This window comes from Bombina bombina, chromosome 7, assembly GCF_027579735.1.
Source record: "Bombina bombina isolate aBomBom1 chromosome 7, aBomBom1.pri, whole genome shotgun sequence".
NCBI classification, from domain to species: domain Eukaryota; kingdom Metazoa; phylum Chordata; class Amphibia; order Anura; family Bombinatoridae; genus Bombina; species Bombina bombina.
Window position 1 is genome coordinate 80,748,975 of NC_069505.1, and position 144,179 is coordinate 80,893,153.

Genomic DNA, 144,179 nt, shown 5'->3' on the forward strand with positions numbered 1-144,179 from the left:
CTATTTATGATGTACTTGCACTATATTTAATTATCTTTTAAGTTCTAATTCCAAAAACAAAACATGTAAACAAGAAGAATTAGTTAACAGTAATAGTCCCATTGGGGGGGGGGGGGGGGGGGGGGGGCTGAGACAGAGAGGTACCAAAATGTTCATTTCCCATTGGCCTTTGAGTAAGCAGTAATAAAGACGATAAGGAGGGCATTGTGTCAATGATTATCTCCCTAAAAGATCAGCCCTGTTGTATTGAGTTGTGGTTTCAGTTAGCAGAAACAGCTATTTCATATACAAAAATATACCCACAGGAAACATTTTCCATATATTTTAAACTGTGCAGCTGGTATAACAAATAGTTGGATTTTTTTTTATAATAAAGTAAAAAAGTGAAGTGGAGTTAAACTATAGTGCAGCAATGAACTACCAGGAGCAAGCTGAGCCAATGAAAAGAGGTATATATATATATATATATATATATATATATATATATATATGTGTGTAGTCACCAAGCACCAGCTAGCTCCCAGTAGTTCAGTGTTGCTCCTACGCCTATGCTTTTCAAAACAGGATACCGAGAGAACAAAGTACATTTGATAAAAGTAGTTAAGTGAACAATTTCTTCAGATTGCATGCTCTTTCATCTCTCTCTATTATATAGATAGATTATTATAGATAGATTTTCACATTCTAAAAAGAAAGTCTTGTTTAGATTAAAATAAAGTAACATGGAATAAAAAGTGAAGGTACTTGTTGAACCTTCTAAAATATTTTGAGTATTTAAAAACTACTTAAAGGGAAACTAAACCCCAATTTTTTCTTTAATGATTCAGATAGAGCAAGCAATTTTAAGCAACTTTCTGATTTACTCCTATTAGCAATTTTTCTTTGTTCTCTTGGTATCTTTATTTAAAAAAGCAGGAATGTAAAGTTTAGGAGCCGGCTTATTTTAGGTTCAGCACCCTGGATAGCGCTTGCTACATTTAGCCACCAATAAGCAAGCGTAACCCAGGTTCTGAACCAAAAATGGTCCGGCTCCTAAGCTTTACATCACTGCTTTTTTTAAAAAATAAATAAAGATAGAAAGAGAACTAAGAAAAAATGATAATCAGAGTAAATTAGAAAGTTGCTTAAAATTGCTGCTCTATATGAATTATTAAAGAAAACAAATATGGGTTTAGTGTCCCTTTAAAGGGGCATTAAACAATAAATATATTTTATAATTATAGCATTGAGGTTACTCCTTGCCTCCCTCTAGACATAGGAGCTACCATGTTGAAATCTAGTTCTCACTACATTCCAGTGTTGATGGGTTTGCACATGTGCAGTACCTCTCCTTCAGATATCTGCAGTGTATCTTAGGTTTCAAAATGGCAGCCTCCCATGATTAGAGGGAGATGCAGGAAAAGTACTTATTGTTTAGTGTCCCTTTAACAACCTATGAATTAAGAATTGTTACTGATTTTTTTTTACTTATTTAAAATGTTCATATAAATTGATGTAACTATTTAATTTTATGAAGAAATTTTGATCAAATGTGCAGTAAATTGCCCTAAACAGGCATAGAAATAAGAAATGTGCTAGCCCATAGTGCTGTAACGTGTAGATCTATCAGAATTAAACAAATACACCATATGGCAGTTTTCATTGTTAATAATGGAGGCCTATTGTGTCTCAAAAATATTTAATACTTAAAGGGACAGTCAAGTCCAAAAAAACTTTCATTTTGCTTTGTTCTCTTGGTATTCTTAGTTGAAAGCTAAACCTAAGAGGTTCATATGCTAATTTCTTAGACCTTGAAGACTGCCTCTAATCTGAATGCATTTTGACCACTAGAGGGCATTAGTTCATGTGTTTCATATAGATAACATTGAGCTCATACATGTGAAGTTACCCTGCAGATAGCACTGATTGGCTAAAATGCACGTCTATCAAAAGAACTGAGATAAGGGGACAGTTTGCAGAGGGTTAGATACAAGGTAATCACAGAGGTAAAAAGTGTATTTCTATAACTGTGTTGGTTATGCAAAACTGGGAAATGGGTAATAAATTGATTATCTTTCTTTTTAAACAACAAAAATTCTGGTGTTGACTGTCCCTTTAAATAATAATAACTATCCAAGCTATAAGGATTGGAACATACTTGTTGGAGAACTGGTTGCTGTTGGAGCTGAAAAGACAAAAAGAAAAAAACCAATTAACGCAACAAACAGCTGACGCAAATAGTGCAAGACGGCTCTTTATGTTATGATTTTGGCATAATGGTGACTACATTGCTTTTATTTAAAGGGACTTGTAACTCAAAAATGTTATTGTATGATTGAGATAGAGCATACAATTTGAAACAACTTTCCAATTTACTTCTATTATTTAATTTGCTTTATTCCATTAGTATCCTTTGTTGAAGAGCAGCAATTCACTACTGAGAGTTAGCAGAACACATCTGGTGAACCAAGAGGCGTATCTGGTAATCAACCAATCAGCAGCTAGCTCCTAGTAGTGTATTGCAGCTCTATTGCTTTCTTAGGGTTATGATTGATGGCTCCTATATTTTAACACTAATTATTGGGGCTGAATTATAAAGTATGTGGCTAGTTATGGGGACAAAGAGCATTAAAGGGATGAGTGTGTTAGTCACATGAAAATCAAGTGCACTAGTTAATATGTAGGGTCTGTTTGACATTGCCCATTTATTAAGAACTGACACTTACTTGGTGTAGGAACTGTGGAAGCTGAAAAAAGGATAAAAACAAAATTTAGAGAAGATTATAAGGAACTTTGTTCACTTTATTCTCTTGGTATAATTTGCTTAAGATGCAACAATGCACAGCTGGGAGGTAGCTGAACTGTGTACTGCTCCCAGTAGTGCACTGTTGATCCTGAGCTTATCTAGGTATGCTTTTCAATAAAGGATACCAAGAGATGAAGAACATTAGGTTACAGGAGAAAATTGTCATGTTGTTCAAAATGTCATGCACAAAACCACCCAAAAAAAACCCTGGAGGCTGGGGTATTTAATTAACAAAAATAATTATAATAATTAGTACAAAAAGATAAGCTACCCACTGGCACTATCCTACAGCCTTTATTTGTAGCTTTGTTATAACAGTTTTGCCAGTTTTTAAGGAATAGAATAAATTACAGGTCCCGGGGGAAGGGGGTGGCACAAGGTGCACCTGTTTTTTATTTTTCACCCTGTTGTGTTGGTTGGTCTGATGATGAGAGTAAAAGTTGCTTCTCCCTATCACTGTCTCTTTACAAACATCCAAACCACAACTGCCTACTTGCACTCCAAACGGTCTAGTTACACCCTAGACCATCCAGCCCCACCCATCGAACACCTGTGCCTCCACCCACCCGAAATCTGCCCATGGTGCACATGTGACCAAGACTCCACCCACCCTCAAACTGCCCATGGTACTCATGTGACTCCAGCTCCACTCACCCTCAATCTGCCCATAATACACGTGACTCAGCCTCCACTCACATTAAATTTGCCCATGATACACGTGACCCATGCTCTACCCACCCTATATCTGCCCATGGTGCACATATGACTCCATCTCCACCCAACCATGGTGCACATGTGACTCCAACTCCACCCACCAATGGTGCACATGTGACTCCAGCTCCAACCAACCATGGTGCACATGTGACTCCAACTCCACCCACCAATGGTGCACATATGACTCCATCTCCACCCAACCATGGTGCACATGTGACTCCAACTCCACCCACCAATGGTGCACATGTGACTCCAGCTCCACCCACCCATGGTGCACATGTGACTCCAGCTCCACCCACCCATGGTGCACATGTGACTCCAGCTCCACCCACCCTATATATGCCCATGGTGCACATATTACTCCAGCTCCACCCACCCATGTGCACATGAGACTCCAGCTCCACCCACCAATGGTGCACATATAACTCTGGCTCCATCCACCTTATATCTGTCCATGGTGCACATGTGACTCCAGCTCCACCCACCCATGGTGCACATGTTACTCCAGCTCTACCCACCAATGGTGCACATGTGACTCCGGCTCCACCCAGCCTATATCTGCCCATGGTGCAGGTGAGTAATATAAAAATGTGAAAGGAGCAGCATATTGAATGTGTGTAGAGTGGTATGAAACCTGGTGTGCAGGGAAATAGAACAAACCTGTGCTTGGTGAAGTAGTAGTACTTGGAGGAACTGCCAAGGAAAGAAAAAAACATTAATTGGTCTCTATCTCTATATTGTGTTATAATTTTTTTTTATTATTTTAAAATAACATTTTTATTGAGAATTTGGTTTAGATATACATCAATACGTTATCAAGGGATGACATAGTATATAGGATACAAACATACAATTATTAATGCAGATTTACAGTCTTGGTTGAGTAATATGATAGAACCCAATATCTCAATGGTTTTTTTTTATCCAGTGAGAAGTGAAAGCTGTAAAAGCTATAAGTCGCTGAATCAGGTAATAGGTAATGAAAGGGAGGAAGGATGAGGGAATATACAGAGTAAGCGTCTGGTGAGTGTCCGGTGAGTAGTTACATCCATAACTGGTGTCAGGAGGGCAAGAGGAGAGGGTAGGGGACAAATAATGTGATAAGATGAAAGGGGGAGAGAAAGAAAACAAAAAAAAGGGGGGGGTTTGGAAATTGGAAAATAGACAGGCATTAGATAGAGGTTGTAACGGACGAGTGCATTCTAGTCCGAGAAGGTTTCCATCCAAGGGTACCAGACCTCATAATAAAAAGCAGTTTTATCCAAGAGTCTATGGGAATATAGTTCCATCTGTTTGATATAGTTCACAACAGAAAGAACCTGTGATGTAGGAGGAGGGTCTTCATTTTTCCATGATCGGGCAATAGCCAGTTTTGTGGCCATGAGGAGATAGATTGTAAGAGCTTCCTTTGTCAGCTGTGAAACTTCTTTTTCCCAAGCTTTATGTTGGGATATTTTATGGAGAGTGGTAATTGGTCTCTATCTCTATATTGTGTTATAATTTTTTTTTATTATTTTAAAATAACATTTTTATTGAGAATTTGGTTTAGATATACATCAATACGTTATCAAGGGATGACATAGTATATAGGATACAAACATACAATTATTAATGCAGATTTACAGTCTTGGTTGAGTAATATGATAGAACCCAATATCTCAATGTTTTTTTTTTATCCAGTGAGAAGTGAAAGCTGTAAAAGCTATAAGTCGCTGAATCAGGTAATAGGTAATGAAAGGGAGGAAGGATGAGGGAATATACAGAGTAAGCGTCTGGTGAGTGTCCGGTGAGTAGTTACATCCATAACTGGTGTCAGGAGGGCAAGAGGAGAGGGTAGGGGACAAATAATGTGATAAGATGAAAGGGGGAGAGAAAGAAAACAAAAAAAAGGGGGGGGGGTTGGAAATTGGAAAATAGACAGGCATTAGATAGAGGTTGTAACGGACGAGTGCATTCTAGTCCGAGAAGGTTTCCATCCAAGGGTACCAGACCTCATAATAAAAAGCAGTTTTATCCAAGAGTCTATGGGAATATAGTTCCATCTGTTTGATATAGTTCACAACAGAAAGAACCTGTGATGTAGGAGGAGGGTCTTCATTTTTCCATGATCGGGCAATAGCCAGTTTTGTGGCCATGAGGAGATAGATTGTAAGAGCTTCCTTTGTCAGCTGTGAAACTTCTTTTTCCCAAGCTTTATGTTGGGATATTTTATGGAGAGTGGTACGTCCAAGGATGAGATTATAATGGAAGGACAGAGCGTGTTTAAGGCTATGTCCCTGAAGCCACTTTGTCTCCCATTTGGAGAGAGATCTCAAGTCTTGCTTGGGGAGACCCCAGGATTTTAGCCAAGAGCTAAGTCGGAAAGCTTCAAAATGTAAAGAAGTAGGTATGTCATATTTCAAACAGAATTGCGAGTGTACAATACATTTACCCTGGTCGTAGAAGTCTGTAACTAGGATGGGTTGTAAGTTTTGCTAGGACTTCACATGAGAGTCCGGGAGACAATAAAGGGCTCCGGTCAAAGTGAGAGCAGGGGAGGGGTGGGGTGCTAGATCTGGGTTATGTCTGATGTGGTCCCAAAATTTTAGGGCATCTAGTATAATTGGTGGTAAGTTATCTAGTCTTCCCCTATAGTGGGTGGGGATCCGTGGTAAGTCAGGTAGTGTGAGCCCTGAAGGTAGAGCAGACAGTTCTGTATCAACCCAATGTGGGCAATCATCTGTAATTGACCAGCCGAGTATGTGTGACAATCTGGCCGCAGTGTAATGCAGAATAACATTGGGTAGGGCTAAGCCCCCATGCAAAGTTGGTCTCTTCAATGTGGTTCTAGAAGTCCGAGGTCTGTGGTCTTTCCATACATAGTTTGTTATGAGGCTCTGTAATCTATTTAATAGGGGTCTGGGGATGTTGTACGGTATGCACCTAAATAAATAAGTGATTTTGGGTATGAACAATATTTTAATAGCAGCTATTCTTCCCGTCCAGGAAACTTCTTTGAATTCCCAAGTGAGAAGAAGATTCCGAAACTCTGGGAGTCTCTCTGTGTAGTTTTTAGTTATTGTAAGCTCCGGGTCGGGGCTTAAGTATGTGTCTAATACTTTGATTGTGTGATGATTCCATTGAGAACTGTACTTTTTTTTTGAAGAAGAAGCTCTTGAGGGGGAATGTTTAAGTGTAGGGCTTCCGTTTTATTAATGTTCAATTTGTAGTAAAATAAGCGGCCAAATTCATTAATAAGCTTGAATGCAGCTGGGAGAGAGGTAGTTGGTGAGGTAAGGAATAGAGTTATGCCATCTGCATACAAGGAGATGGAGTGAGAAGATGTTGTTAATTGTGCTCCTGTGATATGTGGATGTAGTCTAATCGCTTGTGCTAAGGGTTTGATTGTTAGTGCAAAAAGAAGGGGCGAGAGTGGGCAACCCTGCCTAGTACCATTGGTGATTTGAAAAGTATTGGATCTGAAGCCAACTCCTTTTATCTTAGCCGTGGGTGTTGAATAGATAGCCCGGACCACGCATATAAAGGTGTCCGGAAGGTTAAAGGCCTCCATCGTGAGCCAGGGATATTCCCATCCCACCCTGTCAAAGGCTTTTTGAGCATCCATAGACAGGGCGAGAAATGGGACCTTCCTCCTTTCCATAATTGAGAGAATATTAAGGATTCTCCTAGTCGCATCCGGTCCTTCTCTCTGTGGTACGAACCCTACCTGATCTGGATGGATCAGCGGGTTAATAACTATCGAAAGTCGATTGGCCAGTATTTTAGTATATAATTTGGTGTCTAAATTAAGAAGTGATATGGGCCGGTAGCTACTACATTGATCAGGGGGCTTCCCAGGTTTCAGAATAGTAGTAATGGTTGCTTCTAGATATTCACTGTTAATAGTCCCTTTATGCATAAACTTAGCAAATAATCTACATAGTATCGAGGCCTTGTGTTATAATTTTGCATGGTGGAATATGTACTTCTTTTATTTATAACCATCTAGGTGTTCAGCACTAGTTTGCACATGAGCAGAATTGCTGCAAAATCGCCCACAATCTTTAATAATTTTTATCAGATTAAGTACTTTTAATTTATTTTAATTTACAAATTAATTCCATTTAGGCTGTGTGTACAATTCATCTGCCACTGTTTACATTTTTCATGCAAATAGACATGTGCATTTGTTTTGTTATGCATATTCATAACGAAAATACGGATATGCGTTTTGATTTCACAAAACCAATTTCTGAACGAATGCACTAACTAATTTTAAAGGTTATGAATATATACTAACACAAAAGTATACATTCGTTTCCTTTAGTTTAAAAAGTTAAATACCTAAAGCGCACTGGGGAGCTCGCTAATCTCAACCCTTTCTTACAGACCCTTTCTTACAGAGTCCAGGACCACGCTAATGGGAGGCTTAGCACTGCAGATCTCAGAGCCTGCGCTAAAGGAGAAGGTCGTCTAGCACAGGCTCTGGGATCTAACCATTGGTAAACTTCCTATTAGCGTGGTCCTGGGCTCCTTGTAGGAGGGTCAGATTAGCGTGGCTCCACCAGCACGCTATAGGTAAGTATAAAACTACAGGTAATACTTCTTCACCTGCAGTAAAGGAACATTTTTAACAAAAACAAATGTAAATGTTACCGAATATTCAGTATTTCTTTTGTTTTAAACAAAATGAATACTGAATAGTGCATCAGACAAATATTCTGAAAAACGAATTTCTTAGAATATTCTTTTTGAATGATTCGCATTCAAATACAAATTTTTCACTGCTGCACCAAATGAGTACATCATTACTCAGTTTGTAACTTTATTAATGCACAAGCTCTGAAACTATAGCTTACATGTTTTTGGTATCATTGTATTAGGGATAAGTCGCAACTTACCACATGGCACACAAGTCTTCTTGTTTGTGTCATAGTAGTGGTCATGATTGCAGTGAACATAACAACCTGTTTTGGAAAAGGTAAACATCATTATCTTAAAATTTACAATAATTATCCTTTTACCTGCTGGAGTATATTACATTGTTTACAAATAACTAATGTGCCTTTATTTTGGCGGTTGAAATAGCTGCTTTTGCCTTTTGCCCCCCCCCCCCCCCACACACACTATACTGAAAATTTCAATGCTTAGTTATAGGCTATAGAAAAGCTATGTAAACATAACAGATACACTCCCTGTGGGAGGTAGGAGAGAAATGCCATACAATGTTTATTTTAAGTTCTCTTTAAGTATTAGGCAACAGAGAAAGAAAATGAAGCATGTGTGTGTATAGAAAGTGATAAAATAAGGAGATCTGATTTCCCTGCCAGATCTGCCCATTTTAATGGGTTCTGGAGTCAAATAACAAACCCAGCTATTTCATATACATTACAAAAATACCCAAACTAAAGTAAATATAACTGGATTTTTTTTATTTATTTTTTGCGGTTAGTCTATTGTTTTGCTTGGCATATTGCTTTACCTTCAGAGTTGTGGTATGGATACATATGCAGGGCATACGGGCACTGGCAAGGCTGGTAGTGCCATGTGCAGTTCACATCACCAGTAAGTTCATCGCCATTATCAGTGGTTATATGGGCATTGTCATAATCACAATATGTTGCTAGAAAACAGAAGAGAGGCAGCTATTAATAAAATATAACGCAATGTAAATATATTTCTTGTATTATTAACTTTTTCCAACCAAATAATCATTTATCATTTATATATATATATCTACAATTGGTATGTGTGATTATATGGGGTATATAGCTACAACTGGTATGTCTGATTATATGGGGTATATATCTACAACTGGTATGTGTGATTATATAGTATATATATATATATATATCTACAACTGGTATGTGATTATATAGTGTAGATATATATCTACAACTGGTATGTGTGATTTTATGGTATATATATATATATATATATATATATATATATATATATATATCTACAACTGCTATGTGTGATTATATGGGGTATATATATCTACAACTGGTATGTGTGATTATATGGTGTGTGTATATATATATATATATATATATATATATATATATATATATATATATATATATATATATATATATATATATATATATATATATATATATATATATATATATATATATATATATATATATATATTAGGGATGCACCGAAATGAAAATTCTGGACCAAAACCGATAACGAAAATTAAGGATGCCCCTGACCGAAAACCGAAACTAAACCGAAAATGACTTTTTTCTTTTTTAACTACAGTGTGTGTGTGCGTAGCTGAGAGAGCTTGTAGGCGGGAAAGCTCCAACAAATGGGCGTGATTTGCAGTGAAACTGGTGGAGCTCTACAAGGGAGAGTGTGGTTATAGCCAGACAACAATACAAGGTGGACATGTTGTGTTTTGTTTTTGGGTCTAGTTATCTGTGTGATGGACGTGGCTACACCTGATCGTCTCTCATCGTATCTCCGCCTAGTTCCAGGTTCGGGTCTCACACTGACCCGTCAGATTATGCATATATAGTGTGCACCCATATTTTCCTCAGGCGAATAGAATGTCTACGCACATGAGGCTGATGTATGAGCACTGTATATAAGACTTATACATATTCACTGTGTGTGCTTAGGGTTGTGTCTGATAATATCAATCATTTATAAACATGTTACTTATCCTCCTTTGAATACTGTATTTAGAACTTTGGTTTCCTTCTAAAAAAATAAAAAAGGCACTGCTGGTTTCAAATATCATCATGTCATGGAACTTATGTGTGTGCTCTGTGTACCATGCCAGTGCTGTGCTGCTCACCTTATGCTAAGGATAGACATGTAACTCAATAGAACAGGATGTCATGGAACTTATGTGTGTGCTCTGTGTACCATGCCAGTGCTGTGCTGCTCACCTTATGCTAAGGATAGACATGTAACTCAATAGAACAGGATGTCATGGAACTTATGTGTGTGCTCTGTGTACCATGCCAGTGCTGTGCTGCTCACCTTATGCTAAGGATAGACATGTAACTCAATAGAACAGGATGTCATGGTACTTATGTGTGTGCTCTGTGTACCATGCCAGTGCTGTGCTGCTCACCTTATGCTAAGGATAGACATGTAACTCAATAGAACAGGATGTCATGGAACTTATGTGTGTGCTCTGTGTACCATGCCAGTGCTGTGCTGCTCACCTTATGCTAAGGATAGACATGTAACTCAATAGAACAGGATGTCATGGTACTTATGTGTGTGCTCTGTGTACCATGCCAGTGCTGTGCTGCTCACCTTATGCTAAGGATAGGCATGTAACTCAATAGAACAGGATGTCATGGTACTTATGTGTGTGCTCTGTGTACCATGCCAGTGCTGTGCTGCTCACCTTATGCTAAGGATAGGCATGTAACTCAATAGAACAGGATGTCATGGAACTTATGTGTGTGCTCTGTGTACCATGCCAGTGCTGTGCTGCTCACCTTATGCTAAGGATAGGCATGTAACTCAATAGAACAGGATGTCATGGTACTTATGTGTGTGCTCTGTGTACCATGCCAGTGCTGTGCTGCTCACCTTATGCTAAGGATAGACATGTAACTCAATAGAACAGGATGTCATGGTACTTATGTGTGTGCTCTGTGTACCATGCCAGTGCTGTGCTGCTCACCTTATGCTAAGGATAGACATGTAACTCAATAGAACAGGATGTCATGGAACTTATGTGTGTGCTCTGTGTACCATGCCAGTGCTGTGCTGCTCACCTTATGCTAAGGATAGACATGTAACTCAATAGAACAGGGGAGGGCTGTACATTTTTAGCCATTTTGATCCTCTTTGGGCCGAAATTGGAATTGCACATTTTCAGCGGCCCAAATTTTGGTGCATTGCTAGAATGTTTTTATTTAGTTCTGCGTAACAGAATCAGATTTAACAGTTTTGTTTTTTTTACCAATTATCCAAATAAAGTATAGTCCTAGAAAACTATTATTATATGCAAAACAGTAAGTCAAGTAATGAACTCAAACAGCAGCTCTAGGCTGGCATCAAATTTGAAATATGCTACACAATAATTTTACCGAAAATGAAAAGCAAAAAAAAACAAAAACCGAAATAACCAAAAATGCAATTTTCGGCCGAAACGTTTCTGCGGCCGAAATTTCGGTGCATCCCTAATATATATATATATCTACAACTGCTATGTGTGATTTTATGGTATATATATATATCTACAACTGGTATGTGTGATTATATGTGATATATCTACAACTGCTATGTGTGATTATATGGTGTGTGTGTGTGTATATATATATATATATATATACACAACTGGTATGTAGATTATATGGTGTGTATATATATATATATATATATATATATATATATCCACAATTATGTGTGATTATATGGGGTATATATCTATAACTGATATGTGTGATTATATGGTGTGTGTATATATATATATATATATATATATATATACAACTGGTATGTGTGATTATGGTGTGTATATATATATATATCTACAACTGGTATGTGTGATTATATGGTGTATATCTACTAGTGGTATGTGTGATTATATGGTGCATATATCTACAACTGGTATGTGTGATTATAAGGTGTATATATCTACAACTGGTATGTGTGATTATACGGTGTATATATCTACAACTGGTATATGTGATTACATGGTGTATATCTACAACTAGTATGTGTGATTATATAGTGTATATCTACAACTGGTATGTGTGATTATATGGTGTAGATATATATCTACAATTGGTGTGTGCGATTATATGGTGTATATATATCTACAACTGGTATGAGTGATTATATAGTGTATATATCTACAACTGGTATGTGTGATTATATGGTGTATATATATATCTACAACTGGTATGTGTGATTTTATGGTGTGTATATATATATATATATATATATATATATATATATATATCTACAACTGGTATGTGTGATTATATGGGGTATATATCTTTAACTGGTATGTGTGATTATATGGTGTGTGTGTGTGTGTGTGTATATATATATATATATATATATATATATAAGTGGAAATGTCCAAATTGGGCCCAATTAGCCATTTCCCTCCCCGCTGTCATGTGACTTGTTACAAGGTCTCAGGTGTGAATGGGGAGCAGGTGTGTTATATTTGGTGTTATCACTCTCACACTCTCTCATACTGGTCACTTTAAGTTCAACATGGCACCTCATGGCAAAGAACTCTATGAGGTTTTGAAAAAAAGAATTGTTGCTCTACATAAAGATGGCCTAGGCTATAAGAAGATTTCCAAAACCCTGAAACTGAGCTGCAGCACGGTGGGCAAGACCATACAGTGGTTTCACAGGACAGGTTCCACTCAGAACAGGCCTCGCCCATGGTCGACCAAAGGGGTTGAGTGCACGTGCTCAGCGTCATATCCAGAGGTTGTCTTTGGGAAATAGACATATGAGTGCTACCAGCAGTGCTGCAGAGGTTGAAGGGGTGGGGGATCAGCCTGTCAGTGCTGAGACCATAGCCGCACACTGCATCAAATTGGTTTGCATGGCTGTCGTCCCAGAAGGCCTCTTCTAAAAAAAAATACACAAGAAAGCCTGCAAACAGTTTGCCGAAGACAAGCAGACTAAGGACATGGATTACTGGAACAATGTCCTTTGGTCTGATGAGACCAAGATAAACGTATTTGGTTCAGATGGTGTCAAGCGTGTGTGGCGGCAACCAGGTGAGGAGTACAAAGACAAGTGTGTCTTGCCTACAGTCAAGCATGGTGTGGGAGTGTCATGGTCTGGGCCTGCATGAGTTCTGCCGGCACTGGGGTGCTACAGTTCATTGAGGGAGGTGGGGGAGCACAAGGTCTCTAGCATCCACCAGCTCCATGATGTTGTCATGGAGGAGTGTAGGAGGACTCCAGTGGCAACCTGTGAAGCTCTGGTTAACTCCATGCCCAAGAGGATTAAGGCAGTGCTGGAAAATAATGGAGGCCACACAAAATATTGACACTTTGGGCCCAATTTGGACATTTCCACTTAGGGGTATACTCACTTTTGTTGCCAACGGTTTAGACATTAATGGCTGTGTGTTGAGTTATTTTGAGGGGACAACACATTAACACTGTTATACAGGCTGTACACTCACTACTTTACATTGTAGCAAACTGTCATTTCTTCAGTGTTGTCACATGAAAAGATATAATAAAATATTTACAAAAATGTGAGGGTTGTACTCACTTTTGTGAGATACTGTATTTACAACTGGTATGTGTGATTATAAGATGTATATATCTACAACTGGTATGTGTGATTATATGGTGTATATATCTACAACTAGTATATGTGATTACATGGTGTATATCTACAACTAGTATATGTGATTATATGGTGTATATATATTTAAAACTGGTATGTGTGATTATATAGTGTAGATATATATCTACAATTGGTATGTGCGATTATATGTTGTATATATATCTACAACTGGTATGTGTGATTATATGGGGTATACATATCTACAACTGGTATGTGTGATTATATGGGGTATACATATCTACAACTGGTATGTGTGATTATATGGTGTATATATATCTACAACTGATTATATGGGGTATATATCTACAACTGGTATGTGTGATTATATGGTGTGTATATATCTACAACTGGTATGTGTGATTATATGGGGTATATATCTACAACTGGTATGTGTGATTATATGGTGTGTATATATCTACAACTGGTATGTGTGATTATATGGGGTATATATCTACAACTGGTATGTGTGATTATAAGGTGTATATATCTACAACTGGTATGTGTGATTATACGGTGTATATATCTACAACTGGTATATGTGATTACATGGTGTATATCTACAACTAGTATGTGTGATTATATAGTGTATATCTACAACTGGTATGTGTGATTATATGGTGTAGATATATATCTACAATTGGTGTGTGCGATTATATGGTGTATATATATCTACAACTGGTATGAGTGATTATATAGTGTATATATCTACAACTGGTATGTGTGATTATATGGTGTATATATATATCTACAACTGGTATGTGTGATTTTATGGTGTGTATATATATATATATATATATATCTACAACTGGTATGTGTGATTATATGGGGTATATATCTTTAACTGGTATGTGTGATTATATGGTGTGTGTGTGTGTGTGTGTATATATATATATATATATATATATATATAAGTGGAAATGTCCAAATTGGGCCCAATTAGCCATTTTCCCTCCCCGCTGTCATGTGACTTGTTACAAGGTCTCAGGTGTGAATGGGGAGCAGGTGTGTTATATTTGGTGTTATCACTCTCACACTCTCTCATACTGGTCACTTTAAGTTCAACATGGCACCTCATGGCAAAGAACTCTATGAGGTTTTGAAAAAAAGAATTGTTGCTCTACATAAAGATGGCCTAGGCTATAAGAAGATTTCCAAAACCCTGAAACTGAGCTGCAGCACGGTGGGCAAGACCATACAGTGGTTTCACAGGACAGGTTCCACTCAGAACAGGCCTCGCCATGGTCGACCAAAGGGGTTGAGTGCACGTGCTCAGCGTCATATCCAGAGGTTGTCTTTGGGAAATAGACATATGAGTGCTACCAGCAGTGCTGCAGAGGTTGAAGGGGTGGGGGATCAGCCTGTCAGTGCTGAGACCATAGCCGCACACTGCATCAAATTGGTTTGCATGGCTGTCGTCCCAGAAGGCCTCTTCTAAAAAAAAAATACACAAGAAAGCCTGCAAACAGTTTGCCGAAGACAAGCAGACTAAGGACATGGATTACTGGAACAATGTCCTTTGGTCTGATGAGACCAAGATAAACGTATTTGGTTCAGATGGTGTCAAGCGTGTGTGGCGGCAACCAGGTGAGGAGTACAAAGACCAAGTGTGTCTTGCCTACAGTCAAGCATGGTGTGGGAGTGTCATGGTCTGGGCCTGCATGAGTTCTGCCGGCACTGGGGTGCTACAGTTCATTGAGGGAGGTGGGGAGCGCAAGGTCTCTAGCATCCACCAGCTCCATGATGTGTCATGGAGGAGTGTAGGAGGACTCCAGTGGCAACCTGTGAAGCCTCTGGTTAACTACCATGCCCAAGAGGATTAAGGCAGTGCTGGAAAATAATGGTGGCCACACAAAATATTGACACTTTGGGCCCAATTTGGACATTTCCACCTTAGGGGTATACTCACTTTTGTTGCCAACGGTTTAGACATTAATGGCTGTTGTGTTGAGTTATTTTGAAGGGGACAACAAATTAACACTGTTATACAGGCTGTACACTCACTACTTTACATTGTAGCAAACTGTCATTTCTTCAGTGTTGTCACATGAAAAGATATAATAAAATATTTACAAAAATGTGAGGGTTGTACTCACTTTTGTGAGATACTGTATTTACAAACTGGTATGTGTGATTATAAGATGTATATATCTACAATGGTATGTGTGATTATATGGTGTAATATATCTTACAAACTAGTATATGTGATTACATGGTGTATATCTAAAATAGTATATGTGATTATATGGTGTATATATATTTAAAAACTGGTAAGTGTGATTATATAGTGTAGATATATATCTACAACTTGGTTATGTGCGATTATATGTTGTATATATATCTACAAATGGTATGTGTGATTATATGGGGTATACATATCTACAACTGGTATGTGTGATTATATGGGGTATACATATCTACAACTGGTATGTAGTGATTATATGGTGTATATATATCTACAACTGATTATATGGGGTATATATCTACAAACTGGTATGTGTGATTATCTGGTGTGTATATATCTACCACTGGTATGTGTGATTATATGGGGTATATATCTACAACTGGTATGTGTGATTATATGGTGTGTATATTATACTATATATATATATATATATATATATTATATATATAATATATATATATATATATATATATATATTATATATCTACAAACTGGTATGTGTGATTATATGGTGTATATTTGACCCTTGTATGTGTGATTATATGGTGTATATTTACCAGTGGTATGATGTGATTATTGGTGCATATAGCTGCAACTGGTATGTGTGATTATGAGGCTGTATATATCTACAACTGGTATGTAGTGATTATTGGTGTATATATCTACAACTGGTATAAGTGATACATGTTATATATCTGACCTTGGTATGTGTGATTATGAGGTGTATATATCTACAACTGGTATAAGTGATTACATTTTATATATCTGACCCTGGTATGTGTGATTATAAGGTGTATATCTACCAGTGGGTATGTGTGATTATATGGCGCATATAGCTGCAACTGGTATGTGTGATTATGAGGTGTATATATCTACAACTGGTATGTGTGATTATGAGGTGTATATATCTACAACTGGTATAAGTGATTACATGTTATATATCTGACCCTGGTATGTGTGGTTATATGGTGTATATCTACCAGTGGTACGTGTGATTATAAGCCATTGCGCTTACCCAAAATGCAGTGTCTGGTAGAGGTGTAAAACTAATGCAGAATAGGAGGCTGTTACTTGGCATTGTAATTATTTGGTCATGGGTTGTAGAGCCATATTTGTTTGGACCTAGCAATGTCCTTTGCTTAATTATACACAGACATATTACCTTAGATGTGAGAACTTACGGCAAAATGTTGGGGTTCTCCAGTCAACACAGACTCCAGCAGTTAAACAGGCTGAGGCATAGGCCTGAACAATGTTACACAAGCACTCACAGTCCCCTCCTGTGTCACAACCACATGCGTCATGCATACAATCTTGGTAGTACTTCATATAGTCAACCTGAAACAGCACAACATTTTGAAAAAATTAAAAGGACAGACTAAAACGGCTTAAATCCCTTATTCTTTCTGGATAGTAACAATATATGTCTATGTTATAGTATTTTCTTTCTGCTGCCCTTTGACCCTCAGTGATCTCTATTAACTGTATATAACTGGGATGCCTATATGATGGTCCAGTTGTAAACTAATATCCTTATATTAAGTTTTGAGTATTTTTAATACAACTGCCACGTTAAAAAGGGTCATATCCATTCCATCATACATCTAAAAAGTAACATCTTCATTTTAAAAATATTTGAATACCTTTTACTTCTTAAATGTGCATTTGTTCACAACATCTACAAGGATCAACTCTATTGGTGCACAGAAACACACCTCCACAATTATAGAAACAAAACATTGTAGGAAAAAACAAAATGATAATTAAAGGGACAGTCTAGTCAAAGTTAAACTTTCATGATTCAGAAAGGGCATGCAATTTTAAACAACTTTTCAATTTACATTTTTAGCATCCAATTCACTTTGTTCTCTTAGTATTCTTTGTTGAAAGCTAAATGTAGGTAGGCTTCTTATACTCATTTCTAAAGCCCTTGAAAGCTGCCTCTTATCTCAGTGCATTTTGACAGTTTTTCACAGTTAGCGCTAGTTCATGTGTGCCATATAGATAACATTGTGCTCGCGCCCCGTGGAGTTACTTATCAGAGAGCACTGATTAACTAAAATGCAAGTCTGTCTAAAGAACTGAAATAGGGGGGCAGTCTGCAGAGGCTCTAGATACAAGGTAATGACAGAGGTCAAAAGCGTATTAATACTAACAGTGTTGGTTATGCAAAACTGGGGGAATGGTAAATAAAGGGATTACCCTATCTTTTTAAATAATAACAATTCTGGAGTAGGCTATCCCTTTAAGACCTCAAATCTCAGATCTTCCACATTTCATTAGAACATTTTACAGTTTTACCATCCTGCAAACTAACTGATGTTATGGATATAATATTCTAACAAATGAGCATATTTAAATCTAGATTTCTCTCATTTTACTCACTGAGTCACCTTTCTTTTATTTGCAGGTTTTTATTTATCTATTTTTTGTCTATTGGTTTCTCTTTTTCGGTCTTCCTACTTTTAAAAATATCACTATGTCTATCCGTCCTGTATATTGTTACTATTACAAACTACTATATTAAATACTACAACTGTTACTATAGGTTTCCCCTTCTACAACTTAGCACTGAATATTTTTTCCCTTATTATTGATAAATCTTCCCCTCTAGTATATTCCCAATCAGGTCTACTTTACCTTAGCATGGCAGGGAGAAATGTTTTGCCGGTGATAATAGAGCACTGTTTCACCGCCCAAGCCTTGCGATAGGGGTTCTGGTCACAAGGACTCACAGCAAAGCTGACATCATCACAGGTCGGTCTCTCTTTCCATGAGTTGATGAACTCTAGCTGAATAGAGGCCACAAATTCTACTTCTAGTCTCATAGTCATCCTTTCAAATTCCCATTGTAGTTTCCACACAGACCACAAACAGCATCCTAGAAAGAGTAAATAATAGAACATTCTCCATTAACTGGATAACCGTAGGGATCGGCTGATTGGCAGGTGGGCAAGATGTCGTAATTGAGATATTCTCTTTAAAAATAATGTTCAGCATCAGATATGAAGAGGCCTATGGTGAAAACACTAACTAAGTTATAACTCAAAAGTTGAAATGCAAAGAGGGACACTAAACATATTTCATGCACCTCCCCCCTAATCATGAGTGATGCCATTTTGGAACCTAGGTTTACACTGCAGGTATCTGAAGGAGAGTTACTGCAACATGTGCAAACAGGGGCAATACCTCGGTATGTAGTGAAAGACAGATTTCAAGATGGCGGCAACCCATGAATAGAGAGAAGTGGGCAAAAAACTCACTACTAATTAAATATATTTAGTGTTTTCTATCCCTTTAAAAGAAAGGAAAGCTAAAACTCTCAGCAAACATGGAAGCACTCAGCACTGATAAAACCTCTCAGTTTGAAGTAGATAAAATTAAAATTGCACTAGTTTTAAGTATATGCTTCAAGTTACCTAATTTATAAGATTTTGAGAGTTTAAAACCCCATATCTTGTTTGAAATAATTGAATATTTTATGGATTATAAGGACCATCGCGAGCCATATTTTAAAAATTATGTTTTTTTAAATATAAAAACTTTTTAAGTAGCTAATTGAAATATTTATAGGTCTACAAATAAAAGTAGAAATGGCAGCAGCATGCGTAAAATAAAATATATCTTTACTAAATCACGATTAAGAGCAGTTACCAGTGGTGGTTCCTGAAACCTTTATATGGGGGTGAACACTTATGGGTTTAGTAGTGGGAACTCCATTGGTTGGTACAGCGTGGGGGACGGCTTTGTTAGAGGTGTTTAATGGACAAGGTCGGGGCAGGAGAAAGTGGAGTCTTGTGTTCTGAGGGAAGAGCCATGTGGTCTGGGGGTGTGGTTAGGAAGATGTGGGGTGTGGCCTGACTAAAAGGAAAGGGTGCGTGGAGTAGTACTTGGGGGATGCAAAGTGTAAAATTGGGGTGCTTTTGCTCCCCCCAGAACAACCACCTGGCAATTACCTAAAAAGATGTCCTGATGACTTTGTCTCCAGTATGTAATAGAGGTCTATTTTATTTATTTTTTAGGTGTGCTGTTATTTTTTTAACTTTTGCTGTAGTTAAGAAACCAGTAGAGTGATCAAAGCAGCATGCACAATTTTATACATGTGTGCTGGGCGTCTTACTCCTACTATAAATAAAATACATTTATTTGTATCAAGAAATGTAAATAATTTATGTCAAATTTAAAGATGAACCCATTTATGTTATCACAATATATTTCATTATAAATCAGACTTTAGTGTGCGTCTTAACAGTATACACCACATTTTGTATTATATTCTTTTTTTAAAAAAAATTTAACAAATATTAGGTCCTGACTTTTTTCAACCCACTTCTGACGTGTCACTACTACCATGGGCACTCACAATTGCCAGCCTATTTGTTAAGAGGTAATGGTTTCCTGGTGTCTCATTAGTTTATGCTGAGTAACTAAGAATGCAGAATACTGACAGCCTCATTTAGCCAGCAGTGGACTGGTTAAGATTCCAGATAGGGGAACCTGTCCACCGCATGCAGGGCTTGCAAGGAAGTATCTGCTGCCTGTTTTAACATACGAGTGAAATAATAGGATGAGTCCAGGATGATTAAACTCCTCCACTTTTGAGTTTAAGAATAAGTCTTAAGACCCCTGCCTTTTAGTTTGCAGTTGCAGGATTACATGAGACAGCCTGTACCACAAGGGCTTTCAAACTGCACTCACAGCTTGATAAATGGAACCCAGAATGTAAGAAGATAGAGTGTTCTGAAACATTTTAGTACTTTCCAAGCCACTAAGAGTCCCATCTGAGTAAAGGCATCTCTAAGTAGTTACCTACCTTGTAAAGTGAGAAATACTACCCTGATGTCTTCTAGCTGCAAATATATCTTTAGTGATTCACAATAACCTTATGGTCAAGTCATACTTTTATGATGAAATACCTAACTCACCACTTTTGATATCATCTTACCGTACTAAGCTTGGAGATCCTGATGAAGACATTAATGTCCTTGTTCCAGAGAATGGAGATGATGAACTTGTTTGGAATGGTAATATCAAACACTATGAACAGTCTGTTCTTTTGTACTGTGATATTCTCAGTGTTGTTAGGGTTAATGGTATACTTTCCATCAAACATCTTCAGTTCTGTGGTCTATCAAATAAACATCAAGAATTAGCTACATAATATCTTAAGTAAGACCTAGGTAGGACTGAGCATTGAACTACTGAATCATGAGCATCTAATTCAAATTGGTAAATTGGTAAAGAATCATCAAGTTATAGTATATATATGCCTCAATTATAAAGTTGTAACAAAGCAGCAAAAAAATAAAAAACAATACTTAAAGGGACACTAAACCCCATTTTTTTTATTTTATGATTCGGATTGAGAATACAATTTTAAGCAACTTTCTATTTTACTCCAATTATCATTTTTTCTTCATTCTCTTGGTATCTTTATTTGAAAAATCAGGAATGAAAGCATAGGAGCCGGCCTATTTTTGGTTCAGCACCCTGGATAGTGCTTGCTGATTGGTGGCTACATTTAGCCAGTACCCAGGTGCTAAACCAAAAATGGGCCTGCTCCAAAGCTTTCATTCCTGCTTTTCAAATAAAGATACCAAGAAAACGAAGAAAAATTGATAATAGGAAAAAATTAGAAAGTTGCTTAAAATTGCACGCTCTATCTGAATCATGAAAGAAAAAAATTGGGTTCCAGTATCCCTTTAATTCAGCTTGATTTAAGATGTATTTTAAATTGGTAGCCTATACTGTTATATTTTAATCCTTACCCCAATGTAGACATTGATGGACCGAGAGCAGGTGACTCCAGTAGTGCCACAGATGACGTTTTCTGTTACCACCTTAAATGCTGACAATGAGTTGTTAACTCCACAACCGTCCTGTTGAGAAAAAAAGCACATATATAAAGTACAGTATTGTACAATCCACTTCTGTAGTGCAAAGTCTTTTAGCACAACTTGGAAAAACTAAAGAAAAAAACTAAATGAGCTGTTTGCAGTGAGTAAGACATTACCGTCACTAGGGTATATTCACAGTTTCCATCGAATACAAAGTATTGCCCATCAAAGGTTTTCATGTGTCCCTCTCCATATAGCACGCAGGTAGATGCGCAATGCAAGTTCTGTTCACAGTACCAGTGGCCTCCTCTACAGTCGCTGCAGGGAAAAGGGAAAATGACAGTGTTTTTTGCGTATAAAGAAGGGAAAGGTTCATGTGTAAAGCTGTAGGTATTTGCATAGTTCTGCAATACAAAATTCAGTCTTCAGGCATTGAATTACACTCAGGTAGTAAGTCGCTATAAAATGCCAAAGAATAACATTAAACCTATATTAACAATAGTGCTATTTATATAGCCTGCATAGAAAGGGCTTAAGTGCTTTAGCTCTATATTTTGGACTTAAATGGGTTATTTAAATTAAATATTTTTTTCATTTATTCCTTAAATATTTATTTAAAGGGACAGTTTAGTCAAAAATAAACTTTTGTGATTCAGATAGGGTCTGTAATTTTAAACAACCTTCCAATTTACTTTTATAATCAGTTTTGCTTTGTTCTCTGGGTATTCTGAGTTGAATGCTAAACCTAGGAGGCTCATATTCTAATTTCTTAGCCCTTGAAGGCCGCCTCTTCTCTGAATGCATTTTGACATTTTTTCACAACTAGGGAGTGTTAGTTCATGTGTACCATATAGAAAACATTGTGCTCACGCCTGTGGAGTTACCTAGGAGTCAGCACTGATTAGCTAACATGCAAGTTTGTCAAAAGAACTGAAATAAGGGGCAGTCTGCAGAGGCTGAAATACAAGGTAATCACAGAGGTAAAAAAGTGTATTATTATAACTGTGTTGGTTATGCAAAACTGGGGAATGAGTAATATAGGAATTATCTATCTTTTTAAATTATAAACATTCTGGTGTAGACTGTCCCTTTAATTTGTAAGTTTATCAATGGTGAAACTTTAATCCCACCCGTAAAGGTGTTAAACGTATAGTTAAAGTACTGCTCAGGAGCTGCAATCACGCATCAGGGTCATAGAAATGCAACTTCTAATTGGCCCACCCGCAGTTCTATGTTTCTCCCAAGCAGTACTTTAGCTATGTGTTTAATCCATTTGCGGTAGTTAAGCACACAGATTTGCAATATCACTAGGTATAACATTTTATGCTTTTAACAAATAAAAAAGGTGTTATATGCTATACTCCTTGTCCCTTACATTTTTGCTCAGGGCCTGTTTAATATGACTCTAAGCATGGTCCTGCAGTCAAAAGTTACTGCCACAAACTGAAATCAAGATTTTATACATAAATCCTCTCATAAATATAGTGGGGAAAACTTTCTCAAACTCTCTATAAACGTTTCCCTTGAAATATATTCTACTCTCCCTGTTTTTTTTATTTATATGAGATTACTTGATTTATCTCCTAATACTATGTGTGGAGAGATAGATAGAAATTTTAGATAGATAGATATACACACAAAGATGACGATTTAACAAGTGTCTGTCCGACATGGTCCGCTCAGCAGATCATGTCCGACAGACATTGCTGAATGCCGACAGCATACGCTGTTGGCTTTTAACAGAGTACAAAACAGTTCTAGTGGAATGCTTGTGCAATGCTGCCCCCTGCAGATTCGCGGCCAATCGGACACTAGCAGGGGGTATCAATCAACCAGATAGTATACGATCGGGCGGATTGATGTCCGCAGCCTCAGAGGCAGCGGACAAGTTAAGGAGCAGTGGTCTTCAGACCGTTGCTTTTAAAGGGACACTGAAGTCAAATTTTTTCTTCCGTGATTCAGATAGAGCATGCAATTTTAAGCAACTTTCTTATTTACTCCTATTATCATTTTTTTTCCGTTCCCCTGCTATCTTTATTTGAAAAAGAAAGCATCTAAGCTAAGGAGCCAGGGTTCAGGACCCTGGAAAGCACTTGTTTATTGGTGAGTGAACTTATCTACCAATCAGCAAGAACAACCCAAAAATGGGTCGGCATCTAAACTTACATTCTTGCTTTTCAAATAAAGATACCAAGAGAATGAAGAAAATTTGATAATAGGAGTAAATTAGAAAGTTGCTTAAAATTGCCTGCTCTATCTAAATCATGAAAGAAAAAAATTGGGTTCAGTGTCCTATTAACCCCTGTTTCCGGCGAGTCTGAAGGCTCCTGCGGAAACTGGGGTATTCAGGGCCATTCGACCCTTGATAAATCGGCCCCAAAGTGTTTGTGTGGATAGATAGATAGATCAGATAGATAGAGGCATGAATTTTATTTTTTTATTTCAGGATTCAGATAAAGTGAACAATTTTAAAATACTTTCCAATTTACTTCTGTCATCAAATATACTTTGTTGAAATGCAGGTTGGTGGGCATAGGAGTATGCACATCTGGTGCACTGTATAACAGCAGTGTTGCCAGAATGCTTACAACAACGTTATACATTGTTCAAACATTGCTGTAATCTAATGTGCAAAAGCATTCTTGCTAAACAGCTGCCATATAGTTCTTCAGACAAGTTCCACTGCCTACCTAGATATTCTCTTAAACAAAGAATAACAAGAGAACAAAGCAAATTAAATAAAAGTTCATTGGATTTATTTATTTTTTGTATGTAAATCATGAATAAAAAAAATTAGGTTTCATGTTTCTTCAAGCACCACATTGCAGAGGATCGCAACACAAAACAAATATTTTAAAAGTATGTAAACTTGTAATTTTGTTATCTGCACTGTTTTGCAATCCTTGGGCACACCCTTTGAAAAGCCTTCATTATGTTTATCTTATTTAGTCTGCTGTGGACAACTAGGGACTGATATTATTAAAGGGACACTGAACCCAATTGTTTTCTTTTGTGATTCAGATAGAGAATGCAATTTTAAGCATCTTTCTAATTTACTCCAATTTCAAGTTTTCTTCGTTCTCTTGCTATCTTTATTTGAAAAAGAAGGCATCTAAGCTAAGGAGCCAGACAATTTTTGGTTCAGTACCATGGACAGCACTTGTTTATTGGTGGGTAAATTTATCCACCAATCAGCAAGAACAACCCAGGTTGTTCACCAAAAATGGGCCGGCATCTAAACTTACACTCTTGCTTTTCAAATAAAGATATCAAGAGAATGAAGAAAACTTGATAATAGGAGTAAATTAGAAAGTTGTTTAAAATTGCATGCTCTATCTGAATTATGAAAGAAAAAATTTGGGTTCAGTGTCCCTTAAAGCCAGACTGAGTATTGCAAAACAGATTCCAGTTTCTGTAGCGCAGAAGAAAAACAGAGAAACAGTGGACAAAATACGAAATGAAAGTACTGTCATGAGATGCAGGACACAGCATAGAAGGTTCAACGCTACTTTATTGCAGAGCATAGAAGTATACAGCTTGTACAACACATCTAACTTGGTAACTGCGACATAGATAATAAGGGCTATAAGCCACGCCCCCATCCGGTGACGTCACCTCCCACTCTTATCACAAGTACATTACAATGGATTATTTATGTCAACTGAGTTTTATATCTATGTAACATATTGTACAATTGTGTTAATTTTTGTTCTAAATATTCTTAATCCTGGTTTCAAATTTATGTGCAAAAATCCATCTTACCAGCTCTGGCAGTCAGTCTGCATAGACTCCCCATTTCTATAGATATTTCCACCAAATTCACAGGAACAATCTGCTTCTGCTACGCAGTTACCATCAAAGTCCTCATAAGTTCCGTCCGGGCATACACAGCCAGCCTCACATTTGGTTGGTATCTAAACATACAGAATTGTGATTGTCTCAATTTGACATGTGGAAATACAGTCTTAGTGTAATGCATTGTGATGACAGCAGGGGGCTCTCTAGTTCATATTAATCATCTCTATAATGAGAGAAAAAAAAATCAACTATCTGTGGCATCTAAAAGAGTAAAGAATTTCCACAGTCATTTTTTTTGTACCAAATTAACTAACACCTGTTCTGTTAATGCTTATGGGGTCTTATATTTCTGCAGCAGTACAGCTCCTGAGAAATTGTCTCTCTCAGCCAATGAGCATGTATACTGCAGTATCAGTTGTGTAGCAGTAGTATTTTGCTTCTTTCCATTATTTAAATAAACATCTTAAATCAGCTGATATGCTGGCTGAGCATCATGGGAAATGTAGTTCCAAAACCTCTGGAGGGCCAAGTTTGAGAGTAAATGCTTTCAATGCAAAAAGTAATATAAAGGGACACTGAACCCAAATTTTTTTTCTTTCAGGATTCAGATAGAGAATGCAATTTTAAGCAACTTTCTAATTTACTCCTATTATGATTTTTTTCCCATTCTCTTGCTTTCTTTATTTGAAAAAGAAGGAATCTAAGCTTAGTTTCTTGGTTCAGTACTCTGGAGAGCACTTTTTTATTGGTGGATGAATTTATCCACCAATCAGCAAGGACAACCCAGGTTGTTCACCAAAAATGGGCCGGCATCTAAACTTACATTCTTGCATTTCAAATAAAGATACCAAGAGAATAAAGACAATTTGATAATAGGATTAAATTAGAAAGTTGCTTAACATTTCATGCTCTATCTGAATCACGAAAGAAACAATTTGGTTTTAGAGTCCCTTTAAATAAATTGCTCTCCTTTCATATGCAAGAAAACATGCATTTTATATCAGTGCGTATGTGTGTACTATATATATACGTATATACATACATATATATATATACATATATACATACATATATATACAGTATATATATTTATATATATATATATATATATATATATATATATATATATATTAGAGATGTGCATTTGTTTTGTCATGATTGCATGTTATGTTCATTTTTATTTAACAAAACAAATATCCGAATGAATGCACTAAATAAAATTAAAAAAAGAAAAAAAATACTAACGAAAACCTTCAGTATTCATTAATTTCCTTTAAAAAAATTTAAGGGGTTGATACTTACCTTAATGCTCTCCGGAGAGTGCGCTAACCCGATCCTCTTTTTGCCAGAACCACAGCCGTGCTAACAGTCGGCTCACAGGACCTGCACCAAGCCTCCTGTTAGCGTGGCTCTCAATAGTGGATCAGGTTAGCACGCTCTCCATAGTGCGTTAAGTATTGTAGATACGGGAAAACTTTTCACCTGTAGCTTTGAACATTTACATAACTACAAAAAAAATGTAAAAGTTTTAACTAAAATTCAGTATTCGTTTCATTTTAAACTAAAGTGAAACATTGACCAGCCAGCCATAACCCCCAACATACCTTGATGTTGTCCAATCATTTAGGTTCCGCCCATATCACACTTTAACCCAATCTACAGCTAACCCTATCTCCACCCATCCATCTTAATACAATTCACTATCCCTTTGAGACTCATGAATCAGCCCCCAGCCTCCTGTTCCCTATTGTGAGGTAGGTATTTTTTGGTTGGAACCAGAATAGCCTTTTCTTGCAGTACAAAAGTGACACTTACACAGCTGATACCAGTTGCAAGGATCTGGCACGAAGGGGCACAAGCAGCTCCATATTTATCCGACATGGACCCACAAGTCTTCATCACCTTGGGTTCTGGACAAGTCTCTATAGATGAAATAAATAAGTTAGCTTAATGAATAAATAAGTGCAAAATCATTGACAACTTATATAGCAAATTACATACCAGCAAAATCTAGCGTTCTTCCGATGCAGTTTAGCTTCCCAGCTCCGCAGTAACTGTAAGGCAACCATAAAGTTACATTAGCTAAACTCCATGATACATTAGAATGCCTCAGATACTCGTTTAGTTGAAGAATAGTAAAATAGCCCCATATGAGCATCATTTCTATATTTTCCACTGATAAATGGATAATTGTTCCCTCTTCTTGTTTTGGAAGTATTTGATATATGTTTGAGCAATATTTTTAACCCTGCACTAAAGAGATATTTGCATAGTTAGCTCGACTATGTCCCTTCTAATTAAAGGAATAGCAAAGGGAATTTTAAAGGGACAGTCAAGTACAAAATAAGCTTTCATGATTCAGATAGGGCATGTCATTTTAAACAACTTTCCAATTTACTTTTATCACCAATTTTGTTCTCTTGGTATTCTTAGTTTAAAGCTAAACCTAGATATGCTCATATGCTAATTTCTTAGACAATGAAGGCCGCCTCTTTTTCTGAATGCATTTTGACAGTTTTTCACCAAGAGAGGGCATTAGTTAATGTGTGCCATATAGATAACATTGTGCTCACGCCTGTGAAGTTACCTAGGAGTCAGCACTGATTGGCTAAAATGCAAGTTTGTCAAAAGAACTGAAATAAGGGGGCAGTCTGCAGAAGCTTAGATACAAGGTAATCACAGAGGTAAAAAGTATATTAATATAACTGTGTTGGTTATGCAAAACTGGGTAATGAGCAATAAAGGGATTATCTATCTTTTTAAACAATAACAATTCTGGTGTAGACTGTCCCTTTAAGGAGGCATTATACACTAGATAAATTTAAAAGGTATAGTAAAGATTATTCCCTGCCTCCCTCTAGTCATGGGTGCAGCCATGTTGAAATCTATCTCACTATATTCCAATGCTGACTTGTTTGTACATGTGGATGCAACTCTCCTTCAGATACCTCCAGTGTAACTTAGGTTCCAAAATGGCAGCACCCATAATTAGAGGGAGGGGCATGAACTGTATTTAGTGTGTAGTCTCCCTTTAAACTCTCTTGATTCAGACAGAGCATGCAATTAAAAAAACAACTTTTACTCCCATTATCAGATTGATGTTTTTAGTTTAGTATCCTTTGTTGAAGAGCATATCTAGATGTGCCCAGGAGTGTATATTGAGAACTATATGGCATCAGTTTAAAAAATAAATAAATAAATATTATAACACATTTAAACACTAGATGGTAGCATTGTTTACAACTATCTATAATTGCAAATAAATGATATAACATATTCAGTGTTTCTCAACTCCAGTCTAAGGACACCTAACAGTCTAGATTTTAATAACTGAACATGAGCACTGGTAAAAAAAAATCAGCTGTTCAGTTACCATGGTTACCAATCCACTCTCACCAATCAAATGTAAATGTGATACCAGAAGTCAATTGGAAAGTTTTTTTATAATTGCCTGCTCTATCTGAATCATGAAAATTAGATTTTCACTTAAAGGGACATAAAACCCCTTTAAACACATTTCCAATTGACTTCTATTATCTAATTTGTTTATGTTCTCCTGGTATCATTGTTGAAAAGGATACCTAGGTAGGCGCATTACTGTTTATTTTAACAAAAGATACCAAGAAAATGTAGCAATTTAGATAAAAGAAGTAAATTGGAAAGTTTTTTTAAAATTGTATTCTCTATGGATCATAAAAGAAAAAAATGTGGGTTTCATGTCCCTTTAATTGTCCCTTTAATTGTCACTTTAATTGTCCCTTTAATTGTCCCTTTAATTCTATAATGTTTCCAAATTAGTTTTATTTAAAATTGAAATTTTTTAATTTTATTACAGTTTTTTATAACAAGCCACTGAGTTTTAAAAATGATCAGTTGTTTTCCTTTTGACGTATCTCAATTCTACAGAGCTATTACATTTGCCAGTATCAGCCAGTGGGCAATCAGTCCCTAGGGACCAGTTGTACATATGCATGCATTTCCTGTTAGTTTTAAAACCAATTTAAACAGTTTTAATCTAACCTTTTTCATTCAAAAATATTCTAGCATGTTCCTCTGCATATAGATTTGTTTAAGTTTAACGTGCCTTTAACCTAGCTGTCAAGTGGATAACAATTTTTATTTTTATAATTTTTTTTAAAGCTATCTCTGTTTAAGCCCTTCAGGGTGGTACAATAGTGTTCGATGTAAACACTATTAGTAAAAATTAAATCACGCAATCGTCTATGCAATTGTGTGATTTCAAGGCCGGGATCGGATCATGAGAGACGGCCTTCCCTGCTAGGTACGCCCCCCAAGGCAGGTCCTTGCCTTCATCAAAGAGGGAAGCTGCAAGACCCCATATATAGTAGGACGTTCCATGCATTCTTAACGGCGTAAAAACCCAGCACTGTTAGGACGGCACTGAACCTCCTAACGGTGTGAAGGGGTTAACTTAGTTGTTAGTAGTGGGGTGTATACCTACCTGAAACATGAATACCCACTTCAAACTATGCTCAACCTTTTTTTTTTTTAAATGAATCCTCCTATATGCTTCTTTAAAAGTTTCCTTTGAAAATTTAGGGTAGCTGGCACCTTTGAGGTTTGGTGATGGTACAGTACAAACAGGTGTATAGTAATTTAATGTGGCCCTAGATCCTTTACTGATTCACCAATAGATGTTTTCATACATCAAGCCCATATGATTACCATGTAAGGCCATTGTAGATGGTCTGTTGGTTAGGCATGATGACCGTAGTCTCATCCAAGTAGCACGGGCAGCGGGATTTGGGAACACAATTCTCCTTGTTATCCAGGTAATACCCATGTGGGCAATTACAGCCTTCAATAGGGATATCATTAGGGTAACACTCCAGCTGTAGGTTAGAGAGCGACAGACATGTCCGACCACAGGAATTGGTGTCGTAACTGTACGTCTGGTTACCAGAACACGCAATTGCTAAAAGGAGAAGAATACAGCATTTAATTCAAGTTAAAAAAATATAAAAATCAGGATATGTTGGTTAAAGTGACGGTAAAGAGATGGCAAACTTTAGCTAATCAAATGCCATATAAATAATCTTTGCCATTTAAAAAGTATATGTGTACCTCTTTTTTTTAATCTAGCCATGAAAAGGGTTAAATCCATGCCTATAGTAATGCTTTATTAGAATGTTATGCTGGCCCACTGAGATGAACACTTTTTTTTTAAAACAATTCCAATGAACCTCCAATCAGTGTGTGTGCCATATGACACTGTTGAAGTACCACCCTTTGAAAGCCCTTAGGAAGCCTTAATAGATGGTGAGACTGCTCCCTATGTCACGGCCCAGCCAAAAGAGGAAATGTAAATTTTATATGCATAGCATTGAGGATATTTTCCGCCACCCTCTAGTTATGGGTACCGTTATGTTGAAATCAAGCTTTCAATTCTTCAGATACCTGCAGAGTAGCCTAGGTTCCAAAATAAAGGCACCCATAATTTAAGGGAGGTGCATAAAATATATTTAGTGTTTAATGTCTCTTTAAACGTGGCAATATCAAGATGGGCAAAGACTTTCTATTCATCTATCTGAGCTGTCATACAATGAAACCTGCGTTGGCTATTTTTAAATGGAGCTGAGTTTACTTGATTTTTCATCTAACTTTAGTAAACTGTTTTCTGATTGGCTGTAGAGCTTTTGCTCTGTTTTAGCACACTGCTGAAACCCCAACTAGACGAATTACTGTAATAATAGTAAAATGTAATAATAAAAATACAAAACAATATTAAAATAAAGTACAACAATAATATTAGATTTAAAATTTAATAATATTCAATTAACAATTGAATAATAACATGGAACTAAAAATCTAATTTAATTTAAAATATTTAATTTCAAACTATTATTATGTATTATTCAATACAGCCACGTCATAATAAACCTTTCATGATTCAGATAGGGCATGCAAATTTAAACAACTTTCTAATTTACTCATCATCAAATTTGCTTTGTTCTTTTTGTATTCCTTGTTGAAAGCTAAAACTAGATATGTTCAAACTGATTTCTAAGCAATTGAAGGCTGCCTCTTAAAGGGACAGTCAAGTCCAAAAAAAACTTTCATGATTCAGATAGGTCATGCAATTTTAAACAACTTTCCAATTGACTTTTATCATTAAATTTGCTTTGTTCCCTTGGTGGTATTTTTGAAAAGCTAAACCTAGCTAGGCTCAAACTGATTTATAAACCGTTGAAAACCGCCCCTTAGCTCAGAGCATTTTGAAAGTTTTTTTACAGTTAGACAGTGTTAGTTCATGTGTGTCATATAGATAATATTGTGCTCACACATGTGGAGTTATTTAGGAGTCTGCACTGATTGACTAAACTGCATGTCTGTCAAAAGCACTGAGATAAGAGGGCAGTCTGCAGAGGCTTAGATACAAGGTAATCACAGAGGTAAAAAGTGTATTAATATAAATGTGTTGGTTATGCAAAACTGGGGAATGGGTAATAAAGGGATTATATATCTTTTTAAACAATAACAATTCAGGTGTATACTGTCCCTTTAACTCAGTTAATTTTGACAGTTTTTCAGTTAAACAGTGCTAGCTCATGTGTGCCATATAGATAACATTGTGCTCTCTACTGTTTAGTTACTTATGAAAGGGTACTGATTGGCTAAAATGCAAGTCTGTCAAAAGATCTGAGATAAGGGGGGCAGTCTGCAGAGGCTTAGATACAAGGTAATCACAGAGGTAAAAAGTGTATTAATATAACTGTGTTTGTTATGCAAAACTAAAATTAGCTACTTTTAAAAATGTTCAATATTTTTATTAGAGGGATAGGAAAGTCAAAATTAAACTTGCATGATTCAGATAGAGCATGTCATTTTAAGACACTTTTTAAATTAACTTCTGTTTTCAAATGTGCTTTGTTCTCTTAGTATCCCTTGTTGAAAAAGAATACGTACATATCCTACACTAGTGGGAGCTGCTGCTAATTGGTGCCTGCACACATTTGTCTTTTGTGATTGGCTGAATAGGTGTGTTCACCTTGCTGCCAGTAGTGCAATGCTGTTCCTTCAGCAAAGGATAACAAGAGAACAAAGTACATTTGATAATGGAAGTAAATTGGAAAGTTGTTCCAAACTGTATGTTCTATCCAAATCATGGAAGACAATTTTGGGGTTTCCTGTCCCTTTAAGTATCATTGCATACATTTAATTATGCAATTAATTTGTGCTTTGGATAGCAGACAATTATATAATATTAGAAAATATTACCCTGACCCCACCCGGCTATCTCATAATGCCACCCGGCTATCTCATAATGCCACCCAGCTACTTCATAATGTCACCCGGCTATCTCATAATGCCACCCGGCTACTTCATAATGCCACCTGGCTACCTCATAATGCCACCCTGCTACTTCATAATGTCACCCGGCTATCTCATAATGCCACCCAGCTACTTCATAATGTCACCCGGCTATCTCATAATGCCACCCAGCTTCTTCATAATGTCACCCGGCTATCTCATAATGCCACCCAGCTACTTCATAATGTCACCCGGCTATCTCATAATGCCACCCAGCTACTTCATAATGTCACCCGGCTATCTCATAATGCCACCCGGCTACTTCATAATGTCACCCGGCTATCTCATAATGCCACCCAGCTACTTCATAATGTCACCTGGCTACTTCATAATGCCATCCAGCTACTTCATAATGTCACCCGGCTATCTCATAATGCCACCCGGCTACTTCATAATGTCACCCGACTATCTCACAATGCCACCCAGCTACTTCATAATGCCACCCGGCTACTTCATAATGCCATCCAGCTACTTCATAATGTCACCCGGCTATCTCATAATGCCACCCGGCTACTTCATAATGTCACCTGGCTATCTCATAATGCCACCCGGCTATCTCATAATGCCACCCAGCTACTTCATAATGTCACCCGGCTATCTCATAATGCCACCCAGCTACTTCATAATGTCACCCGGCTGGCAACACTGTGACCCATTTGTATCACTATTTAGCCACGTTTTAGACTACAGGGGATGTGATTATCAGAATAGAGGAGTCTCTGCCTTGGAAGAGGTAACTAAGAAACACTTACTGCAGTTGGTTTCACTTCTCCAGTTCCGCAAGACGAGCCCTTTGGCAGCGCAGGCCCTGGCGTACGAACCTAACGCTGAGCAGATAAAACTGTAGGTCTCCTGGTAATTGCAGGTTTCATACACACATCTCTGAAAATCAACATGAATAATAACACCATTTAGAGTAAACACAAGTATTGTTCTATGGCATTTTGGAACTATGAGTTTAAATGGTTAAACATAGGGTTACTTTGGTATAATTTACATTAGTTTCATATATTAAAGGGACATGAAACCCAATTTTTTTTTCTTTCATAATTCAGATGAGGAATACAATTTAAACAATTTTTCAGTGTACTTCTATATTAAAATTGTATATGTTTTTTTTGTTTCCTTTGTTGAAGGAGCAAAAATGCACTACTGGGAGCTAGCTGAACATATTGGGTGAGCCAGCGACAAGAGGTGTATATATATATATATATGCAGCCAGTAATCAGCAGCTAGCTCACAGTAGTGCATTTTTGCTCCTGAACACTCTGTACCTAATATGATCTGTGCCCCTTGCATGATAAACCTTCTGTTTTCTCTTTATTCCCTTAGATGAACAAGCCTGTATGACTATAATACAACATTTGGGGTCAGATTACAAGTGGAGCGGTACTTATTGCTTCTGCTCGCGTGCTAACTCCACTAGAAATAAGCTTTTTGCGCTCATTGGGTAGAGCTGCCGCTGATATTAAGTTGAAAGTAAAAAGGTTTTGCTTGTGTGCTAACTTGATGCATGCAAAAAGCTGAAGTTAGAATATTGTGACCGAGTTAATGTATTCCCCCATAGAAGTCAAGGCACCAAGAAAAAGCAGAAAAAAGCACCCAACTTGTGCGCAAACTCAATCGCATATTCTCAAGTGTGCTAACCCAGTGTGAAAATATGATTATTTCACATTGCAATGTTCTTCACATAGCAGAATATTTTCTATTTGTTCATAAGTACGATATACACATATAAATACATAAATACATATGTATAAATATATATATAAACATACATATACATCTTTATTTTTATTAGTCTTATTATGAGTGTAACTGTACTTTTAAATGTAATTTTGATTTGTTTTATGTCACTATTTTCCCCCCTTTGCAACAGTTAAGCAGAGCTCTGAGGTTGCACGTTAAATTAAATTGCACTCAAGTGATCCCGTTTACTTTCAACTTGTAATACAAGCGATACATCCAAACCCAATATCGCTTGTGCATAACAGTTATAGCGCAACTCGTATTCTGACCCTTTGTGTCTGACTTGCTGTTCCTATCATCAGCCTTTATTAATACAATGGCAGGATTGGACAGGGGACGATAGGCATTATTACAAACAAAGAAGCTGATTAGCCAAACAATATAGCTCTGCCCATACCCTGCCCCCTTATTGGCACCAAATGGCACAAAGAAATCAATTTAGCCAACCAATCATTTGTTCTTCGTCCGTTTTGTCCAATAATGTATTTGGCTGTTTGTGTGTCGGACAAATGCACATCTCTAATACTTATAACCTTTTCTGGCTTTGAAGTAATAGTATCAGATCACAGCAGGTTAACCTTTGTTCTTTTATATACCATTCCACACTTAAAATAGTTTTGTGTGTACCATAGTGCATTGGCTGATAGACACAATTAACATTTGTACCTGTCAGCCAATAAGCAACGGATACAGCTATAGCCTTTAAGTTTAAATAGCTTTACATAACATTTTTTTTTCAAAAAGTTATTTAAAAAGATTTGAAACCCAAAATTGTTCTTTCATGATTTAGATAGAGCATACAATTTTAAACAACTTTCTAATGTACTTCTATTATCAAATTATCATCATTCTCTTGGTATCTTTTGTTGAAAAGCAGGTACGTATGTTTAGGAGCCGGCCCCTTTCTGGAGCACTATATGGCAGCAGTTTGGCAAGAATGTTATCTATTTGAAAGAACACTAGATGGCAGCACTATTTCCTTCCATGTTGTGCTTTATACACTTACCTAGTTATCTCTTCAACACTGAATATCATGGGAACAAAGCATATTTTATTATAGAAGTAAATTGGAAAGAGATTTTTTTTTTAATGGTATGCTCTGTGTCACAAAATAACATTTTGGGGTTTTATATCCCTTTTATATAATTTGAGTAAAATGTCCCTTTAAGTGCACTTAGTTATTGGTCCTATTTTTTAAAAACGTTTTTATATTTGAAGATCTTTTGATATTCTATAGATATTTAGGAATGTGTGATTGTTCAATAGCCTGAGGAAACAGCCCTACAGAGGCTGAGAAACGCGTTGCTTTTAATAAAGTATTTTTTTTATCTATACACTTGCTGCTGTTTTTATCTGGGGATTTATTTTTTTCCCTGAACCTCCTGGGAGTTATTTTGTCACCTGCTGAACCTTTGGAATCAGTCAGCTGGGCGACTGAGAAGCTCCAGCTTGCTCTTATTGCACCTGGAGGTGCTTAGAAATATGTAAGTGTGCTTATTTCTTGAATACACACACCCTTGTACCATACTGTGCTGGGCTATGTCGTTTTTTGTTTCCCTATATATAGGAACATCTTGGATTCTATAAGTGAGGATTCCTCTCTGAACTTCTGGCTGCTATAATCCAGTTTGCTAGGCAACTGTGAGGTTCCAGTCTGCTTATTTTCACCCTAGGGTGCTGTCTGTGAGTATTCCCTTTTCACTTATTTGAACCCACTCTGTGTATATGGTATTAGGCCATTGGGCGCCTCTGTGTTCTTTTCTCCTATGTTTGAATGTGTAACCCCAGTAATATTTAGCATCCCAGAATAAACAACCAGCTTATATTACCTTGTAAAAAGGATCAGCATCTACCAATGTGTGGCACTTCTCAAATAGCGTCCCTTGCTTCACCAAGGCAGAACAGTGACTTTCTGCATAGATTTCTAGAAAAAGATAACAACCTGTTTTAGGCAGTAGAAGCCCTGTCATTTGCAAATATAAATCATTGGTAGATATTCTAAAAATACCAATACTTTAAAAAGATAATTGTTTAGCTTAGGAAACATAATTGGTGTCTTTCTCCACACAAAACCTCAGGAAACGATGCTTGTGTTGGAGCAGTGTATTGTGGGTAATGATATGTAGATGAGCTTCACAATGACTCACCGTTTTGTTTCTAAGATACATTTTAATCTTGAACTTCCTAATGTCCATACAATACTGCTATAAGGGGCATAAAAGTGCAAGAATGAAATACATATTTATTTAACTCAATCAGCAATGCTCTACTGGGAGATAGCTGGTGATTGGTAGATATATACATATGCCTCTTGTCATTGGCTCAGCATATGTGTGTCCAGCTAGATTCTAGTAGTGCATTCCTTTTTTTGAGCTGTCTTTAACTATGTTTTTAACCCCTCTGCAAGTGTTAAAAACACTGCTATTTGCAAGGGATAGTACAATAATTAAAAATGCTCATTCCCACATTTTTATTTTACAGTTTTAGGTCCCTTTAAGGCAGTTTTATAAACTGATTTTAGAAACAAAATGTCAGGCACTATGAACCTCATTTCTATATATCCTCACCCAGAATGCCCTGCACCAGTGCACACATTGTACATTTTCTGTGAAAAGTCACCTAATTTTGTGCTATTTTGAAATGAACTATGTTGTATCAATTTGCTTATGAGAAAACAAAAACTAATTTTGTATTTTCATGCCTCTGTATAATGTTATTGCAGCAGACTAAAACATAGAAACAACATAAATATTATAATATTGTAGCAAATATAAAATGAAAATGTATTGAATTAGAGTATACAGATTGCAGATTGACAGACTGCACTCTAAATAAAACCTTGAAATAATCATATATCTATTGTTCATCCAAATAGGAGTCATAGAATAATTGCATAAAAATTAGCAAATCTAGGCAAGTATCACCACTTGCTTTTCCCCAGAAGTACTCTATAAGATATGCAAATTAGATATACAATATCTCATGCATTTTGCTTCTAATACTGTGTTCAAAAACCACAGAATTTCCACTTTATGGTGCAGCAAAAAAACTAACAATTTCTTTTTTTTTCTTTTCCTGCACCTACCACATAAAGAGCAATTGCTGTGGTTGAACACAGAATCGGAAGCAAAAAGTATGAAATATTATATTTCTAATTTGCATATCTTACCCAGAGTTCCTGGTGCATTGGCAACAATGTATACAGAGTAATTCTGGGGAATAGCAAGTGGGGATACTTGCCTAGATTTGCTAATGTTTTATACGATAATTCTATGACTCTTACTTTTATGAAATGGAGGATTTTTACTTCATGCTTTTATCTCCACCATAACTCAAATGAGCATCATTCATCCAGAGCCACAATCGTGATAGTGCATTCAATCTAAGTCCAATGATAGTTTCATTTGCCATATTAGAGCTGAGGTTCGCTTTAAAAACAGTAGCGCTGCATTTCATTGCAAACTACGCGTTTTGACCTTTCAAAAAAATTATGACATTAGCCGAGTATGAGATACTCATACTCAATCTTCATATATTATTTCCCCTGAGTAGCTGAATTGTCTTCAGAATTTCATAGTTATCTATTGATCAAATGCTCACCCCTTGGCTTATACAGAAACCAAAAAGGTTTTATATAACAGTTTTGCTTACCATTAGAGAGGCTCATGGAACAAGGGTTAATATCCATATTATGTGCATGTTTGCAATTTGAAGCAGCCTTCCAAGAATCGGCAAATGATGTGACTGTTCCTTCTACAATGCCAGAGCTAGACAAAAAGTCATCCATTGTCTCGCCATTAAAATTTCCACAAAGACCTGAATTGTATTGAACAAAATTAAGTTACAACAATGTATATATAACATTTAATTGTCACTGTAATGCCACTAATTTGTTCAAAAGGAAAGTCTAGTCCAAATAAAACTTTCATGATTCAGATAGAGCATGCAATTTTAAGCAACTTTCTAATTTACTCCTATTATCAATTTTTCTTCATTCTCTTGGTATCTTTTATTTGAAAAAGCAAGAAAGTAAGTTTAGGGGCCTGACCATTTTTGGTTCAGAACCTGGGTAGCACTTGATGATCAGTGGCTACATTTAGACACCAATCAGCAAGCCCTACCCAGGTGCTGAACCAAAAATGGGCCAGCTCCTACGCTTTACATTCCTGCTTTTCAAATAAAGATACCAAGAGAATGAAGAAAATTGATAATAGGAGTAAATAAGAAAGTTGCATAAAATTGCATGCTCTATCTAAATCATAAAAGTTTAATGTTGACTAGACATTCCCTTTAATGCTGAAAATTACTCTTGTGATGATCCTTTTCGTGTAAGCAAAACAAGATTACAGGAATTAAACTATTTAAATGTTTTGGTGTTATATGAACAAATTGAATTCAAACTGGAAATAACAGTCAGATTACATTGTATTTTATTAAAAAATATTTCACTACCACAGTAAATATTTGTTGACTGATCATTAGGTTTACAAAATATGTAGCTGACTAGGATTATTGTCATTCTTGCTGGTGAAAAGATGAAACTTTTCATTCCGTTTTATACTAGAAACATTTTTCTTTCTACTGCAAACCCAACCAAGTATGGGTAATTCTGAGGTTTCACTGGGAGATTAGATAGATATATAATTTAGCATAATAACGCAGACAATCATACAAACGCCTGAGTATTGTGCGCCTATGTTCAGAGAGGTTATGACTGAGGTTGTGTTTCTAAATTTTGGAATAATTTAGACTTTTTTTTCTCAAAAACGGAACACTAATGTCAAAATTAAACTTTTGTGATTCAGAAAGAGCACACCATTTTAAACAACTGTTCAATTTACTTTGGCTATTAGCCAATCACAAAATGCATAAAAAGACTGCATATTTAGAATATTGATGTGAATTGGAAAGTTGTTTGAAATTGTGTGTGTTATCTGAATCATGAAAGGCTAATTTTGACTTTAATAGTCCTTTAAACCATTGTTTCTTAACCGCAGGCCTTACGTACCCCCAACAGACCAATTTTATTAAAGCTGAACTTGTGCACAGGTGAAATAATCAGCTGATGGGTGAGCAGGTTAGTAACCATGGTGTTACTAATCAGCTGATTACTTTACCTGTGCACTGGTTCAGCTATAATGCAAACCTGGTCTGTTGGTGGTACTTGAGGGCCGCGGTTGACAAACACTGCTTTAAACTACATTCAGGCCTGTATTGGCCACCAGGCAAATTTGGCAAATGCCAATGTGCCATGCAATATTATTGAAACTTTGGCCACCTGCTTTTTATCCGGTGGTGGTGGGCCGGCTGAACTACCATGCGCTGTCAGTTGTGCAAGGCAGACCCCTTGTTTTCTGCTTGACTGTCAGAGAAAGCAGTTCTCCCTTTTCTCACACTAAGGGAAAAAAGCAGCCCAAAAAACCTTCACCAGGAAGAGACTAGAGGTCCTTGGATCTTGTCATGTGGTTTGCAGAAGGGCTGTAGGGGGTGTGATTTGCTAAATGGCTGAAGGAGAAGGCTGCAGGATCAAAGGTGCTTATGTGGCTGACTGAAAGGCCACAAGATCAGGGGTCTGATATGGCTTCTTTTTGACAGTATGGCTGCAAGACCAGGGGTCTGATCAGAGGCTTAATGTGTCAGACAAAGGGGCTGCAGGGTCAAGGGGTTTGCTAATGTATATGGCAAACAGAGGGCTACAGAGCCAGGTGGTTGTGGCACATGGCTTGTAAGTTGCAAGACCAGTGGTCTCTTCGAAAGTTGGTATGTGATTGACAAAGGGGCTGCAGTGCCAGGTGTCTAATTGGAGGACTGATGTGAGTATAAGGCTTACAGAGGTGCTGATTGGCCCGGGAACAGACCTTACATGAGCATGTGGCTTGCAGACAAGCTACAGTGTCAGGTGTCTGATTGGAGGACTGATGTGAGTATAAGATTTAGAGAGGTGCTGATAGGCCAGAGAACAGGTCTTACATGAGCATGTGGCTGGCAGAAGGGCTGCAGTGCCAGGTGTCTGATTGGAGGACTGATGTGAGTATACAGCTTAAAGAGGTGCTGATTGGCCCAGGAGCAGGTCTCATATGAGCGTGTGGCTGGCAGACAAGCTACAGTGCCAGGTGTCTGATTGGATGACTAATGTGAGTATACGGCTTACAGAGGTGCTGATTGGCCCGGAAACAGGTCTTATATGAGCATGTAGCTGGCAGATAGTTTGGAGGACTGATGTGAGTATAAGACTTATAGAGGTGCTGATTGCCAGGGAACAGGTCTTATATGGGCATGTGGCTGGCAGAGGGGCTGCAGTGCCAGGTGTCTGATTGGAGGACTGATGTGAGTATAAGGCTTACAGAAGTGCTGATTGGCCAGCAGGGAACAGGTCTTATATGAGCATGTGGCTGGCAGAGGGGCTGCAGTGCCAGGTGTCTGATTGGAGGACTGATGCGAGTATAAGGCTTACAGAGGTGCTGATTGGCCTGGGAACAGGTCTTATATGAGCATGTGGCTGGCAGAGGGGCTGCAGTGCCAGGTGTCTGATTGGAGGACTGATGTGAGTATAAGGCTTACAGAGGTGCTGATTGGTCAGCAGGGGACAGGTCTTACATGAGTATGGCTGGCAGAAGGGCTGCAGTGCCAGGTGTCTGATTGGAGGACTGGTGTGAGTATAAGGCTTACAGAGGTGCTGATTGGCCCGGGAACAGGTCTTATATGAGCATGTGGCTGGCAGAAGGGCTGCAGTGCCAGGTGTCTGATTGGAGGACTGATGTGAGTATAAGGCTTACAGAGGTGCTGATTGGTCAGCAGGGAACAGGTCTTACATGAGTATGGCTGGCAGAAGGGCTGCAGTGCCAGGTGTCTGATTGGAGGACTGGTGTGAGTATAAGGCTTACAGAGGTGCTGATTGGCCCCGGAACAGGTCTTATATGAGCATGTGGCTGGCAGAAGGGCTGCAGTGCCAGGTGTCTGATGTGGGATAATTGGCCTGCAAGGAAGATGCTCGGCCGCTACCTGTCTAGGCCTACATGGTCCTCTTTTTTTCTTAGCAACGGATCATAGCCTGTACCTGCGTCACCATTGCAGACTCATTTACCTCTGGTGCTGCCTAAATATTCCCTCTCCAGTTTAATATAGATGCTCAGCACCGGGACTCTCTGCACCACAATCTCCAATCCAAACGATGTGTATAGAACGATGTGCGTAGAAGACTCTCTGATCACAACAAGCTCATCTGGAATAACAAAAATATACTGTTTATTATCTTATCATATTTACAGGACAGTGCTAGTGCAAATGTTTTACCAACGATGACACACAATGTGGAGGCCGTTGTGTGATTGGATAGGAATAGTACTCAGACACATTTCTATAACCCATGCATAAGAGCTGCAATTGATAAGGTTGCATTTTTTTTTTATTTTCTGTAAAATGTAGAGTAAAGTCTATTTAAATGTAATACTATGCAGCAGTAACAATTATGCTTTTCTTACTAATGTTCATTGGATGAGTATTTGTGCTTTTCAGCCAATCAACATTCTTAGAACGCCAATGAGCATTAGTAAGAACTATTAGTTTCAGTTAAAATTTAAACAGCTTTTTCCCCAGTCTAGTCAAAATTAAGTTTTCATGATGCATATAGGGCATGCAATTTTAAACAACGTTCCAATTTACTTTTGTCATCAAATTTGCTTTGTTCTCTTGGTATTCTTTATTAAAGGGTAAACTCATATGCTAATTGTTTAGCCCTTGAAGGCCGCCTCTTATCTCAGTGCATTTTGACAGTTTTCAGAGTTAGACAGTGCTAGTTCATGTTTGCCATATAGATAACATTGTGCTTACTCCTATGGAGTTACATATGAGAGGGCACTGATTGTCAAAATAACTGAAATAAGGGGTCTGCAGTCTGCAGAGGCTTACAAGGTAAAAAGTATATTAATATAACAGTGTTGGTCATGCACAACTGGGGAATGGGTAATAAAGGGATTATCTATATTTTTAAACAATAACAATTCTGGAGTAGACTGTCCCTTAAATTCACATTTTACAGCAAATAAAGCTGCTTTTCATGTGGATGATTGACATGTTCATAGCTTCATTTGGTCAAAAGAGTTCCATTCCATTATACAGCAGATCTATTTCACATTTTAAGATTTCTGTTATCTATAAGAATCTTGTTATAAACCTATTATTATCTAACAAAACATTTGTAACACTTTTTACAACTCTAAATGATTGTATTTTTTTGTTTCCTATTTATATTTATCATCACTCACCAGTAACATAAGGAAGCATCTTTAGCTGACTGTCCACTGTGATTTGTTCATGTTTGGATAATATTATCGCTCCCTAGAATAAATACACAACTATTATTTATGAACAGTTAGCAGTTTAGAACCAACTTTGTTTAGTTGTGAATGGTAAAACGATTAAAAAGGTAAAAAATAAAAAGTGCATGAATACATTTTAATTTTTAAATGGAAGCATTTTTGCAATATATTTATCTAGTGAAAGTTATTATACACACATATCAGTGACAGATCTCCATGGCCATTGTATGTGGTGTTTTAGTAATATTATTAGTCCTGTTTTATTAAATTTTATGTATGTTTCATTATTAAATTATATGTACAATTTAGTGTACATTTTATTATAGAACTTAATTTATTGGGCTCCTTTGCATACGTATCTATCCAGATACACTTTGTCCTATGCTGCAAGCCTAACTCTTAGACCCATATTTATCAAGCTCCGTACGGAGCTTGAAGGGCCGTGTTTCTGGCGAGTCTTCAGACTCGCCAGAAACACAACTTCTGAAGCAGCGGAATCGCCGGAAATCAACCAGATCGAGTACGATTGGGTTGATTGACAGCTCCCTGCTGGTGGCCCATTGGCCGCGAGTCTGCAGGGGGCGGCGTTGCACCAGCAGCTCTTGTGAGCTGCTGGTGCAATGTTAAATGCGGAGAGCGTATTGCTCCCCGCATTTAGTGAGGTCTTGCGCACCTGATCGGCACTGTCGGATCAGGTCCGCAAGTCCTATGATAAATAGAGGCCATAGGCTCTACTTGTTTGGATTTATTTGTTCAGTTTTATTCTGAGTAGACACTCAATTTACAAGGCCTACTTCCTTATTCATTGTAATTTATTAACGCTATATTGTGGTTAGGATATCACATTTTTTATATATTGTATATAGCATTATTGAACTTTTATCAACTGCAATCTGCTTATTTTGAGCTAATCTTTAGATTATAGGTTATTATATTTCTTTTATATATTATCCTGTATACAGTATTTTGTATTTTTGTTGTATGACCATATATATAGCTATATCCTTTTTCTCTAGCTTTTAGCGCCAGTACCCCAGCTTTGTTTTTTAATTTCTAATTTTGGGCCCTGTTTGAGGGAGCCCTCCCGTACTTGGCATTAGGGTGTTCTATAGCGCCAGCTTTCCCCTGTTGACTAATGAATAGAGGGACCTAGATGGCCCAGGTTCCATCAGCACACAGTGCATCCAGTTAAGCGCACCCAAGAACCTTCCCTGCCAGACTCCTTTTCAGCTTAGCGCAGTCAAATGACAGTTTCATCCACCCCTAAAACGGCTCTGTGTGGGCCCTCCAGCCCTGGCGCAGGGCACCGGCTACACCGGCAGTAGTTCCGCCTCTGCTATGTGTCACTAGAGGATCAGGACTCAAACAACGCACCCTAACAGAGAGCTGGTGGTGGTACTGTATGTCTTACATGTTGCCCTGGAAATTATGCTGCAACATCTGCATCCCTTTTTGCTTGATAATCAAAAGTGAAACTTTAGCAGCTATATCCATTATTATTATACTGACAAGAAGCAGCACACATAACATGCTAGTAAATGTAGTTACTACACTGTCGCTTGCACATAACTATGTGTCTACCCCTGAAAGGGAGTTAAATACATAGGTAAAGTGAGCTCCAGACTGGGAATGCACTTTTATGCTAGAGCTGAACAAGACCGGTGATTAGTGGCTACGCACATATGCCTTCCCTGGTTGGCACAGCTACCATTTTTATCTCAGGATCAGCAGTATATTGCTGGTGCTATTTACTTATTTGCAAATCAGACTTCTTTATACACCCCCCATGTTTTTAATGCTGAAATGTTGGGGGTGGGGGGGGGGGACAAGATTGAGCCAGAGGCTTTTTTATTTTTTCAAAATGATTATTGTAAAGAAAGGAATTTGTTTATATGTATTTAAAGATTTCTACACAATGGCAATATAAACACAAATACTAATTAAATGGGTGTTTATAAAATCTTATTTGGACATTCCAGCCAAAATTGGAATCCACGTGGATACATTTCAGTTTTGGATAGAAACATTTTTGTAATATAAATATATTAGCAAAAATGCTTCTAGTAAATGTTATAGCTGTTTCAAAAGTGTATTTAAGTATGCACCAGCATTTTAAACACAGCACTTGCTCAGAGAGCCTGGTGATACAAGCCCCACTGGTGCTCTGAGCAGCTGCATTATTTAAAATGCTGGTGCACTGAGAATATCTAGTTATGCCTCACATGCCCGTGCATAGAAAAATTTTAACACTAAAACAGTGGTAACTGTTACTAGAAGCATGCTGGTTATTATACAAATATAGCTGACGTGATTTCAAGTATGGTTTCCACAAATCAGCTACTTCTCAAATCCAACATCTAATTTCTAGGCATATATCTTGCCCGTGTCATCTTGCTTATAGGGGTTTTAACTTATTTAATATCACTGGCATCCAAAGGTTTAATTTGTAAGGCAAACCCATTGCTGTATAACAATGTGTATTGAATTGATCAATAAACAGGACTTTATAGGATGTAATGCCAACTATTCCAACTATTCCATAAAACATGGTATGCAGTGGATCTTTTATAACTACAAATACTTACATTTGAAGAGGTGTAGATCACATTGGTCAGGCAGGTTTCTGAGTAACTCATTCCACATTTCTCAAACGTTCCCATGATGGTTCCCTTATCAGGTAGGTATTGACTCTGCAGGGAAATTTTTAACAATTGTATTTCATCTACCATAAAATAATGTATTCAGATGCTTGACAAATGTGTTCAAATTCTAAGAGCAAGAACCTTTTGGCAATTCATATGATATATATATATATATATATAATAAATGTTGGAATTGTATTGCCTAGAACGGATCCAGCCCCACCAACCTAAGTTTAAAGGGATGTTAAAAATAAGTGCTAGATATACTGATGTATTCAAAACAAAGATTATTCTTAGAATAAATCTAGATGTATTTTTTACAATTACATTAATTGTTTAAATATTGACAATATAAGTGTAAACATTCCTATAAAGTACTTTAGCTTCTATAAAGTAATGGGTGCACCATATTTTAACTATTTTATTTATTTATCTCTGTTTATGCAAACAAGGCTTTATGGAAACCCTTTTAGATAATCTTATGTTCCACACATCCTTGTTTGGACTGTCTCTTTTATTGACTTTTTTTTATCTGTTATTAATTGACATCAGCAGGAAAGATTTATAATGGAGAACTTAGGTTCAAATATGGTGGCATCCATTTCTTTAAAGCACTGGTTTTCAAACCTGTCCTTGAACCTCCCAAACAGGCCAGATTTTCAGGATTACCTTGGGTGAGAGCAGGTAAAATAACCACGTTTACTGATCAGCTGATTATTTCACCTGTGCTCCAGTTCAGATATCCTCAAAATCTGACCTGTTAGGGAGGTCTGAGGACAGGTTTGAAAACCAGTGCTTTATTGAGAATTTAGAAAACCAACCATTTTTAGAGTTATATTACATGAAAAGGGTACAAAATAAATCACAAAAGCATACTGCAAAGTTTTTTTTTTAACTACACATAACTAAATATTTTATATTCCAATCTCATACTGTTTAATATCTCCTTAAGGTGTGGCTGGAAGTGGGGGACACTTATGGGTGTCTTTGGGATTCTAAACCAGGGTACAAGAGTATAATTTTAAACAGTAAGTGGCTTCCTGGCACCTGTGTTTGTCAAGCTCTGAAATAGAATATTTATATTTTATTAGAAAACGTTTTGAAGATATTAAAACAATCTGAATGATACTGACTTTATTAATACTCATATGGATATTGTGCGTCCAGTCAATTTTATATTGGATATTTAAAGGGCCGCTAATGTCAAAATTAGTTTCATGATTCAGATAAAACATGCAATTTAAAAGAACTTTCCAATATAGTTCCATTATCAACATGTGCTCATTCTTTTTAAATGCATGCTTTCTGAGGCTCCAGCTCCTACTGAGCATGTGCAAAAGTGCACAGTATATACCTATATGCATTGGATGTGATTGGCTGATGGCTGCCACATGAAACAGGAGGAGGGAACATTGAATTAAAGGGACATTGTACACTAGATTTTTCTTTGCATAAATGTTTTGCAGATGATCTATTTATATAGCCCATCTGGGAGTGTTTTAATAAAAATGTATAGTTTTGCTTATATTTTAAGAACATTGTCCTGATTTTCAGACTCCTAACCAAGCCCCACAGTGTCAGATGTATACATGCGTTTACAGACTCCTGCAGGCTCCTGTTTATGTTAGCTGTCTTTTCATATAAAGGGAAGGGGGAGGGGAAAAGGTCTGCTCTTTTTGTTTACCCAGCCCCTCTCAGTGGGTGTCCCAGTCTAACCTCATCAACAGTGCTAAACTGGGAGCTTCCAAGTAAGTTTTCAAAAGATTTTATACTGGATTTTTATATCAGTATCTGTGCATATTCTTCTTTATAGTAGTGTCTGTTACATGCAGTTTTATGTATATTGATGTATACTGTCACCTTAAAGGGACACTGAACCCAAATGTTTTCTTTCATGATTCAGATAGAGCATGAAATTTTAAGCAACTTTCTAATTTACTCCTATTATCAAATTTTCTTCGTTCTCTTGCTATCTTTATTTTAAAAGCAGGAATGTAAATCTTAGCAGCCAGCCCATTTTAGGTTCAGCACCATGGATAGCGCTTGCTTATTGGAGGCTGACATTTACCCACCAATAAGCAAGCATAACCCAGGTTCTCAACCATAAATGATCCGGCTCCTATGCATCACATCCCTGCTTTTTAAGTAAAGATAACAAGAGAATGAAGAAAAAATTATAAAAGGAGTAAATTAGAAAGTTGCTTAAAATTGCACGCTCTATCTGAATCATTAAAGAACAAAATTGGGTTTAGTGTCCCTTTAACTTGGAAATGTGCCAGAAAATATTCTATTGCTCATTTCAAATTCACAGTAAGTGCGATTGTCTATTTTTATTGTGTATATGCCAGTTATTCAATTAGTTTGTATTACGTGGTCTTTTAAAACAGTCCATGATGTGCAATTCAGGAGATATACAAGTATACAAATCCCATTAGCTTTGTTTTGGGAAGACATTTATAGTCCTGTATATGAACCTTTAAGTAGTAAGTGACTTACTGTAACCAAAACGTAAACACATGATCCGTGGAAACGATACAGGTTCGAATCAAAGGTTGTTACATATGATCCTCCCTCAATGGAACATCTTCCAGGGCATGGTGTTTTGGTGCAGTTCCACTGACCCATCTGGCATTGACTATGAACATAAGAGAGATTAAAGGGACATTGTAAAATTGTGATGTATTAAAACGCAGCATTTTGGTCTGATATAATGTCCTTCTTTTACTGTATGTTAAACTCCTTCATAAAGGTTAAGCACATAGTTATAGAGACATGAAAGTCAAAATTAAAATGTCATAGCTCCAACAGCATATAGAATAGAATTTACTTCTCTTATAAAATTGACTTTGTTCCTTTTGTATCTTTTGTTGAAAAGCATACCTCATCAATGCATATGCCTCTTGTAACTGGATCTCCAGATGCATTCAGCTATCTTCCAGTAGTGCATTGCTGCTCTGACATGGAATTTAACTATGTGTTTAACCATTTTGCAGGATTTAAACACAAAGTTATATGCAAGCAATAGTGCATTAGAAAATTTGCTTTTCACACTTGCACTCCTGGTACAACCCCTTTTCTGCTACAGATGAATATTCAGCCATTGATTGGAGCATACACATGTATTAGGGCGATTTATAAAGCCCTTTCGGCAGGCTTTGCCTGCCTACGACTGCAGGTTCTCACAAGAGAACCTGAACACCGTATTTAACAAGCAGCAGTCATCAGACCGCTGCTTCCCTACCCTTTCGCCACCTCTTAGGTAGCGAATTTCAATCTCCGTAGTCTAGTCTGCCCGGAGAGATTGATAGCTCCTGTCTGCGCGTGATTGGCTGTGAGCGGGCAGGGGGCGGGATTTCATGCAAGCGCAAAATAGAGGCGGGCTGCGGCGGACAGGGGCGCGTATGTGCACCCCTGTCCGCATCAGCTTGATAAATCGCCCCCTCTCTGCTTATTTGCTCAACTGCTGTATCCTTATTTGCACGAATAACACAGCAACAACATTTGCAGTGTTAACCACATAGTAAAAGAACAGAAATGTATAAAAAATGTATTTTATTTTTACACTAATAGCTCCCTTTATTTAAAAATCTAAAATAAATAAATAAACTAGAACAATCCAAAATGCCTTTAAATTAAAGGGACATTAATAACCAAATTCATTTCATGCACCTCCCTCTAAATATAAATGCCACCACTTTGGAGCTTACACTATAGGTGTCTGAAGGAGAGTTGCTAAACAGTACAAAACAGGTCATCACTAGAATGCCGTGAAAGGCAAATTTCAAAATGGCGGCATGCATGACTAAAGAGAGGCTGGGAATATCCTCATTATTATGCTGATAAAATGTATTTAGTGTTCAATGTCCCTTTAAACAAAGACCTAAATTGAATGCCTTTTGGGTCTAATTTAGTGCATGTTTATTCGTATAGTGCATCTTAATCTGCTTTAATGTGTTGTTGTTTTATTAAAAAAAGTTGTTTAAATACATCACAGTGCAAAGCTTTCTAAAGGATACCAAATATAACTAAGTGCACAGTCACTGGCACGCTTGTATTGCCACATATCTTAAAAGGGACGGTGAACACTCTGAGAGTGTAATGTAAGATTTTAAATTATGTGTAGAAATTATTATTTAGTCATTATTTATTTTACCCCTATTTTCCGGTAACGAGCCTGAAAATTAAAGGGACAGTCAACACCAGAATTTTTGTTGTTTTAAAAGATAGATAATCCCTTAATTACCAATTAACCAGTTTTGCATAACCAACACAGTTATAATTATACACATTTTACCTCTGTGATTATATTGTATCTAAGCCTCAGCAGACTGCCCCCTTATTTCAGTTATTTTGACAGACTTGCATTTTAGCCAATCAAAGCTAACTCCATGGTAAATTCACGTGTATGAGCTCAATGTTATCTATATGAAACACGTGAACTAACACCCTCTAGTGGTGAAAAACTATCAAAATGCATTTAGATTAGAGGTGGCCTTCAAGGTCTAAGAAATTAGCATATGAACCTCCTAGGTTTAGCTTTCAACTATGAATACCTACAGAACAAAGCAAAATTGGTGATAAAAGTAAATTGGAAAGTCGTTTAAAATTGCATGCCCTATCTGAATCATGAAAGTTTTTTTTGGATTTGACACTCCCTTTAAGATTTTTTTTTTTTATAATTCTGAAAACTGATAGTGCTCATAGCAGTCTGCATAAGTCTAACCCTGCTACATATTTGTCTCTAATTGGCTTCAGCAAAAATGATATGTACTGAATAACAATGAAGAGTTTACTAACATAGTGTATAGTGTCTAGCTGTGTCTACTACTGTAACAAGCTCTGATTGGCTCCTCTAAAAAAAACTGCCCCTTTAAATGTTATAACTGTACTTTATTTCTGAAGACATTTTAGCATTGGGTGTCTTGAAACCCAATAACGGCCCAGCTTGCCAAGCAGTCCAGCCATTTATGGCATTAAAGCTACAGATGTTTATGATGGGAACTCGCTTGCAACCTGGCAGGAACACTGTTTAATCAAGTAGTGATCAGATTAACATACTTTACTGGCACAATAGGTGACACTGATACATCCAGGAAGCTATGCGGATAATGACTTATTGCGCAACAAAGCTGTCACAGTAACTGAACCCAGACACGGCTAATTGTATATAGATATTTTTGTTTGTATTTATAGTGCGTCAACAGTGTACACAGCACTTACTACAGCGGAGAGCGTCATGTCTTTATTAGTCATAAGCAATAAGGCCTCTGGCTCACGGAGCTTACACTCTAAACTGGTTGTAAGAAGGTTTATAGACAAAGTCTGGGAGGAATTGGTTAGCAGATTTATCCGTTAAATAAAGCCTTTCTTCCTGGGGGTTATTATTTGCTATAGTGCTTTATCTTTTATTTTCTATTTTTATGGAGTGCATTAAAAATACATTTTGGTTCTTTGTTGAATAAAAAAAAAGGGATTTTAATATCATTATAATTTTTTTAATTGGGCCTGTGTTTAAAGGGACATGAAACCCAAATGTTTTCTTTCATTATTCAGATAAAGAATACAATTTTAAACAACTTTCCAATTATACTTCTATTATTTACTTTTCTTCCTTCTCTTATTATCCTTTGCTGAAAAGTTTATCTAGGAAAGCTCAGGAGCAGCAAAGAACCTAGGTTCTAGCTGCTGATTGGTCGCTGCATATATATACTGATTGTCATTGGTTCACTCATGTGTTCAGTCAGCAACCACTAGTGCATTGCTGCTCATTCAACAAAGCATACCAAGAGAACAAAGTCAAATTTATAATAGGAGTAAATTAGAAAGTTGCTTAAAATTGCATGCTTTATATGAATCATGAAAGAAAAAAATTGGGTTTTATATCCCTTTAAATTTTATTTTTTATATTCTTGAGAGCGTGCCACTGCCCGACAGAAAAGCTTATCCATATTAGCTCATAAGCTTCAAACAAACAATTTGTACACTTCATGTTTGTTTCAAAATAGCTTTACTTAAAGGGACGTTAAACTTAAAAGGGCAATGTAAGGCCTCAGCCTGAAATGTAAGTAAGGGTTAAGGCCTTCTGAGTAAATGTGACCAGGTCAGGTTTGCAACGTTGTTGGATGGGTGGTTGCTTAGCTATAAAATCAGGGATCACTCAAGCTTGGCCTCTTTTATGTGTTCTGTTCCCTGGAGTTTTCTCCCCCCCCCCCCGTAGTCCCTCCCACCATCCCTTGATGTGATGTCAGGCAATATGCTTTAAGGCTCCCATATTGGGTTACTTTAGGGTTTTTGGCTCCCATAGGGTCAGTTAACCTGGAGGAGATAAGTCTGTAACGAGCAATTTAGCATTATAGTCATGGTGTACACTTAGATTATATGGGGTCCTTAATAACCGTAGTAGTTGTTTGCGTCCTAGATAGGTGGTTGGTCTGGGCCCTGGCTACAGATAGAGATTGCGAGTGAGGGTCATTAAGGCGAGTATCACATCCCCAGGTTTGGGCCTGGGGTTCTCCTCCTGGTGAACAATGGGCCGAAGAGCTTGGGGAAAAGCATCTGTCAACAAACCCATAGTAGCCCCCCCCCATGAAGCCTGGACCCCAACCAGCTTAGCAGGGATTTTTGTACTAGGTCCTGAATGTTGCCATCTGTGGTTATCTTTAAAGGGACATGAAACCAAAAAAATGTCTTTCATGATTCAAATAGAGAATACAATTTTAAACAACTTTCTAATTTACTTCTATTATCTAATTTGTTTAATTATCTTGGTATAATTTATTGAAGGAGCAGCAATGCACTAATGGTTTCTAACTGAACACATTGGTGAGCCAATCACAATCAATATATATATGCAGCCACCAATCAGCAGCTAGAACCTAGGTTCTCTGCTGCTTCTGAGGTTGCCTAGATAAACCTTTCAGCAAAGGATAACAAAAGAAGGAAGCAAATTAAATGATAGAAGTAAATTGGAAAGTTGTTTAAAATTGTATTCTCTATCTCAGTGATTTTCAACCTTTTTTTTGCCACGGCACATTTTTTAACATTAAAAAATCCTGTGGCACACCACCATCCCAAAATTTTACAAAATCACACATTGTAGTCTAATACTTCATATATATATATATATATATATATATATATATATATATATATATATATATATATATATATATATATATATATAAACAATTTAGTCAATTCAATTAAGCTGTATTAGCATGACAGTAACTACAACTGTATTGCCAAAGCTAGAGGCAGTGCACAAGTATTGAACCCAAAAGCAGAAACTACTGGGGCCCAAGAGATCCTACTTTTAAAGTCCCTAAGCCTTGGGGGCACCAATATAAGAGTTTCACAATCAGTGTAGGATAAGCACCAATTCACGGTGGCACACCTGACGATCTCTCATGGCACACTAGTTGAAAATCACTGCTCTATCTGAATCATAAATGAAAAATGTGGGGTTTCATGTCCCTTTAAGGATGAAAAGTTCATTTTGATATTAACATGACCTGTACTGTCTTTTAGCCAACTCTCTCTTGTTGAGAGTTAATTATGATTGTCTGTAGTTGTTATAGAACTATATGAGGCCTTTAATTCCTTATGTAATCTCCCAATAAACTGTGTAATTATGGATGATTACAAATACTTTGCAATACACATTTATTATTTACTTTGCTTTATTTTCTATAATCTAACTAGACTGTAAGTGCACTCTGTAGAATGTGGAACACTCCTACATGCTGCAAACTGATTGGTTTAAAGAGTTTAGTTCTAACTGTCCTTAGAACACTGTAAAGGTAGCAATATAAACAATATTCTAAAAGCTTTTCAAGGGTGTGTATCAAGCCCTACAATGCATGCTTTTCTAACAAAATGACAGGTTGTAAATGCTTTTCAAACATTTATTTTTATGCAAATAAGTTGCATGGTTACATTTGTTTTGACAGCTCCCAGCTTAGAAGTTTGGATATACATACAAAAGTCCTGCCAAAAACTTTCATCAACTGCTTCCAAGTTACAAAGGATTTTCTGCTGCACAGACAATCTCCTGTGCCACAAAAACTGAAATTAAGGGACTTTCTAGTCAAAATAAAACATCCATGATTCGGATAGGGCATGCAATTTTAAACATGTTTCCAATTTACTTTTATCATCAGATTTACTTTGTTCTTTTGGTGTTCTTTGATCATATGCTAATTTCTAAGCCCTTGAAGGCCGCCTCTTATCTCAGTGCATTTGACAGTTTTTCACAGCTAGACGGCGATAGTTCATGTGTGTCATATAGATAACAATCTACTCACTTCCGTGGAGTTATTCATGAGTCAGCAGTGATTGGCTAAAATGCAAGTCTGTGAAAAGAACTGAAATAAGAGGGCAGTCTGCAGAGGCTTAGATACAAGGTAATCACAGAGGTAAAAAGTATATTAATATAACAGTGTCGGTTATGCAAAACTGAGGGAATGGTAAATAAAGGGATTATATATATTTTTAATCAAAGATAATTCTGGAGTAGACTCAATGGGAGCATTTCAGTTTTAAATTGAAGCATTTTCCTAATATACTTCCATTAGCAAAAATACTTCTGTTAATAATTATTACTGTTTTTAGTGGCATACGCACATATGCAGTGAATACCCATGTACCAGTATTCAAACACCACTTCTTCTCAGAGAGTCTGCAGTGGCTTATGTGACACAAATTAACTCTTCACAGGCACAATGCACACCACTGACAGCTCTCCGAGTTCGAATACTGGTGCACAGACCCTCACAGCATATGTGTGTATGCCACAGAAAAATAGTAATAACTTTTACTAGACGAATGGAGGTATATTGCAGAAATGCTTTTATTCAAAATTGAAATGCACCCATGCACGTTTCAATTTGACCTTTCTATCTCTTTAAGCTCCAAGAAAATGCAGAACTTCATCATCCTGCACATGTAATTGGTTTAATTAAGAGAATGGCTCTGAATAGAGAGACACAGGAATAAAAACGTAGCATGGCGAAAATTCATAACACTTTAACCCCTTCGTGGCGGAACAATAGTTTTCACATCGGAAACAAAGTTCTGATATAAACACTATTAGTAAAAAGGAAATTATGCAATTGATTTCAAGGCTGGGATTGGCTCATGAGAGACGGTCTACACTACTAAGCATGCCCCCCCCGGACGATCCTTGCCTTTGTCAAAGGGGGAAGCTGTAGGACTTCATATGTAATAGGAAGTTCCATGCCATGGATATCAAGAGAATGAAACAAATTAGATAATAGAAGTAAATTTGAAAGTTGTTTAAAATTGCATGTGCTTTCAAAATCATGACATAAATAATTTGGGTTCTGTGTCCCTTTAAATATGCCCCATTTCCAATGTGAACTTAGGGACTGCCCAGACTCCATTCAAGATATGATTTGACCCCACCCACAGCCTAATCAACCCCACACACTCAAGAACACTGAACACTCATGGCTCCACATTCTCTAGTTGTGGCTCCTCCCACAGATCATCCCACAGCCATGTTTTTTTCATGATTTGCAGACTTTTCTTATTCTATATCCTTGATCTCTTGATCTTTTAGCTTGTTTTGATCCTTATATTGATGTATCCCATTGTTTTTTCCCATTGTTTTTTTTTGTGCATGCTCAGTTCACTGGTTAGTTTTTAAACTATGAACCATAGCATTTTGTTGTTTTTTTAATTTAACTAGATTATGTTTTTGTTGTACTGTATTCTAATGTAAGTGGTTTTACTAGTTCATACTCTTCTATGGATTGGAATGGCTTAGAAAAACAGAACATACAATCTCCATGCTGAAATACAATATTTTTACACAGATATTCTGATGGATTGGAATGGGGACCTACGTATGTACTGTATGAGATTGACCATTTCCCAGTTTCATTTCCCAACTTACCAGTTGCTGCAGTCAGATTGGTAATGTTGTCCTGGGAAGTAGATTTTGCCATTGATTGCACAGGGACATTCACTGATGGGGATGCAGGTGTTGTTCTTTGATAGGTCATCAAGGACAGTGCCTAGGGGGGAGAATATCCCATAAATAATGTAATCATGTAATGTATATAGCAATTCTAAATTAGTTTACATTGTTTTAAATTTGCTAGTTAACTTATTGCATTGTCTGATGATGCTAAAACATTTGATTAGTTTCTTTGACTTTGTCACCCTTCATCAGATACATCTCTTTCTAAACTCAACATTGTACTCAACCCATGTCCATTGTCTTGACTCTGAAAACTCCTTTACTCCATATATACAAGCACTAACCAGAGACTACCATGCACACCTATCTAATACACACTTTTCCTCACCCAAGACACCAAGAAAATATGAATTCACTTACTCATCTTGTATCATATTGACTACTTCAACCTACTCCTGAGTGTCCTTCTCAGCTCACCCCACAACCTATGATGAACCCCTCTTCTAGATGTATCTACCTAAGTCCTACACTTGCTTCTCATATATCCTAGGATACAGCTCAAAGTATTGACCCTAACCTATAAAGTTCTTAATAGATTAACAGCCAACTATATTTCCACACTTATTTTCTAATACTTTCCAAACCGATATCTTCAATCAACTTCCAACCTACATCTATCCGCTGCTATCTTTACAACTTCCCTCTCCTGCCCCTAAAACTTTACCCATGATGCTCCTCGTTTCGGAATTATTTTTTTCACTCCATCAGACAGTGTCCCACTTTGATTAGCTTCAAGCTTTCTTTAAAACCCACTTATTAAAAGAATCTTACCAGCTCTCCAATTCATTCTGACAACAATAAATCTTGAACTGCTTTGTCTCACAGCCTTGACTACATTTCATGTGACGAGCTACACTACACTTAGTGGGAAATTTACCATCCCTGCAGATGGACAAGTTTGCAAGTAGTGAACCTATCTGGCTGCAATGCACAACAAAATGAATTCTCTTGTGCAATGCGATGCCATCCCCTGCTCTTGTGCAATCAATTGCGCTAGAGCAGTTTATGTCAGTCACCCCGAACAAGTAAGTGTTGGGGTGATTGATCTCGCCACTTCTGAGGTGTCAGAGAGGAAAAAAGAAGCAGTTTTTTCTTCTTAAATATGAGGTAGAAGGCTCATATATGCAATCCTTTTCCACGTAGCTGGAAAGCTGCGCATGCACTTTAATAAATTTACCCCTTTGTCTCGCCAATCTTCAACCTGAACAATCTCTTCAGAGTCGGAACCACCTCCTCTTTTATTTGTTTTGTTTAGTTTGTTTTATGTATCTGCATTATTTTATGCCATAAGTCAGTGCCATCATATACCCCTATTGATGTACCTAGTGCTACGGTATTTAGCAGCCCTTTACAAATAGGAAATGAGGAAAAAGAAAACGCTGAGTCTCATAGTATATCCACTGATTTATTGGGATACTGGCTTTGGTCAGCAAAGGTAAACTCTTATCTGACGCGTTTCGCGCAACAACTATACAATAATTACAGTCACTATAATTTGCACTGCTACACTGTTGAGTTCTACCAGCCATTCTTGTGTTACCTGGAGGGCAGAAGCAGCCATACACGCAGTGTGATGAGCAGGTGTAGAGTGGGTTAGAGCAAGTTGGTGTACACGGAGCTCCACACTCTTTGTAGATCTGGTTGGCCGGGCACTTCTCCAAGGCTAAAACAAAAAAAAGAACATTTTCCACTAAGCAGAAGAGCTAATACAAAATAATAGCATAAGAACTTAAAGGGATATTCCAGCTAAAATTGGAAACCACATGGGTGCATTTCGGTATTAAATAGAAGCAATTTTGTAATATTCATGTATTAGCAAAAATGCTTCTAATAAAAGCTATACCTGTTTCAAAAGTGTATTTAAGTATGCACCGTGCACCAGCATTTTAAACACAACACTTGTTCAGAGAGCCTACGGTGCTTGTACCATTTGGTAATGACTCAATTTGTTAATTGCTGACATGATACAAGCCCCACTGATGATCTGATCAGCTGCATTATTTAAAATGTGAGTGCAGTGACAATATCTAGCTACTCTTCACATGCACATGCAGAGAAAAATGTTAACACTAAAACAGTGATAACTCTTAATAGAAGCATTTTTGCCAGTACATGTATATTACAAATATGTTTCTATTCAAAGATGCAATAAATCTATGTGCATTTATATTTTGACTGGAATGTCCCTTTAATATAAATTGATATAATGAATAGAATATATAATGGTAGACTATGGAATTGTATGTCACTTTATGTACCATATACAGCATTTTACAGATAACGCCAGTGCAATTATTTCCAAACCGCTTATATGTTTGTCTTTATTGAGATTCCTTTTTCCATGATCCTAGATTTCTAAATCTTTATAACCTCTGTTTTAAATGTAAAAAGCTTTTATTCACTTGGATGTGTTTGGTTCATGAAGAATAATATTAACATATACAATTCTTTTTAAGGTTTCTGAATCAGTCTATGGGTCTCTATTTCTAAAAATACCCATATCCTCAAAAGTGTCTTCTTACTAACGTTTCCAAATCATTTAATGTTACCTAATCCTGAAACAACCCTTCGTTTAACCCTTGCCTAGGACACGACTACCACTGAGCCAGTGATAACGTATTGCTTTGGAGAGGCTCCATAAAAAAACAATATATTAGCCATGGGAATCTATACCTGCACTTCCACAATGGCTATTTCAATTAGTAATGGATTTGAAGGATTAGCAGTAACAAAAGTATGTCCAAGAAATGTTTAATAAAATGACCCATTGTGAAATACAGTAACATAATAGTCTGTCACAGTAACTGAAACCAGACAAAGCAGTAAATTATATGGAAAATGATAGTTAAGGCTAACTATGTGCTTAAAGTGACATAGTTGATAACCCAAAATACATTTCATTATATATCAGTTTACATTTCTGCAGTGGGAATATGTACTAGATGTGCTGAAATAGAACGTCATATGAATAGTTCTGCAGTGGGAATATGTACTAGATGTGCTGAAATAGAACGTCATATGAATAGTTCTGCAGTGGGAATATGTACTAGATGTGCTGAAATAGAACGTCATATGAATAGTTCTGCAGTGGGAATATGTACTAGATGTGCTGAAATAGAACGTCATATGAATAGTTCTGCAGTGGGAATATGTACTAGATGTGCTGAAATAGAACGTCATATGAATAGTTCTGCAGTGGGAATATGTACTAGATGTGCTGAAATAGAACGTCATATGAATAGTTCTGCAGTGGGAATATGTACTAGATGTGCTGAAATAGAACGTCATATGAATAGTTCTGCAGTGGGAATATGTACTAGATGTGCTGAAATAGAACGTCATATGAATAGTTCTGCAGTGGGAATATGTACTAGATGTGCTGAAATAGAACGTCATATGAATAGTTCTGCAGTGGGAATATGTACTAGATGTGCTGAAATAGAACGTCAAATGAATAGTTCTGAGTATTTGCGTCTGAGTCATGCTGCAACATTTTGGCGCTACTGATATCTTATGTCTTCATGTTGAATTGTTTTCGATCACACAGCATATGTCCATCCGTTATATACCCTGGGAGGCACTGTATTTACTGGTATACATCTTTCTTGTGAGGATTGTGAGCTGTCACTTAGACATAGGGTTACCAGGGGTCCAGCATTTAACTGGACAGTCCAGTATTTTGGCAGGCTGTCCGGTAAAATGTATGCAAAAATACTGGTCACTTAAATGTCAGCTAAATGTAAAGGGCTTCCTATGCCTCTAGTTATCACAAATATGCGCAAGAAAAGAAGTAACACTGTGTATTTTCTGTTACAGGCAGCCATGGGTGTTAAATCATGGCTGTGTGTGTGCCCATGTGTTACTGGCAACCAAGGGAATAAAATGACTACTCAGTTGTGAAAACTATAAATGGTGGGATTAAGGGTGGGCCCTAAGGTTGAGTTTTTAGGGGATATCACCTACCACCTGTGCCCAGTCACCTATAGGTTGCACAGTCTTTTTATAGAGCAGACACCCACTTCTGCTAAGGGCACATATGTTAACATCTCATATTATTTTATACTATTGACAGTGCTACACTTGGTGGGCTCCCAGTAGCTAAATGTCGCCTTGAAACACCTCTAATGCTATTTAAAAGGACACTAAATACATTTTATGCACCTTCCTCTAATCATGGGTGAGGCCATTATGGAACGTAGGTTCCATAATCTGTAGGAGAGTTACAGCGCACGTGCAAACAGGTCAGCGCTGGAATGCAGTGGAAGGTAGATTTCAAAATGGCGGCACTCATGACTAGAGGGAGGTGGGGAATAACCTCAATACTATGTTTATAAGATGTATTTAGCGTTTAAGGTCAAGTTTCTGTTAGTAGTTTAGATACTCTTTTTTTTCAGTGTTATCCTTTGTTGAAAAGCAGGAACGTAAGCTCACGAGTGTGCACGTGTCTGCAGCACTATTTGGCAGTAGTCTTGCAACATTGTTATACATTAGCAAGAGAACTAGATGGCAGCGCTATTTCCTGTCATGTAGTGCTTCAGGCATGTGCACGCTACCTATCCAGGTATCTCTTCAACAAAGGATAACATGAGAACAAAGCAAATTTGATAACATTGGAAACTTTTTTCTAAATTATATTCTATATGTGAAAAAATTGGGTTTCATCTCCCCTTTAAACAGCTCTGCTATTTACTTAAAGGGACAGTCAAGTAAACAGTAAACTTTCGTGATTCAGATAGGGCATGTCATTTTAAACAACTTTCCAATTTTCTTTTATCATCCGTTTTTATTTGTTCTTTTGGTATTCTTAGTTGAAAGCTAAACTTAGGTAATTCATATGCTAATGTCTTAGCTTTTGAAGGCCGCCTCTTATCTAAATGCATTTTGACAGTTTTTCACCACTAAAGGGCGTTAGTTCTTGTGTGCCATACAGATAACATTGTGCTCATGCACGTGGAGTTACCTAGGAGTGAGCACTGATTAGCTAAAATGCAAGTCTGTCAAAAGAACTGAAAAAAGGGATCAGTCTGCAGAGGCTTAGACAGATAATCACAGAGGTAAAATGTGTATTATTATAACTGTGTTGGTTATGCAAAACTGGGGAATGGGTAATAAGGGGATTATCTATATTTTTAAACAATAAAAATTCTGGTGTAGACTTTCCCTTTAATTGATCAAATTTTGCTTAATTCTCTTCTTATCCGTTGTTGAAGGAGCAGTTTTGTACTACTGGGAGCTTGCTGAACACATTGGGTGAGCCAATGACGGGAGGCATATATGTGCAGTGTATTGTTGTACCAGTGCCTATCCAGGTATGGTTTTCAACAAAGGATAAGAGGAGAATTAAGTTGTTTAAAATGACATGCTATGTCTGAATCATGAAAGTTTCAACTAACATTGAAAGCCCACAGATCTATGAGTTTGAAATTCCTTTGTCAACTCACATTAGACATATGAACATGGCTGTCAATTTGTGGCAATGGTTTGTCGCTGCTAAGCTGGGTTTTAGCTATGTGTTTAACATATTTGTGGGGTCATCATCAGTATAAGCTTACCATGCATAGAATATTTTATGTTTTATTGAACTTTCCTTTAAATATCAAATTTAAAATTAGAAAGGGTGAAGAACTGGTGTACCAGCGCCACCAAGTTGTCTTAGCACCCATACCCATGAGTCACTCTTTTACGTTAGCAAATTGACTAAAACAAATGTATCTGTAAAGATTTTTAGCCACTGAAAAAAATAATACATAATAGTATCAATATCCAATCCATTGTCTTTAAAGGGACGCTAAATCCATTTTTTTTCTTTCATGATTCAGATTTAGCATGCAATTTTAAGTAACTTTCAAATTTACTCCTATTATTAATTTTTCTTTGTTCTCTTGGTATCTTTATTTAAAAAGCAGGAATGTGATGCATAGGACGGAGCCGGCCTATTTTTGGTTAAGAACATAGGTTATGCTTGCTTATTGGTGGGTAAATGTAAGACTCCAATAAGCAAGCGCTATCCATGGTGCTGAACCTAAAATGGGTTGGGTGCTAAGATTTACATTCCTGCTTTTAAAATAAAGATAGCAAGAGAACGAAGAAAAATTGATAATAGGAGTAAATTAGAAAGTTGCTTAAAATTGCCTGCTCTATCTGAATCATGAAAGTAAAAAATTGGGTTCAGTGTCCCTTTAAGGTTAGAATACATTATTTTATAAGCTTCTAGACCTTGTGAAGAAGAATTGACTCACCACACAGTTTATTTCTTCTCCAGTTGTTTATAGGCTGGTTAAGCATGGCACATTGTATGGAGTATTGTGAGAGAGTGGGGCACGCACAGGTCTTGTATCCTGGAGTATCACAGGTCTGCATGTCTTTCTGACACATATTCACAAACAGAGCTTTGGGTACTAGGCAGGATTCAGACACCATATCCAGCAGATGATAACATTCACTAATCTAGAAGACAAACATCATATAAAATGTAAGTTAAATGATAAAAGTATTAAAGGGACTGAAAACCAATTTTCTTATAACTGCATCTAATAGACACTACTACAAAGAATACAATGCACAGATACTGATCTAAAAAAACAGTATAAAACAATTTAAAAACTTACTTAGAAGCTCCAGGTTTAGCACAGTTAAAAATGTTAGCTGGAACATTCACTGAAAGTGGTTCTATAGCCAAAAAAAGGAAAGACACTCCCCACTCCCCACTCCCCCTTCCTCTGCATATGAAAAGACTCTTTACACAAACAAAAGCAAGCTGGAGTAGGTATACATCAGTATTCTCCTAAAACTTTGGGGCTTGGTTAGGAGTTTGAAAATCAGCGCAATATTATTTAAAAATAATCAAAACCATACATTTGAAAAAGAAAAAAGAAGCTGTATAAGCTATATAAATGGATCATCTTCTACAAAACATTTATGCAAAGAAAAATCTAGTGTATAATTTCCCTTTAAGGATTCCGAATGTGCTCATCAGGTTACACAAAACAGCTTGAGCTATACACTTTCAGGAGAGGGTTGGCCATTGATCCAGTGCATGAGTTTTCAAAGTGTTAGGTGGTGGTCCTCCCCTCTGACTAAATTTACAAGACAGTGCCACCTCGTAATAGATGTTTTCTTTTTTATATCTTTAAAAAAAATGTAATATTTCTTTTTTATTTTGATTTGGGGAATTAACATCTGATCCAGGGTTCACATACAGCTCTCAAGCTGATTCTCAAAAGAGTGCTTTACTAATGTTTCAATTTGCACTTTAGTACTCCTGTGTTTAACGCAAATTACTGATCAAGACAACAAAACCAACGCAGTGTCTGAGCAATTTCACCCTTACTGCCTTTCTCCCACCTTGCTTCTTGTGGTTACCATAGGACAGTGAAAAGTGTCACTGCTCCTGCGCCTCCCCTTATATGCTCTGACATCCCCCTGGGGAGGTCTAGGGCACTGATTTTCAAACCTCTCCTCAAGGCCTCCCTAACAGGCTAGATTTTGAGGGTACCAGAGCTAGAACACAGGTTATTAGTTAACAAGGTTATTTTACCTGGAAACCAGTTATCTAGGGGCATCGACGCCTATCAACTTAAAGGGACACTCAAGTCAAAATTAGACTTTCACTATTCAGATAGAGCATGCAATTTTAAACAACTTTCCAATTTACTTCCATTATCAAATTACACTTTTCAAATTACCAGCTCCTACTGAGCATGTGCAAGAATAAATGTGTATGCGTATGTGATTGGCTGATGGATGTCACATGGTACGTGTACGCATTTGTGATTGGCTGATGGCTGTCACATGGCACAGGGGGAGTGGAAACAGACATAACTTTTAAAATTGTCAGAAAAAAAAACTACTACTCATTTGAAGTTCAGACTAAGTGCTATTGCATTGTCTTGTTATCTTGCATTTGTTGATTATGCAAATCTAATGTGTTGACTGGTACTCACTCATACTAAGCCATTTTTTGCATAATGTTTTCTTTAATTGGGCCTGGGTATAATATGGGTTAATGTCTTGGGGATGTAATTTCCAGTAATATTTAATTGATGTATGATGATCACCAGAACAGGAAATAAGAGACACCGAGGTATAAAGCTACAACAACTTTGTATGGACATCTAATAACTGAAAGATACTCAACAGTTTACAAAATAAACTGATCCTATAGTAGAAAGCTACCTATTTTATAATGTATTTACTTTATATGAGGCTAACGAGCGAAAGGAAAGGGGCATCAAATGATTATATTTTTGTGTGTCTATATTACCTAGAGCTGACCCTAAGATTGTGGCTACATGCATAGCGGAGAGAAAATACTAATATTTAATGGACTGCTGGTTCAGGAAGAAATTGGTTTGAGAAGCACATCCTGGAAATGGAAAACTTTGAGGTAGGACAATAGTTGCATTGATAGTTCTATGCTGGGGGTGGTTTTAGACAATACAATTATCATCTGTTCTTACACTGACTATTTCTATCTTTATTCTCCTTCTCTCCTTGCTCTACATAGAGCACTGGATATTCAGAAGAATGCACTACCTTGCAAATTCAAAATAGCTGACACCTTCTGAGATTTGGGGACGTTCAAGTTTAAATGTTAGGCATAGCAACCTCCCAACCAGGGACGGCTGAACCATAGGACCAAGTGGGTCCAATGGACCCCCAGGCAGTACTTCACAAGGGGCAGCACTGTCAGACCCAGACCACTCCTGTCCTCTTCATGCACAGTATTGTATTATTGGTGTTTAGGGAGATGAGAGGATTTGTGCTGAATTAGACACTATATATTCTTAGAAATATGGTTAAAAATATAACACTTTATTGAACATATATACAAGCGTGACAGTATCTATAATTGGGAATATAGGAAGGTGGGTAATATCACAACCACCTCTTAATTTGATCTTTATCCCAACACAAAATTAAAAACAAAGGGCCATGTAGCCAGAGGGAAAGGTGTGAATGGTATATTGAGTGTATTAGGGCTTGCGAGAAAAAACAATCATTCATTCAGATGTCAGACAGTCTATGCGCTCAAAGGCGTCGTCCTGCTGCGTACTGCTGTGATTAAACACAGTCAGACGATTTCTAGCTCAGTTCCCTAATTCAAATCTCTAAGTACAAGCACACACATATCCTGTATCATAGCCATACACAGTCTTTCTCACATCAAAGTCATCTATTAATTAATTAATGTAGCACATCTTTTGTATTTAAAGGGACGTGATACTCATATGCTAAATGACTTGAAACTGATGCAGTATAACTGTAAAAAGCAGACAGGAAAATATCACCTGAGCATCTCTATGTAAAAAAGGAAGATATTTTACCTCACAATTTCCTCAGCTCAGCAGAGTAAGTTCTGTGTAAAAAGTTATGCCCAGCTGCAGGTAAAAATTTTTTTGAAGAAATGAACAGCAGCCAATCAGCATCAGCAGTGCTGAGGTCATGAACTCTTTTACTGTGATCTCATGAGATTTGACTTAACTCTCATGAGATTTCATAGTAAACTTCCTTAAACTGAATAGGGAAATAACATAATTGTGCATGAGGCTCACTCCCTTGCCTGTCCCGGGACAGATATAATCATTTGCTGCCTAGAAGTTCTTTACAATGGGATGTGGCTGCTGAGGGATTTTTGAGGTAAAATATCTTTCTTTTTTACATAGAGATGTTCAGGTGATATTTTCTAGTCAGCTTTTTACAGCTATGCTGCATCACTTTCAAGTGTTTCAACATTTGGGTATCATGGCCCTTTAGTATCATTCCTAAGTGAGTTTAGACGTAATGTATCAGCCAAGAAAGGATCAAACAGTGTAGCACTAAAGCGGTACTGGTAATCGCTGCATTCACAAACAACCACCCTCTGGCCCCGCCCCTCTTCCACAGACCAGAACGAGTCAGAGATGACATTCAAGGTGGGACAAGTGCATATTTTCCCTAGCTACCTTCCCACTTATTACGCAATTGTGCATAAGCATTGGTTACATGCAGGTAGGCAGGCTTAATAAGGTCAGAGGCCAGGCTAGTAGGTTGAAATGCTTATAATTAATGTTACTACTGGGGGGCATAATTGTATTCTCGAACCCAGGTAGCACAATATCTTGAGCTGGCCCTGCTCCCAGCATCCCCTAGAAGTGCCACTATAGCTAGGAATGAGATACAGAAAAATATAGAGGTCTAAAAACATATCAAGTGGATGTTCACTCTCAATTTGAACAATATCTTGTGTCCAATACTCTTAAAGGAACATTAAACCCCCCAAAAAATATTTCATGATTCAGACAGAGCATGCAATTTAAAAATAAAAATAAAGTTTTTAATTTACTTATATAATCAAATTTGCCTCATTTTCATGATTTTCTTTGCTGAAGAAATACCTAAGTAGGTAGCCAGCGTATGTCTGGAACAACTAACTCATTTAGCTAATTTTCTTTGTTCTTTTGATATACTTTGTTGAAAAGCATACCTAGTTAGGCTCAGGAATTGAGAGCTAGTTGCAGATTGGTGGCTGCACATATATTCCTCTTGTGATTGGCTTACAAATATATTCAGATAGCTCCCAGTAGTGCCTTATTACTACTTCAAAAAAGGATACTAAGAGAATGAAGCAAAATTCATAATGTAAGTAAATTGGAAAGTTGCATAATCTGTCTGAATCATGAAAGAGATTTTTTGGGTTTCACGTCCCTTTACTTAAAGGGACAGTCTAGTCCAAAACAACATTTCATTATTCAGATAGAGAATGTAATTTTAAACAATTTTCCAATTTACTGCTTTCACCAATTTTGCTTTGTTCTCTTGGTATTCTTAGTTGAAATCTAGGAGGTTCATATGCTAATTTCTAAGCCCTTGAAGGTCGCCTCTTAGCTCAGGGCATTTTGACATTTTTTCACCACTAGAGGGTGTTAGTTCATGTGTTTCATATAGATGACACTGTGCTAATGCACGTGGAGTTCCTAGGAGCATGCAAGTCTGTCAAAAGAACTGAAATAAGGGGCAGTTTGCAGAGACTTAGATACAAGATAATTACAGAGGTAAAAAGTGTATTAATATAACTGTGTTGGTTATGCAAAACTGGGGAATGGGTAATAAGGGGATTATCTATCTTTTAAAACCATAAATATTCTGGTGTAGACTGTCACTTTATTGGCAATGTTCAGTGAAACTGAAAAGGTGGAAACTTTGGAAGAACAAAAGGTGATAAAACTATTTATGGATGAAATAAATTATTGGTATAGGTTGCAAGGGCTGATTTGAATTTATATGTAGTTCAATTTATTGTATTAGTTTATCGATCCTAAAATGAATTTGGCTTATCCGATTGTATATTTTCACTAGTACACTTACATAATTAAACAAACAAATAGGAAAGGCGCCTCCTAGGTTTGGGTATTTTTACACTTACATATTTGTTGCTGTATGTCTTTTTGGTCTGTGGCAGTTGGAGAAGACATGTCACACCTGGGTCATCTACTTGCTGCAAGTTAGCAAACTGATATGGCTTCACCAGCTTTCCTGTAAATGCAGAGAAATGGGCATAGCATTATATTGCTTAGATAACATTGTGTGACCACACACACCTAAGGTTAGCAGGAGTCCAGCATTAAAAGAAGTGTCAAGTATTTCAACCAGCTGTCCTTAATCTACCGTTATATAAACAATGGACACTTAAAGGGATTTGAAACCCAAACATGATTCAGATAAAGTATACAATTTAAATAACTTTCCAATTTACTTCTATTATTGAATCTGCTTTGTACTCTTAGAATCCCTTGTTGAAGGAGCAGCAATGCGCTACAGGGAGCTAGCTGGTGAGCCAATGAACAGCAGGCATATATGTGCAGCTACCAATCAGCAGCTGGTGCCCAGTGATGCATTGCTGCTCCTGACCCCACCTAAATATTATTTTCAACAAGGATACCAAGAAAATTAAGCAAATTAAGCTGTTTAAAATGCCATGCTCTGTCTGAATCATGAGAGAGAAAAATAGGTTTCATGTCCCTTTAATGACCTTTTAAATTTACATTTTTAAAGGATGTCTAGGCCTCAAGCCTTTTCAAAAATTGCAGTAGTGTGGAGTAAGGTAAAAATCACTGGTTTGAGCTGCCAACAGCCTCTCAGCCTCTAGAGTAAAATCACTGGTTTGAGCTACAAGCAGCCGCTAGAGTAAAATCACTGCTTTATAGCTTCTGTAAAAGCATTGTTTGTATTTAACAACTGAAGTTAGAGCAGGCTGTCATCACAAACCTACTTTACTTTGTAACAGTTCTCCCCCCCCATCCCCCCCCAGACATTAATTCCCTCTCCTATATGTATTGGTAGATTTATCATAGGTAGGATGGACAAGGTTCACATGTAATGTCCTATCCACCCAAGATCATAAAATGTGAGGAGCATTTGTTCCCTAATTGCTCAAGAGCAGGGCTTGTCATTCAGCTTGGTCAAATCAATCCTGACAGTTATATGCCCATATCAGCCCTCAGGTTAGTGCTACAGCCTTATGGCCCATGAACCATATTCCAAAATGCTTTATCATATTGGACCTCATCAGTTAGGTGTCCAGTATTTCTACGCTGAGTGCATTATTTTACACTACCTGTGGACGCTCCTCCTCCAGGGTTTCCTGATCCTGCCTTGTACAGCTAGCTGGTCTGCTGTGAAAATCAGCCTGCATCTATTGGCACATTGGAGTGCCGCTACAGAATGTGAGCACCCTGCACTTGTTTGTACTCCCCTCCTGCTGTTGATCGATTCACACATACGGCACCTCTCTCATTGTTTTATTTTCAGAGTTGTCTACCATTTTACGGTGAAGATTGAGTGCTGCCTCTTGTCTTTTGGATTATTCCTGTGGATTCTACTTCCCACCACTTCATATATACTCTGTTTATTCACCATGGACTGTGATATGTATTGGTGACTCATTAACTTTGTTATATTCTTTTGGAGCATCCAACAACATACTAGCGCCCCCTATAGGGTTTGTACCCTTCCTTTTTTTATATTTTAATGACAAAGTATTGAAATACTGGACTGTAAGGTTAAATACTGGACACCTGGCAACCCTAGTGCCCAATAAAATCTATGAAAATTCAGAATTTATTTTGTGAGTATTTAGTTTGAACCTTACATACTTAGCTTGTTTGTTAATTACTCCACATCTACTGTGTGTGGTCTTTAAAATGAATCTCTACATAAAAACACCATATTCCAAGCGGTTGATATGTGTGTTTATATTGTTGTACATCATCTCTATTTAGGTGTCTTACCGTCTACCAGGAAGTCATCCATGTGAATCCCATTAAAGTTCCCACAGAGACCACAGGTTCTGTTCATGTACTTCCTGTCTACTTCAACCTATAAGATTAAATATATGCAAGAATAAGACACAGCCATTTTGAATTTGTTCATACAGTGTACCCAACATTTCATTTGTTAATTGAATGGTATATTTGATAAAATAACTCTAAACGTTTTCAAAAGTCACATACTTACTTCAGTCTTCAGCAGAACATATTTGAATAGACTTTTAATTAAATACAGTAATAAAATACATGCAATGTTTTCCTTGAGACATAATGCTGACAATTTGGATAAATATTGTAAATGTCTGGGCTGTTTTGACCTTGCCTGTCTGACTATGTACCCTCTATTGCCTTTTTGTATAATCTGTTATTTCCAAGCCTATTCTCTCCATGTTTTGTTACTCCAGTTTTGCTGTATTTAAAGAAACACAAAACACAAATTAAACTTTTATGATTCAGATAGAGCATGTAATTTTAAGCATCTTTCTAATTTACTCCTATTATACATTTTTCTTTGTTTTCTTGCTATCTTTATTTGAAAAAGCAGGAATGTAAGCATAGGAACCGGCTCATTTTTTGTTCAACACTTCAAAAGCGCTTGCTGATTGGTGGCTACATTTACCCACCAATCATCAGGCGCTACCCAGCTGCTGAACTAAAAATGGGCGGGCTCCTATGCTTACATTCCTGATTTTTCAAATAAAGATAGCAAGAGAACAAAGAAACTTGTATAATAGGAGTAAATTAGAAAGTTGCTTAAAATTACATGCTCTATCTGAATCATGAAAGAAAAAAAAATGGGTTTTGTGTCCCTTTAAGTTCCTATGTTGCTGATGTGTTTTGTGCATTTTGTGAACACAGCACACCAGTTGCCAAGAGAAATATTACTTTTACCTGGATTATGTAACTGAACTTATTTAAAGATACTTTGTTATGCACTGATTCTCTACAGTACCTCTTAGTTTGCCTTTCAATATTATTATTATTATTTTTTTTTTTTTGCATTGAAGGTTACTGATTAAAGCAATTTTGAAAAAGAGTTCAGTTTCCAAGTTTGGTCATATCACTCTCTCTAACCCTTGTCTCCTACTTTGCTACTGTGTGTTTAAACTTTACATTTTAGGTGGAAACTGGGAGTAACATAAAAATTATCCATAGACTTTAATGGAGATAAATATTTTTACAACCAGTTTCCAAACCTTACCACCTCAATGGAAACTAGGCCTCAGTATTTTAGTAAGAGTATGGCCTAGTTTCCATTAAAGTGGCAAATATTTATCTCCATTAAAGTCTGTGGGTAATTTTTATGTTACTACAATGGAATGGAAACTAGGCTGTTATTGGTAAGTAGGGTCTCTCAGCCATTGATTCCAGGTCCCTGACTTTTGTGAAATAGCATTTCCACCTGATACTGGTGAAGACACGTGCCTGGCCAGGAGAGCAGTTTGCTAATTGTTACACCCTAATTCTGAACTCTACCCCTCTGTGACAGCCATTTGTCACTATTTTCAGAATTTCCATTAACCCTGCTCTAAAGACTGCTTAGGCATGCCCACAAACCACAAGACACGCTCATTAACAGCCCTGATACACCCATGACCCCGCCCACATGGCCCTACGAACAAAATGGAGATGGTCCCCTTCAACTTCCTGAGTCATTAAGACCTAGCCACAAATGTTGGGAGGTATTCTGTGAGAAGATATACACCTAACTTCATATGTCTGTAATGATGCCCCTTTAAAGGGACAGTCAAGTCCAAAAAAAACTTTCATGTTTCAAATAGGGCATGTAATTTTAAACAACTTTCCAATTTACTTGTATCACCAATTTTGCTTTGTTCTCTTGGTATTCTTAGTTGAAAGCTAAACCTAGGAGGTTCATATGCTAATTTCTTAAACCTTGAAGGCCGCCTCTTATCTAAATGCATTTTGATAGTTTTTCACCACTAGAAGGCATTAGTTCATGTGTTTCATATAGATAACATTGAGCTCATGCACATGAATTTACCATGGAGACAGCTCTGATTGGCTAAAATGCAAGTCTGCCAAAAGAACTAAAATAAGGGGGCAGTCTGCTGAAGCTTAGATACAAGGTAATTACAGAGGTAGAACGTGTATAATTATAACTGTGTTGGTTATGCAAAACTGGGGCATTGGTAATTAAGGGATTATCTATCTTTTAAAACAACAAACATTCTGGTGATGGACTGTCCCTTTAAATTTGCCACCACAGACCTGGACCTTTGTATACATACACCCAGCCCTGACCCCCTTAAATACTCACCATAAGATTGTCATCAGCACTCCATGACACTACCAGTTCAAAGTCCTTTTGTTTCACTAGCAGCTGTGTCATCGCACCCATCTTTGCAATTTCAATTCCATTTGTGTTGTAGGGCAATTTCACTTTCCTGTCCAAGGGAAAAGTAGCAGAAATTAATGCACCTGAAATGCGTAGTTTGTATATAATAAAATGCAGCTTTATTGCACCAGAATCCCTCTAGTTTTACCTTAAACATCAGAACCATTAATTCAATGTCTGAGCTGTCACACCAATCTCTGAGACAGTATGACACACTATTTAAGGTCTGTTCTCCAGACCAGATTACACAAGGAATCAGTAAAATCGTACTATAAAGTGGATGTCAGATAATGCATTTTGTTGCTGCATTATCATACATACTTAGCATGCTGACATCTGTCATATATATCATGTAATGTGTCACATTTTATAGTGGTAAAATAGTAATAAATGTTTAAATAATCTTGCAAAAATAATAATAATAATAATAGTATTCTATGACTTTATATAGAGTCTAAATATGGAACTACTATACTTACAATACACACACACATATATATTTATATATATATATATACACACACCTATATATATATTTTTTTTTTTTTAAAGAAATATGAAACCCTAATTTTCTCTCGTGATCCAGATAGAGCATGCGATTTAAAAAAAACTTTCTAATTTACTTCTATTATCAATTTTACTTTGTTCTCTTAGTATCTTTTGTTGAAAAGCAAACAGGGATGTAAGCTTAAAAGCCAGCCCATTTCTAGAGCACTATATGGCAGCAGTTTTGGAACAATGTTATAGCAGCACTATTTCCTGTAGTGCTCCAGATTCCTACCTAGGTAGCTCTTCAGCAAAGTTTACCTTCGGAACAAAGCAAAATTTGATAATAAAAGTAAATTGGAAACTAAATTATATACTCTGAATCACAAAATACAATTTTTTTAGGTTTCATATCCCTTTAATCTAAAGGAACCACAATTACACTATATTTAAATTTTAACAATGAGACGTTGGTACTTTTCACCATTCTTTTTTTTTTTATAAAACATTAAAAATGAATACAGTTTTGAAAACTAATTTATTGTTTCCACAAAGATTTGTTTACTAAATAGATTTTAAATGCTCCTGATTGACGTCATTCTTACAAATATTGAGCAATAGGTTACAGAAATATTTTAAATAAATATTTTAAATAAAATAATCTTCCTTGTTTGAAAAGAGGGAGAAACCATTTTGTATAATATATCAGATTTCCTTATGTGACAATACTTTATGTGACACAGCACGCTGGAAAACATTTGTCAAAGTTGGCGATATATAGTGAGTCATTATCAAATCAATGAGTAAGCATTCTCACACTATGACAAGGAGCGGACGTATAAAGGAACGGTGAGGAACTATGATTTAGAGAGATCACTCACACCTCAGTGAACTTGTTCAACAAAATAACAAAGGAAATCAAGTTACCTAACTAGCAATTTGCCCTAAAGATAATGCAATAACCCAAACAAAAATATTTGTAATCAAAGCATTATCTGGAAGTTTACAATTCTTTTTAAATTGTTGCACCCATAATTAGTGGGGGCATCAGGGGTCAAGACCAGCTGGAACGCATGGGAACGGAGTTCCTGCACTATTTTTGCAGGAGGAACTAAGTTCCCCCTCAGTAAACACTGCTGCTGCTGGTGGGAGGAGCTGGAGCACATTCTGGTTAGAGGGATAGTGTGTTCCTCTAGTAATGGGAAGTAACACTTCCTACAACACACTAAATGCAAGCCTGTCAGCAGTCCTGCTGTGGAACACACAGTGCTTACATTTCTGTGTGGCTTGCTCTGGGGTTATTTAGCTTCCCTCAGCAGAAATACGCTATTGCACCTTAAGTGGGTGAGAATGTGTAAAAGGTGAGGAGGAGTCTAGAGTTGCTATCAGACATAAAGGTCTCACTCTGGCCTGGAAAGGAAGGAGCGGAAAGAGGGTGTGAGGTACTGAAGCTAAGCTGGCTGGGCACCATGTGAATTAAAAACAAAGTATGGACACCCTGGATCTTGACATTAAAGGGAAATGAAACCCCAAATGTTTATTTCATGATTCAGATAGAGAATACAATGTTAAAAACTTTCTAATTTACTTCTATTATCTAATTTGTTTAATTCTCTTGGTATTATTTGCTGAAGCAACAACAATGCACTACTGGTTTTTGCTGCTCTTGAGCTTGCCTAGAAAAACATTTCAGTAAAGGATAACAAGAGAAGGAAGTAAATCAAATAATAGAAGTAAATTGGAAAGTTGTTTAAAGTGGTATTCTCTATCTGAATCATGAAATAAATTTTGGGGGTTTCATGTCCCTTTAAACAACAGGTGTTCATGTGTGTCTAGTTTAGATATTTTAAAGTTGTTTTAAAAAAAGTTCTGTTTTTTATTTAATTTTTATTGAGGTTCATTGCAAGGCATAGGAACAAAGCATGTCAATAGATAAACACAAAGATACATTGTGCATACAAATTATATTTCTAAAACAATCAATATTTGCCTAATAAACTATATACCCACTCAGTAGAACATGTGGCCACTGTTGGACCTTTTTATGTAGCTGTGAATGCATAACTATGGTGGGTAATCTCTGACAGAAGGAGACCACTCTTGGATCCCAATTAATGAACCTAATTTTATTTTTATGTAGTCAATCTGTGAATATAAAATGTAATAGATAGTAAAAGAGGAACTGTGCTACAGTAATAAGAGTAAAAGGAGAAAAAAAAAACATATTTATATTATGGGCAATTTTCGTTGTAATTTGGTATAGGACAGTGGGCTAGTCCACACCTCAGACCTGAAGTTCTTAAGTCAGGAAAGCTGCTAGATAATATAGAAGTGTATGAGTGGGCTTCTAGGACTGGTTGAGTTCTCTGTAGAGATCATGAATATTTTAGGATACTGTTTAATGAACCTTCAGCGTATCTACATTGTTATGTGATAAGTGAGTATTGTAGGTAATTCTCTCTTGTAAAGTAATTCAGCTCTATGTTCAAAGGACTATGATCCGGCAATAATTACCTTATATAGGCTTATAACAAGTCTCCAGTTTATCAGCTTGCTAGAATTTGTCTAATATATATATTTAGGTCTATCTAGAGTTCTATTTACACCTTGTTTATGATTAATCTATTGTTGCCTGTATATTACCCAGTCTTGAGCAACACCCAAATGCATCGTGCCCCACTGCCTCGGCCGCAGACAGTGTGGAAACAATTTAGCGTTGCTATAGGGATACTCCTCGGCGGAGAATGCGTTAGCCTATAGAGTGTGCAAAGGGTTAAAAAGTGTAAAAATGGATCACCTTCGCTGATAAATATTACCAAATAGTTGCAATGGAGAGTATATGTAGCTGTAATTGGGGTGAGAAATCCCTGCATGAGAAATCCCCTTATGCAATAGGCAGGTACACTTTGTTTATGCAATGCTTCATGAAAGTTCAGTAGATGGGAATGTGCTATTTTTACAGTAGGAGGAAGAACCTGTGTTTTTTTTTTCTTAAACTATTAAGAAACTGCTAAAATTTGGTTTGATAAAATTAGTATTGTATAGCATAATAAATAATGAGATGCATTCAATTCAGATTCCTAGTTAAGCTAGGCTCAATACAAACAAAATTGCAGCTAATATTCACACTTATGCCTCTAAGGAGTTCTATCTATGTTCTGCTTAAGATATATTTATGCCTTGTTTCTGCACTACTCCCTGAAAGTTTGATAGTTATTTTTTTTTAGCCATTTTATACAATAGGAAAGAGAACCCAATTGCTTCTAGAACTGTTATTAAACCATTGCTACTAAAATTTTGTCCAATGAATGTGGTATTAAATGACATAAGAAAAAAAAATTGTGAAATACAGTGACATCAAAGTCTGGCTAAGCTAAACACTATAACAAAGTCCAAACATGTGCATGTAACATAACCTTAAATGTGATATGTGGGCCACCATTTAAGCCAACACCAGAGCATCACAGGCATAGGATAAGACTCACCGGAGGTGAATCAATCCCATAGTTTTGACCGTTACTAATATACCAAAAGTCCTGATGTTCAAAAGGGCTCATGGAAACAGTTGTATATATTATTGACTCTTTAAGACTTCTGTCTGTGAATAAGTGCCTCTAGGGGACGCGAAACGCATCAGACGACCGTGTTTGTCTGCCTGCCTCCCTCCTGGCTTTATCTATGTGCTTACAGCACTGTTGTAGCTGTATTTTTTTAAACTTTTTTGCAATAAATTTGATTTTTTTTCGATATCCCCTGAGTACCTACATCAGTTGAAAGACAATGCCTGTGTCTAAACACTAATAAGAGGGGTGGGGTTGGCTTCTCCTGTCAGCTAAACTGTGTAATTAATTTTGCTTATTTTTGAAAATTATTTTAAAATACTTGCCAGCAATTTTTAAACAATTTTTTCTATGCAAACTATTTAAAATTAATTAGCACAGATCTCAACCTGTTTTATGGTTCCATTAGTGTATGGAGGCACAGACACAGTTTTATCCCTTTAAACCTGGTGTATAATAAATAAAAGGGACATTAAACACTAAATACATTTCATGCACCCCCCCCTTATCATGGGTGCTGCCATTTTGGAAACTAGGTTACACTGCAGGTAACTGAGAGCTACTGCACATGTGCAAATGCTCTGTAATGCATTGAAAGTCAGATTTCAACATGACTAGTTAGAGGTGGGAAATAACCTCAGTACTGTTCTTATAAAATGTATTTAATGCCCCTTTAAGTCCACAAATTTTGCTTAAAGGCCAGAGAGAGAAAAAAAAATTAGGATTGAAGAAAGTCAGATATAAAATGTAACCTACTTTCAATTCTCTGCTTGTTTTAAGAACTCAGATTTGTCTTAGTGGTGAACATGTTTCTTTAAAGGGACAAAAAAAACCCCAACATTGTTTTCTTTCATGATTCAGATAGAATATACGATTTTAAACAAATTTCAAATTTACTTCTATTAGCAAATTTTCTTGTTATCTTTTGTTGAAAAGCAGGAAGGTTAAGTTCAGGAGTGTGCACGTCTGCAGCACTATAGGGCAGCAGTTTTGTAACAATGTTATATATTAGCAAGAACAATAGATGACAGCACTATTTCATGTCATGTAGTACCCCAGACATGTGCACGCTTCCTATCTAGATATCTCTTCAACAAATAATAACATGAGAACTAAGCAAATTTGATAAGATGTCAATTGGAAACTTTTTTTTTTAAATTGTATTCTCTATCTGAAAATGAAAGAAAAAAAAAGGTGGGTTTCATGTCCCTTTAATTGAATCTGTGCCTTTAATTGATTTTCAAAATACAGTGTTATGTTCATTATCATTTGTAAATATGTAAATTCAGTTCATGTCAAGTAAATACTCTCTGGCTCCTTACTAATGTAATAAGGATTATAGTTTAGCTGAACTTTTTCCTTTGTGTAATATATAAAGGTGCAGTACTAACATTTCCCCTGGAGTTGGCAGTAAAACTTTAAAAATTCTTATCTGTCAGACTTGACTACTACTGATGCCTAAAATCATTAGAGAAAAACCTTAGACCTCATTCTCTGTCAAATATTATCAATTTGTACTTTATATTTGCGACAGTGTAATTTTCGCTGAAAGAAAAGTATGTTCTTCACCTCTGTGCTTGCAAAGGGAAATAAGTCACCTATGGCAATCTCAAATGGCGGTGAATAGGGACGAGCGAAATTGCTGAAACTGTAATTTGTTTGGTAGAACGAATAGTCCTGTGGACATTCTTTTTGGACAATCGAATGTTAAGAACGAAAATCCATTCAAATTTGGTAATAGAATGTTATTTCCGTTTTTCAAATCTTACTTTCATTTTCAAATGTTTATAATCAGATTGAATATCCACATTGGAAATTTCAAATATAACAATACTATTCAGAAGTTCAATTTGAATCAAATTATTAGAAAAATTGGAATCGAATATTACATTTAAAGATACCATTAGAAATACTATTACAATAAACAAATGTTAGAATGTTGTACAAACATTAGAAATTCAAAACAATTGAACACATTTTTTAAAATTTGATTCAATTTTTCGAATGTTGCAATCCCTACTGGTGACCCAATTAAAAGCAGAATATGCATGTAGCCGCCAATCGCTGACCTTATCCTGTCACAGCAACTACAATGTTAGCAGCTCCAAGGTTGAATTTTAACTATGTGTTTAAAGGGCCAGCAAAGTTAAAATTAAATGTTTATTATTTAGATAGAAATAGTTTTAAACAATTTTCTAATTAATTCTGCTATCAAATTTGCTTTGTTCTTTTGATATCCTTATTTGAGGAGTAAACCTTAGATAGGTTTAAAGGGATATGAAACCCAAACATTTTCTTTCATGATTCAAACAGAGCATGTGATTTTAAACAATTTTCCAATTTGCTTCTATTATCTAAATTGCTTCATCCTTAGGTGAAAAGCATATCTAGATAGGCTAATGAGCAGCGATGCATTACTGGGTGGTAGCTGCTGATTGGTGACTGCACAAAAATGACTATTTTAATTGGTTCAGCAGATGTCTTTAGATAGCTCCCAGTAGTGCATAGCTGCTCCTTCAAAAAAGGATACAATGAGAATGAAGCAAATTGGAAAAATAAGTAAATTGGAAAGTTTAATAAAAAATCACATGCTCTATTTGATTCATGAAAGATAAGAAAAAGATAAAGATTGGGTTTCATGTCCCTTTAAGAGATAAACCCTTAAAATCTATGAGAATATTTTATACATTTTTCTAATGTTAAAACTCTCTAACAAATTAGAACATTATATTTTTTCACTACACTGTTACTGAAAAGTGATGGTAAATCCGAGCATTTAAAAAAACGCTAGGATTTACTATCAATAAAATCAATAAAAATAAACTGCAGTTTCATTGATCATTTAGTAAAAAAAAGGTTTCTAAACTCATCCTGTCTGTGCCGCTGCGGCTCTCTAAATTCAGAGCCTCTGGCCGTCCTCAGCACAGCGCTCTTGTCTCAATGAGGTCACGTTTCCACCTCTAAACCAATAGCCATATGTGTCATCTGACAGCGTTCTAGCATGGCTATTGGTTTAGAGGTGGAAATGTCACCTCATTGGTTAAGAGCGCTATGCCATGGGTGGCGGCTGGAGGCTCTGACTTTAGCAAGATTTTTTAACGCTAGGATTTACCATCACTTTAAGGATAGGTATTTAAACTATTATATGTTAAGATTATTTATAACAAAGTCTAATAATCAGACTGCATAGTATGTAAATACTTTTCAGTGTCTGCATTTTTCAATATAACAATTTTTACATGTGATTTACAGAATGTTAGAATATTTGAAGGCAAATTTCTTTAATTTAAAGGGACACTGAACCCAATTTTTTTTTCTTTCGTGATTCAGATAGAGCATGCAATTATAAGCAACTTTCTAATTTACACCTACTATCAAATTTTCTTCTGTGTCTTGCTATCTTTATTTAAAAAGCAGGAATTTAAAGCTTAGGAGCCAGTCCATTTTAGGTTTAGCACCCTGAATATCTCGTGCTAATTGATGGCTACATTTAGCAGACTAATAAGCAAGCATAACCCAGGTTCTCAACCAAAAATGGGCCAGCTCTTAACATTTACATTCCTGCTTTTTAAATAAAGATAGCAAGAGAATGAATTGATAATAGGAGTAAATTAGAAAGTTGCTTAAAATTGCATGCTCTATCTGATCACGAAAGAAAAAAAATTGGCTTTAGTGTCCCTTTAAATAAAAGATGGTTGAATTCTTTCAGGCCAGTGGTGAACAAACAGGGTGTAAATGATGCATTAAAACAACTATACAAGAACAAAAGATTACACTGGCATGCTATGCATCATTACATCTGTACATCTGATTTATTCTTTGAAATATTTTATATGTGACAACTCTTGACATAGCGTTTGTGAAGGAGCACATTAAGGGCAAGATTACAAGTGGTGCTTTAAAGTTGGCACGCACAATTTAGCAATATCGTACCCCTGTTAATTTAGGAGTATGTTATATGTTGAAAGTAAATGTGTTTGTTTGAGAGCTATTGAAGGTAACGCACCACTGAAGACCTTGTGTAAAGGGTTAGGACTATAATAAAAGTTGCACCAAACACAACATAAATACATTAAAAATCATTCAAATAAATATTAATGAAACTATTTTATAAGGGTTAAAAGGGTTACTGTGAAAATATTTAACATTTCAATGTTTTTTATATAGGGTAAAATGTTTTTTGTGTTTATATATATATATATATATATATATATATATATATATATATATATATATATATATATATTCATATATGTATATATTCATATAAATATATAGGTATAGTTATATATTTTACATTAACATTATCTCCTATATATATAAAGAACATTTTTTTCTATGTGAAGAACATTGTAATGTGAAATATGCGTAGCACGCTTTGGGTTTTGCTCTGTGTAACGTGGTGTCGAGCACATAAAGAATTAGTTATCTTAAGGTGCAATATGTAAATATTAGATATAAAAAATTAAAAAATATCAATAATTATAGTTACTATAAAACATATATATATATATATATATATATTTAGATTATTTTTTTTTAGAATTTGTAAATACGTCTATAATTATTCACATTAATTATTAATATTTTTCAATATTTTATATTTTATAAATACATAACACATTAATATAACTCATGTCAGGTTAGCCCACATGAAGAATTAGTGTACTCCTGTCGGGTTTTGCAATTCTGAGATCCCACCTGCATTACAAGCCTAAGTTTGCTACATACCTGACCCTAATTGGCCCCAGCAAGGGTTATCAGATAACTGCATAGCAAGACGTGTTTTACTAACATAATGATAGCGGCTAGCTTTATCTACAAGTACAGATTGGCTACATTATTTTGGGTAGGTTTAATTAAATGCAGGTTTAAAAATAATTAAAGGAACATTGTACACTGGATTTTTCTTGGCATAAATGTTTTGTAAATGATCCATTATGATCCATCTGGGAGAGTTTTTGTAACAATTTATAGTTTTGCCTTTTTCTAAGTAACATTGTGCTGATTTTCAGACTTGTTACCAAGCCCCAAAGTTTTAGATGTATACTGATGTATACAGACTTCAAATTGCTTCTGTTTGAATAATGGGTCTTTTCATATGCAGGGAAGGGGGAGGGTCTGCTATTAGCCCCTTTCAGTGGGTGTCCCAGCCTAACCTCATCAACAGTGCTAAATTGGGAGATTTTAAGTAAGTTTTTAAATGGTTTTATACTGGATTTTGATATCAGTATCTGTGCATATTATTCTTTATTGTAGTGTCTATTACATGCAGTTAAAGGGACACTCAGGTCAAAATTAAACTTTCATGATTCATCTAGAGCATGCAATTTGAAACAACTTTTAAATTTACTTCCATTAACAAAATGTGCACACTTTTTATTTTTACAGTTGTCACCAGCTCCTACTGAGCATGTGCAAGAATTCACAGAATATACGTATATGCATTTGTGATTGGCTGATGGCTTTCACATGATAAAGGAGAAATAGACATAACTATATTCTCACTTTAAGTTCAGACTAAGTGCTATTGCTTTGTCTTGTTATTGTGCATTTGTTGATTATGCAAATATATTGTATTTACTGGTCCTTTAAATAAAACATTGTGTATACTGTCCTTTAAAAGGACATGGATAATTATTTATTATTTATTTATATGTAGTAAAAAATAATTGTTATTAACTTCGATTATATTCATTTTTCCTATAATTTAATTCTGACAATCCTGTGTTTTCCAATTCCTGTTAAAAGGGAATGTGCAGACTACAGATTTAAAGGGACAGTCTACTCCAGATTTTTTATTGTTTAAAACAATAGATAATCCCTTTATTACCGATTTCCCAGATTTGCATAACCAACACATTTATATTAATATACTTTTACCTCTGTGATTACCTTGTATCTAAGCCTCTGCAGACTGCCCCCTTATTTCAGTTATTTTGACAGACTTGTATTTTAGCCAATCAGTGTCCTCTCATAAGTAACTCCATGGGTGTGAACAAAATGTTATATATGGCACACATGAACTAACGCCCTCTAGCTGTGAAAAACTGTCAAATGCATTCAGATAAGAGGCGGCTTTCAAGGGCCCAGAAATCAGCATGTGAGTCCTTCATATGTTTAGCTTTCAACAAAGAATACCAAGAGAACAAAGCACATTTGATGATAAAAGTACATTGGAAAGTTGTCTAAAATGATATGCCCTATCTGAATCATGAAAGTTTAATTTTGACTAGACTGTCCCTTTTAACATTGCTATATCACACAGTCATTGGTTTTGCACCCTAGTCACCCATTTATAAGTGTCCTTAACGTGCCTCAGCAGAGAAGGATATAACTAAGTTAAAACATGGTGGTGCTTATTGCTTTATAGACATTAAACCTTTACACTTATGTTTTCAAAATGTAAAAAAATATGCTTTTAAATTAATTCCAGTCTTCGAGTCCCTTAACAGACCAGATTTCAATGATATCTGAACTAGAGCACAGGAGAAATAATCAGCTGATTGGTCAGAGCAGTTAAGTAACTATGGTTACTGATCAGCTGATTATTTCCCCTGTGCTCTAGTTCAGATCATGAAAATCTGGTCTGTTAGAGTTACTTGAGGAGAGGAATTAGGGACACTGGTCTAAACCACAAACATTGCTGCTTCTGAGCTAAACACAGTCAGTGATTGGTGAGGTCCTCTCAGGACCAGCGATTATATGTGGCTTCCAAGCAGAACTTTATCAATGAGTTGTTTTAGTCACTTTGGGGATTATGCCTGTAGCTCCAGGGTAAGTAGTGCAAAAATGACATGTTCTAATTAATTATTTCCACTAAACTATCCCTTTAATTAGTGTTTTCAAATCATAGTTCCATCATATCTTTCTTTATTTTGATGGACTCATTCAAAAGTTCATAAATCAGGGCTTATCTACACAAGCGTACTGAGACTCACCTCCCCATTACAGTGATGGTACCTCCTTGGGCCACCACATCGATTGGTCCCACGCTAATGATGATCCGACTAATGGAATTTCCTCCTTCCCGTTGCACCTGAACATTGAAATCAGGAACTGTGTTTTGGCAGTCACTGGCAAGGATATAGTTGCACGAACCAGAAAACTCATATAAATCATTATCAAAGGTCAGAAAGTGATTTGCTCCCCAAGTGGAACAGTGACATTTACTTGAGCCTGTAAATAAAAAAAATCGCTAATTAGAAAAGAATTTTAATGTAAAAATATAACTGTAGTTTTAAATAACATTTTACAGCAGAATTCACATCTCCATCCTTCTGACTCACAAAGCTTTAACATTTTGAGAAAGGAGGCAAAACGCACGTCAGCCATTTTGAAGCTGGAGCCTCTATGCACTTCTTGGATATGCTTGATATTATGACTAAGCTTGTTATTGATTTATTGGTATTTATTCTTTTGAGCTACAATTGTGTTTGTACCCAGTCTGAGAGACCCTTGTAAGCCCAATTGATTGTCTTGGATTTGGTAGTTCATAGTTATAACTAATTATATTTTTTGATTTGGCTTAATACAATTATTTTGATGCTAACATTAATTTTGAGTTTTATTTAATTGTGATAAGTGTTTTTTTCAGCATAGAGCATATTATAGGACTTGGTTATGCTTTAGACGTGTGTACATATATTTATTTTGTTTAATGTTTCTTAAGATATATATTTTTTGTTTCATATTTCAATAAAGGTTATATTTTATTGTAGGGAATTCCCACCCCGCCACCACCTTTTTTGGTTTAAGAATTGTAATAGCCTGTATGTGTATAGTTTTAGGCAAATAACCAGAGCCTGTAATAATGTGTCACTTTTTGACAGATAGAAGGGAAGAGACTTGTCTGTGCTACTACATAAAATGTAAGATTAGTAGTCTTCAGTTCACTAAATTGAAACATGCTCTGTATAAAGCAATACAGGCATATGTGCCTATCAGGGTCACTAGTAATTGGTTTTGTAGTTTACTCTGGTTGTTATTTGTTCAAATATAGCCACATATAATGAACATATTGGCCCCAATTTATCAAAGGTCTTGCGGACCTGATCCGACACTGCGGATCAGGTCCGCAAGACCTCGCTAAATGCAGAGAGCAATACTCTCTCTGCATCTAACATTGCACCAGCAGCTCACAAGAGCTGCTGGTGCAACGCTGCCCCCTGCTGACTCGCAGCCAATCGGCTGCCAGCAGGGAGGTGTCATTCAACCCGATCGTATTCGATCAGGTTGATTTCCGGCGATTCCTGTCCGCCTGCTCAGAGCAGGCGGACAGGGTTATGGAGCAGCTGTCTTTAGACCGCTGCTTCATAAGTTGTGTTTCTGGCGAGTCTGAAGACTCGCCAGCAACACGGCCCTTCAAGCTCCATACGGAGCTTGATAAATGGGCCTGAATGTGTTAATAGGTCAGTTAACACCTTGAAATTACAGTATATTTCTATTAAATAGCATTAGCCAAGTCTAAATATTTTTAAAACAAATACACATTTTGTTTGCTGCATTTGTTTTTCGATAACATAACTCCACCCTTCATTTTTCTTATTTGGCGAAGCCAGCAGCGTATTAAGGTTTTGTGCTTCCCTAGGCACTCAAAATTCTGCTGATTCCCCTCTTCAAGTTTAAGGCCTTTTTTGGCAATTATATTTTTGGGTGAGGCTGTAACGTGAAACTTTTTTTCATGTTCAAGTGCGCGTGTGTGTATAAGGTGAGTGTGTGTGTAGTGAGATTTAAAAAGTGTTGCCCCCCCCCAAATCTGCTGCCCTAGGCAAGTGCCTCCTAGGTGGAGTGAATGTAGGCTCTATTCTTCAGACTACAAGGCTAGCCACAGTCATATGGCTATATTAAATGTAATTGTTTTGCAGATGGTATCTGTTAAAGCCAATTAGGGAAATATATGTGGCAGGGTTAGCTTGATAAGTGTATGTGGCAGGGGGCTTTTGCAAGTCTAAGAATTAGAAAAGCCACTATGTTCAGAGCTAAATTACTTAAAAAGGGGTCTAACTAAATAATGAAAGTATATTGCAAAGCTGTTTTACTGCATACAACTTAACATTTAATATTCCAATTTCAAGGGGTTTACAGTTCCTTTAATTGTGATCCTGTTACTGGTTGGAGTAGCAACTCTATTAAATACAAAACATTACATTGCTTTGACCTTTACGAAGTAGGTCCTCTGTGTTTTGTTCAATTGTGGATATATGTCTGATTTCATCATTCAACCATGTGCAAAGTTTTTATTGTACTCAGACATTTTGATAAATGACAACAAGAGCATAGATTTTATGTTACTTTCTCTCCTCCTTAAATTGCTGGCGATATTTTTATGGGAATATTGATAAAAGCAATCATACCCTACAACAGTGTTTCTCAAGTGCCCCACCAGTCCAGGTTTTCATTATAGCTGAACTGGAGCACAGGTGAAAGAATCGGCTGATCAGTCACCATGGTTACTAACCTGCTCTCAGCCATCAGCTGATTATTTCACCTGTGCACTGGTTCAGCTATAATGAAAACCTGGACTATTGGGGTTACTTGAGGACTGCGGTTGAGAAGCAATGCCCTACAACATTAACCGGCTGGTAACCTGGACAGGGAGGTTAGGGAGTAGAATTGTGGCAATCTGTATGTGGGGCAGATAAATCAGGGGTAGGAATCAGTTTGCAGTGGGCAGGGTTGATGTGGAGGCGCAAGTGTATTTTCTTTGCAGCTCAGTATGGGGTCCTGTTTGTGTTACTGGCAGACAAGAGAGTAAAATAACTGCTTTGTTTTCTACTAGAAGTCAAGTGGAGTCAAATTACTGCATTGTTTGTGCTACTGTCAGCTGGGAGTTAAAATACCAAATTTGTTTGTGTTATCAGCAGTTAGCAGCTGAGTTGTTAAAAATGAAATTTGACACAGCTTAGGGCAGTTTTCAAGTAGAATCTCGTGCCTAATTCTCTAAAGTTCTCTGGTCTGGATAGATTATATAATATACCTTGTCAGTATTATTACGGAGCCTTTCAGGGATTGTTTTAAAGGCAATTTTTACATTAGGAGCTGTGTATCTCATTAAGGGGAGTTAACTAAAATGGTTTATTTTAAAGGGACATAAAACCCATTTCTTTTTTTATTTCATGATTCTGATAGAGCATGCAATTTTAAACAACTTTCCAATTTACTTCTATTATCTAATTTGTTTTGTTCTCTTGATATTCTTTGTTGAAAAGGATACATAGGTAGGCTCAAGAGCTGCTGATTGGGGGCTGCTCACTCAATCCGTTAAGCTAGCATACAGTAGTGCACTGCTGCTTCTTCAAAAACAGATATAAAGAGAATGAAGCAAACGACTGGAAAAGTTGTTTAAAATTGTATGCTCTATCTGAACAATTAAAGAAAATTTGGGGTTTCATGTCCATTTAAGGAGATACACTTACTATAAAAAAATAGTTTTTCTCCATGCTGGCAGGTTTTTGAGAATCAGGGCCCTTGAGTGGAGCTTAGTACACAGTTATGGGGAGGTCCTGCAGTTTGACGTCTACTGTCTCTCTTTTGTCCCACCCGCTGGTAACCCAGTAATTTAGCAGAAGACAGATGTCATCCGTTAGTATAGGTCTTGGTGTCATACAGTAAACCATTTAAAGGGACATTATACACTATATTTTTCTTTGTAGAAATGTTTTGTAAATGATCCGTTTATATAGCCCATCTGGGAGTGTTTTTGTAACAATGTATAATTTTGCTTATTTTTAAATAACATTGTGCTGATTTTCAGACTCCTAACCAAGCCACAAAGTCATAGATGTATAGTGATGTATACAGACTCCTGGTTGTGTAATGGGTCTTTTCATATGCAGGAGGAGGGGGTCTGCCCTTCCTGCTTTCCCAGCCCCTTTCAGTGGGTGTCCCAGCATAACTTCATCAACAGTGCTAAGCTGGGAGCTTCTAAGTAAGTTTTTAAAATGTTTTATACTGGATTTTTATATCAGTGTCTGTGCATATTCTTCTTTATAGTAGTGTCAATTACATGCAGTTATATTAAATTGGTGTATACTCATACTGTCCATTGTTTGCTACCATTCACAGTGCTATGTGCCCATAATTTTATCAGAGCTCACATTGCTACAAAGAGGAAATAATATAAAGGCTTCTCATCTTGGCCCTGACTGTTAGAAAATGAATGGGATTTCACAGGCAATTACAAATAATATTTTGCATTACCTCTTACATAGAATTTTTTATTAATCTCAAAATAGTTACTTACCGCTTGAATAATTGGCTGGAGCCATAGCCAAACCCCCATGGAGATTCTCATCTGTAAATAGTTACATAAAAATGTGAGAGAACATATTTGTTAGTAGCTTTGTGTGTTTTATAAAGTGGCTCCAAGCTGTTAAATTTATTGACTGAATAGACCTTAAACTCCATATATAATTCTCCATAAAATGTTTAGTTATGTGTTAAACAACTTTATAGGGTACTTTCATTATTTATTTTGCCACTTTGTTTGGCAATTGTGACTTTTCCACTTTGACGATAAGTTGGAGCATTTACTGCAGGATTCCAAACCCTGATCCTTCAACATCAGACACAACAACTGCTTTATAAATGCAGGCGCTCATTTATGTATGTCTATAACTGGTTACAGCAGTAGAAATAATACAAATATATTTAATAAGCTTTGTAGGGTTGTGTCCTTGGACTGCAAATTAGGACAATACGACAGCTTAAAGGGACACACAATCAAAATTAAACTTTCATTAATCAGATAGAGCATGCCATTTTAAACAACTTTCCAATTTACTTCTATTAACTAAATGTGCACAGTCTTTTTATATTTAAACTTTTTGAGTCACCAGCTCCTACTGAGCATGTGCAAGAATAAGTGTGTATGCATTTGTGAATGGCTGATTGCTGTCACATGGTGCGTATATGCATTTGTGAATGGCTGATGGCTGTCACATGGTACAGGGGGAGTGGAAAAAGACATAACTTTTAAAATTGTCAGAAAAAAAATCTACTACTCATTTGAAGTTCAGACTAAGTGCTATTGTATTGTATTGTTATCTTGCATTTGTTGATTATGCAAATATACTGTGTTGACTGGTCCTTTAATATTGTTGTAAGTCTTACAGGAACTACTGATAATTATACTTCTTAACAGAGCCAAACAATTGTTAAATATTGAATGTACCAGATTTTTATGGAGTAATAGATACAATATATAATCCAGGAAACCTTATCTAAAGATTACAATAAAGTGACACATTCTTACCATAAAGGGTATCATATTCTCTGTCTATCGGTATGTTGATATCTGGAAAATAAATTAGAGGATAGCTCAAACTTCTGAATATATTGTGAGTGATTGCCAGGCAGGTAGGTTTATTTTGGTATGTATCCTTAATTAGCATCATTAAAGGGATACTAAACCCAAATTTTGTCTTTCATGATTCAGGTACAGCATGCAATTTTAAGCAACTTTCTAATTCACTCCTATGATCAATTTTTCCTCGTTCACATGCTTCCTTGATTTTAAAAAGCTAGACTGTGAGCTTAAGAGCCGTCCCATTTTTGGTTCAGAACCTTGGTAGCGCTTGCTGATTGGTGGCTAAATGTAGCAAACCAATCAGCAAGTGCTAACCAGGTGCTGAAGCAAAAATGGGCCGGCTCCTAACCTTACATTACAGCTATTTCAAATAAAGACAACAAGAGAACAAATAAAATGTGTTAATAGGAGCAAATGAGAAAGTTGCTTAAAATTGCATGCTCTATCTGAATCATAAAATAAAAAATTTGGGTTTAGTATCCCTTTAATAAACATTACTCTAGTAGTTGACCTTTTAAATGTGGAAGATTCGTTAATTAAAAGGACACTAAACCCATTTTTTTTTCTTTGATGATTCAGATAGAGCATGCAATTTTAAGCAACTTTCTCATTTACTCCTATTATTTAAATTGCTTCCTTCTATGTTTTCCTTTGTTGAAAGGTTTATCTATGTAAGCTCAGGAGCAGCAAAGAACCTAAGTTCTTGCTGCTGATTGGTGGCTGCATTTATATACTGATTGTCTCTGGCTCACCCATGTGTTCAGTTAGAAACCAGTAGTGCATTGCTGCTCCTTCAACAAATGATACCAAGAGAATGAAGCAAATTTGCTAATAGAAATAAACTGTAAAGTTGTTTAAAATTATATGTTCTACCTAAATCATGAAAGAACAAAATTGGATTTTTTGTCCCTTTAAGAGCCGGCCCATTTTTAGTTGAGAACCTGGGTTATGCCTGCTTTTTGGTTTGCTAAATGTAGCCTCCAATAAGCAAGCTCTATCCAGGGTGCTAAACGTAAAAGGGGCTGGCTCCTAAGCTTTAAATTCCTGCTTTTTAAATAAAGATAGCAAGAGAATGACGAAAAATTGATAGTAGGTGTAAATTAGAAAGTTGCTTAAAATTGCATGTTTAGTATTGGGTTTAGTATTCCTTTAAATCACAAGACAGAAAACCAAAGTCTACATAAATATAGATACCAGAGATCACCACTTAAAGGGACATTTAAAAACCTTTTGCTTTTGTTTAAAAATTGTGCTTTTTCTGCACTCCCTATATAGGTAAATAAATTAAAATCTGTAACCACAACCACTTTTTTAAATGCTGCAAATTACCTAATCCGGCTACTTAATTTGCAACATTTTCAGAGTTGTTTTTTTTTTTACACAAAAGCAAGAGGGGTTTAATGTTCCATTAATGTAGAAGTATTATAAATTTAATGCAGAATATATAATTTGACCAAAGAATGTTATTGTAGCAACAGATATAGGTGAGTACAGAATTAAATCTGATGGCGACAGTTTATATCCTGCCACTTACCGTTGGATAGTGCAATCAAATTTTGTTGAAATACTGAAGGAAAAGAAAGGAAAATGTTAAAATTATAACTTTTTACTGTTACAATTATAGAAAGTAAATATATATATATATATATATATATATATATATATATGTGTGTGTGTATGTATATATATATATATATATATGTGTGTGTGTGTATATATATATATATATATATATATATATATAACATAGTAAATGAGTGGAAAAAAAAAACAAGTCCATCGAGTTCAACCTTAATAAATCTAATATACTTACAAAAAAGTTCAAGTTGATCTTAAATTAATCCCTTTTAAAGAAGGTGACCCATTTAACACAAGCAAAAATATCTCTCTGAATTCTGTTTCTAGCCAGAAATGTATCGAAACTATTTTTAAATATATCTAAGCTATTGGCATTTACTAATTCCACAATTGTATTGCTCTTACAGTGAAAAAACATTTCTGTTGCAGAAGATTAAATCTCCTTTCCTCCAGCCTTCAATTGTGTCCTCTTGTCACAAACAATTTTCTTGGAATAAACAAAGCTTCTGCCATTTCTGTATATGGGCCTTGAATATATTTATATAAAGTAACTATGTCACCTCTCAAGAGCCTTTTTTTCTAGAGAAAACAGACCCAGTTTGATTAACCTCTCCTCATAGCTTAAATTCTTCATTCTCCTTATTAGCTTTGTGGCCCTTCTCTGAACTTTTTCCAAGTCTGCAATGTATTTCTTTGCTATCAGTCCACAGAACTGCACTCCGTACTCAAGGTGAGGTCTTACCAGGGATTTATATAGTGACAGAATTATGCTTTCTTCCCTTGCATCAATGCCTCTTTTAATACATGCTAGTATCTTTAGCTTTTTATCTATTACTACTCCCAAATCCCTTTCCTCTTCTGTTTGACTAAGTCTAGTCCCATTAAATTAGTAGATTGCCTGCTTCCATAATGTGTGTATATATATATATATATATATATAAAATCTATAGAAACATACATACACAGTAGAGGACTGATCACAAGTTGTGTATTTGTGCCTTTGTCTCTCATACTTTACATCTAATACCGCAAAACAAGTTTTTTTTCTTCAAATGTATTAGATATGCCTACGCCCAAATGGTTTTTATACAGTAGATACTTTAAATCTTTATAAAGGGTTAAATTGAAGCTATATTTAAGTCTCAGTACGGAGCTGCTCCATAACTTGTCCGCCTGATTGACACCCCTTTCTAGCGGCCGTGAATCTGCAGGGGGCGGCATTGCACCTGCAGTTCAGCGTATGCTGTCGGCAATTATCGATGTGTGGCGGACATGATTTGCTACATCGTATCATGTCCGTTCGCACATTAATAAATATACCCCTCTGAATTGTATGTGCATACAGTTTGAGTAAGCGCCCCTTGGGGTGCGAAAAACGTGTTAGTTGCTGTTTTTGCTGTCTGTTAATTTTTCCATTTTTATTTTATGTCAATAAATTGAGTTGGTTTTAAGCACACTGACAGTGTGTATTTTTTTGTGACAATGAGCCCAGATTCTTTTTTGATGTCGCCAACGCAATGCATTCAAGTTCTCATTTATTTATGGCACCAGTAAGCTAAGCATTACTAAAAGCTAAAGGTGCCTGACACCCTATAAATGATTGTCACTGGGATGGATATATTCTGCTACAGTATTAATTATAAGAGAATAGCAAGAAGTTTGTATAGAATATTACTCTACATACCTAGATGGTCACTTATGATTGGACCTGAAAAAAAGATAAACATTGTAATTGGGTGAATCAAGACATTTATTTCACACTCATGCATATGGGCACAAATATACTTTATTACATATCAGCATAGTGGGTTCTATTGTGTAGAGATGTACTGTAAATAGCTATTTGTTTCATTATGTGGATATCTCAAAACATTTCTGAAGTTATATAGTTTCTAGTCTCCTTTGTAGTTTAAACTGAGCAGGATGAACTGACCTGAAGTATTTCCATATGCAAGGGGTGCATTTAATTTACTCTATTTATAAGATCTTACTACTCTGTAAATCTAGGTTTGGTTTAAAAATTTCTAATGTATTTAGTGACAGGGTTAATAAATACTGATTTATTGTTAGACTCTTAGGGGTCTATTTATCAAGCTCTGAACGCCAGAAACACAAGGTATGAAGCAGCGGTCTAAAGACCACTGCTCCATAACCTGTCCGCCTGTTCTGAGGCAGCAGACAGACATCGCCGAAAATCAACCCGATCCGATACTATCGGGTTAATTGACACTCCCTGCTGGCGGCCGATTGGCTTCAAATCTGCAGGAGACGGCTTTGCACCAGCAGTTCACTAGAACTGCTGGTGGAATGATAAATGCTGTCAGCGTATGCCGTCGGCATTTATCGATGTGCGGCGGACATGGTTGGCTATAGCGGATCATGTCCGTCGACACAATGATAAATGGACCCCATTATCTTTTCACTTGTGCCGTACCAAAGACATATGGGTATTCTTATAATTTCTTTGGTGGGAGGGGGTATTAAAGGGCATATTAAAGGTACAAAATACTCAATACTCAAGCAGTTAATAAGAATTCGTTGTATTCAAAACAGCTGCAGGAACATCCTTTCAAATGGGCTGGGCTCTCTCTCTCCCACCCCCACTGGAAGGTTGATTTGGGGGTAGATTTCTACTGCTATCTCTTGTTATATAGTATTTTCTATACTGCAGTATTCAGATTTTCAGTATATGCGGTAGTTGCAACAGATAAAGGCAACTATTTTATAAGACAAAATTAAGGTAAATAAGATATTTGTCAACAATTTAGTATACTACTTTAAAAGGAATTTAGATACATTAAAAGGAAGAAATATTATAGTGCAATGTTCCTTCAAATAGGACAAACATTCTGTGCTGAAGAAACATTACCTACATGGGCCATGGCCAAGATTTTGGGGAAAATATTGAATTGGCTGATCCCTATAAATTGTTGTCTGTGCAAGACACAGTGGCCGTAATTTGCTACAATTCTCTTTTTAATACTGTACATATGTAGCTGACTTTCTAAGGAATGGAGAGATGAATTTGCTTTGTTGAATGGGCTACATAGAATTACAGGAATTTGTGAAGCTGAAGAGACTAAATACAACTCTTAGTGAATTTGGCAAAGTAAAAGGGGTGGGTTTAGTAATAAACAAGAGTTTTATACTACTGCTGAATAGGTTTTGTCCTATTCACACAGGTAGTAGGCCTATAAGAAATAGATGGTAGATGTACATGGATTTAATGAATATTGCTTGTTGGAAAGTTCCTTTTAGATGTGATAGATTTACCTGATTTAAGAATGCTGCCGAATCCTGGGTCACCTGCTACGATGTGATTTGACTCTGTGTAGGAAGACAAAATGTTTCAGAAGATTTATTTATTAGTAAAAATATTACTACAAATATGTAATTGTTATAGATATAGAAATCTCTGGTTTGGTGGGTGTGGGACTAAGCTTTTCAAGGGAATGCTGTGATTTACTGAATAGGAGGTATTAAGAGTCTATGAAACTCTCCTCTCTCAAATGAGAAGACTTATTCACAGAGTGAAAAGCTTTATAGAGATATTTATATTAACTTCATAAGCAGATGTTAATGTTGAACTAAGAAATACTGGAATTTGTATCCCTGGATAAAATAGAACAAAATGTTTGTAGAAAATATATTTAATTAATAAATAATCTGCAAAATTAATTATTATTTTGCATGAGTTCTATAGTATAAGACACTAAAGAGATATGAAACCCGACACATCAGGTGAGCCAATGACAAGAGGCATATAGGTGCAGCGACCAATCAGCAGCTAGCTCCAAGTGGTTCAGTGCTGTTCCTAAGCCTACCTAGGTATGCCTTTCAACAAAAAAACACCATAAGAACAAGGCAAATTAGATAACAGAAGTATATTGGAAAGTTGTTCAAAATGTCATACTCTGTCTGAATCATGAAATAAATAAAATTTGAGTAAAGTGATTAAGAATTCCCCCCCCCAATATACTTCAAGAAAATCTTATAAAGAATCAGAGTATTTTTCTCATTTAGAAAATATGAAAAGGATAATATTGTGTTTTCCTTTAATACTTTCTGGTCGTACTTCACATTGCTGTACCCCATTTTAAAATCTGTAACTCATCTTTGAATATAGGAATTTCATCCTATCTCAATTTTTTTTAATAAATAAATACAGATTTTAGAAACTTTTAAAAAAAGTTTCTTTTTTTAAGACTTTAAAAGGCCATGAAACTTAAAATGATTGTTTCATGATTCGAAAAAGAGTACAATTAAAAAAACTCAAATTTACTTTTATTATCAAATTTCTTTCTTTCTCTTGGTATCTTTTGTTGAAGAGTATACCTATAGCTCGAGAGAGCATATGTCTGGGGAACAAAATAGCAGCAGTGTTTTCAAAATGTTTAACAATGTCAAAAGTTTTGTTGGTGCCATATAGTGTCTGTTCCTGAGACTACCTAGGTATGTTTTTCAACAAATCACCAACAATCAGAAAAGGTGCATGCGCTATGTTTTCAATCACCAGCTGTTTTCTGCTTTGACTGATTTGGTATAATTTCCCATTATTATCTGGGGTCTATTGTGTTTGTATCCTAATTTTAATAACATTCTGCACACACATATCTAAATGACTTATTAAAAAAAAAAATCAGAGACCAAAAGTGAAAAGGAAAGATTGAATGGACCACATTTCAGTAACAAACCATTGGATATGACTTTGTGGAGTGACACTCAAGATCACAATAATAAAATTATGAAATCTTTTCTAAAACTGTAATGAATTTGGCTGATCTACACCCAGGGGCCTATTTATTAATGTGCGAGCGGACATGATACTATGTAGCGTTTCATGTCCGCTGGACCGCTGCACATTGATAAATGCAAACAGCATACGTTGTCGGCATTTATCATTTCACTAGCAGTTCTTCTGAACTGCTGGTGCAATGCCGCCCCCTGTAGATTCTCGACCAAGTTATGCTGCGGAATCTGTTGGCGCTCTACAAATAACCGATAATAATAATAATAATGGAGCAACGCTGCTTCATAATTTCTGTTCAGGCTCACAGGAAACAAGGGGCATCAAGCTCCATTCGGAGCTTGATAATTTGGCCCCCAAGTCTTAAAACCATGGTAAAGTTAAACTTTCATGATTAAGATAGAACATGCAATTTTGAATAATGTTCCAATTTATTTCTATCAAATTTCCCCCTTTTTCTTTGTACCCCCTTTGAAGAGCAGACTAAGGAGCAGCAATAAGAACGTATCTGATGAGCCAATGACAAGAGGTATATATGTGCTGCCACCAATTACTAGCTAGCTGGACCTACCTAGATATGCTCCTTAACAAATGATATCATAAAACAAAGTAAACTTGATATTAGAAGTACATTTGAAAGTTGTTTAAAATTGCTTGCTTTATTTGAATCGTAAATGTTTCTTTTTGACTTTACTTTCCCTTAAATTATTTTCACCCTCTATATTTAATTCAACTATTAAAATGTATTTTAAAGAATTAGAAAAATTGACAAAGTGACCAACCAGGCAAAATAATAACCAAAGTATCATTTATAAAATATGACTGGCGATTGCGCCTGTTAATTAAACTGATATAATTCTGAATATAAGATTTGGGAAAACTTGATTTTCTTTTGTTTTGAAACTCAAATTTGTTTTTCTTACATGATTTAGATAGAGCATGTGCTTTTAAACAATTTTCCCATATACTCATTATCTAATTTGTTTTGTTCTCTTGATATCCACGTTTAAAAGGATACTTAGGTAGGCTCAGGAGCTGCTGATTAGTTGCTGCACATATATTTCTCATGTTTTTGGTTTACAGTGTTCATATAGCTCCCAGTAGTGAATTGCTTCTCTTTAAAGGGATAGTAAACCCCAAAATGTTCTTTTATAAATCAGATAGAACATACAATTTTATACAACTTTCCAATTTAATTCTACTATCAAATTGTCTTCATTCTCTTGTTATCCATTGCTGAAGGGACAGCATTGCACTACTGACAGGAAGTTGAAAATATCTATTTAGCCAATCACAAGAGACAAATGTGTGCAGGCACCAATTAGCAGCAGCTCCCACTAGTGTATGATATGTGCGTATTCATTTTTTAACAAGGGATACTAAGAGAACGAAGCACATTTTGAAAATAGAAGTGAATTTAAAAGTGTCTTAAAATGACATGCTCTATCTGATTCATACAAGTTTAATTGTGACTTTCCTATCCCTTTAAGCAAAGAATACCAAGAGATTAAGCAAAATAGAGTTGGAAAGTTTTTTAAAGAGACATAAAACCCACATTTTTTTATTTCATGATTCAGATAGACCATACAAGTTTAAACAACTTTCCAAATGTACTCCTATTATCACATTTTGCTTTTCTCAGGTTATCTTTTATTGAAAACCAGGAGGGTGAGTTTAGGGGCATGCACGTGTCTGAAGCACTATAATGGCAGCAGTTTTTCAACAATGTTATACATTAACAAGAGCACTAGATGCCAGCACTATTTCCTGTTAAGTAGTGCTACAGACAAGTGCATGCTACCTATCTAGATATGTTCAACAAAGAATAACATAAGAAAAACACACATTTGATAATAGAAGTAAATTGGAAACAATTTTAAAATTGTATTCTCTACCTGAATCATGAAAAAATGGGTTTCATGTCCCTTTAAAAATTGTATTCTCTACCTGAATCATGAAAAAATGGGTTTCATGTCCCTTTAAAAATTGTATTCTCTGCCTGAATCATGAAAAAATGGGTTTCATGTCCCTTTAAAAATTGTATTCTCTATCTGAATCATGAAAGAAAGAATTTGGGTTTCATCTCCCTTTAAGATTCAGCACAAAGCTGTTATTATAGTGAATTCAGAGATAAAAATGCTCAATCAGGAACAAATATTGTTTCAGTAGCCTCTTTTAGCCCTTTAACAAGGAACATGGCAACCCGAGGCAATACTTTTGGCCTTCTTTGGGCCTTGTGAGTGAGGTGCAGCTGAAACAATCGTCTGGGGTTGTCACGTTCCTTGTTCAGAAGAGGATTGCATGGTACTGTCGTTTTTAGGAGGGATCAGACTGATACACTTCAGGAGATTTCTCCTCTGTTAAAGGCATAATAGTGTTGTATTGTATAAAGTCCAATGGGTACTACTAGTGTTGTATTGTATAAAGTCCAATGGGTACTACTAGTGTTGTATTATATAAAGTCCGATGGGTACTACTAGTGTTGTATTGTATAAAGTCCAATGGGTACTACTAGTGTTGTATTGTATGAAGTCCAATGGTTACCACCAGTGTTGTATTGTATAAAGTCCAATGGTTACCACCAGTGTTGTATTGTATAAAGTCCAATGGGTACTACTAGTGTTGTATTGTATAAAGTCCAATGGGTACTACTAGTGTTGTATTGTATAAAGTCAAATGGTTACTACTAGTGTTGTATTGTATAAAGTCCAATGGTTACTACTAGTGTTGTATTGTATAAAGTCTAATGGTTACTAGTAGTGTTGTATTGTATAAAGCCAGATGGTTACTACTAGTGTTGTATTGTATAAAGTCCGATGGTTACTACTAGTGTTGTATTGCATAAAGTCCAATGGTTACTACTAGTGTTGTATTGTATAAAGTCTGATAGTTACTAATAGTGTTGTAATGTATAAAGTCCGATGGTTACTACTAGTGTTGTATTGCATAAAGTCCAATGGTTACTACTAGTGTTGTATTGCATAAAGTCCAATGGTTACTACTAGTGTTGTATTGTATAAAGTCCAATGGTTACTACTAGTGTTGCATTGTATAAAGTCCAATGGTTACTACTAGTATTGTATTGTATAAATTCTGATAGTTACTAATAGTGTTGTAATGTATAAAGTCCAATGGTTACTACCAGTGTTGTATTGTATAACATCCAATGTTTACTACTAGTGTTGTATTGTATAAAGTCCATTTATCAGTTGTGGAGATATGTGCATGTTGTTAAAATGCATTATAAATGAAAAACTAATATCCTCTATGGATGGAAGAAAATATATAAAAACAGGGAAAATTATAACGTCCTTTTGTAAAAGATTGAATTAGTGAAGTACTGTACCATCTAACAACTATAAAGGATTTTTTTTTTTTAAATCCATTTAAAATTTAGTGTCCTTCATGAGTTTGCCACAATGTATCTAATATCCTGTGTTAATAGTATGTAAGCATCTGGAGATGTTCTCTTGGTGTCTCCGGTCGTTGTTACATACCTGAAAATCCCAGTAAAGAGCCGAAGCAAAAAAGGAGTAAGAAAATCATTGTAGAATAGATGTAGTCGACCCCTATTTTTTTGTTAGGTATTCCGTGTTCCAGAAAGACCTGATTATATTGGGCAGGCAGTTTAAATTCTGCCCTGGGGTGAGTTAGAAACTTTCTATGCAAGTCTCACATCTTATATATTATATTATATGGCACCTCCCTTTCTAAGTGACATTAAGATTTACCCATTTAATCTAAAAGGATCTAATCCTTATCTAACTTCATTCTTAGTCAAAAAAATAGTAGGTGCAATTATCTACTTGTACAAATCAATTTGTTATCTAAGTTTCTTTACCCAAACCAGGATGCGGATAGTGATTGTGTTAATGTGTGTACACTAGCCTTCCTATTTGGCTCAACTACTGGAAAGATAGACTTATTATAACTGAAAAGAAACATGAAGTTGCTTTTTTTCTGGCACATTTCTTTAAGGCACTTAGGCCTAGATTTGGAGTTTGGCGGTAGCCGTGAAAACCAGCGTTAGAGGCTCCTAACGCTGGTTTTAGGCTACCGCCGGTATTTGGAGTCAGTCAAAAAAGGGTCTAACGCTCACTTTTCAGCCGCGACTTTTCCATACCGCAGATCCCCTTACGTCATTTGCGTATCCTATCTTTTCAATGGGATCTTCCTAACTCCGGTATTTAGAGTCATGTCTGAAGTGAGCGTTAGAAATCTAACGACAAAACTCCAGCCGCAGAAAAAAGTCAGTAGTTAAGAGCTTTCTGTGCTAACGCCGGTTTATAAAGCTCTTAACTACTGTGCTCTAAAGTACACTAACACCCATAAACTACCTATACACCCCTAAACCGAGGTCCCCCCACATCGCCGCCACTTGATTACATTTTTTAACCCCTAATCTGCCGACCGCCACCTACGTTATACTTATGTACCCCTAATCTGCTGCCCCTAACACCGCCGACCCCTGTATTATATTTATTAACCCCTAACCTGCCCCCCACAACGTCGCCGCCAGCTACCTACACTTATTAACCCCTAATCTGCCGACCGCAAAGCGCCGCCACCTACATTATAGCTATGTACCCCTAATCTGCTGCCCCTAACACCGCCGACCCCTATATTATATTTATTAACCCCTAATCTGCCCCCCACAACGTCGCCTCCACCTGCCTACACTTATTAACCCCTAATTTGCCAAGCGGACCGCACCGCTATTATTATAAAGTTATTAACCCCTAATCCGCCTCACTAACCCTATAATAAATAGTATTAACCCCTAATCTGCCCTCCCTAACATCGCCGACACCTAACTTCAATTATTAACCCCTAATCTGCCGACCTAATCTCGCCGCTATTCTAATAAATGTATTAACCCCTAAAGCTAAGTCTAACCCTAACACTAACATCCCCCTAAATTAAATATAATTTTAATCTAACGAAATTAATTAACTCTTATTAAATAAATTATTCCTATTTAAAGCTAAATACTTACCTGTAAAATAAATCCTAATATAGCTACAATATAAATAATAATTATATTATAGCTATTTTAGGATTTATATTTATTTTACAGGTAACTTTGTATTTATTTTAACCAGGTACAATAGCTATTTAATAGCTAAAATAGTTAAAATAATTACAAATTTACCTGTAAAATAAATCCTAACCTAAGTTACAATTAAACCTAACACTACACTATCAATAAATTAATTAAATAAAATACCTATAATTATCTACAATTAAACCTAACACTACACTATCAATAAATAAATTAAATGCAATTCCTACAAATAAATACAATGAAATAAACTAACTAAAGTACAAAAAATAAAAAAGAACTAAGTTACAAAAAATAAAAAAATATTTACAAACATTAGAAATATATTACAACAATTTTAAACTAATTAGACCTACTCTAAGCCCCCTAATAAAATAACAAAGCCCCCCAAAATAAAAAAATGCCCTATCCTATTCTAAATTACTAAAGTTCAAAGCTCTTTTACCTTACCAGCCCTGAACAGGGCCCTTTGCGGGGCATGCCCCAAGAAGTTCAGCTCTTTTGCCTGTAAAAAAAAACATACAATACCCCCCCCAACATTACAACCCACCACCCACATAACCCTAATCTAACCCAAACCCCCCTTAAATAAACCTAACACTAAGCCCCTGAAGATCTCCCTACCTTGAGTCGTCTTCACCCAGCCGAGCCAAATTCTTCATCCAAGCGGAGCAAGAAGAGGTCCTCCATCCGGTAGAAGTCTTCATCCAAGCAGGGCAGAAGAGGTCTTCCATCCGTTTGAAGTCTTCATCCAAGCGGCATCTTCTATCGTCATCCATCCGGAGCGGAGCGGCAGCATCCTGAAGACCTCCGACGCGGAACATCCATCCTGGCCGACGACTGAACGACGAATGACAGTTCCTTTAAATGACATCATCCAAGATGGCGTCCCTCGAATTCCGATTGGCTGATAGGATTCAATCAGCCAATCGGAATTAAGGTAGGAATATTCTGATTGGCTGATGGAATCAGCCAATCAGAATCAAGTTCAATCCGATTGGCTGATCCAATCAGCCAATCAGATTGAGCTCGCATTCTATTGGCTGTTCCGATCAGCCAATAGAATGCAAGCTCAATCTGATTGGCTGATTGGATCAGCCAATCGGATTGAACTTGATTCTTAGTTCTTTTTTATTTTTTGTACTTTAGTTAGTTTATTTCATTGTATTTATTTGTAGGAATTGTATTTAATTTATTTATTGATAGTGTAGTGTTAGGTTTAATTGTAGATAATTATAGGTATTTTATTTAATTAATTTATTGATAGTGTAGTGTTAGGTTTAATTGTAACTTAGGTTAGGATTTATTTTACAGGTAAATTTGTAATTATTTTAACTATTTTAGCTATTAAATAGTTCTTAACTATTGAATAGCTATTGTACCTGGTTAAAATAAATACAAAGTTACCTGTAAAATAAATATAAATCCTAAAATAGCTATAATATAATTATAATTACATTGTAGCTATATTAGGATTTATTTTACAGGTAAGTATTTAGCTTTAAATAGGAATAATTTATTTAATAAGAGTTAATTAATTTCGTTAGATTAAAATTATATTTAACTTAGGGGGGTGTTAGTGTTAGGGTTAGACTTAGCTTTAGGGGTTAATGCATTTATTAGAATAGCGGCGAGATTAGGTCGGCAGATTAGGGGTTAATAATTGAAGTTAGGTGTCGGCGATGTTAGGGAGGGCAGATTAGGGGTTAATACTATTTATTATAGGGTTAGTGAGGCGGATTAGGGGTTAATAACTTTATAATAATAGCGGTGCGGTCCGCTCGGCAGATTAGGGGTTAATAAGTGTAGGCATGTGGAGGCGACGTTGTGGGGGGCAGATTAGGGGTTAATAAATATAATATAGGGGTCAGCGGTGTTAGGGGCAGCAGATTAGGGGTACATAGGGATAATGTAAGTAGCGGCGGTTTACGGAGCGGAAGATTAGGGGTTAATAATAATATGCAGGGGTCAGCGATAGCGGGGGCGGCAGATTAGAGGTTAATAAGTGTAAGGCTAGGGGTGTTTAGACTCGGGGTACATGTTAGAGTGTTAGGTGCAGACGTAGGAAGTGTTTCCCCATAGCAAACTATGGGGCTGCGTTAGGAGCTGAACACGGCTTTTTTGCAGGTGTTAGGTTTTTTCCAGCTCAAACAGCCCCATTGTTTCCTATGGGGGAATCGTGCACGAGCACGTTTTAGAGGCTGGCCGCGTCCGTAAGCAACTCTGGTATCGAGAGTTGAAGTTGTGTTAAATATGCTCTACGCTCCTTTTTTGGAGCCTAACGCAGCCATTCTGTGGACTCTCAATACCAGAGTTATTTTAAAGGTGCGGCCAGAAAAAAGCCAGCGTTAGCTACGCGGGTAGTTACCGACAAAACTCTAAATCTAGCCGTTAGATTTTATGGAAAGTGTGAAAATTGTCAATAGTTTCTTGGCAGCGAGAGACGACTTTTGGAAGGCCCATGTAATTTAAACCATAAAGTGAAAATGATAGGCCATTGCCCTGAAGTTAACTTAAACTCCTGGATTCATTTTGGAAGTCAACAGTAAGGTTGAAGGGAGGACTTGAAAGGAGACAAACATCAATCTTTTATAGACTAAATTTAAGTGAACACATTGGTAAAGCCCAAGACCATCGATAGTGTAGACAGGTTAAAGAAACATTAAACTCAAAATACAATTTTCCATTAAATGTATAATTATGCATAGTTATATGTGTTGCAATGCACTATTTGTTTTGCCTGGTTTTTATGTAATTTCAATCTAAAAATGTTAGCTACCCCAAAGAGACTGGAGTGAATATTTCTTAATTGGATATTAAACTCAACATGAATCCCATGTGAATTGTGCATTAATGTGTTTTAAACACTGTTTTGTACCCATTTTACTTTACCTGCTTTTAATTAAACTTTGAATATTGAAAAACTGAGCTCTGATCCTCCAAAACTCTAAGATTCTATACAGTAGGTTAAAGGAAAGATTAGCAATAAGTCTAATGAAATTGAAACCAATTGGGAGGATCGACAGCTTCCGGTAAGGGTGAAGGCAGCGTGTGTGAGCTGGCGAAGTGCCTTGATCGAAAAGGCTGCTAACATCTCACCTCTGTTGCTCAAGTCCATAAGCGGTGAAGCCATCACGCGTTTGGACGTTAGACCTGAACAGGCCTGAGCATTTGGAAGGCCATCAAAGCCGAGCGGCTCTGTAAGCAGAGCCACTTCTATCCTGTCATGAAGGACCGTACAGAGGGCGAATGATGAAAACTACAGTCGCAAGAATTCAGAACATCTGTCGACCTACCGCAAGTTGTGGGCCCAAGCTGGCATGGTCGAGGAGGAGGTATCATCCTGTTGTTGGCGGGGCAGACATAGAGAAAGAGGGGCCTCTTATGAGTGCAGCCGGGGTGTGACCGGTGAGAACACAGCACACCACTGGATATCTCTGAGGCTGTCTGAAAGTCGAGGCTGTATGGAGAGTTCTCTAATTGTCTGCTGCCACTATCAATCAAAGGCTATGAAGAATAATATATGAGCGACCAAAAGAAAAGGTATCTCCTAACCGCAAGTAAAAAAATCATTGTACTGTATACTGGGAGCTCAGGGAAAATACTGTGACCCGTTTCTGGATTTTAGTTCTTGAATACCTGATATAACCGTGGGTATACAGCCTGCAGTTCCTCAAAGAGGGCTATTAGATCAGGGTATATTTTAACCATTGCATATATTGGGAAATATCTGTTTAAAAGAGTTGAAGAATGGTTTATATTATCTTCCCAAAGTTGGAGTAAAACAGCTGCAGAAACTGGAATAAGGAGCCTGGGACAGGACTTATGGGTATCGCCTGCTATAGTTATAGCATAAAGGGTATTACTATATATCTAGCCCTAACTGTCTAAATCTACTGCAGAAATTGAATAAGCACAAAGGTCTTGGATCAGGACTTCTAGGCAGTGCTTGATATATCTGTAGCAAAAGAGTATATTTTATTTAACTGTCTGTTCTCAGGCGTAGGGAGTTTCAATCCTAGGATTGAAGAAGATGTACACTTGTATAGCACTCTACCCTAAGGGAAAGTGGCTCAGGGTTAGAACAATTATTTCAAAGGGAGGAAAACAGTATCAACCGTAACAAATTAAAATATAACCTTTATTAGGTATCACTTAAAAATAAATCCACAAACAAACATATATTTTGTTAAAAACACAGAATGTAAATGAGGTAATAATATGCTGCGCATTATATTCAACACAGAAAGTGGCTTATAAGGTTAATTCTTAACCTAGGGTTAAACATCCATAGTTAAGAAAAATCATGTTCTAATACATGCAGAATATAAGGTGTTGTTGGGTATATTCACAGGTGTTGGGTGCAACTTGATATCAGTATTCAGTTGGGTAAAAATCAATGGCAATGGCAAGCATGGCAAATAAGAAACTGGGATAACCTGAAAGCTAAATAATATAGCATATGTGACTGACAATATTTGGCCAATTAGAGAATTGCACAGTTTCACTGATTAATTGAAATGTATGGAACTGTATAAGCTGAGATATGCTAACTAAATGTTAATAACTAGCGTTAAGAGGGGTTCAATCATATTGATGTATGTTTTTTGAGAGAAGCCCAGATTTTTTTTTAAAAGCATAGATATATCCTCCCTTTACTTACTGATATATGCAAGATACTTAAGTGTCTAAATTAGATTTGAAGTGTAATGTTTGCTTGTTTGTCTCACATCAGTAGATTTATTTTAGAAAAGAGGATTATTAAGGGACATAATACTAGCTCTGGATATTTAGGTATACTGGGGTAAATTTAAGAAACTATATTTAGATTTTTGTAAGCGTAAAGGGACAGTCAACACCAGAATTGTTGTTGTTTTAAAAGATAGATAATCCCTTAATTACCCATTCCCCAGTTTTGCATAACCAACAGTTATAATTATACACATTTTACCTCTGTAAGTACCTTTTATCTAAGCCTCAGCAGACTGCCACCTTATTTCAGTTCTTTTGACAGACTTGCATTTTAGCCAATCAGTGTTCTCTCCTCGGTAAATTCACGTGCATGAGCTCAATGTTTACTATATGAAACACATGAACTAATGCCCTCTAGTGGTGAAAAACTATCAAAATGCATTTAGATTATAGGTGGCCTTCAAGGTCTAAGAAATTAGCATATGAACCTCCTAGGTTTAGCTTTCAACTAAGAATACCAAGAGTACAAAGCAAAATTGGTGATAAAAGTTTATTTGGAAAGTTGTTTAAATTTGCATGCCCTATTTGAATCATGAAAGTTTTTTTTTGTACTTGACTGTCCCTTTAAGGATACTCAGTAAAGTGTTTAGAGAATTTCACAGTCTGCTTACAAAAAGTTGTGATTAGATGGCTTATTGCTGCTTTTTTAATGTCTTATTCTTCTTTCCCCCCCTCTTTTTTTTTATTTATAACTCACGCTCAATCACATTTACCCACAATGCCGCCTAAACAGAAAGATACTAAAAAAGTAAACAAAGTGATTCTAGTATAGATAACTCTAGTGAAATGCATGAGTATGCCTCTAATCAATAAGATTCTACAATACTACTCCAACAGATGTCCAGTGAAATTAGACCATTCTTAGCCAGAATGGTAAAAACGGAAAATAGAATCTCTGATATTGAGGACAGGGCTAATATACAAGAGCAAATAACCTCTGAACAGGATAAAAAAAATAGTATTATGGAAACTAGGCTAGATAAAGCGGAGGATAGAGCCAGACGAAACAACCTCAGAATAATTGGAATCCCTGAAACAATAGAGTATCAAGATATATTGACATTTTCTGCAAAAAAATTACCCCTATTATAAGGATTCCATCCAGATCAATAACCAGTAGAAATTGAGAAAGCACATAGAGTAGGCTCTGTGCGAAAAAATCCTAATGGCACTTTAAAGAATAGAGCTGCTTTAATTAAATTTCTGAAATTTCAAGATAAATGAAATATGCTTAGGGCGTATCATAAGATCAATAACCTTGTAATAGATCAGCAGAGGTTGTTAATATTTCAAGAGTTTTTAAAAGAAACCTGCCGTAAAAGAAAAGAGATGTCAACCTTATGCTCCAAGCTTATTCAAAATGGCATTAATGCTAGACTGGTATACCCAGCAAAGATAGATTTGGAAAAGAATGGTGAAAAGTTAACTTCAAATAATGTAACTGAGGCTGCAGAATTCTGTCATAAACAGAACATTAACAAAGTCTAATAACATAAATCTTTTAATAGGTCAATGGAATGTATAGGGTACATGGATGTTCGGTTCTTTATTGTTTTATTTTTCCTTCTTATGATGTTGAGGCGGGGAACAGATGGAAGCTCAAGAAATGTGTTTTTTATTTAGTATATGGACAAATATACATATTATGTCTTTGTTTTTAATCCATTGGTGCATCTGGAGGGTGGGAAAGAATCCCCCCCCCCTTTAATTTATGTCAGATAAATTGAAACTAGTCTCTTGGAATGTGGGAGGTACAGTATATCCTCCCCGGATAATCAATTAGGGAAACATAATCCAGATGTGGCCCTAATCCAAGAAACCCATCTTAAACCACAGGAAGCTGCTAAACTAAAAGGCAAATGGGTGGGAGAAGTAATAGCTACCCCTTTTCGAGGGGAAGAAGAGAGGAACAGCTATTTTGCTAAACAAACGATTAACATATAAAATTATCTCCCAAGAAAATGACCCAGAAGGGTCCAGATAGAGTTTCAAATTCACAATTATCAATTGGTAATAGGTAATATATATGGACCAAATCAAATGAATAAAGGTTTCTGGGATAAATTGAGTAGTAAACATTTTAATTACACCAAGAAAAACATAGTGATAGCTGGAGATTTTAATAAGACGATGTCTCCCTCTTTAGATAGATCAAATTCTACCCAAATCACACAGAAAAAAAAGAGTTATACAGAAATTTTGTCATAGACTACTTTTAAAGGATATTTGGAGAATTCAGCATCCTGATGCTAAAGAATTTACCTGCAAATCAAAAACATTTAAAACATTCTCCAGATTAGATAAATTTCTCATCTCTAATAGTCTAGCTGGGAAAGAGATTAATACAGACATAAAGGAAATTATGATATCAGACCATGCAATTATATCTTTAGAAGGGAACTTTAATAATAACCAGGTTAGGAACTATTCCAGATTTTATTTTTCTTAACTATCCTTTACATAATGTACATTTTAAAAATTTGCTACAAGGAAAATGGCAAGAGTTTTACGAATTGTATAAATCATTGATACACAAACCCGAAATCTTTTGGGGAAACAGCCAAATCAGTACTCAGAGGGGAAATCAAACTTTTCCTATGCAAGTGGAAAAAGAAATTGGTATACAAGGAAGAACAACTTTCTAATTGGGTCAAAAATACTTTCAGAAACTATATCAATAACTCAACACAGCAACTTTGGGAGAGATATTCAGAAGCAAGGAATGTACAGGATATTTTTTTAAAACAGAATATGGCAAGAGAGGAGATGAGATTAAAAGCATTTTTTGCCGGGCAATATGGAAACTCGGCAAAATATCTCGCTAGATTAACAAAAAATAGAAGGTTAAAAAATTTGATTATAGCCATTAGTGGTAATAAGGGAAGATTTCTTAACAATAATAATAGACAAGCTTTCTTTGAATTTTACCAAAAAGCATATGCTAAGGGACAGGTTAATGAGGAAAACAAAAAAGAGTTCTGGCAGGGATTAAAGTTCCCCAGCATACCTAAATCCCCCTATTTCTCAGCTGCAAATATCACAATCTCATTATTACAAGCTTTTATCTTCCATTATTGCTGATAGAGCCAATTATACATACAGATCAGGTGGGATTCATGTCAGGGCAGAGACAATTTAAAATGTTGCGTAAAGCTATGTTAGTATTAGATTATTATGCAAATCAATTTGGAAAAAAAATGGCCAAATAGATCTCGCTCTATTGACTATTGATGCTGAGAAAGCTTTCGATTATGTCTCATGCGATCATATGTTTACTGCACTGGAAGGCTTTGGTTTAATATGACATGTTTACAATTATATTGGCACGATCTATGCAAACCCAACATCTTATATCTTAGTCAATGGAGAAAGTTCAGATAAAATTATGTTGCGTAGGGGTACCAGACAGAGATGCCCACTATCACCACTACTTTTTAATTTGGCCCTTGAATCTTTGGCAGTTTCGTTACGTGACAAGCTAGAAGGGATACAACTAGGAGAGAGGAACTTAGTGTTGTCCTTATACGCAGACGATATCCTATTATAATTGAGTAACACAAATATTTTATAGTTCTTTTTCCGGATATAAAATTAATACTGGAAAATCTGAATTTTTATGGATTTTGAAATCATCTGTGGTATTACAGACACAACATCCTTTTAGAGAGGTACCGCATATAAATTATCTTGGAATAAAATTAAGTAGAAAATCTAAACTTTGGTATGAATTACATTTTCCTAATTTCTTCGTAGAATGTAGGAATAAACTAGATAAGTGGATGTTTTTACCAATATATCTCACAGCACAAGTAATGTTGGTTAAAACTATACTCTTTCATAAACTTCTATACATATTACAGAATTTACCTATTATGTTGACTAATAGGGATATCGTGGCTTTTTATAAATTATGCTCTAACTTTTTCTGATATAAGAAAAAACCGAGGCTAGCTATCCAGAAATTAACACACTCCAAAAAGAATGGGGGTCTAGCTTTCCCAAATGTAAAATTTTACAATTGGGTTGCATAACCATTATCCAAATTTGCTGTGGATTGGATAACAGAAAAAGATTGTTACCTATATTGATATAGAATCTAAGTTGTTCAACCATTTTTGCTGAAGGCTTTAGTGCATTTTCCAAGTAATACACTACCTAGTAATATAATTCAATTACAGACATATAGATGGATTATTTGTGCATGGCAAAAACGCTGCAAATGAATTCAGATAGATTATATGAAATCAGAATTTTTACCCTTACTTGGTAATCCAGACTTTGGTCCTGGTTTGATCAATGGAATTTTTAACATTTGGGCTAGCAAAGGTCTTAAAGGGGTCCATTAACTGTGTAAAGATAGTTCTAGAACCATGAAATTATATACTGAAGTGATGGAAGAATTTGACTTGACAAAATTTTATATTTTTGCATATTTAAAAGCAAGACATTTTGTTACAAGTTTGGGCAAAGATGCAGCAAATAATTGGTCTCTAAGCAAATTAGATACAGTAATTAAAATATATGCGAATGGGAATTATTCAAAACAATTTCTATCTTGCTGGAGTATCTGGAATATTTACAGTGAGCAAATTTGGCAATAATTGAATAATAAGTTGTCAGGAGTTTCTAGAGAACAGCTGACTGATAGTTTCCGATTAGTAGAGAAAACCTGGGTATCTTCTTCATGGAGGGAATCCCATTTTAAATTGATTGTTATATATTACGCCTCGTTAATTAAGAAAGTGGTGTAACAAGAAAGAATTTTGTGCAAAATGCTGTGCTGAGAAAACGGATTTAATACACTTCTTCTGGCAGTGCCCAAAAATCTTACAATTCTGGAACAAGGTCAATTTTTGGCCATATCGTTTTTTTTTGTACAATTAATATAAATTGACACTAGAAGATATCCTTTTCCTTAGAAAAGGTTCCCCTAATCAGCAGAATCATAGATTAATAAACACTACTATCTTAGAAAGTAGGAATTTTATTCTAAGGAATTGAAAAATAAACAGTGCCCTACCTATCTCCGAATACGATCAGGTTGATTGACACCCCCTGCTAGCTGCCGACTGGCCGAAAATCTGCATGGGGCGGCATTGCACCAGCAGTTCACCAAAACTACTGGTGCAGTAATAAATGCAGACAGCGTATGCTGTCGGCATTTATCAATGTGCAGAGGACATGATCCGCTATATCGGATGTCCACTAGCACATTAATAAATAGGCCCCTTAGTGTTTTTACAACAATGATGCAGAAACAGCTAGTGTTATAACAATATGCCGTTAAATATTATAATGAAAAAAAATTGAGAGATTTTTCGATAAATGGCTGCTTGTGATTTTGTCCTTTACACAAGAGCTACAAATACAAATAGTATTACCCTTTAGAGACTCTGAAACTATGTATTATAAAATTGAAAGAGGCAGATTTCCAGTAAAGTGGACATGGAGAAATAGGTAGGTTTTCACCCCCTCTTTTCTCCCCTCATCCTCTCTCCCCTTTTGCCCCCCTCTCTGGATTTACCAAGATGGATTACTTGAATAAAATGTGTTAATAAGCATAAGAAAGATGTCATGCTTATAATTTGAGTATAGAGGAACCCCAAGTATATATAGATATGAGGGTTATAATTGCATTAGATCTTAAAGGGAACCCATAGTTGAGGAGGGTCTAGGATTCCTATGTGATAACGCATGACTGTTGTTAGAAAGGTAATGTCATAGATGTTTATTTAGAATTAGTAAGTAGATGAATTGAAATATGTTTGTGAACATGATGGGATATTTATAGACTCTTATTATCATGAAGAGTTATAAAAAGCAAGGAACAAGATGCTATGGGATTCTAGTCTAGCTAGTAAATACTATCTTGATTTACATTTTATTTTATTTTTATGTTAAAGGGTCGAAATGATGTTGAGACATGTACAGATTTTCCTTTTTTTTGTCTAGTGCATTATAACGCATTAATAGTGTGAATGTATATTTTGATTTACTCAAAAAAAAAAAAGATTCTATACAGTGATTGATTAATTGATCAGTGCATAAGCTAATTTATATCTGTCCTTAACTGGTCACAACAAAGTACTACAAAATAATACAAATTCTGCTAACAAAACTTTTAAATATTTTAAAACATATTTTGTAGATAGGTGATTAATTTCTGATGCATATATTAGAATATACTACAATGTCCGTTTCATAAGGCTAACAAGCTTATCATGTCAGTAGATTTTGACCTGGAGGATTTAAAAAAAAAATATTTTTTATTGTAGGCAAAATTGCAATAACAATATAATAAAATAAACTTCCATACACATCTTGTAGGGATAGAACAATACCGTTTCGTAACATACAGCATGACATTTGATGCATTTCCATAGATATTTTGTAGAGGCCATGTATCACATTCGTTTTCTATCTTACAGATCCTAAGGTAGTTAAATTGCAACATACCTGCATCTTCAAGAAAATATTCTTATATACAGAGGTATGCTGTGCTGTGAATGTCACCATACCTAGATACACTTGCAGATCAAGATTGCTTAAATATACAGATATGTATAGACGGCATTGCAGTGATAAACTGGAATCAGTGTTCACTTGCCGGGGGTCTCTCGTCCCTGAGTTAGGGCACCTCTAATCACTCATAGTGAGGTGCTCCTTCTGGGGCTGTCTAGGGACCGTTTCAAGGGTCATTTTGGTTAGTCGCTCGAGTAGGAGCAGGCCCTACTGCTTGCACTGTGACAGGTAGGTCTCCCAGGGTTCCCAAATGTGACTGAATTCAGCTGACTGTTTTCTCATTATAAAGACATAGTCTTCCATGGACTTAACATAGTTCACATAGTCTACTAGACCTGGAGGAATTCTTAGATGTATGGGCATGTCCCTCCTCAACATACATATTTCAGATCCAAAATAAACATCTTCATGGAGTCCAGTGGTGGGATCTACAGTAGTAAGTTAATGTATCTTAGATAACTATTCTCAATTTTATCATGTTCAGTGGTACTGATTCTATTTATGTAGACAGAAGACACAAGGCCTTAGACAAAGGGACGTTAAGTTTTCTTGCAGGCACATTTGGTAGTGGATAACAGAGTCTATTGACCTTTTAGGAGTAAGTAAAGCAACATTTAACAAAACTGAGGTGGGAATGGATTTAGTGCTTTTTGTAGAACACAAACTAAAAAGTGTAGTATAATATACTACTTTAAATTGGGCTTAGATATATTTCTTTTGCATGATGTACCGAGTCCACGGATTCATCCTAACTTGTGGGATATTGTCCTTCCTGACAGGAAGTAGCAAAGAGAGCACCACAGCAAAGCTGTCTATATAGCTCCCCCGTTAACTCCAACCCCCCAGTCATTCTCTTTGCTGGCTCTAAGCAGGAAGAGTAAAGAGAAGAGTTGTTAAACTGTTAGTTTTATTTTATCTTCAATCAAGTGTTTGTTATTTTTAAATGGTACCGGTGTTGTACTATTTACTCTCAGGCAGGACATAGATGAAGATTTCTGCCTGGAGGATGATGATCTTAGCATTTGTAACTAAGGTCCACTGCTGTTCCCACAGAAGCTGAGGAGTACAGGAAACTTCAGTATGAGGAACGGTTTCTTGCTATACAGCAATGAGGTATGTTCAGTCATATTTTCTGCAGAGACTGTGTTAACTCAGAAAGGCTGACAGTGTCCCCATTAGGGGAAGGGTAAGCAGTAATCCTAGTGTTATCAGAGGTTTTTACTAGCTTGCATAAAGGGTTCATTTTTTTGTGGGCACTCAGTTTATGTGAATTTGGGACAAATGTTTTTGTGTCTGGGAGTAACATTTTCTGTTTTATGGGACATTTGCTTGAGGGTTCTTTGGGGTTGTTTACAACCCACATGGCTTTCAGGCAGGGTTTGTTAGTTTTGTGTAGGCCCCAGCAACATTGAGTGAGGTGGGCGGGGCCTACATTTACAAGCAGCAAGCAACTTCTCCTGAGGTCCTGACTAAACACAGAAGGGTATGGCTACTTGGGTTAAATGGGTAAATATCTTAAATGTATTACCATTCAGTTTGCTTGCCATTTTTTTTTATTAACCTCATCCACTATGTTACTATATTTAATAGGTGACCTGCTCACACTGAAAAACTGTCAGGAGATGTTCAGACACTATCCATTTTCTACAAGATAAGGGGAGGATTTCAAAATAGCTATTGGTCATGTGAAATTGCTGTGCCAAGGACAGTTTTTGCCTTTAAAGAAGTACCTTTGAATTAGACATGTGCGCAGCTGAAAAAATTGTTTCTTTCATTTCGGACCGATTCAGATTTTTTTCAAATTTCGTTTCGGATCGTTTCGAATTCGGATACATTTGAATGTATTCATTTAGGCTTCATTTGGATTTGAATAAATTTGGATGTATTTCAGATTCGATTAGTAAATTCGGAAGTTCGGTATGTGTTATTTTGATTCAGAGGGTTCCAAGTTACACAAACAGAATTATATCACTGTTCTATCTCACTAAATCTTACTAAATTTCATTTTTATACTGAATTGTGATTATAAATTTAATGTTTATACTGAATTGTGATTAGTCCATGGCCATTCGAATGTAACAAATATGTATTCGAATGTAACAAATCCGAACTAATTTGGATTTATTTGTTATGAATGCATTCGGATTAGTTTAGTTTTGTTGCTAGGGTAATTTTGGAAATTCGAATCGATTTGAATCTACGAATTTGGCGAATTCGTCCGAATTTTGATTTGGAACGAAACGAAACTCACATGTCTACCTTGAACTAGGATTGTTCATAGCTGCAATAGATGGTGTGTGTTTCTTTTCCAGGGTGAGTGGTGTGCAAAGCTGTAGCCAGTGAAACAGTTTGAGTTGGTCTTAATTAGGCTTATTTAAACGGACACTGAACCCACATTTTTTATTTCATGATTCATATAGAGCATGCAATTTTAAGCAACTTTCTAATTTACTCCTATTATTAAATTTTCTTCATTCTCTTGGTATCTTTATTTGAAATGCAAGAATGTAAGTTTAGATGCTGGCCCTTTTTTGGTGAACAACCTGAGTTGTTCTTGCTGATTGGTGGATAAATTCATCCACCAATAGAAAAGTGCTGTCCAGAGTCGGAACCAAAAAAAGCTTAGATGCCTTCTTTTTCAAATAAAGATAGCAAGAGAATGAAGAAAAATTGATAGTAGGAGTAAATTAGAAAGTTGCTTACAATTGCATGCTCTATCTGAATCACAAAAGAAACAAATTTGGGTTCAGTGTCCCTTTAAGAATCTAGTTCTCCTGGAGCTGTTCCACAGAATTATTATTGTTTTTTGGAGGGGAAATTAGCTGACATTATTAGATGTTGTTTCATTTTGACATATGCCATTGCCCCCTCTAATTTGGATTCTAAGAGTACTAGTGTTGCTGTGCTAGGGGTTGTATATCAATTATAGAGTCAGGCATATACCAGGTGTTGAAAATTTAATAACTTACATTTCAATATTCTATTTACAGAGATTTCAGAATATGAAAAGTGAATGAACGTTTGTCAGGAGTTTCTGTGGCTGTTCATCATAATTATAGCTGAACTGGAATCAACATAGCTACATGAACATGGATTGATTACTTTCAGGTAAGGTTGCAATGGGTAAATAGCTGCATAGTAGGACAACTTCTGAAGCTTGTTGGGTGGAGCGATTGCTCTAATTGGAGAAGTGTTGAAAAATTGGTAGACTTATCCTTTCCTTCATTGGAATGTTAATTTAATGCTTTGTTTTATTTTTTGGTTGCTTGTTTTTTGCCATGCAGTAAAGAACTTGGGAAAAAAAAGAAGATTTTAAAGCATATTTTATTACTTTTTCTTTCTTGAGGGGTTTGTCTAGTTTTGCGGTTTGGTTTTTACCATGAATTTATTGTTGGCCTATTTCCAAGCATTGGGGAATTTGGTGTTTGTTAGTAAATGTTGGCCAGTTGTGGCAAGTTTATTTATTGATGATGTGTGTGACATTATTATCATTATCATTATTATTATTATTAATTTGTATAGGTTCTTACATCTCCATCTTGGTACATAGGCCTATGATTGGTCACTTTGATAGGTTCATATCTGTTTCTCTATCACTTAGGCCTCCCATGCCAAGTTTAAGCTTTTATGCTTTTATCACAATTTCTATTTGTTGTATTTTTTGGGTACACAATATTATACTCTTAAACTATACTATGCTATTGCATGAGGTTACATGGACATTTTTAACTATACCATGTAGTCAAATGAAGTAATGACAATCTGTAACTATGACGTGATATGATATGGGTTAATATAACAATCTCTAATAATACTATGAGGAAAATGTATCAAGCTGGTGTTGTCACGTGTGATGCAACTTCTCTTGGTGAAATTTAAGATTGCATAAGAGCTCTCGTGGAATCGCTGATTTTTTGCAACCAATTGTGTGAGAGCAAAGCCTGTCAATCACCCTGGACTTGTGGAGCATTACAAATCTGTTTTCCCCTGTACTGTATAGTTTTAGGAGGTAATATTACAATCTTTAACTACACAATGTAAATATATGATGTGATTTAGTTAAAGGGACATAATACTCATATGCTAAATGACTTGAAACTGATGCAGTATAACTGTAAAAAGCTGACAGGAAAATATCACCTGAGCATCTCTATGTAAAAAAGGAAGATATTTTACCTCACAATTTCCTCAGCTCACCAGAGTAAGTGCTGAGTAAAAAGTTATACTTTAGCTGCTGTCAAGCTGCAGGTAAAAAAATAAATAAAAAATAAATAAATGAAGAAATGAACAGCAGCCAATCAGCATCAACAGTGCTGAGGTCATGAAATATTTTACTGTGATCTAATGAGATTTGACTTAAAGGGACAATCAACACCAGAATTTTTATTGTTTAAAAAGAAAGATAATCTTTTTCTTACCCATTCCCCAGTTTTGCATAACCAACATGGTTATATTAATACACATTTTACCTCTGTAATTACTATGTATCTAAGCTTCTGCTGACTGCCCCCTTATTTCAGTTCTAGGTCGCTTCACGTGCATGAGCTCAATGTTATCTATATGAAACACATGAACTAATGCCCTCTAGTGGTCAAAATGTATTCAGATTAGAGGCAGTCTTCAAGGTCTAAGAAATTAGCATATGAACCTCCTAGTTTTAGCTTTAACTAAGAATACCAAGAGAACAAAGCAAAATTGGTGATACAAGTAAATTGGGAAGTTGTTTAAAATTACATGACATATTTAAATCATGAAAGTTTTTTTTGGACTTGACTGTCCCTTTAACTCTCAAGAGATTTCATAGTAAACGCCCTTAAACTGAATAGGGAAATAACATGAGTGTGCATGAGGCTCACTCCCTTGCCTGTCCCGGTACAGACATACAGATTTGCTACTTAATGTCTTTTGCAATGGGGTGCGAATACTTAGGAGATTTTGAGGTAAAATTTCTTTCTTTTTTACATATAGATGTTCAGGTGATATTTTCTAGTCAGTTTTTTACAGCTATGCTGCATCACTTTCAAGTGTTTCAACATTTGGTTATTATGGCCCTTTAAATAAGTTTTTTTTCAACAACAAGCTTTAAATGAAATTGTTAATCTGTAACAAAGTAATACAAATGGAGAGTGTCTCATTATTTCCAAATGAAACAGAAGAGACTAAAAGATTTATAAATTTAATACACATGTGTAATCTACCATTTTACCCTCATTTAATTCAAGTTGGCAAAAAGGGCTTTTGATATGCACTTTATTTACATAACACTCACACAACAACCACTAAATCCTTCTGATACTCATACTCTCTTTTTTTAAATGCTGTATAACTTACATTTTTCAGTTTTTAAGTTAAAAAATAGGAAGTGTGCATGAAGGTAGACTTCCAAATGATGCATAATAACACTAAGCAAATGTCTACTGGCACACCTTGTATTTCCTAGTTAAAAAGGATGATCATCCTGGAGTCATTCTAAAGTAATCATTGACTCCAGACTAGTGATCAGAAGCCATCCTAAAGTATGCCCACAGGCCAAAATATTTAAATGAGACGACTTTAGAGTCATTCACTGGCTGTTCATGCTTGTGAAGTAATCTGCTAATCATTCTGAAGTCTTCATCCTGAAATTGTTTTACCTTAGCTGATGACTTTACAATCCTGATGATGTCTGATGATGTGAAAATGACTTCTAAAGTAGTTTGATGATCATCAGATGACTCCAGGATGGTCCTGTCTTGGATTAAAACAACTCTTTATTGCAGCTTCTTAAATTGGCACAGGTAATGGAAAGCATCTAATACGTTCCACTAGCTATGACCTAGGCCATTGTTTCTTAACTGCAGTCCTCAAGTACTCCCAACAGTCTGGGTTTTCATTATATCTTAACCAGTGCACAGGTAAAGTAATCTGCTGATCATCAGTAACACCATGGTTACTAACCTGCTCTGACCCAAAAGCTGATTATTTCACCTGTGCACTGGTTAAGCTATAATGAAAAACTGGCCTGTTGGGGGTACTTGAAGACTGCGGATGAGAAACAATGATCTAGGCAATTGCCAAAACTCTTTAGTTGTGTTCCACTAGCTATGCCTTTTTAAAAAGCTAAAGTAAAGAGTTGTTTATAATGCACATAATGCCGTTTAAATTATGCTTCTAAAATATATTCTAATTTCCACTTCACCTTAACACCCATAAATGTACTCCCATTTGCAACATCATAGACACGTGGTTACTCGGGCTTCAGGCTTTTTCACTTTCCAGGAGGACATTTTTTGGCAGAGTTTGTGTAGCAGCTATCTATGTGAATCACCACATGTGAGATGCCTTCAGTATACTGTGTTCCAACTATCTGAAATAAGGTTTTAAGTCACCTCCACCACAGTTGGATTGAAGTGGTATTGAGCTTAATTGATACTAATATTGACTGTGGTACACAAGTATGAGACGTTTATTTTTTACATAAATATATGAATATGGCTAATTAGCCTTCACTTGCACAGTTGATTAATTAAATGCCAGCTGGACTAATTTAAATCAAGATTGACTTATTAAGACGTTTCGCCTGTCAGGTCCCTACTAGTTGTACGGGATTAGATAGTAATTTTCTTTTTTGCCTAATATTGTTATGCCAACTTAAAACACATATACACTTACATATATTTTTGGTTCTTTATTTTTTTTTTTTTTTTTTTTTTTATTGAGGTTTGGTTAAAGGCATACAGAGATCATAGAAACAAATTCTTATGTCACATGAGATAAGGCTTCAATGTTACAGAAGTAATAAAATAGACATGAAATAGACGTGTAGCCAGCAAATTACATATCTTGCAAACACTATACAGATAAGATGCTAATCTTTTATGAACCTTCTATATGACACAATAGTTTACTCTTGGGCCAACAAAAGTAACAGGTAGTAATGAATCGCATGAAGGAACTTGTAACTAAGGAGACCACTTTTGGATCTCATTGATAAACCTCAAAAAAAATTTTCTCTTAAATTTAACAACAGTTTTGTTCCTGAGGTCCCGAAGACATATGCAACATAAGACGGGAGGGGTATTAACTGGGAATAATAATAAGTCCTCAGGACTACTCATAAATTATGTGAATTATTGAAGTAAATAAGGGAAATGCTGTGAACTAAGTAAGTTGAATGGTCGCTTTTGTTAGAGTATGGCATAGACAAGATAAGCCATATAGATAGCCCTCCAACATTAGGAGGTACGTTACAAAAGGGGGGGGGGGGGAGGTGGTAAGTGAAATAAGGTTTATGCGACTTATGTGGTATACCATAAATAGGGATATAAGAATAATAGAGCAGGTCCAGCCTACACTAAAAACCCATCCACCGCTGCTATGTAAGAAAGCTGTAAATCACATTGCATTGTATTGTAGCCCCAGCGGGCTCAAAAGATTAAACTGTAGCACACATTCTAACTTCTATTTAAATGGCTTTAGAGGTTTTGTTGCAGAAAGGAAAGGAAACAAATAGACATAGATAATCCAGTACAGTTAGTGGCATGTAAGGTTTGAAAATAGCCCCTTGTAATGAAATGTAAGTAATCATGATACGTATGGCTCACCACCTCGGCCGCCGGCGGCGTCACCATACAGAACCAGTAAACAGGGGTTATATAAAAATAGTTCCGACATCCTAAGAATTTCAAAGTACATGTATATCCTACACTTGGTCTGGTACGTTAGAAATTCAAAGAACATTAATGTTAAGGTTAAGCATTGCAGACATTAGGAGCATTAAAGTGTGAATATTAAATTGTAAAAAAGTGTACAGCCGATACATTGCAAAGGTCAATTTAAAATAAAGAGCAAGCTTGTGGTAGTGGGCTCTTTGGGGTGCTGTGAATGGATGCGTCATAAATTATATTATGAGTGTGTTAAAAGCAATATTAAAGGTATGGACTATGGAGTGGACAATTGGATTAAAAGGAGAGCGGTGAAAACAGGAGGTTATGCTAGGCAGTATAGACTCTTTCTAGAGAAAACACCAGTGAGTAAGACCATTCATAGCAAACATATATATTATCAGACAGGGTTTGATAGATGTCACAATATAGCATAGACAGGGTAAATGGAAATATGCCTAAGTTTAGAGATTAAGGTTTTTGAAAAGGATAGCGGAGGCTGTATGTAATGCTTAGAAACGGTCAAAATAGGACCATATAACAAAACATGGTTAAACAGACTATTGGAGGAACCATGCCAGCTTTAGGTGTAGGTTCTAGATAAAAATTTAAACAAGATCTCTAAGTATAATAAGGATATGGGTATATGGGTTACAAGTATGCTTAAATCCACGCACAACATACACACTAAACAGTAAATATTATGTAATGTGATGGCATAGTGGTACATCTGTGCTGCTTGCCAGTCCAATAGGGTATTATATAAGCATTAGCAATGTGGCAGCTATTAGATTCTCAACATGCCTGTAACATTTAAAGCTTATATGGTATATTGATTTGACAAGACATTGTATTGTAGCACATAAAAAAGAATAAACTGAACATTAATAGCGATAACAACAGTCATCTTATCACCAACATTTGCTCCAAAATACAGTACATATATAATAGCAGAACTAAACCTGTTATATTATTAGTGAACCAATACAAAGTCCCCATGGTGGAAAATAATGTCCGTATAGCAAGCGTGGTAACAAATATATTGTCTGAGATGAAACTTAGACTCACGGATGAGCCAAACATCTACCCCGCTCCTGCTTTCTTCTGAACCATTAAAAGGAGAATCCTCTAACCTATTCCAGACCGTAAGGCTGAGGGCTTTTCTGTAGCCAGCTGTAAGTTTAGTACCAGCTTTGCAGGGCAAATGTCCCGACTTGCCAGATGAAGGGGAGTGACATAAGCTGAGAGACCCATCAGTTCAGATTCTGCTCTATAAGATACCCCGATTACCTCATATGGGCTCCGGTATATTATCAAGCCGTCAAAAGACCTCCGCTGTTCACGTGGCTCAATCCGCACTGAAGCGTTCCGGGGAATATCTGGAGGTGACTTTTCACTAGATGTACTGTAGGGAGTTTGCGAATGTAGGTCTAATAGTTCCTCAGCAGTGACCGGCATATCACTAGCACACTGCCTTTCTGTTTCCACCTTGTCGTGTAGCAGGGATGGATGCTCCGATGTAGTCGTCCAAGATGGCGGCTTTCGCGGGGTAATTGCTCTTTCTGGGTACTTCTCCTCAAAATTAGACAAAACGCCCAGGGTAGCAGAATGTGCTATAAGGGGCTTGAAAGCCTCGGCGATTGTATTCAGAAGGGCATCGTTATGGCGGTCTAAGAGCTCCTTAATCTGATTTAGCAGAAGTGCAGCCATGATTTCACACAAACAGTGTGCCAGCAGTAGTTATAAAAGCAGGACCCGCACCAAGAAGTTTAACACTGCTAGGGTATCTCTCAGGCGGCCAGAAGATAGATCTCTTCAAGGATCTCCAAAATGAGGCGAAAATGTGCAAAATATAGAATAAGACCTTTAGAATTGTAGAATGTTGTAGGAGCTCTAGAAGTGTGCGTCTTATCCCGGCGGTAGCTGGCTCCTCCCCCCGGTTCTTTATTTTTTATATAGGACATCTGCATCTACAGAACACACAAGGTGACTCATGTGAAATATTTTCATTTGTAATGAGCTGGCAGAGTTTCTTATTTATTTTCTGTAGTGATTATCAAATTAATTTTCCCGTTAATTTGCACCTGTATATTTACTCACAACCCACAGGAGAAATGGAAACACTTAATGATACGTTTAATGCAATTGTTTTAATTATAAAATTCTGCATAACAAAGAAAACGTGATCGAATAGCTAATCGAATATCTGCAGCAGTTTGGTTTGATTTACATGTCTTGGAATTGTTGCAATGTACAAGATAGGAAACTTTATGGAACTGCTAGTCGTTGGTACTGTTCAGCGAATTCTTGCCAGACGAAATCTGGTGACATTCTATGTAGTCTCATTTCTCCTTTCTTCTAAACAGTAGTTTATTAATTTCTTTCATGTAATTAGCAAGAGTCCATGAGCTAGTGACGTATGGGATATACAATCCTACCAGGAGGGGCAAAGTTTCCCAAACCTCAAAATGCCTATAAATACACCCCTCACCACACCCACAATTCAGTTTTACAAACTTTGCCTCCTATTGAGGTGGTGAAGTAAGTTTGTGCTAGATTTCTACGTTGATATGCGCTTCTCAGCATGTTGAAGCCCGGTTCCTCTCAGAGTACAGTGAATGTCAGAGGGATGTGAAGGGAGTATCACCTATTGAATACAATGGTCTTCCTAAAGGGGATCTATTTCATAGGTTCTCTGTTATCGATCGTAGAAATTCATCTAATACCTCCCTTTTCAGATCGACGATATTCTCTTATATACCATTACCTCTACTGATTCTCGTTTCAGTACTGGTTTGGCTATCTGCTATATGTGGATGGGTGTCTCTTGGTAAGTATGTTTCATTTACTTAAGACACTCTCATCTATGGTTTGTCACTTTATATATAAAGTTCTAAATATATGTTTGTACTTATATTTGACATGATTCAGGTTTATCAGTATATTTCCTTTTTGCAGACTGTCAGTTTCATATCTGGGAAATGCTTTTAAAAAAAAAAAAAAAAATCTTACCTGAGGTTTTCAAATTGACTCTTTCTAAATTGCGGGCTGTATTAGGCTCGCAAGAGCGCAAAATGCTATAATTTATTGCGTCATTCTTGGCGTGAGACTTTTTGGAGCGAAAAATTACGTTTGTTGACACAAATTCGTCATTTCCGGAGTCTTATTTGGCGACAAGTCTTTTCACGAGGTTGCGTCATCTATGACGCTCGAGTTTCGTTCCGGACATTTTTGGCCCCAAAAAATGTTTTTCGTTTTGTGGTGCGTCATACTTGGCGCCAAACATTTTTTCATTATTTAAGACCTAATTCCTTTTGCCTCTGGTCTTTTTTTCTATGTCAGAGGCTTATTCTAAGAAAACGAAATATCCGATGCACGTCCAGAGTCAGGAACAATCTCCACTCAGTGTTGAAAGATAAAAATTTCCTTTATTTGTGACTCCAGAGGATAAAACATAGCAGAAAAGAGTTTAAAGCACACAGTCTGAACGGTTTCGGCACTACATGGTCATAGTCATAGACGTATACCAGGTGTTACTACAAACACCTGATATACCTGTTAACCACTCCCTTAAAGGGGGTGGATTACAAAATAGTTAAAAACATTTAAGAATCTATCAATGTCCAGACACAGAGATACCCGGTGAGGGACAACAGAAATACCCAGAAGCACAGGTACCAATACGAGATTTTTCAGTTATTAACCTATCCTCATACTAGGTTAGTGAGATTGAAAGAAAGGTGTACAGCCAATTCCACTGCATCAGAAAAGGTCCTACTGGGGTTACCACTGTTACCAGGTAACAGCTCTGGTGGTGGGGATTGTTTCTGGGTAGGGCTGACTGTAGACGCATGCAGCAGAAAGCTGGAGCGGCAGGCACGTGAGGATTTGAGCATTTGTGCAGCTGTACACACTGCTCTCTTCAGTCTTGAGGCTGTGTGACTGGTCTCACACTGTCTCCATGCAGCCTTGGGCAGACAGCATCCATACTGCTGGTCCTTTAGCCCTATGAATACAGCACCATGCCGAAACGCGTAAGCCCAGTCAGCTGGTCTTATTATCCTGTAATGAACTTTTAATCTGAATGGAATAAAATCTTGTTTTTTAGCCCACACTGTTGAGACTGACTCTGGATTCCTTCTTTATTTGCTCCCCTTAGCCCTGCTCTTTCTGCTGTGGCCCTAAGATCAACTAACTGAAGTTTGTTAGGGAACAGTGCTTTGTAGAAAGGTGTCAGTGGGAAGAATAAGTGAGTGCACACATTCCCCTCCCCCATGCAGCATTGTCTAGGGCAGGGTGAGAGGTAATTTGTTCCTAGCAAAGAAGTGACATGTGCTGCTGTGGCTGATGTATAGTGTTCATGCTTCCTCCTCAGTCTTTACCTTGCTTTGCTCCTGTTGGCTGCCCTAAATCTCTTTAACCAGCTAACCTCACAACAGAATTACATTCAAAAGCATATTAAATTAATCCACAGTGGAGGAATTTATATATTTCTTTCATGTAATTAGCAAGAGTCCATGAGCTAGTGATGTATGGGATATACATTCATACCAGGAGGGGCAAAGTTTCCCAAACCTCAAAATGCCTATAAATACACCCCTCACCACACCCACAAATCAGTTTTACAAACTTTGCCTCCTGTGGAGGTGGTGAAGTAAGCTAGATTCTACGTTGATATGCGCTCTGCAACAGGTTGGAGCCTGGTTTTCCTCTCAGCGTGCAGTGAATGTCAGAGGGATGTGAAGAGATTATTGCCTATTTGAATTCAATGATCTCCTTCTACGGGGTCTATTTCATAGGTTCTCTGTTATCAGTCGTAGAGATTCATCTCTTACCTCCCTTTTCAGATCAACGATATACTCTTATATATACCATTACCTCTACTGATTCTCGTTTCAGTACTGGTTTGGCTTTCTACTACATGTAGATGAGTGTCCTGGGGTAAGTAAGTCTTATTTTCTGTGACACTCTAAGCGATGGTTGGGCACTTTTTTATAAAGTTCTAAATATATGTGTTTAAACATTTATTTGCCTTGATTCAGGATGTTCAACGTTCCTTATTTCAGACAGTCAGTTTCATATTTGGGATAATGCATATGAAAGTTTTGTTTCTTTTGGCCATCTCTTCTGCTAGAAGAGTTTCTGAATTATCTGCTCTTTCTTGTGAGTCTCCTTTTCTGATTTTTCATCAGGATAAGGCGGTGTTGCGAACTTCTTTTACATTTTTACCTAAGGTTGTGAATTCTAACAACATTAGTAGAGAAATTGTGGTTCCTTCATAGTGTCCTAATCCTAAGAATTCTAAGGAAAGATCGTTGCATTCTTTGGATGTAGTTAGAGCTTTGAAATATTATGTTGAAGCTACTAAAAATTTCCGAAAGACTTCTAGTCTATTTGTTATCTTTTCCGGTTCTAGGAAAGGTCCGAAGGCCTCTGCCATTTCTTTGGCGTCTTGGTTAAAGTCTTTGATTCATCATGCTTATGTCGAGTCGGGTAAAACTCCGCCTCAAAGGATTACAGCTCATTCTACTAGGTCAGTTTCTACTTCCTGGGCGTTTAGGAATGAAGCTTCGGTTGATCAGATTTGCAAAGCAGCAACTTGGTCTTCTTTGCATACTTTTACTAAATTCTACCATTTTGATGTGTTTTCTTCTTCTGAAGCAGTTTTTGGTAGAAAAGTACTTCAGGCAGCTGTTTCAGTTTGATTCTTCTGCTTATAATTTCAGTTTTTTTCATTATAAGATTTAAACTTTATTTTGGGTGTGGATTATTTTCAGCGGAATTGGCTGTCTTTATTTTATCCCTCCCTCTCTAGTGACTCTTGCGTGGAAGATCCACATCTTGGGTATTCATTGTCCCATACGTCACTAGCTCATGGACTCTTGCTAATTACATGAAAGAAAACATAATTTATGTAAGAACTTACCTGATAAATTCATTTCTTTCATATTAGCAAGAGTCCATGAGGCCCACCCTTTTTTGTGGTGGTTATGATTTTTTTGTATAAAGCACAATTATTCCAATTCCTTATTCTTTATGCTTTTGCACTTTTGTCTTATCACCCCACTTCTTGGCTATTCGTTAAACTGATTTGTGGGTGTGGTGAGGGGTGTATTTATAGGCATTTTGAGGTTTGGGAAACTTTGCCCCTCCTGGTAGGAATGTATATCCCATACGTCACTAGCTCATGGACTTTTTAGTTCTGCTTAGGTCCAGTTTCACATATTGCAATTTATTTCATTTTTTTAAATGATTAGCCCAGCAGTGGATGATCCACTGCTGGGCTAATAATTTTTTTTTTTTTTTTATAAAATAAATTGATTTAGTTTTTTTGGGGATGTTGGGGTAGAGAGTGAAAATGCATGGGGGGGCAAGAAAATGTTTGCCCAGGGTCCAGTCAATATTAAAGATGGCCCTGCTGATAGACAATAAACAGCGCAACTGGACTACAAACAAACAGACAAACTTTTCAAGAAATCGTCTATAGCAAATGTAGGAAAAAATACAGTCTGAGTGCCAGAGTGTATGAGCACTTAGCTTAGTCCCAATAGGTTGTGTCCCATAAGGCTTTAATCCTTAGATGTCCGTTCAATTTAGTCTTGCGATGATATCTGCCATATAGATCCTACTGCTTACAGAGCTGCTGCTAGTTTGCGGGATTCCACCAGTGTGCCGTCTCAAAGAAGATAACTATACAAAGAGCGCCCCCATAGACAGCTGGCCTTGTTTCTATGTGCAAGTTTTTTGCTGCTACCTTGTAAGTGCAATATTGTCTTGTGCCAAACGTCTTTTGAATAAACCGATGCTGTGAGCCGTGGATGCGCTGTTTTTTGCTCTCTTTTTATGACACACATGAACTAACGTCCTCTAGCTGTGAAAACCTGTCAAATGCATTCAGATGAGAGGCGGCCTTCAAGGGCTTAGAGATTAGCATATGAGCCTACTTAGGTTTAGCTTTCAACTAAGAATAACAAAAGAACAAAGCAAATTTGATGATGCAAGTAAATTGGAAAGTTGTTTAAAATTACATGCTCTATCTGAATCATGAAATTTTACTTTGGACTTTACTATCCTTTTAAGCGTGAGAGATAAGGGGTGTTTCTCGGGTGTTTGAGCGCATCAGGCTTATCATTTGTATTACCAGTTGAAAGAAAATGCGATCACTTGAGCGCAATTGAGATTTACGCTAGAATGATTACCGCTTCCCCAGAGCTCTGGGTAACTGTTTTATAAAACAAAAAGGTGTCACAAAACACATAAAAAATACATTACAAAGTATAGTTAAACTCATAATAACACCATCTGTTAAAGAATATTAAAAAAAATATTTCACACAAAAGTTATAAGGGCTCAAAGGTATGAGGTATCAAATGATAGAAAAAAAGACAGGCAAAAGGCTTTAACATTGAGATACATAAATATGCATCCTATGTATATATATATATATATATATATATATATATATATATATATATATATATATATATATATATATATATATATATACTCACTGGCCACTTTATTAGGTACACCTGTTAAATTGCTTAGTAACACATATTGCTAATCAGCCAATCACATGGCAACAACTCAATGTATTTAGGCATCTAGACGTGGTGAAGACGACTTGCTGAAGTTCAAACTGAGCATCAGAATGGAAAGAAAGGGGATTTAAGTGACTTTGAACGTGACATGGTTTTTGGTGCCAGACGGGCTGGTCTGTGTATTTCAAAAACTGCTGATCTACTAGGATTTTCACGCACAAACGTCTCTAGGGTTACTGAGAATGGTCCGAAAAAGATAAAATATCCAGTGAGCAGCAGTTGGGTGGGCGACAATGCCTTATTGATGTCAGAGGAGAATTGGCAGACTTGTTTAAGTTGATAGAAAGGCAACCATAGCTCAAATAACCACTCGTTACAACCAAGGTATGCAGAATACCATCTCTGAAAACACAACACATCTAACCTTGAAGCAGAAGCCTACAGAAGCAGAAGACCACACTGGGTGCCACTTCTGTCAGCTAAGAACAGGAAACTGAGGCTTCAATTCGCACAGGCTCACCAAAATTGGACAATAGAAGATTAGAAAAATGTTGCCTGGTCTGATGAGTCTCGATTTCAGCTGCGACATTCAGATGGTAGGGTCAGAATTTGGCATAAACAGACATGAAAGCAGGGATCCATCCTGCCTGTATCAACAGTTCAGACTGGTGGTGGTGTAATTGCCACACTTTTGACCCCTTAGTACCAATTGAGCATTGTTTAAACGTGACGGCCTACCTGAGTATTGTTTCGTCCACATCCAGGGAGATTAGCTACAGTGCCATGGGCTGTAAACTTCTTGACAATGTTGCGCACAGTGGACACAGAAACATTAAGATCTCTGGAGATGGACTTGTAACCTTGTGATTGTCCATGCTTTTACCATCATTTTTGTTCTCAAATCCTCAGACAATTATTTGCTGCTCTTTTTCTTCTCCATGCTCAGTATGGCACACAGAGACACACAACAGAAAGGTTGAGTCAATTTTTCACCATTTTAACTGGTTGCCGGTGTGATTTCTAAATTACAGGAGCATCATTCACAAACTTGGAATGCAATTATTTCTTTCAATTTTGGAGTTCTGCGTGGAATGTGTCAGATTTGGCTTTTTTTCTCCACTTTTTTTGTGTCATACCAATACAAACAAAAGAAATAAAGATGAGAATGCCTAAACATTTGTAATTGCAACAATTTTCTGGGCGAAGTGGTGCATTAGCTGACAAAAATGCAGGGGTGCCAATATTTTTGGCCATGACTTTATATAAACATATAAATACATAAATGCATATGTACACACACACACACACACACACATATATATAGATGTTAAGAATATAAATGGGGTGTCTCTGTATTATGTAGAGGTCATTCTTACAGCGCTGTTCCATTATATTTGTTTAAGCATTACCGTTGCCAAGTTACGGTAATTTTTATTTTGCTTTTTTTCAGTTGGCCTGCTGGGGGTTCCGTAGTGCTGCCTCGCGCATGCGCAGTTGCGCGGAGTAAACGCTGCCGGAAGCCCGTCGCAGGCAGAGCTGGATGGTTTGCACCTGGGGTAAGAGAGGTTTTATTTATGTATATAAAGGGCTTGCACTATGTTATTTGTTATGTTTGACAAAGGGGGAAACCCCGAAACGTTACAGATTGAATAAAGTCCACATTAGTGGTGAAATATAAGACCTATGAGTGCGGTCTCTGCTTTTGTTTATATATATATATATATATATATATATACGTGCATTGGAGCCCTTAAATAGTTAAATAGATGAAAACATATAAAAACATATGTATGCAATATTCATATGTAATAAAGTGTTATACTGTGTATTTACTGTAAATATTTGACATTCCAATGTTCTGCACACAGCAGAATAGGTTCCATGTATTACTAAATAGATAATCCTATATATATCTATATATATCTAATATATATATATATATATATATATATATATATATATATATATATATATACAGGTATAGATATATTGTACCAAAATACCATCATATATATGTAGAAATATGTATTTATGAATAAATAGAACATATTCTGCTATGAAGAACACTGGAATGTTAGCGAAAAAGGTTACTTCCAACTTATAATACAAGCGGAACCGGATGCACACAAAAACTAACTTCTAGCACAGTTAACACTCAAGCGGGAGCGTTATTTTATGCTCCACTCGTAATCTAGCCCTTAATTTGTATTTTTAGTGTGCTAAAAAGGACAAATGGTGACAGATTTGCAATTAACCATTTCCAATATCATGACACTAACGTATCAAAATAAATGTTATAAATGTCAGAACCTACATCTGCAGTGTGTCTATTGTCATTAATATGCACTTCTATTTATTATATTTAAGTGTTTTATGGTCTGTTTAGAAACCAGGAAGTGTTTGTGTTTGATTAAACATTAACCGTGCATGCAAGAATATGACATGAAAAGTAAACAGATTATATAGCCGTGTTTCTTTCACACTGAATTGCGTATGAGTGAAAACGTATGAGAGAGAAAGGAAAAAAAAAAAAGAAGAGTATTATTAACATGAACATAAGAGCGCCTAATAAGGCTTACATGTGATTAGAAATGTACCAATCTAATAATACTTTTGTATTCTAGGAGATATCATGGGTCACTATGGGGCCGATTTACCAAGCAGTCAATTGGCCCCAATGAATCTGTTTCAGCGCGAGCTTTAAGGCTCGCTGGAAACAGCAGTTAAGAAGCAGAGGACTTAAGACTGCTGCTCCTTAACTCGTCTGCTGCCTCTGAGGACATCAATCCGCCCGATCTCATACCATCTCATAGGGTTGATTGACACCCCCTGCTAGCGGCAGGGCTGTTTCTAGAGAATCTGGCTCCCAGGGAAAAATTCCAAAATGCGCCCCCCTCACAGATTCTAAAGTCCCCCTCCTAGACCTTGCATGTCACTCTGTCATTTAGAGGTCAGCTCCAAAGCAGCAGAGCACTACTGGGACCTAGCTGAACACACCTGGTGAGCAAATGACAAGAGACAAATGTGTGTTGCGGCCAACCACCAGTTAGCTCCTAGTAGTGCATTGGTGCTGCTAAGGATATGTACATATGCTTTTCAACAATGGATACCAAGAGAACAAGAATATTAGAATTGTGTTACATTTTTTTGGTGTAGCCTGAATAATGAAAGTTTAATTTTGATTTTCCTATACCTTTAAATATGTCCTTTTTCTACTACAACATTTTTTTCCAAATATATTGATATTATCTAAAAATATCTTTATACCTTTTACTAATTGCCATTATATTTATACTTTTCTTATAGCTATGCATATTTATTTGTTTAATGCATATCAATCCCTTTAAATTCGTATTAAAAATGTATCTACAAAACTTTCTATAGACTTTAAAGTTGAACTTTGCAAAAAAGTCATCAGGTAAGATTTTCTAAAGGATTGCAATATGTCACTAGCTGTATTTGTAACATATTTAGAAACGTTATAACTATTTTTTTTTTAACAAAATTCACTATTAAAGTCTATGGCCTAGATTTAGAGTTCGGCGGTAAAAGGGCTGTTAATGCTCCGCGTGCTTTTTTCTGGCCGCACCATAAATTTAACTCTGGTATCGAGAGTTAAAACAAATGCTGCGTTAGGCTCCAAAAAAGGAGCGTAGGGCATTTTTAGCGCAAATGCAACTCTCGATACCAGAGTTGCTTACGGACGCGGCCGGCATCAAAAACGTGCTCGTGCACGATTCCCCCATAGGAAACAATGGGACTGTTTGAGCTGAAAAAAAACCTAACACCTGCAAAAAAGCAGCGTTCAGCTCCTAACGCAGCCCCATTGTTTCCTATGGGGAAACACTTCCTACGTCTGCACCTAACACTCTAACATGTACCCCGAGTCTAAGCACCCCTAACCTTACACTTATTAACCCCTAATCTGCCACTCCCGCTATCGCTGACCCCTGCATATTATTATTAACCCCTAATCTTCCGCTCCGTAAACCGCCGCAACCTACGTTATCCCTATGTACCCCTAATCTGCTGCCCTAACATCGTCGACCCCTATATTATATTTATTAACCCCTAATCTGCCGCCCCCAACGTCGCCAACAGCTACCTACACTTATTAACCCCTAATCTGCCGAGCGGACCTGAGCGCTACTATAATAAAGTTATTAACCCCGAATCCGCCTCACTAACCCTATCATAAATAGTATTAACCCCTAATCTGCCCTCCCTAACATCGCCGACACCTACCTTCAATTATTAACCCCTAATCTGACGACCGGAGCTCACCGCTATTCTAATAAATGTATTAACCCCTAAAGCTAAGTCTAACCCTAACACTAACACCCCCCTAACTTAAATATAATTTTAATCTAACGAAATAAATTAACTCTTATTAAATAAATTAATCCTATTTAAAGCTAAATACTTACCTGTAAAATAAACCCTAATATAGCTACAATATAAATTATAATTATATTATAGCTATTTTAGGATTAATATTTATTTTACAGGCAACTTGGTATTTATTTTAACTAGGTACAATAGCTATTAAATAGTTAAGAACTATTTAATAGTTACCTAGTTAAAATAATAACAAATTTACCTGTAAAATAAATCCTAACCTAAGATATAATTAAACCTAACACTACCCTATCAATAAAATAATTAAATAAACTACCTACAATTACCTACAATTAACCTAACACTACACTATCAATAAATTAAATAAACACAATTGCTACAAATAAATACAATTAAATAAACTAGCTAAAGTACAAAAAATAAAAAAGAACTAAGTTACAGAAAATAATAAAATATTTACAAACATAAGAATAATATTACAACAATTTTAAACTAATTACACCTACTCTAAGCCCCCTAATAAAATAACAAAGCCCCCCAAAATAATAAATTCCCTACCCTATTCTAAATTAAAAAAGTTACAAGCTCTTTTACCTTACCAGCCCTGAACAGGGCCCTTTGCGGGGCATGCCCCAAGAAGTTCAGCTCTTTTGCCTGTAAAAAAAAACATACAATACCCCCCCCCCAACATTACAACCCACCACCCACATACCCCTAATCTAACCCAAACCCCCCTTAAATAAACCTAACACTAAGCCCCTGAAGATCTTCCTACCTTGTCTTCACCATCCAGGTATCACCGATCCGTCCTGGCTCCAAGATCTTCATCCAACCCAAGCGGGGGTTGGCGATCCATAATTCGGTGCTGAAGAGGTCCAGAAGAGGCTCCAAAGTCTTCATCCTATCCGGCAAGAAGAGGACATCCGGACCGGCAACCATCTTGATCCAAGCGGCATCTTCTATCTTCATCCGATGACGACCGGCTCCATCCTGAAGACCTCCACCGCGGACCCATCTTCTTCCGGCGACGTCCAACTGCAGAATGACGGTTCCTTTAAGGGACGTCATCCAAGATGGCGTCCCTCGAATTCCGATTGGCTGATAGGATTCTATCAGCCAATCGGAATTAAGGTAGGAATATTCTGATTGGCTGATGGAATCAGCCAATCAGAATCAAGTTCAATCCGATTGGCTGATCCAATCAGCCAATCAGATTGAGCTCGCATTCTATTGGCTGTTCCGATCAGCCAATAGAATGCGAGCTCAATCTGATTGGCTGATTGGATCAGCCAATCGGATTGAACTTGATTCTGATTGGCTGATTCCATCAGCCAATCAGAATATTCCTACCTTAATTCCGATTGGCTGATAGAATCCTATCAGCCAATCGGAATTCGAGGGACGCCATCTTGGATGACGTCCCTTAAAGGAACCGTCATTCTGCAGTTGGACGTCGCCGGAAGAAGATGGGTCCGCGGTGGAGGTCTTCAGGATGGAGCCGGTCGTCATCGGATGAAGATAGAAGATGCCGCTTGGATCAAGATGGTTGCCGGTCCGGATGTCCTCTTCTTGCCGGATAGGATGAAGACTTTGGAGCCTCTTCTGGACCTCTTCAGCACCGGATTATGGATCGCCAACCCCCGCTTGGGTTGGATGAAGATCTTGGAGCCAGGACGGATCGGTGATACCTGGATGGTGAAGACAAGGTAGGAAGATCTTCAGGGGATTAGTGTTAGGTTTATTTAAGGGGGGTTTGGGTTAGATTAGGGGTATGTGGGTGGTGGGTTGTAATGTTGGGGGGGGGGTATTGTATGTTTTTTTTTACAGGCAAAAGAGCTGAACTTCTTGGGGCATGCCCCGCAAAGGGCCCTGTTCAGGGCTGGTAAGGTAAAAGAGCTTGTAACTTTTTAAATTTAGAATAGGGTAGGGAATTTATTATTTTGGGGGGCTTTGTTATTTTATTAGGGGGCTTAGAGTAGGTGTAATTAGTTTAAAATTGTTGTAATATTATTCTTATGTTTGTAAATATTTTATTATTTTCTGTAACTTAGTTCTTTTTTATTTTTTGTACTTTAGCTAGTTTATTTAATTGTATTTATTTGTAGCAATTGTGTTTATTTAATTTATTGATAGTGTAGTGTTAGGTTAATTGTAGGTAGTTTATTTAATTATTTTATTGATAGGGTAGTGTTAGGTTTAATTATATCTTAGGTTAGGATTTATTTTACAGGTAAATTTGTTATTATTTTAACTAGGTAACTATTAAATAGTTCTTAACTATTTAATAGCTATTGTACCTGGTTAAAATAATTACAAAGTTGCCTGTAAAATAAATATTAATCCTAAAATAGCTATAATATAATTATTATTTATATTGTAGCTATATTAGGGTTTATTTTACAGGTAAGTATTTAGCTTTAAATAGGATTAATTTATTTAATAAGAGTTAATTTATTTTGTTAGATTAAAATTATATTTAAGTTAGGGGGGTGTTAGTGTTAGGGTTAGACTTAGCTTTAGGGGTTAATACATTTATTAGAATAGCGGTGAGCTCCGGTCGTCAGATTAGGGGTTAATAATTGAAGGTAGGTGTCGGCGATGTTAGGGAGGGCAGATTAGGGGTTAATACTATTTATGATAGGGTTAGTGAGGCGGATTCGGGGTTAATAACTTTATTATAGTAGCGCTCAGGTCCGCTCGGCAGATTAGGGGTTAATAAGTGTAGGTAGGTGTCGGCGACGTTGAGGGGGGCAGATTAGGGGTTAATAAATATAATATAGGGGTTGGCGGTGTTAGGGGCAGCAGATTAGGGGTACATAGGGATAACGTAGGTGGCGGCGCTTTGCGGTCGGAAGATTAGGGGTTAATTATTGTAAGTAGCTGGCGGCGATGTTGTGGGGGGCAGATTAGGGGTTAATAAATGTAATATAGGGGTCGGCGGGGTTAGGGGCAGCAGATTAGGGGTACATAAGTATAACGTAGGTGGCGGTCGGAAGATTAGGGGTTAAAATTTTTAATCGAGTGGCGGCGATGTGGGGGGAGCTCGGTTTAGGGGTACATAGGTAGTTTATGGGTGTTAGTGTACTTTAGGGTACAGTAGTTAAGAGCTTTATGAACCGGCGTTAGCCAGAAAGCTCTTAACTCCTGCTTTTTTCAGGCGGCTGGAATCTTGTCGTTAGAGCTCTAACGCTCACTGCAGAAACGACTCTAAATACCAGCGTTAGAAAGATCCCATTGAAAAGATAGGCTACGCAAATGGCGTAGGGGGATCTGCGGTATGGAAAAGTCGCGGCTGCAAAGTGAGCGTTAGACCCTTTAATCACTGACTCCAAATACCAGCGGGCGGCCAAAACCAGCGTTAGGAGCCTCTAACGCTGGTTTTGACGGCTACCGCCGAACTCTAAATCTAGGCCTATGAGATTTTTGCACATAAATAATTTGATACAGAACTGTAATAGCTGTTTATTTTTCAAATATACTATACACACAGGCAGTAATAGACAGAGACATGCACACACAGACAACAATAGACAGAGACATGCACTCACAGGCAGTAATAGACAGAGGCATGCACTCACAGGCAGTAATAGACAAGAGACATGCACTCACAGGCAGTAATAGACAGAGACATGTACACACAAGCAGTAATAGACAGATACATACACACACAGGCAGTAACAGACAGAGATATGCACACACAGACAGTAATAGACAGAGACATGCACTCACAGGCAGTAATAGACAGAGATATGCACACACAGACCGTAAGTGATAGACAGAGATGTGCACACACAGACAGTAATAGTCAGAGACAAGCACTCACAGGCAGTAATAGACAAACATTAACACACAGACAGTAAAAGACAGACATTCACTCACAGTCAGTAATAGACAGAGACATGCAAACACAGGCAGTAACAGACAGAGACATGCACTCATAGGCAGTAATAGACGGAGACATGCACACACAGACAGTAATAGACAAAGACATTCACACACAGACAGTAATAGACAGGGACATGCACACACACTCAGTAATAGACAGAGACATGCACACACAGGCAGTAATAGACAGAGACATGCACACACAGGAAGTAATAGACAGAGACATGCACACACAGGCAGGGATAGATAGGCATACACACACACACACACACACACACTCAGGCAGTAATAGACAGAGACATGCACACACAAGCAGTAATAGACAGAGACATGCGCACACAAGCAGCAATAGACAGACATGCACACACACAGGCAGTAATACAGAGAGACATGCACACACAGGCAGGGATAGATAGGCATACACACACACACACACTCAGGCAGTAATAGACAGAAACATGCACACACAGGCAGTAATAGACAGAGACATGCACACACACAGGCAGTAATAGACAGAGACATGCACACACACAGGCAGTAATAGAGAGAGACATGCACACACAGGCAGGGATAGATAGGCATACACACACACTCAGACAGTAATAGGCAGATACACACACTCAGGCAGTAATAGCAGAAACAAGCACTCACATGTGAGTTTGTGAAAACTTGCCATTGTTATTATGGAGTAAATGATGCATACACACACCCATCACTATTAAGCATTTGTAAACAAAAACGGCTAGATTACGAGTTTGGCGTTAGCCTTAAAAAGTAGCTTTGAGAGGTCCCAACGCTGATTTTTAATGCCCGCAAAAGGCCCTTTTAAGGACTATTTGTAATTTAGTATAGGGTAGGGAATTTTATTATTTTGGGGGGCTTTTTATTTTATTAGGGGGATTAGATTAGGTGTAATTAGTTTAAAATTCTTGTAATTCTTTTTTTTGTTTGTAATTTAGTGTTTTCCCCCCCCCCGTAATTTAGATTATTTAATTTAATTGTAATTAATTGTTGGTAGTTTAGGTAATTGGTTTAATTATAGTGTAGTGTTAGGTGTAATTGTAACTTAGGTTAGGGTTTATTTTACAGGTACTTTTGTACTTATTTTAACTAGGAAGTTATTAAATAGTTAATAACTATTTAATAACTATTGTACCTAGTTAAAATAAATACAAAGTTGCCTGTAAAATAAATATAAATCCTAAAATAGCTACAATGTAACTATTAGTTATATTATAGCTAGCTTAGGGTTTATTTTACAGGTAAGTATTTTGTTTTAAATAGGATTCATTTATTTAATTGTAGTAAATTTATTTAGATGTATTTAAATTCTATTTAAGTTACATTTATAATAGTGGCGGCGACGTTGGCGGCGGCAGATTAGGGGTTAATAAATTTAATATAGTTGCGGCGATGTTGGGGGGGGCAGATTAGGGGTTAATACATTTAATATAGTTGCGGCGATGTTGGGGGGGGCAGATTAGGGGTTAATACATTTAATATAGTTGCGGCGATGTTGGGGGGGCAGATTAGGGGTTAATAAATATAATGTAGGTGTCGGCGATGTTAGGGGCAGTAGATTAGGGGTTCATAAGTATAATTTAGGTGGCGGCAGTGTCCGGAGCGGCAGATTAGGGGTTAATAATATAATGTAGTTGTCAATGATAGTGGGGGCGGCAGATTAGGGGTTAATAAGTGTAATATTAATAGACTCAGGGTTTATGTTAGGGTGTTAGGTGCAGACATACAATTAATTTCCCCATAGGAAACAATGAGACTGCGTTAGGAGCTGAACCCTGCTTTTTTGCAGGTGTTAGTTTTTTTTTAGCCAGCTCAGCCCCATTGTTTCCTATGGGGAAATCGTGCATGATCACGTTTAGCCAGCTCACCGCTGACTTAAGCAACGCTGTTATTGAGGTGAGATGTGGAGCTAAATTCTGCTCTACGCTCACCTTTTTGCGGCTAACGCCGGGTTTAAAAAAACCTGTAATACCAGCGTTGTCTTAAGGGAGCGGTGGGAAAAAAAGGCTCGTTAGCACCGCAAGCCTTACCGACAAAAACTCGTAATCTAGGCATAAGTAAATAAATACACACAAAAAAGGCATAATGTCAAAAAGATTTTTTTTTTTATTCAACAGTCCTTAACAGAAAACCTGTTCCTTAGTATGTGGAAACCCAATTTTTATAAAGCACCTTTTTAAATTAGCTTAGTAAAACGAAAATATATGTACATATCATTATGTAAAGACCATGAATAATTTGTCATATGCATAAAGCATCACCTCTTTAATGACAGAGATCAATGAGATAGTCTCCTACTTCCTCAGGGTGATTCCTCTCCTTTTTACTTTCAGTTTTAGCTCTAAGTAGTTATCTGGTCTTAACACGCCCCCTTTGTGATCTTGTTGCTCCATTAGTATGATTGACATCCAATGCAGCCAATTAACATAACAGCTTCCTTTCAAAAATGTATATGCTTGTGATCTGGGTATTTTAACCTTTGCTATACCAGTAGTTTATCAAGCAAGCACTGCCACTTTAACACAATTTAAAAAAATTAAATAAAAAAAAATATTTTTTTTAAAGTGCTCTCCACTGCTCCCCAATGCGCCCCGGGCCACTGGCCAATCTTCCCGCCCCTAGAAACGGCCCTGGCTAGCGGCCTATTGGCCGCGAAACTGCAGGGGGCGGAATTGCACAAGCAGTTCACCAGAACTGCTTGTGCAATGATAAATGCCTACAGCTACAGCGGATCATGTCCGTCCGAACAATGGTAAATCTACCCCCAAATCTTAATTTTGTATTTATTTTTTATGACATTTATGCCTATTTGAGCACATACTGCTCTTTGGGATCAACACTTTGGACAAATATATATATTCTATTGAGGTTTTAAAGTGTGAGTACCATTCCTATAGATCATACTGATGGTTATCTGTTTGCTTGATTTTATCCTTCAATAAAGCAGAATTATACTATGTATCCCTCTTGATGTTTTTTTCTCTTTTATGAGGATTGATACACTTACTTCTGCCGCTATACTGGATTTTCTTTACGGATTCCTTGTGGACCATAGTTCTCTCCTCTGGATGCTGACTTCTTACCTCATATGATTGAGGGCCTGTCTTTGAGTATTACGTGTGATCGGTGTTGGGATATCACCTTCATATACTTGTGAAGATTACACCATTGGATATTTATTTTTATTTTGGACTTTATTCGAATACATATACATTCTCCTCTCTTTTCATTTGAACTTTTTTTTTTCTGTGTGTATATATATATATATATATATATATATATATTCTGTTCATACAATTATTAATTTATGATTGTACCAGTGTTTTATATATATATATATATATATACATACTGTATATACTGTGTATGTATATATATATATATATATATATATATATATATATATTTGCTTAATTTTTAATCCACAATCTGCCTTTTTATATATGCGCATATATTCCATTCTATTATCGGTTTTATAGATATTTTGTATGTACAGGTATACACCGCTCATACAGCGGGTTAGGGACCGGAGCCCCGCTGTAAAGTGAAAACCGCCTTAAAGTGAAACAAGGCAGTTTTAGCTTTCTTTTCAGTGTTTAAAATCTTAAAAACATGTTTGAACTAACATATATTAGGGGTGCAATAGTGATAACGTTTAGTTTAACACTAGCACAGCAAGTATTAAATTAGTATTCAATAAATACTGTACCTGCAAAATAGTGACAATTACTGTAGTAAAATTTGCCAGACTATAGCACTGAGACACAGATTGCACTGCAATGCAGTTAAGAGTGAACTAAGCATAGAAAAATGGTGCCAGTCACTTTTCTCGCAATCTCACAATGATTTACAGCACTGTTTCAAAATCCTGGGAGGTTGAACTTCAGCTCCACAAAGCGCTGTATTAGCGAATCGCTGTAAAGTGAAGCGGTGTAAAGTGAGGTATACCTGTATACTATAACATTCTCTATTAAATATTTGTGTATTTGTATTGTATCCTATGTATTAGTTGATTTGCACTTTATTAGATTTCTGCATTTCTAATCACACTTATTAGGCACTCTTATGTTCATGTTAATAATACTCTTTATCTGTGATCTAGTTAGGTGATTGTATTTTTGAGAGCTTGTGTGTATCACTTGGTGCTGTATCACTATTATCTGTGTAAGAAAAAAAATTCAAGGATTTATGTCAAGGATTTATGAACCCTTAAAGAATTTGAAAAAAAAACAAACAACTAAAAACTTGATAAAATAAAATAAAGAATTTAAAGGTACAGTAAAGTAAAAATTAAACTTTTTAATGTTTCAGATAGAGCATACAATTTTTAGAACAACTTTTCAATTTATTTCTGTTATCAAATTTGCTTTGTTCTTTTAGGTATTTTTATTGAAGAGTAAAACTAGGTAGGCTCATAAAAACTTTGGAGTGTGCAGGTGTCTTTAGTTATCTATGGGAGCAAGGGTTTTGCAACATTATTTGTAGCTTTTTTTTTTTTTTTTTTTTAAAGAAGCTTTAAAGATGTTTTCAGGAAAAATAAGTTTTAATCTTTCATCTTTATTGTCTTTTTAAAGCTAATTTTCTTGAAAAGCGTCTTTAAGTGCCATAAAACATGTGGAGATCTGTGCATATACTAAAAGGGCTAATTAAGTAAAAATAATAAATAACACAAAAATTGTTGGCAAGTATTTATTTATTTTTTTCCAAAATAAGCAAAATGAATTTCATAACCATGTTGTCTGTAGTAGTCTGCTCCACCCCCCTTATCAGTGTTTATACTCGTTGGCCTCTAGTTATCAAGCCGTCAACCGCAAATACGCTGGAATTCCGCAGCGTATTTGTGGCGAGGCTGATTCGCCTTAGCTATCAAGCCCTACTGCCCGTCAAAAGTAGAATCTAGTGACGTAAGCTTCGATCCGCCGTACTCAGTCCGACACAGATCGATGCTTACGTCACTAGAGATGTTCCGAACGCAAGTTCGGCACAATCTGACTACTTTTGGTAGTTATCAAACTACTACCAGGTACGCTCGCCACTATTCCGGCCGAGCGTACCTGGATTTCAATCCGCGGCTCTGGAGGCGGCGGATCCCATAGGAATCAATGGGAGTCTGACCATAGCGAAAGCTCATGTTCGCTGCTGCCCGATATCCCATTGATTCCTATGGGAAATGTCTACACCTAACACCCTAACATGTACCCCGAGTCTAAACACCCCTAATCTGCCCCCCCCTACCCTGCTGCAACTAAATAAAGTTATTAGCCCCTAAACCGACGCTCCCGGAACCTGCCGCAACCTACATTATACATATTAACCCCTAATCTGCTGCCCCCTATACCGCCGCCACCTACATAAACTAATTAACCCCTATCCTGTGTATCCCGGACCCCGCCGCAACTAAATAAATTGTTTAACCCCTAAACTGCTGCTCCCGGACCCCGCCGCCACCTATATTAAACTTATTAACCCCTATCCTGCCCCCCTATAGCGCCGCCACCTATATTAAAATTATTAACCCCTAAACCTAAGTCTAACACTAACCCTAACACCCCCCTAACTTAAATATTATTTTAATAAATCTAAATAAAAATTACTATTAACTAAATTAAGCCTATTTAAAACTAAATACTTACATATAAAATAAACCCTAATATAGCTACAATATAACTAATAGTTACATTGTAGCTATTTTAGGATTTATTTTTATTTTACAGGCAACTTTGTATTTATTTTAACTAGGTACAATAGTTATTAAATAGTTAATAACTATTTAATAACTACCTAGCTAAAATAAATCCTAACCTAAGTTACAATTAAACCTAACACTACACTATCATTAAATCAATTAAATAAATTTGCTACAAATACCTACAATTAAATACAATTAAATAAACTAAACTAAATTACAAAAACAAACAAACACTAAATTACAGAAAATAAAAAAATATTACAAGAATTTTAAACTAATTACACCTAATCTAAGCCCCCTAATAAAATAAATAAAAAAAATAAATAATAAAAGTCCCTACCCTACACAGGGCTTTTTGTGTAGCATTGCCCCAAAGTAATCAGCTCTTTTACCTGTAAAAAAAATGCAACCCCCCTCAACATTAAAACCCACCACCCACACACCCCTACTCTAACCCACCCAAACCCCCCTTACAAAAACCTAACACCAACCCCCTGAAGATCTCCCTACCTTGAGTAGTCTTCACCTAGCTGGGCCGAAGTCTTCATCCGATGGGGCAGAAGAGGACATCCAGACCGGCAGAGGTCTTCTTCCTATCCGGGCAGAAGAGGACATCCAGACCGCAGACATCTTTATCCAAGCGGCATCTTCTATCTTCATCCATCCGACGAGGAGCGGCTCCATCTTCAAGACCTCCGGCGCGGAGCATCCTTCCTGGCCGACGGACTAACGACGAATGACGGTTCCTTTAAATTACGTCATCCAAGATGGCGTCCCTCGAATTCCGATTGGCTGATAGGATTCTAACAGCCAATCGGAATTAAGGTAGGAAAAATATGATTGGCTGATTGAATCAGCCAATCAGATTGAACTTCAATCCGATTGGCTGATTGGATCAGTCAATCGGATTGAACTTGAATCTGATTGGCTGATTCAATCAGCCAATCAGATTTTTTCTACCTTAATCCCGATTGGCTGATAGAATCCTATCAGCCAATCGGAATTTGAGGGACGCCATCTTGGATGACGTCATTTAAAGGAACTGTCATTCGTCGTTAGTCCGTCGGCCAGGAAGGATGCTCTGCGCCGGAGGTCTTGAAGATGGAGCCGCTCCTCGTCGGATGGTTGAAGATAGGAGATGCCGCTTGGATGAAGATGTCTGCCGGTCCGGATGTCCTCTTCTGCCCGGATAGGATGAAGACTTCTGTTGGTCTGGATGTCCTCTTCTGCCCCATCGGATGAAGACTTCGGCCCGGCTGGGTGAAGACTACTCAAGGTGGGGAGATCTTCAGGGGGTTAGTGTTAGTTTTTTTTAAGGGGGGTTTGGGTGGGTTACAGTAGGGGTGTGTGGGTGGTGGGTTTTAATGTTGGGGGTTGTATTTTTTTTTACAGGTAAAAGAGCTGAGCAGCGGACTGTGATAGTTATCACTCATCAATCCGACGAGGAGCGGCTCCATCTTCAAGACCTCCGGCGCGGAGCATCCTTCCTGGCCGGCGGACTAACGATGAATGACGGTTCCTTTAAATGACGTCATCCAAGATGGCGTCCCTCGAATTCCGATTGGTTGATAGGATTCTATCAGCCAATCGGAATTAAGGTAGGAAAAATATGATTGGTTGATTGAATCAGCCAATCAGATTGAACTTCAATCCGATTGGCCAATTGGATCAGCTAATCGGATTGAACTTGAATCTGATTGGCTTTTTGACAGATTTATTGATAACTTTGGCGAGCATATTCAGGTCCGCGGCGGCGATGTGAGGCGAGCTTTTGTGAGCGTATTGAGCCGGCGAATGCAGGTAAGTAGATGGCTTCATAACTAGAGGCCATTGTATTTCAACTGAGTTCACAGCTTATAGGCATGCTCCAACAGATAATGACTGTGCAGGTTTGCATTCCACCAAGGCAACAATAGATATAGCTACATCCATAGAAGGAATTGTATGGGGGGGGGAGTTAGTGCTTTATTTCTTTCATGTAATTAGCAAGAGTCCATGAGCTAGTGACGTATGGGATATACATTCCTACTAGGAGGGGCAAAGTTTCCCAAACCTTAAAATGCCTATAAATACACCCCTCACCACACCCACAATTCAGTTTTACAAACTTTGCCTCCGATGGAGGTGGTGAAGTAAGTTTGTGCAAGATTCTACGTTGATATGCGCTCCGCAGCAAGTTGGAGCCCGGTTTTCCTCTCAGCGTGCAGTGAATGTCAGAGGGATGTGAGGAGAGTATTGCCTATTTGAATGCAGTGATCTCCTTCTACGGGGTCTATTTCATAGGTTCTCTGTTATCGGTCGTAGAGATTCATCTCTTACCTCCCTTTTCAGATCGACGATATACTCTTATATATACCATTACCTCTGCTGATTCTCGTTTCAGTACTGGTTTGGCTTTCTACAAACATGTAGATGAGTGTCCTGGGGTAAGTAAATCTTATTTTCTGTGACACTCTAAGCTATGGTTGGGCACTTTGTTTATAAAGTTCTAAATATATGTATTCAAACATTTATTTGCCTTGACTCAGAATGTTCAACTTTCCTTATTTTTCAGACAGTCAGTTTCATATTTGGGATAATGCATTTGAATTAATCTTTTTTTCTTACCTTCAAAAATTTGACTCTTTTTTCCCTGTGGGCTGTTAGGCTCGCGGGGGCTGAAAATGCTTCATTTTATTGCGTCATTCTTGGCGCGGACTTTTTTGGCGCAAAAATTATTTTCCGTTTCCGGCGTCATACGTGTCGCCGGAAGTTGCGTCATTTTTTTTACGTTATTTTGCGCCAAAAATGTCGGCGTTCCGGATGTGGCGTCATTTTTGGCGCCAAAAGCATTTCTGCGCCAAATAATGTGGGCGTCTTGTTTGGCGCTAAAAAAATATGGGCGTCGCTTTTGTCTCCACATTATTTAAGTCTCATTATTCATTGCTTCTGGTTGCTAGAAGCTTGTTCACTGGCATTTTTTTCCCATTCCTGAAACTGTCATTTAAGGATTTTGATCAATTTGCTTTATATGTTGTTTTTTCTATTACATATTGCAAGATGTTCCACGTTGCAACTGAGTCAGAAGTTACTTCAGGAAAATCACTGCCCGGGGCTGGAGCTACCAAGCTAAGTGTATCTGCTATAAATTTTTGGTATCTGTTTCTCCAGCTGTTGTTTGTATTGCATGTCATGACAAACTTATTAATGCAGATAAAATTTCCATTAGTACTGTTATATTACCTGTTGCTGTTCCGTCAACATTTAATTTTCAGAGTGTTCCTGATAAACATTAGAGATTTTATTTTTTAAATCCATTTAGAAGGCTATGTCTGTTATTTCTCCTTCTAGTTTACATAAAAGTCTTTTAAAAACTTCTCTTTTTTCAGATGAATTTTTAAATGAACATCATCGTTCTGATACTGATAATGGTTCTTCTGGTTCAGAAGTTTCTGTCTCAGAGGTTGATGCTGTTAAATCTTTGTATTTGTTCAAGATGGAATTTATTCGTTCTTTATTTAAAGAAGTATTAATTGCTTTAGATATAGAGGATTCTGGTCCTCTTGATACTAAATCTAAACGTTTAAATAGGGTTTTTAAATCTCCTGTATTTATTCCAGAAGTGTTTAATCTCCCTGATGCTTTTTCTGAAGTAATTTCCAGGGAATGGAATAATTTGGGTAATTCTTTTACTCCTTCTAAAGTTTAAGCAATTATATTCTGTGCCATCTGACAGATTAGAGTTTTTTGGGACAAAATCCCTAAGGTTTGGGGCTGTCTCTATTCCTGCTAAAATGTACTACTATTCTTACGGCAGATAGTACTAAATTTAAGGATCCTTTAGATAAGAAAATTGAATCCTTTCTAAGAAAAGTTTACTTATGTTTAGGTAATCTTCTTAGACCTGCTATATTTTTACCGGATGTTGCTGCAGCTTCATCTTTTTGGTTAGAAGTTTTAGCGCAACAAGTAACAGATCATAATTTTATAGCATTATTTTTATTCTATAACATGCTAATAATTTTATTGGTGATACCATCTTTTGATATCATTTGAGTTGATGTCAGGTATATGTCTCTAGCTATTTTAGCTAGAAAAGCTTTATGGATTTAACTTGGAATGCTGATATGTCTTCTAAGTTAACTTTGTTTTTCCCTTTCTTTCCAGGGTAATAATCATTTTTTCGTTCTTTTTCTCATAATAAGGAACAAAAGCCTGATCCTTCATCCTCAGGAGCGGTATCAGTTTGGAAACTATTTCCAGTTTGGAATATATCCAAGCCTTATAGAAACCTTTAGTCAGCTCCTAAGTACCCATGAAGGTGCGGCCCTTTTTCCAGTTCAGCTGGTATGGGGCAGATTACGTTTTCTTCAAAGGAGTTTGGATCAATTCCGTTCTCAATCTCTGGTTTCAGAACATTGTTTCAGAAAGGTACAGAATTGGCTTCAGTTAAGGCCTCCTGCTAAGAGATTTTTTTCTTTCCCGTGTCCCAGTTAACACAGCAAAGGCTCAGCATTTCTGAAATGTGTTTCAGATCTAGAGTTGGCTGGAGTAATTATGCCAGTTCCAGTTCTGGAACAGGGGCTGGGGTTTTATTTTATCTCTTCATTGTACCAAAGAAGGTCAATTCCTTCAGACCAGTTCCGGATCTATCAATATTGAATCGTTATGTAAGGATACCAACATTCAGTTTCTGTAGGACTGTCCTGCCTTTTGTTTAGCAAGGGCA

General features: G+C 36.7%; 1 protein-coding gene across 1 annotated transcript; it reads right to left on the reverse strand.

The window, feature by feature from the left end:
* Positions 1-5,454: 5,454 nt before the first annotated feature.
* LOC128636233 (mucin-6-like) lies at positions 5,455-119,686 on the reverse strand. The gene is given in 31 exon segments (XM_053689271.1): positions 5,455-5,864; positions 8,380-8,445; positions 8,961-9,101; positions 17,153-17,309; positions 18,612-18,628; positions 18,631-18,781; positions 18,783-18,809; positions 18,811-18,852; positions 20,917-21,099; positions 21,740-21,850; positions 21,985-22,126; positions 25,571-25,722; positions 27,422-27,528; positions 27,608-27,660; positions 30,293-30,542; positions 33,691-33,820; positions 36,517-36,611; positions 38,339-38,503; positions 41,772-41,909; positions 42,952-43,024; positions 45,591-45,695; positions 48,144-48,282; positions 55,564-55,684; positions 57,191-57,313; positions 61,890-62,097; positions 67,055-67,164; positions 68,919-69,006; positions 71,239-71,365; positions 82,304-82,541; positions 89,207-89,239; positions 119,110-119,686. Coding segments are annotated over 31 exon segments (4,479 nt in total).
* Between the last annotated feature and the right edge of the window lie 24,493 nt (positions 119,687-144,179).